The 142,839-nt window shown below is 40.1% G+C and overlaps 4 protein-coding genes across 6 annotated transcripts in view; 1 reads left to right on the top strand and 3 right to left on the bottom strand.

Moving 5' to 3' along the window:
• spock1 (SPARC (osteonectin), cwcv and kazal like domains proteoglycan 1) overlaps nucleotides 1-6,632 on the bottom strand; it is a 303,961-nt gene extending 297,329 nt beyond the window's left edge. Inside the window, exons 1-2 of the mRNA XM_072668287.1 lie at nucleotides 6,447-6,632; nucleotides 5,289-5,486 (exon numbers count right to left, since the gene is read on the bottom strand). Coding sequence (XP_072524388.1) covers nucleotides 5,289-5,483 — 195 coding nt within the window. The 5' untranslated portion in view covers nucleotides 5,484-5,486; nucleotides 6,447-6,632. The remainder of the gene's footprint in view (nucleotides 1-5,288; nucleotides 5,487-6,446) is intronic.
• A 9,339-nt stretch (nucleotides 6,633-15,971) lies between these two features.
• bicc2 (bicaudal C homolog 2) lies at nucleotides 15,972-44,815 on the bottom strand. 2 transcript variants are annotated; one of them, XM_072673586.1, is made up of 19 exons: nucleotides 44,524-44,815; nucleotides 41,022-41,068; nucleotides 40,165-40,234; nucleotides 38,158-38,237; nucleotides 37,540-37,701; nucleotides 36,623-36,676; nucleotides 35,487-35,681; nucleotides 33,897-34,166; nucleotides 32,540-32,671; nucleotides 30,951-31,170; nucleotides 30,686-30,819; nucleotides 29,944-30,137; nucleotides 28,064-28,163; nucleotides 26,880-26,919; nucleotides 24,329-24,480; nucleotides 22,083-22,263; nucleotides 17,193-17,341; nucleotides 16,876-16,975; nucleotides 15,972-16,566 (listed from the first exon to the last, which is right to left on the bottom strand). In XM_072673586.1, exons 1-19 carry the CDS (start codon nucleotides 44,813-44,815, stop codon nucleotides 16,436-16,438), a joined length of 2,703 nt encoding a protein of 900 aa, XP_072529687.1. In that variant the 3' UTR covers nucleotides 15,972-16,435. The 2 variants fall into 2 exon arrangements, with proteins under 2 accessions (XP_072529687.1, XP_072529688.1); XM_072673587.1 differs by having other exon boundaries at nucleotides 28,064-28,160; nucleotides 44,524-44,805.
• A 9,930-nt stretch (nucleotides 44,816-54,745) lies between these two features.
• ndst1a (N-deacetylase/N-sulfotransferase (heparan glucosaminyl) 1a) lies at nucleotides 54,746-123,392 on the bottom strand. The gene is made up of 16 exons (XM_072668286.1): nucleotides 123,257-123,392; nucleotides 80,426-81,372; nucleotides 79,804-79,932; nucleotides 78,701-79,045; nucleotides 77,918-78,005; nucleotides 76,305-76,459; nucleotides 74,534-74,719; nucleotides 71,147-71,275; nucleotides 69,776-69,958; nucleotides 65,836-65,932; nucleotides 64,478-64,601; nucleotides 62,993-63,167; nucleotides 62,547-62,717; nucleotides 61,229-61,338; nucleotides 57,935-58,037; nucleotides 54,746-56,482 (listed from the first exon to the last, which is right to left on the bottom strand). Exons 2-16 carry the CDS (start codon nucleotides 80,942-80,944, stop codon nucleotides 56,363-56,365), a joined length of 2,634 nt encoding a protein of 877 aa, XP_072524387.1. The 5' UTR covers nucleotides 80,945-81,372; nucleotides 123,257-123,392; the 3' UTR covers nucleotides 54,746-56,362.
• An 11,815-nt stretch (nucleotides 123,393-135,207) lies between these two features.
• Nucleotides 135,208-140,002, top strand: cd74a (CD74 molecule, major histocompatibility complex, class II invariant chain a). 2 transcript variants are annotated; one of them, XM_072668284.1, is made up of 8 exons: nucleotides 135,208-135,417; nucleotides 136,920-137,089; nucleotides 137,248-137,342; nucleotides 137,473-137,521; nucleotides 138,724-138,831; nucleotides 138,932-139,129; nucleotides 139,321-139,335; nucleotides 139,433-140,002. In XM_072668284.1, the coding sequence occupies exons 1-8, from the start codon at nucleotides 135,347-135,349 to the stop codon at nucleotides 139,435-139,437; spliced, it is 711 nt and encodes a 236-aa protein (XP_072524385.1). In that variant the 5' UTR covers nucleotides 135,208-135,346; the 3' UTR covers nucleotides 139,438-140,002. The 2 variants fall into 2 exon arrangements, with proteins under 2 accessions (XP_072524385.1, XP_072524383.1); XM_072668282.1 differs by having other exon boundaries at nucleotides 138,721-138,831.
• The last annotated feature ends 2,837 nt before the right edge of the window (nucleotides 140,003-142,839 follow it).

Here is a 142,839-nt window from a genome sequence, read left to right as displayed (position 1 = left end):
AGAAAGTGATCCAATAACAGATAATGACTGCCCAAGCACTTAACACTCCCTAGTGTCTCTCTCAAACACGCCCTTTTGAAGCTTCATAGTGACCGCAGTGAGGCCACGACACCTCAGCTTGGAAACCACCACAGCCAAAAGCCCTCACTGAGGCAAAACAAGCACTTCAGCAAACCGGGAAAATAAACCACAGATGCCTCTCAGTTTTCACTGTGGCAAGACAATCACTTTAATAAAACAACCCCTTCTGCAACAACATCCACAGCCATTTTCTCTGGAAAAGCACAGTTAAATAACTGAAAAGCCTATTCATGCAGCAAAACTGTGGAATTCTTTTTATAGTCAAATCAGTTTAGTGTGATTCAGATATTGTATCTGTCAGAATGTAAATGTAAAAATATTAAAACAACAGCTTTTTACATGAAATAAACACTGACATATCATTTAAATAGTCACTGAGTGAAGAAAAGAAGCCACACTAGCAGAGTTACAGGAATGCACACGCTTCCAGCTTTTCATGTTGAGAGTATATGAAGTGAAATACTTGAAACACACCCAACATAAAGACACACATGCATGAGTACATTCACTGTCACCCATGACAGAAACATCCACTTGACCAGATAAGCACTTAATATCATTTGATATCCCACAGTCAGCTAGCTAACCTATGAGCCTTTACTGACAGGCAGGGGCTGGGTGCCATGATGTATATGATGTAGCCCGACATGATTAATAAAGAATAGCACTCATAGCATTTCAACAGAGCAGAGCTCTGTTTTCATTCTGTAATTCAGCCCTTCTTCTCCACCAACATGCAAATTATAACATCCTGCATGCAAAATGCCCTCTCTCGAACTCTCCTAATCGGACCAGTAAAGCATAACTTGTTTCACCAACACAAATACTACAGTGTTTTCAATAACAACCGTTAAAGTACCTCTTCAATAAAATCCTAATGCCCACACAGCCTGGATCAATAACACATTCATAAACAATTTAAAGGTCAGCCTTTTAATGCTGAATCAGTAGTAGGAGCTTAAACTGACAAGCCAGAGCCTCAGGAGTGTTAAACTCCAGCACTGGAGGACCACAACACTGCAGAGTTCAGCATTCAACCTCTACCTCATCTACCAGCATTCTACCTCACGTTAAAGCTTTGACAGGTTGAGCTTGCAACAGCTTGGTGGAGAGTTAGAAAAAGCTCAAATGCCTTTGCAGCATGTGATGACAGAGCAATAAATGGCATCAAGAACAATGGAATTATCTTCTACACAGTGTTTTAGACCTACACCCTCTCAGCATTCATTACAAAGCCCCTCCCGATGCCTCAGCATTGATACTACAATGGTGCACCAGAGAGAAGTCGCTGGGAGGCAGAAACATGTACTGACAATCAGTAAACTGATGGACCAGATTACTGCCATACCATAGAATAGAGAACCAATGGGTAGGTAGGAGGGTAGACAGGTAGGTATATAGATAGTGCCACAATGGGGAGCTATTCTAGATTTCCTAAAGAACGTTTGTAAAAAAAAAACACAATGGAATGTGAAGAATGTTTAAAGCCTCTATACCACTCTAATGGTTCTTACCAGAACATTTATATTATCGATCTAAAGCACCATCTTATTATTATGTTTATTTCCTGGGAACCAAGAGTGGCATCAGGCAAAGAATCCTTTTGGCACTGTTACTGGTAAAGAAAGTAGCTGTGGCATTTTTGAGACTCAACAACCATATATCAACAACACTGAGACACTTCATCCAATGCAACCAAATGGAAACAGTTCTGAAAGCTCTGTAATGAAACCTCTGGGTCTGCTCCTTGGCACCGCTGAAGCTTATTGAGGCTTCTATTGGGCGAAATGTTCTCCATTTAATCCGTGGCTCTCCGCCAGGGAACTTTAGTCCAGGAGGACCAAAGTTCAGCGCAGTTCAGTGTGTTCCCGCCCCAACATTCTAAGGTTGGTAGTTGTTTCAGAATGGTTGGAGAAAGCACTGATAACCCTAAGAAGTGTGAGTGAAGAACATACTAAAACAGTGTGGAGTGTATTCTAGAACAGTGTGAGTGTAGGAGTGTATTCTAGAACAGTGTGAGTGTAGGAGTGTATTCTAGAACAGTGTGAGTGTAGGATTGTATTCTAGAACAGTGTGGAGTGTATTCTAGAACAGTGTGACTGTAGGAGTGTATTCTAGAACAGTGTGACTGTAGGAGTGTATTCTAGAACAGTGTGACTGTATGAGTGTATTCTAGAACAGTGTGGAGGGTATTATAGAACAGTGTGACTGTAGGAGTGTATTCTAGAACAGTGTGACTGTAGGAGTGCATTCTATAACAGTGTGAGTGTAGGAGTGTATTCTAGAACAGCGTGGAATGTATTCTAGAACCGTGTGACTGTAGGAGTGTATCCTAGAACAGTGTGAGTGTAGGAGTGTATTCTAGAACAGTGTGGATTGTATTCTAGAACCGTGTGACTGTAGGAGTGTATTCTAGAACAGTGTGGAGTGTATTCTAGAACAGTGTGAGTGTAGGTGTGTATTCTAGAACAGTGTGGAGTGTATTCTAGAACAGTGTGACTGTAGGAGTGCATTCTAGAACAGTGTGGTTACTATTCTAGAACAGTGTGACTGTAGGAGTGTATTCTAGAACAGTGTGGAGTGTATTCTAGAACAGTGTGACTGTAGGAGTGTATTCTATAACAGTGTGGTGGGTATTCTAGAACAGTGTGACTGTAGGAGTGTATTCTAGAACAGTGTGGAGTGTATTCTAGAACAGTGTGACTGTAGGAGTGTATTCTAGAACAGTGTGGAGGGTTTTATAGAACAGTGTGACTGTAGGAGTGTATTCTAGAACAGTGTGACTGTATGAGTGTATTCTAGAACAGTGTGACTGTATGAGTGTATTCTAGAACAGTGTGGAGGGTATTATAGAACAGTGTGACTGTAGGAGTGTATTCTAGAACAGTGTGACTGTAGGAGTGTATTCTAGAACAGTGTGACTGTAGGAGTGTATTCTAGAACAGTGTGACTGTATGAGTGTATTCTAGAACAGTGTGACTGTATGAGTGTATTCTATAACAGTGTGGAGTGTATTCTAGAACAGTGTGACTGTAGGAGTGTATTCTAGAACAGTGTGGAGGGTTTTATAGAACAGTGTGACTGTAGGAGTGTATTCTAGAACAGTGTGACTGTATGAGTGTATTCTAGAACAGTGTGGAGGGTATTATAGAACAGTGTGACTGTAGGAGTGTATTCTAGAACAGTGTGACTGTAGGAGTGCATTCTATAACAGTGTGAGTGTAGGAGTGTATTCTAGAACAGCGTGGAATGTATTCTAGAACCGTGTGACTGTAGGAGTGCATTCTATAACAGTGTGAGTGTAGGAGTGTATTCTAGAACAGCGTGGAATGTATTCTAGAACCGTGTGACTGTAGGAGTGTATCCTAGAACAGTGTGAGTGTAGGAGTGTATTCTAGAACAGTGTGGATTGTATTCTAGAACCGTGTGACTGTAGGAGTGTATTCTAGAACAGTGTGGAGTGTATTCTAGAACAGTGTGAGTGTAGGTGTGTATTCTAGAACAGTGTGGAGTGTATTCTAGAACAGTGTGACTGTAGGAGTGCATTCTAGAACAGTGTGGTTACTATTCTAGAACAGTGTGACTGTAGGAGTGTATTCTAGAACAGTGTGGAGTGTATTCTAGAACAGTGTGACTGTAGGAGTGTATTCTATAACAGTGTGGTGGGTATTCTAGAACAGTGTGACTGTAGGAGTGTATTCTAGAACAGTGTGGAGTGTATTCTAGAACAGTGTGACTGTAGGAGTGTATTCTAGAACAGTGTGGAGGGTTTTATAGAACAGTGTGACTGTAGGAGTGTATTCTAGAACAGTGTGACTGTATGAGTGTATTCTAGAACAGTGTGTATTCTAGAACAGCATGAATGTAGGAGTGTATTCTAGAACAGTGTGACTGTATGAGTGTATTCTAGAACAGTGTGTATTCTAGAACAGCATGAATGTAGGAGTGTATTCTAGAACAGTGTGGAGGGTATTCTAGAACAGTGTGGAGTGTATTCTAGAACAGTGTGTACTGTATGAGTGTATTCTAGAACAGTGTGGAGGGTATTCTAGAACAGTGTGACTGTAGGAGTGTATTCTAGAACAGTGTGACTGTAGGAGTGTATTCTAGAACAGTGTGACTGTATGAGTGTATTCTAGAACAGTGTGGAGGGTATTATAGAACAGTGTGACTGTAGGAGTGTATTCTAGAACAGTGTGACTGTAGGAGTGTATTCTAGAACAGTGTGACTGTATGAGTGTATTCTAGAACAGTGTGGAGGGTATTATAGGACGGTGTGACTGTAGGAGTGTATTCTAGAACAGTGTGACTGTAGGAGTGTATTCTAGAACAGTGTGGAGGGTTTTATAGAACAGTGTGACTGTAGGAGTGTATTCTAGAACAGTGTGACTGTATGAGTGTATTCTAGAACAGTGCGTATTCTAGAACAGTGTGAATGTAGGAGTGTATTCTAGAACAGTGTGAATGAAGGACAGCCCTTTTGAACATTGTACATGGGTGACAGCATTCTAGAACAGTGTGGATGGAAGATATTCTAGAACAGTGTGGGCAGAGGAAAGTCTCCTAGAACAGTGTGGATAGAAGGCATAATTCCAGAATGGTGTGGCTAAAGGAGAGAACGCTAGAACAGTGTGGATGAAGGACAGCATTTCATTCCAGAGCAATGTGAATGGAGGAAAGCCTTCTAGAACAGTGTGGGCGGAGGGCATCCTTCTAGAACCTGCCAGGCCTAGAGAGCTCTCAGGCTTATAGACCGAAAAAGTGAGACACTGGACCTGATCCAGCTACATGAATCATTTCCACATAAACACTATAAACCACAGCAACACAATGACTGTATTCAAAAGTAAGTCAGGTGGACGACACAGTTCTGTTCATGTGGAAATGATGCACACCTTCAAATCCCACACCTTTAGTGCACCACGATACTCAGTGCAGCACACCAACCAAACGTCAGACTGCTCTGACCCTAATATGCCTCCTAAGCATGGTCATTAATTGATGAGTTGAATCAAGGTGAGGTACATCCAGACAGTGCTGGACTCTGGCCACCACAACCAGAGCAGGGCATCCCTGGCTCTCCACACACTGACAGCAAATGCACTGTTTAACGACCAGTGTGTGTTAATGTGTGTGTGTGTTAGTGTGTGAAGTGGCACGCAGCCAGATTCCCTAAATGAGCTTGATGTCCAGTGGGGGTCACTCACGTCTCTGAACCTGTTCCAGTACTTCTCCTTGTCATAATGGGACGCGCCGCTCATCCACTTGTCCGAGTCCACTGGGTTCGCATGATTGTTGTGGTTTTCGTTGTTGTTGTTTACAGAGACCGCCGTGTCCACACGCCTGCCGTCCGCACGCAGCAGCAGCAGCGCCGCAAGAGGCAGGAGCAGTCCGTACAGCATCGCCTGCAGGAGAGAGGGTGAGAGAGAAATAATTAGAGGGGGAGAAGAGAGAGAGAGAGAGGGTGAGAGAGAAATAATTAGAGGAGGGAGAGAGAGAGAGAGAGAGAGAGAGAGAGAGAGAGAGAGAGAGAGAGAGAGAGAGAGAGAGTGAGGGTGAGAGAGAAACAATTAGAGGAGGAAGAGAGAGAGAGAGAGAGGAGTGAGACAGCAGGAGACAATTAGAGAAGGAAGGGGAGAGAGAGAGAGAGAGAGAGAGAGAGAGAGAGAGGAGTGAGACAGCAGGAGACAATTAGAGAAGGAAGGGGAGAGAGAGAGAGAGAGAGAGAGAGAGAGAGAGAGGAGTGAGACAGCAGGAGACAATTAGAGAAGGAAGGGGAGAGAGAGAGAGAGAGAGAGAGAGAGAGGAGTGAGACAGCAGGAGACAATTAGAGAAGGAAAGACAGAGGGAACGAGAGACCGTTAGAGAAGAAAGGAGAGAGAGAGAGAGAGAGAGAGAGAGAGAGAGAGAGAGAGAGAGAGAGAGAGAGAACCTCACTGAGCACGAGGTAAAGCCTGGACGCATAGGACGACCGGACAAAACACGCGCACCACGCAGTCTGACAGTCCAAACACGCACTCGGCTGAGGTTCAGTGGACAGTGAAGGCTCGTGCGCTGCCTGTTCCTGTCCTATAGGGGCTAATTGCAGGGCGCCGCGAGACGCTGCTGTTGGATTATGGGGGATTATAAAGGCTGGAATATGTCGCGCTAATGTGATTACTGCGAGGTGACCGAGCGGAGCGGACGAGGGGAGCGCGCGTAAGGAAAGAAACACACACATACATATACATACACACACACACACACACACACACACACACAGTCCCAAGAGCGCAAAAGCCGAGGAGGCGCGCGCTTTGGAGAGCCCCCGTTACCCCGAGGTCCCCCGGTATGACGAAGCTCGCGTTCGAGCCCCTTGTACTCACCTCGGATGGCCCGCGAGCGGCTCGCAGTGGAGGGGGGCGGGGGGTGAGAGAACGCGAGTTGTTTTGTTTCGGGGGTCGGTGCGCGAGGGGTTGGTGTCAACGTGCTGGAGGAGCGGAGCGCGTGCGGAGCGGAGAGTCTGCGCAGCTTCACTGAGAGAGCGCGAGAGACATGGAGAGACGAAAAGGAGAGAGAGAGAGACTCCTCCTACTGAACACACACACACACACACACACACACACACACACTGCTCTGACTCCTCCTATACTCTCTCTCACTCTCTCTCTCTCTCTCTCTCACTCTCTCTCTCCTGACGCATTTTTTTCCAACCGTATTTCTATAAGCCCCGCCCCCGCGCTGTGATTGACTGGTAGTTCAAAGGTGAAAACTGCTGAGCATTACACATAGAAATAAGCAATTAAATAAACAAATGACTACTGATAACAGTAGTAACAATAATCAAGATAGTAAAATACTATAATTAAAATAAAAACATATTATTACCATTATTACTATTAATATTAATATTCACAATAAGATTTATATTAATATTATGTGTGTATGAAGTATTCTGGTGCTACATAGGACCATTTCAGCATTTAAATGGTTCTTCAAGTTTTTTATGTAACAATAATAGCACTAAAACAACAAAAATAATCATAATATCAACATTAACAACAATTATTACCACCATTATTATCATTATCATAATAGTACTTTTAGCAAAAATGATCAAGTATAGTATTGACAGGACGTTCTTTGACTCTGAGTAGAACCCTTTTTGGTGTTATATATAGAACCAGTTCAGCATTCAGACAGTTCTTTGAGTGTTCATGCATGTACAGCCATGTACAGACCTATTGCCTTTATGGAAAAAAATTAAAAAAAACTTTTTAAAGAGTGTAGCAATCATCATCATCATCATCATCATCATCATAAACATAATAGTTATTAGTTATTTGACTCAATAGGTCTAAATGGGGACTCATTGGGCCTATAGCCTTTACTGAAACCTAAATTGCTCTGTATAGACTTAATATTCATTGCAGTTATTATAAGTATGTTTCCATATTAAAGATGAATTATTATTATTATTATTATTATTATTATTATTATCTTTTTTGAGAGGACATACCAGTGCTTGCTCACCCCTGAGAGAGTGAAACCAGGCCACTGACTTTACTCAGGAAAAGAGAAGGGTGGGGTGGGGGGGCAGTGTGTGAATCGATAGACCCCCATAAAAGTTACATACACGTATTCCCCAGTCAGATCCATACAAATTAAAGCAGCCTCTGTTTTCATTTGAAGTGGAGTGTGGTGGAGGAGAAGCACAGCGGGGAGATTATGAGGTTAGTCACAGACCATTGGACGCAGCTCAGTGGTCCAGGGGATAAAACAGAAGAAAACAAGAAGAAAACAAGCATTTATACATTCCTGAACAGGAGGAGTGGAACTCATACATATGTACATGTCCTGAAACTCATCTGCATTGTCACCTGCTTTGGCTCTACACATCAATTCCATTCCTTCTACTCAGAGTTCCCCTAAGCCTCACCTTCCTTGGTGGGTCTGAACTTGATATGTTCTCTGTGGAATGTTGTCAGTAATTCACCAGTGGTGTTTCTTATGTAGACTCCCTCTTGTTTATTTCTTTTAATGAATTAGTCAGAAATGAGTAGTAGAAATGGTAGTAAACTTCATAGCCTTGTACATCCTTATCACTCAATTTGTCAGACTTTGTGTACCTTGTACCCAGATCTGGAATTTAGTGACCAACCAGGGTGTACCGATGATATATACACATACACACATGTGAGCACACACACTAGGAGAGGGACAGTGAGCACACATGCCCAAAGAGGTGGGCAGCCCTGCCTGCGGGATGCAGGAAGCAGTTGGGGGTTGAGTGCCATGCTTACAGGCCTTGCTTCAGTCATGTCCTGATGGTTCAGGGGATTGAACCATCAACCTTCTGTTCACAAGGCCATGGTTGCCCACTTTAGTCCACGGCTGCCCTCACAGGTTTATTGGTTAAACAACATTTGCTTCATGTGGATATCAAACAGTTTAACAGATTTAATTAAACTAGTTAAAGTAAGATAGTGAGTAAACTAGTGAAATTAGTTACATCTCAGTTAAACACAGTTACATAAAGACATGCTTTGAATCTAACAAGCAAAGCAAAATCCATTTCAATCTGAGGAATTTTTTACATTAGTTTTAACCTTATGCTTTTGCTGTACGTGATTTAGAACTGCACTTGTGGCTGAATGCAGGGAGAGCTTCACAGCAATGTTCCAACATCAAGTGGAGAGTAGAGGCTGCCACTAATACAAAGAAGAGACAGATTTTCCATGAAAACCCTTAATTTATGAAGATTTCTCCTCTAGAGGAGCTGGTGTCTACAAACCATTGGATATACAGCGTAGACAAATATGTAAATATAAGGTGAAGTATGTCTCTGCTGTAGCTGTGGGAGCCGTCCCTTCAGTCTACACTCAGAGAGGACCTGTGCCCAGTAGGATCTAAACAAATTAAACCGTGCAAGCTTCTGTTTTCATTTCACATTAAAGCAGATGGAGGTAAAGCACAGCAGGGAGATTATGTGGTTGGTCACAGATCATTGGCTGCAGTGCTACAGGCAATACTTTTCCTTTTATAAGTCTAGAGATAGAATGGAAAACAAATACAAAAACAAAGCAACTATCCCCATATTATTATACACCGATCAGCCATAACATTAAGACTACTGCCTAATATTGAGTAGGCCCCCCTTGTGATGCCACAACAGATCTGACCTTTCAAACCATGAACTCTCCATGACCTCTGAAGGTGTTCTGTGGTATCTGCTACCAAGATGCTAGCAGCATATCCTGTATGTTATGAGGTGGGTCCTCCATGGTGAGCCTTAGATGCCCATGACCCTTTTGCAGGTTAACAGGTGGTTCTTTTTCCTGCTTTTGACACATAACCTTCAAGATAAACTTCACCTGTCTGTGGTATTAATGATATGGCTGATTGGTGTACATATGCTGTCAGAGCTGTCAGAAAGGAGCTACACACAGAGACAAATGGGAGCTGTCTTTTCAGCACCACACTCATCCAGGGCCTGTCAATTCAGTAGTACACTTGTATGGGACCTGTCCATTCAGCACTACAGTAATACAGGAGCTGTCCATTCAGCACCGACGCCATACAGGAGCTGTCCATTTAGTATTACATTCACACAGGACCTGGGCTTTTAGTATTACACTCATGCAGGACCTGTCCATTCAGTATTATACTCATACAGGACTTATACAGGGCACTAAACGTATGCAGAGCCTGTCTGTTCAATATTAAATGAATACAGGCCCTGTCTGCCCATTACACTCGTGAAAGAGATTCCTAAGTATTACATTCGTATAGAAGTTGTTCCTTATGTATTATATGCATATAGGACCTGTAAAATTGAGTATTACAGATATTAGAGCAGTATTGTCAGTATTACACTCATGTCAGAGCAGTATCAGCAGAATTTCATTAATATTAGTGCTGGATCTTCAGCATTACACTTATATCAGAGCTGTATATTTAGTATTACACTCATAGAGGAGCTGTTCCTTCCATATTACACTTAAACAAAAGCTTTGTCTTCATCTTTTTCTTCACAGTTTAAACAGACTTTTATTCGTAGGAAGGGAGGGCAATTAGGATTTCCATGGTATTGACAGTTTAAGACGTGTATAAGAACTGAACAGTCTGGTAGATGTTCATTATTGCTGCAGAATTGTTGTTGAATAGTGGATGGGAAAAAATTCCTCACACCAAATCCTTCAAAAAAAATTTAACTGTGAGATGTGTGTCATAATAGGGCTTGTCTGTGCAGGTCATGGTCTAAGCACTGTGATAGGAATAGGACTAGAAATATTATTATTATTATTTTTTTTTACCGTCTTCGTTGAGACAGTAGTGACCATTCGCCTCGAGCCAGCTCCAGTCTCATATCCACCATGACAGACTCGATACGAAAAGGTGTGTGTGTGTGTGTGTATCCAGTACATCTTCAGGGTCCCCTGAGGGAGTATTTTCGACAAGGTGTCCATGTGCATTTGGGAAAACAAGAGTGTAGTAGCACAGAAAGGAAGAGCGTGTGTGTATGTGTGTATCTTAGAGAGAGGGGGAGAAAGAGAGAGAGAAGAAAAAGAGTGATAGAGAGACAGAAGAAAGAGAGGGAGATATAATTAGAGGAGAGAGTGAGAGTGAGAGAGAGAGAGAGAGAGAGAGAGAGAGAGAGAAAGAAGGAAAGAGAGATAAAGAGACAGAAGAAAGTGAGACAGAATTAGAGGAGTGAGACAGAATTAGAGGAGTGAGAGAGGGATAAAGAGAGACAGAGAAGCAGAGAGAGAGACCAAAAAGAGGAGATGAAAATAGGAAAGAGAGATAAAGAGGAGACAAGAAATAGTGAGATAGAAGTAGAGAGAGAGAAAGGAAAAATAGAGAATGTCAGACTGAAACAGAGGAGAGCAGGAGGGAAAGAAATAAAGGAGAGGGATGGGGAGGGAAAATACACTGGGAGAAGGTAGAGGAAGAGATAAATGAGAAATAAACAGAGAAAGAGAGAGAGAGAGAGAGAGAGAGGGGGGGAGGTAAAACAGAGAGAATCAGCGATAACATACAGTGTATCCTATTAGACAGATAGAAACTGCTAAAAGCTGAAGATCGGCTGTGCTTGGGTTCAGGAGACACCAGAATGTGTTCAGCTATCAGCTGAATATGCAAACACCTCTCACACACTCAGAGAAAAAGACTCACATAGTGTACTGAACCAGGGTGAACACAATTACACAACTGTGTGAGTGTGTGGACTATTACTGAGAGAGAGAGAGAGAATAAGAGAGAACAAGAATAAGAGAGAATAAGAGATGGGAGGAGAGAGATATAGACAGAACGAGAGAGATAGGAAAGAGGAGAGACAGAGATAATAAGAGAGGGAGAGAGAGAGAGAGAACGAGAGAGATAGGAAAGAGAAGAGACAGGGATAATAAGAGAGGGAGAGAGAGAGAGAGAACGAGAGAGATAGAGAGAGAGAGAACGAGAGAGAGATAGGAAAGAGAAGAGACAGGGATAATAAGAGAGGGAGAGAGAGAGAGAGAACGAGAGAGATAGAGAGAGAGATAGGAAAGAGAAGAGACAGGGATAATAAGAGAGATAGAGAGAGAGAGAACGAGAGAGAGATAGGAAAGAGAAGAGACAGGGATAATAAGAGAGGGAGAGAGAGAGAGAACGAGAGAGATAGAGAGAGAACGAGAGAGATAGAGAGAGAGAGAACGAGAGAGATAGGAAAGAGAAGAGACAGGGATAATAAGAGAGGGAGAGAGAGAGAGAGAGAGAGAGAGATAGGAAAGAGAAGAGACAGGGATAATAAGAGAGATAGAGAGAGAGAGAACGAGAGAGATAGAGAGAGAGAGAACGAGAGAGAGATAGGAAAGAGAAGAGACAGGGATAATAAGAGAGGGAGAGAGAGAGAGAACGAGAGAGAGATAGGAAAGAGAAGAGACAGGGATAATAAGAGAGGGAGAGAGAGAGAGAACGAGAGAGAGATAGGAAAGAGAAGAGACAGGGATAATAAGAGAGGGAGAGAGAGAGAGAGAGAGAGAAAAAAAAAGAAACAACATTGTGATGTGTGATTTGTTATGTAGATTAACTAGTCTGGTGTGTGTGTGTGTGTGTGTGTGTGTGTGTGTGTGTGTGTGTGTGTGTGATGTTCAGACTTTTCCCCTCATTTCAGCGCTGCAGGTGTTGTGACTCGGTCGTTATGGTCGCGTGTTCCGCTGCGTCAGTCTGATTTTCTGCCTTTGCTGACAGGTCTGCATGATTGGCTGGTTACTGGTCGAATAAGGGTCGTGTCCCCCCTGCTTTAAGGAACAGGGTCTACTTTTAACCAGAAACGAGGAGAACTTCTTAAATCTGTTAGAAGGAATGAACCTGCAGTAAAGGGAAGGGACCGTTTCAGCAGCTGCGATCCTCGGTCTGCATTGGTGTCTGAATGGAGGCGCAAAAAAGAGTGGTGCTGAAATGCAGCTCAGTGGCATGAAGGTGAGAGATAGGGGAATTAAAGCCCCGCTGAGTGGCATACGGAGGCAATAAGCACGGCTGAGGATTTTAATTGGAACTTCTCAGCTGTGCAGTCAGGTGCATCGCCTCGATATTGAGAGCGGTTTCATATTTTTCACCCCTGCTCTGATTAGAGCCATTTAATTATTCATTTATCAGAAGCGTGTATTTATTCAACAATGAATTGTGCCAATTCAACACTACCTGAAACAGGCTTTTTCAACGCGCCGTAATTAGTTCCCTCTGAAAACGATCTGCTGCCAGGACCAAATGGGGGAGACGTTCAGAAAGCCCCTGACCAGCCGGCAGGAGATGGGACGGCGACATGGTGCCCCCTGCTGGCAGAGGAGTCAACTACACCTGTGCAAAGGTGCCAGATAGCAGACGTACTCATATAGACATTCATACAGCAGTGTTTCCCAAACACACCAGGGTGTAATAGAGTACAAGTTAATGAACCTGCTATTCCTGAGGTTCTCCAACTGTTTTTTTGAGCAATGTCAAAGACGAACCACCATAGAGAACAATGGGCCTTATTCCTCCACTGTCCCCAAAAGCTCTGACGCAGTTTTCATGAAGATTGGTTCAGTTTATGAAGATAATAGAGTCAAACATTATAAGAGCAGAGCTGTGAACAATGATGCAGTTTAAAAACACATCACTAATCTGACCCAGACTTAGGTCTTTTCTCCAGAAATCATTTAAGACAATTCATAGGGAGATACTAGTGAGTAAGACCCTGTGTTTGTGATAGAGAATACCTGAGTCTTCTTACACCATGATTATATTATATTATTATTATTATTATTATTATTATTATTATGGAGTTTCTTCCTCCAGCTCTGAGGGAGTTTTTTCTTGCCACTGTCGCCGTTGGCTTGCTTACTGGGGGTCTTGAATCCTTCATGGCTTCTTACATTATTTCTTTTTTTTTGTCTTTTACTAATTACTAATTATGTAAAGCTGCTTTGTGACAACAACAGTTGTAAAAAGTGATATACAAATAAATTGGACTTGACTTGACTAAGTAGCCCTTATCTGATATTCAGGTTCTATTACATAAATCTATTAAATATTCATTACAATCACCATGAAACCATGAAAGAGGTTCCTCAATGGCATTGCTCAAAGAACCAGAGAAAGAGACTAAGAGAGTGTTTTATAAACTTGATACAGATTGTTTGTCGTGGCCGGCACTGAGAAGATGCTGCTGGCGAACATTTAAACCCTTAAAAAGCCTTTGACCCGCAATCAGGCTGAAAGTGTTATTACAGACATCTATTGCTGAAGAATAGCCCCAACAGTTTGCTAAGTTATAATCCCTGATAATATCTGCATTGTTAGGCCCCTGGTGTGCATGCATGTAAGATGCACAAACACCACATGGTATAAGCACCCCTACATTACCACTAATCTGGAAACACAAGGCACATATTAAAACACTCTCCACAGTCTCATGCAAAAATAGATCAGATCAGATCCTAAGGTGCAGTTACGCTGTCTTTAATAACATATAGAATAATAAGCAATCATCACCAATGTGGCCTGGGCAGAAGTTCAGGCACCTTACAGAATCTGGACTCAGCACACTTTGGCAGAAATCCCAGTTTGCAAAAACTTTTTGTAGCATCTTAAAGTTTTCCCAAGCTTCACAGTTGGCAAGACATGAAATTCAGTTCCCCTTTCCCTCCAAAGAAACATTTGCTAATTCTGGTCAAAGATGTCTGATTTGGGTCAAGGATATCTGCCCACCGCACTTGTTTCCAAAACTCTTCTGGCTTGTCTCCATGTGAAAATACAGTTTTGTGTTGCAGGTTCTCGTCTTATGACTCTTCCATGAAGATTATGTTTGTGCAAGCAGTGCACCACCACCCTTGACTTTTACTCATGTTCTTGACAGTCATACATGGGTTTGGATTTGCCTGTTATCAGCATTCAAGCGGGGGTTTCTTTTTAAGAGTTGTCTTGGGTTTCCAGATCTCATCTTGACCTCCACAGTTCCCCTGAACATCCATTTTTCTAAACAATCATTTGCACTGGAGAAACTGCAACTGCTTGCCTTGTGGGCATTGACTATTGTTGTTGTCAGGTCTCTGGACAGTTGCTTAGAGGAGCTGATGTTTGATGGGTGTTAGTACATAGTTTGAAAAGTCAGACAATTTATAAAGTTTTTGATTTGGCAGTTTGCCAGTCCCTAATAAAAACAATTGGTGACATGCCTTAGGCTTGATTTGTTAATAAGGATCTGAGACATTGCCAAAAACAATCCAAGCTTTTGCAACAAGGCATGATTTTAATTTTAAACACATGTTAGGATTTCCAGAAAACCCCAAGTCTGTGTTTACTACTGCTCAATTAAAAACAATAGACAAAATGTGGCCAAACATTTGGGTGGCCAAACCCTAACATATAATTGTATTTTACATTGAATCAAATGTTGCATATCGCTTCACCCTTACGTATATGACAGGAAAATGGGTCTAGCCCTGCTAGTAGTGGTGGGTTCTTCCCCAAAAATGAACAAGCACAAAGTATCTAAAATGAGTACACTGGTTTCCAGTGAGCCACAGAACAGATTTTAAAAAGCTGCCACTAGTCTATGAATCAGGAGTTTGGGTCTATAACACATATGTGATCTGCTTAAGCAATATAGACCCAGTATACATGGTGAAGCAGATTTTAGCTTCTATGCTACACACAACTGGACCCAAAGATCCTAGACCCTAAAGATTGTAGACATGCCCCAAATATACTTTTTAGTCATATTTTATTTGATCTAGTCATATCAGACAATTACCACATACCTAATAGTGGGAATCACCACCCTTGACTGGGACAACACTAGCAAGATGTTGTGGCTTAATTGGCTTAATTTGCAAGGGTCAGCGTTCTGCTGTGGCATCAGGGGCCAGGGGGCACCACTGTTATGTTGTTGGGAGGTAATGGGCACCAGCGTGCAATATGCGAGTCCATTCTCGTTACACCTTCACTACGACCCTTTGCCTGGTACCCCATAATCATGTCTCTTTGGACATTTTGACTCTTTTTTTGTTTTTGTTTTTCTTTCAAAACACCTTGTCCTCCTCCCGACTTGCCTTCCCGCACCTCATGTTGGGAGCTGTAATAAAACAAACATGGGGACCACCAAGGCGGACCCTGAGGACTGTTTTTTAAGAACCAATGCTTTCAAGAATTGGTTTTGTAAATGAGAGTGTGAAGTGTGTGTGTGAAGAATGATTTAAAGCTAAACTTTTCCCCCTAGGACTGTATATCTATTCCAAGAACCATTTAGAAGCTTTGATTTTTATAACAGCGCTTCAGTGAACTAGAACCAGCCATGTTTAACAAACTCTGAATAAACAGACAAGCTTGTGCTTCTATTTACCAAGGATTTCTGATCAAACAGAGCGATGCGTGTGTGTGATTGTTTTGTTTTGCTTCTTGAGCGAAGTGGCAAATTTATCAGAAATGTTTAATAATTTTCACAAAATATTCTCATGTTTGCACAGCATGCCATGGCACTGCACACAGAGGTTTGCATAGAGAGAGAGAGAGAGAGGGAGAGAGAGAGAGACAGAGAAAGAGTGAGTGACAGAGCGAGGGTGGAAGAGAGAGAAAGAGAGAGTACAAGAAACGGGAAGGACATAAGGGTTTGCATATTAATTGTTGGCAGTAGTAGTACACTCTGTTCAGAGTGAAGGTCATATATCCTTACGCGCTTCCTCCGAGAGTCATATCACAGCTGTCCACTCGCTAGTTCCTCCGTAATTAACGATAATACACAGTTCCTTTAGTTGCTTTTTTTGTCTTATTACTGGACCCTGAGGGACACCTCCACTTGCCAGAAGTGTACTGTAGATAATGTGGTCTGGAAAAGTATAGTGAGGGTCCCTTTTCACCAGCGGTTACTTTTGGCAGCCACGTCCTCATCCATGATTCGTGGGAGGCGACCACTTGCCCCTCCCTCGAGGTAGCCTGACTTAACCACAGGAGCGTCAGGGAGTTTTATCTTACTTTTATTCAAATCTGTAGAGAGAAAGTGAGAGAGAGAGAGAGAGAGAGAGAGAGAGAGAGAGAGAGACTGAGGCTCAATACTTTACTAAGACACTTGTGGGACTATGTGGGTTTACAGAATGGATGGGATGCAGGCAGACAGGAGATTTCATAGTATCTGTATCACAAAAGACCACCTGAGTGGCATTATAGAAGCACTTTGCTGAAATTTGCAGCAGAAAAGCATCATAGCTGAGGTGTGATTGAGTTTGATTACACCCAGCAATTCAGACGCCTTCTGTTCTCCTATAAAAAGCTCAAGCTGCTCTGCCAAATGCTCACCAGAAATAGCCAGCAGCATCTTCCTCCTGGCCCCGAATGTGGACACACCCACTTCCTTCAGGTCCTCTTCAGAGAGAGTGAAGAACGTTTGATAATCAATCTGAAAGAGAGAGACAGAGAGAGAGAGAGAGTCAAAGCGTTTGTGGGATACTTAGCCTAAAATAAAGGCTAAATAAACAGCCTTTGATCTGAGTTTTTGATTCTTAGACCAAAAACCTAGTGCAGAACTTTCTGAAGGAATCCTCTACTGAAAGGTTCTTTAGGTTTCCTCTATGGCACTGCTCCAAAAAACCCTTTTGGAGAGACAGATTCTATACCTCTTGCTCCTGGAACACTGTGTTGTATTTCTCCAGGCCCAGCTGTATCAGTAACTCCAGCAGATCATCTTGGGGCTGGGGGGCGGGGCTTGGAGATCTGCCAGTCAGAGGCAGCCCTTCATAGTAGCTACTGTATCCGTATCCGTCAGCTGCAAGATCAGAGGTTAAAAGGTCAAGGCCCAAAAAAACTGTTACACTCCTCTGTCACTCACTATCTCTCAATGTCCCTCACAGCACCTTTTCTAATATGGCATGCTGGTCCAGAGGCAGGCAGTAACTAGTTGCATAGTTTCATGTACTTAAATGAAAAGTGTGAGGTATTTAGTTCATTCCTTTTTTGCTTGGAATTTTACTGTGTTCTGTTGGTGACCGCATGTACTTTTGCTCTGAGCTCAGTCACTCTTGACTCTGACTTTTAAGGTTTATTATATTTGAGAGCATCAAAAAGAGAGAAAAAGAAGAAGAAAACTTTATGATGGTGTATACTGTATGTATTGTATGTCAACATGATGGGAGTCCCGAATGGTTGTCAGGAAAGCAGCAACAGCTGTGCGATGGACACTAACACTATAAACGAACCCTACCAGAGACTGTTACAGTCTCCTCTACTACAATTACCCAGTAAGACCTCTTGTTACAGGTCTCAAAACAATGTTAGTAGAGACTAGATGGCTACTGTGGGCTACTTGAGGTGAAGCCAATAAAAGCAGAGCTCATTATTTTTTCCCACAGGCCCACCGTAAAAGGAAAATCAGTGATGTTCATTCAGAAGCAAAATAACAGTAATACCACATCTGAGCATTTTCACACCCCACCAAAGTTACTATTATACAACAAAGAATTACTGAAGCCCCTTAGTACATTATTTGGCACCTTTAATGGAACTGCCTTAGCTTTCAAGCTTGTGTTTACTTACCTTCTCATCTAAAAAGTTATTTTTCAATTGCAATCAAGTCTAATCTGCAGTCTTCCTAAAACTGACAATGGTCTGTCTCAGGTAGATAATGTAGACCCAAGCATCTCAGCTAAATGCTGTTCCAGCATATACAGCATGCAAACGGGAGCCTCGTTAAGTCACAAGCTTTACCTTTGTTTCAATCTTGCCCTCAAAGCATTTGAACGTATAGACATTGTCAGCAGAAGCTGAGGGAAATGCTTTCTAAGCTCGAGGATGAGTGAGAGGGATTGAACGACACTGCTCTTAGCGAGAGCTGCTAAGCCCTGAATACTGAGACTCTGACTGACTTTGACATCCAGTGCTAGGAGATAATGAACTATGCTTATCGAATGACAAAGTCAGGACGTTTAATACAGCCTGCATGTCATGCGCGCACTGCAGACTTTGATGTGTCTGCATCTGCTAGCCTGCTCCGGTGTAACTTCTCATATTCTGTGACAAAGATAAACAGGAATGAATTATTCCAGGACATTTGGGCAAGTTGACCTTATAAGTGTACAGCTGAGTCACTGACACTTTCTTTTTCTACCTGATATACTCTGTTCCAGGCCAACTCTACTGGTTAGGACATATTATATTTATTAATTAGTATAAAGTATCTAACAAATGTTTGTGGACATCCCTTCTAATAAGACGTCCCAATACTTGTGTCCATTTAGTTAATCTTTTGGCACAAAGATCATTTTAGGGATTGAATCTCTAACTGTTGTGCTTTCATTAGACAGCAGCTGAGCATCCTGTGATTTGTTTCCATCATTCTAATATTTAAAATGGCTATTACTTTTGTCTCACTACACTATTCACATGTAATTACATAACTACATATTCAACACACTGAACATAAAGAGACCTCCCAACTCTCCCAGCAGCCAACACTATAAACTGTGGAAACATCTGGGCCACGATGGAGAGACACTTCGGCAGTGAGCCTGGAAAGCACTGTGGCTATGATGTAGAGTCGCTCTGGCAGCGGGCCTGAAAAGCATTGAGCCTATGATGTAGAGTCACTTTAAAAATGGGCCTGAATAGTATTAAGGTCACAATATAGAGTCTCTCCGGCAGCAGGCTTGGGAAGCATGGAGGCCCTGATGTAGAGTTGCATCGACATTTGAGCCAGGATGTACAGTCATTCCAGCAGTGGGCCGTGAGCATCAAATTTAAAGGATTTTTTGCATGATTCATTAAAATTGCAAAAATGGGCCTCAGTGTTGACCATGTTTTAGTGTTACTCACACAACGGCCCCATATTTTCCACTATAACCTACTGGCCCAAGCCCAGTCTTGCAGACCCCTTGCAAGATTTTCACCCCAAAAAATCAAGGCTTGTATGAGCTGGATTAAGTTATTCAGGGCAGAGAATTCAGGATTTTGTAAATGCATCCATATTGTATTAAAAGAATTTAAAAGCATATAAATGAATATTACAGTTTTAGGTATGAAATTATTTCACAGCCTTAATATAAAGTAATATATATGGGTTGAGGGAGTGTGAAGTGTGAAAAGAGGGGAAGGGCTTTTTGTGTTGAGTGTGTTTGCGTTTGTAGCTCAGACAGCATGGCTGGAAAAGCACAGCGTAGAGAGGATGGTGGGTAATGGCGCCAGTTACATCAGCAAGACCCCTCCAGAGAGAAAACTCAGTCAAGGCCAAGCTCTTAAATTCTAACAATGTCTGAGTGTGTTAGAGAGACAGAGTGAGAGAGTGAGTGAGACAGTAGATATCTGCATTAGGGCTTGACAAACGGAAATCAGATAAAACTACCACATTTGGTACATTTCATCTTGAAGTATTTATTTATTATTTATATTCTGCTGAACACAGCAGGGACGGTATCTGTCTCTTGTGATATAAATGTCTATAAATGTAACTGAACATTAATATGCATTTATAGCTCAAGAGACCGATACAGTCCCTGCTGTGACTGGTGAATGGGTTGACATATAACTGGACTTTTTCTTTTGATCAGACATAATCATAATCATAATCATCATTATAATAATAATAATAATAATAAATGTATTACAAACTACTAACAAAATTAACCTACCTTAATATTAGTATACTAAACATGATTTACTGTTAATTATATATAAAACAAGATCCATGGCTAACTTTGGACTCAAAAGAGTTTTTAATAAGTTTTCCCAAAATTTCTTGAATTTTTTCTGCACACAGCTTATGTCATAAGGAGGAGTAAAATGGACTTGCATCACTAAATTACTAATTACTAATCACTAATTAGATTCTACTGGTTAATTATATAGAGTATTGCATATATTTGTATTTATTACACTGTATTACCCTTCACCTTGTCTTGCTTATTGACCTTGCACTACTGTCCCAAGTCCTTGTCTATTACTGCACCAGATATTTAGCTTAATAGTGTTTCTTTGTACTGTTCAACCCTGTATTAGTATAATGGCAATAGAGTTGAACTGATTTGAATAGTTACACAATGAATGACCTTTAGGTGTAATACACAATCCAAATGAATAGATTCAAATCTAAAATTCTGACAAAAGCTGACCAGATAGTTTTTTTTATATATATATATTTTTAAAATATACATACATTTCTTCTTTGACTTATGAACATAACCATGATATGGATATTTCCAATACACAGTAACTATCAAATTACACCATTCATTTATTATTGCCAGCAATAACTGTGACTTCTAAGTGTTAGAAAAAATGATTTCGCCTCTGAGTATCCCAAACATTTTTATGGTTGATTTCTGCCCCTATGTTTCATGCCTCTTGTGGCTGTTATCTTCTTATGCTTCCTCTGTAGCTCATCAGTGGAAGCTGACTGACTGAGACAGAAAGTATAGTGAGGGAATTGCTCACACCGGTGGAGATGCCAGACTGATAGTCTGGCATAAACCAAACAAAAAGTGAAAGCTCATGAGTCTGGAGATGGTGGCACAGGCTGCGGGAGCTGAAGCTCTAATGATGCCTAACCTGAACCTGCAGGGATGAGCGAGTGTAAGAGGGGAAAGTGCTTTCTGTGTTGTGACTGTAATTGGGTTTTTAGCTCAGACGGCATGACTGGAAAAGCACAGCATAGAGAGAATGGTGGGTGCCAGTTACATCAGCAAGACCCCTCCAGAGAGAAAACACAGTCAAAAGCTATAGTTATGGTGTATTAATGTGTAACAGAGGAGAGAGAGAGAGAGAGAGAGAGAGAGAGAGAGAGAGAGAGAGAGAGAGAGAGATAGATAGTGACCTTGTAACTACATTAATTGGCCATTTAATCAGAAACACCTTCCACATAGGTGTGCTGTGCAGGTTTACAATTACTGACTGCAGCCCATCTGTTGCTGCACTGTTTGTTAGTGGTGATCTATTCCCTCCATCAGTGTAAAGGGAGTGATAGGCTGTTCTTACTGCAGCAGTAACACTGACAGGGTAGTTGTATGGTAGTGTGTATGTATGTGGTGCTGGTATGAGTTTATCATGCACAGCAGGTCTGTGGGGTATTTATTCATTTTAGAGTCACTGTTGGGTTAAGACTAGTCAATAGCTAACTAAACATTCAGGAATGTGCAGAAACTGCGCATTAGAGGTCTAGAGCAGGGGTCTAGAAAGTCTAAAAGAACCACTTTTGGTTCCATCAGAAACCATTTTTATAATAGAGCTGTGTGAGATCTAAAGAACCTTCACCTTCATGTTTTGTTTTAGAGAGTACTGGGCCACCAACCAAGCACCATCTGGTCAGTGGTTCTTCTATGGCGGCCCTGTTTCATTCATGGAGGGGTGCTTAGGGCTTAGAGCTGATCAATTTGTGCTGCAACATATATATATATATATATATATATATATATATATATATATATATATATATGCATGCAAGTATATGGTAGGTGTTTCTGATAAAACGGCCAATGAGTGTAGGTGCAAAACTTTTATAATAAACTGGCGACTGCACAAACCTGTTTTTGAGGAGCTGAACACAGTCATTCCTAAGGATGAGGATAAGGAGCAGGAAGTGGGTGAAGAGGAAGAGGAGGATGACACAGACGACGAAGATGCAGAGCCTCGTCTCTCTCTCCAGTTCTCAGACTCACTCCCATTACCAGAAGCTCTCTCCTTACTGGTCTGAGAGCCCCACGACTAAAGAAACACACACACACACACACACACACACACACACACACACACACACACACACACAGATCAAATACACTGTGCTATTGCCTGTTTAAATGGGACATTACTTATCAAAAGCCATTCATCTGATGCTCAAAAAGCACCAGTACCATTTAGGCATGTAATGCACTAAACCTTTTCACTACAACAACAGAAAAGCACCATATCAAATGTCCTACCAGCATCATTTGGCACAGAGCTCAATAGGCCCAACAATTCACATCCTAACGACCCACTCTAATACCAATAGACTCTGGTCCATTTGTATTTATTGTAATGTATTCACTAACCTACTGAGAGAGGAGGGGGGGAAAACCTCTTTAAATAACTCCCACCAATATAACGCTGCGGTGAGCTTTAGTCATTCAGAGCTTTACTAAAGACGATGGACGCCAGGCAGGGATGGAGGGAATGGTGGAATAAATGTGACAGTAATGTGATTTTCACATCGCTCCTTTTCTCTCTCTCTTTCTCTCTCACGCTCTCTCTGAGAAACGATAGCTGAGTAATTGAAGTTCGGACCTACTCAGACAGCTTTGCTGCACTGCATGACAATAATCACATTTTGCATTTCATTTATTATTATTGGGTGTGTGTGTGCGTGTGTGTGTACGCATGTGAATGTGCGCAAATGTGTGTGTGAGTGTGTGTGTGTGTGTATGTTTGTGTATTCCTTCACAATATTCAGGTCATTAGCACTAAACACTTTCACACTGTGCAATCCCTCTCCAGGTGGAGAGCTGTGGTCTCAAACACTGAAACAAATCCTCTAAGGAGAGATCTCCTTTAACCCCAGTGAAGTGGATGGTAATGTAACTGTGTTGGGGCTGCCACTGCTTTGGCTGCAGCTGCTCTCCGCAGGCTGGGAGACAGGCCGCATTGCTGCTACTTAAGGTTAATGAATAATAAGGAGGAGTCAGGGATCATCATTTGCTTCTGAGAAACAAACTGCAGCAGGGAACCATTTGGGTTTGTGTGATTGTGTTCATTCATTCATTCATATTTACTGGACAAAATGGCCTGGCTTTATGGGAAAAAAGGTAATTGAGTAATCAAATTAGATATGCCTATTACAGGTATTTTATGTCGACACACATGGCATATCATTATAAAATATATATACAGCTTAATTAACTATTCAATTAACTATTTTATTATAACTATATTACCTGGATTTCAGCATTGAATACTAATACAATGCAGTCTGGTTGTTATCTAAGTCATAATGCCACGATGTGTCATCTGAAGAAGACCTCTTCAGAGGACGTGTTATAGAGACACATGAAGCTGGAAAAGGCTACAAAAACAATACTCTTAACCTCCCTAGAAGTGGGCATACTGTTAAGATCACTGAGAGAGCAGAACAAGCTATTCTGAAAGAGGTGAGAAGATACCCAAAAGGTAAAAGCAAAAGACTGACAGAAGACTCAAAACAATGAAAAAGAATGCTATGCTATGCTAAAATGCTATGTCCGGAGGAAAGAGAACACTTCACACCAAAACCTCATACCAATTGTGAAGCATTGTGGAGGGAGCATGAACACATGGGTTGGGGTTACATTGCTACCTCAGGGCCAACACAACTAGCAATCATTGAGGAAACAATGACTAAATGAATTTAAAGGAGAATATAAGGGCAGCAGGTCATGATCTCAGGTCAAAGAGACAAGACAAGGCAACCACCCAAAGCACACAAGTAAATCAACTAAAGAATGGCTGAAAAAATTATTTGCGCTTGGTCACTTACTTTTTCTAGCCTGCACCGTGGATGTTTACTCAATGTACTCAATAAAAGACATGGACAGTACAGCTATGTCTGTGTTATTAGCTTAGTCAGAGTGTGTTTGTAAATAATTGTGATGTAGATAGATAACGATCAGATCACATTTTATTAGTAATTAGTGCAGAAATCCAGGGAATTTCAAAGGACTCACTTACCCTTTCTTGCAACTGTATGTAATACATAGTCATATTGCTACTATATGTAGGTATGTGCATATATAATAATAGCGTGTGTGTCTATGTGTACCTGTTGATGATTGAGGTAGGATCTATAACAGCGGCGGCTGACACTACGTAGCTCCTTCACTGCCTCAGACGGCATCGACTTGGAAAAACCCAGCCCACTCCAGGTATCAGTGGGGGTCCGCACCTCTGTCACCACTGGCTTCTTCTGCATGGCTACAAAAACACAAATAGAGCAATTAAATGGTGAATAAAAAACTGCAGGCCAGATGTACAGTTGCACTAAGCAGAACTGGTGTGTGTGTGTGTGTAGCAATTAGAGAGCCTTCTGTCTGAATCCCTCTGCATTATTAAACACCTGAAACCTAATTAAACAACTTAATAACAGGAAAAATGTGCTGTGATCTCTCTCTCTCTCTCTCTCTCTCACACACACACACAAATGTGAGTTTCTGTGAGTGCAGATTTGTGGCCTTATGTGTGTGTGTGTAGCAGATGGTTCATTCAAACTCTGTAACTCACAATTCCATTAGCTCCTCTCTGGGTGCACCATCACATTTGGCACACAGCAGCCTCCAAATGACTCACTCTGAATGATGGACAAACATTCAGACTCTTGGGAGTGTGTGTGTGTGCTGTGTGTGTATGTGGGTGTGTAATACTTTACATTAGAACATATGGACATGTATGACATTTGTGAAGTAGTGTGTATGAGTGTGTGTATGCACTCGTCCTCATGAGTTTGTTGGTTGTATGTGTGTAGAGACACTTCTCCATATGAGGGTTTTGTGTGTGTGTGAGTGTGTGTGCATATTTTAGTAGGCGGTGCTATCTCACTCTATTATAACTCTGGCAGCGTGTCACACTGAAATGGATCCCCTCTATCACCTCTTTGGCTCAGCGTGGCACATAAATGGGTCCCCTATATCACCTCTCTGGCACGTAGTGGACCTTTAATGTATTTTGTGGCCTAGTCATCGTGATGAATGCCAAATACATTCAGCTCAGATCCTACAATCAGACTGTGCAGGAGCTGTCCAATCACATCCCACTGAATATCCATTTCTGCCACTGAGATTAATGTTTAAAAACACAAGTTTGATAATTCACAGTTCACAGCACTGAAGTAATTCGCTCTTGGTTTCCAAAGAAGTGTCTTATTTAAACAGAATTACAGCTCATTTCTATTCACGTGAGATTTAGAGATTCAACATGCAAACAAATTCTATAGTGCTGGTCAACAAGACCACAGGGTAAGAAATGATTTATTACCATAGAAACTAAGAAATATAGGACAGAGGGAGGGAGGAAGGAAAGGAAAATAAAAAGAAAAGAAGAAAGAAAAGATGGAAATTCAGGAAGGAAAACAAGGATGGAAATAAAGGAATAAAGAAAAGGAATCAAAAGAAGAATGAAGGAAGTTAAAAAGGATGAAACAAGAAATAAAAAGAAAGAACAAAAAAAAGTGGAAGGAAGAAAAAGGAAGATTCAAAGAAATAAGGAAGAAGCAAACAGGGCAGGCAGGGGTAGATGGAAAAGAAAGGAAAATGAAAGAAAGAAAAAGAAAAAAGAAAAGAAGAAAGAAAGACAGAAAGGAATGAAAACAAGGATGGAAATAAAGGATCGAAAGAAAGGAATGAAAGAAGACAGGATGAAAGAAAAGAAAGAATGAAGGATGAAGCAATATATAAAAAGAAAGAAGGAAGAAAGTGGAAAGAAGAAAAAGGAAGATTCAAAGAAATAAGGCGATAAGGAAGAAGCAAGCAAGGAAGGAAGGTAAGGAGGGGAAAGAAAAGAAAGAAAGAAAGAAGAATGGAAGGAAGAAAGGCAGACAGGGAGAAAGAAAGGTAGGGTGGAGGAAGCAAGCAAGGAAGGAAGAAAGAAAGAAAGAAATTAAGGGAAAAGAAGACTGAAAGAACAAAAGGAAGGAAGAAAGAGAAAGGAAGAAACAAATAATGTAGGAAGGGGGTAGAAGGAAAGGAAAGAAAGTGAAAAGAAAAGAAGAAAGATTTGAAACAAAGAATGGAAATTGAAAGGAAAGGATTGAAAGAAAAAGGAGAGAAGAATGGAAATGAAGCAAGGAATAAACAGAAAGAAGAAAAAAGAAAAATAGAAGACTCAAAGAAGGAAGGAAAGCAGACAAGCAGGAAGAAAGGTAGGATGGAAGAAGTAAGCAAGAAAGGAAGGGAAGGAGGGAAAAAAGAAATAAAGTAAGCAAGTAAGGAAGGAAGAAAGCAAGAAAGAAAGAGAGAAAGAAAGAAAGGATGGAAAGAAGGAAGAGGAATAATGTAAGAAAGGATAAAGCAAACAAGAAAGTTAGTAAGGAAGGTAGAAGGGAAGGAAGGAAGGAAGCAAGGAATACAAGAAGAAAAAACTGAAAGATAGAGGAGGAGAGAAGGAAGGAAGAGATGACAGGATCAAATGAGGAATGGGAGAAAAAAAAGATATAGGTAGGAATTTAAAAAGGAAAAAAAAAAGAAAAAATGCTTCTTGCAAGGGATGAAAGCAAGAAGGAAAGAGGGAGAAAAAAAGAAGGAAAGGAAGAAATAAGGAAGAAAATAATGAAAGCAAGAAGGAAAGAGGGAGAAAGAAGGAAGGAAAGGAAGAAGGCTGACCTCTAGTTGCGAGTAGTTTCTTCCTTTCGTAGTCGTGCTCCTGTAAGAGAAACAGTGGGTTGGAAATGTGTTCACTCTGACCTCATTATTGACTGAGCTGGTCTGTTATTGTCTATCAGATCTGTATCATCATCAGATCAGAACAGTCACAGTCCATGACTGACCTAATCACCGTCTCACCTACACACACAGGCACACACCAATCTACATCTGCCTCTAAATCCATAGATCCTTAGGGTCTGCTTTATGTTCTCTACAAGCTGAAGATGGTGACCTTCAATGCTTCACGTTATCTGAGCGTTTCTTTCCATCACTGAGAAAGAGAATAGAAAATACAGTCTGGCATTCATCCAACATCCAACCCATTCCATAAAGCTGACAGAGTCAAGCTTTCTCTGGAGTGAATACAGAGCTGCCTGCTCGCTCCCTCTGTTCTATGTTGAAAAAATTCTGAAAAAATTCTCCACACAAGGATATCGATGGAGACAAGATGGAGAACACATTCTTGCTCTGGATTGTTAATGATGACACAGGAGCATTCATGAGTTCAAGCATTCAGAATCATAATGTCCTCCTCTGAAAACATGGAGGTGGTCATTGTAGTAGAAGTGACATTACTCAAACTTCTCTAGTATATACAGTAATACACTAAATATACAAAATATACTACAGATTCAAGTAGTAATAACAAGTGGGTGCTATGTATGATGGGAGCATTTTGGCCATCAGACTGGACACCAAGCCAAGTCTGGTTGTTCTAGTCTCGATGCTACCAAAGGTTTGTTTGTAGATACCTGCACATTAAACAAGGGTCTTCTAAAAAACTGGTATTAAGAAGGAGTTTGCATCTGCTTTTTTTGCAGATTTAACTGCAGTTCTGGTTCACAAGCACCATTCTAACTCATCTCAAAGGTATTGGATGGAGCTCCAATGCAATTTCGCTGCTACACAGCTGACTGCTGCAGAGCTTTAAACCCCTCTAGCTGGTGTTTGCCATTATGCATGGTGACCCTGGGCTCATGTGCAGCATCCTGTTCCACTGGCAGTGCTTTTCTATGTATTTTAAAAGCTGTGTGTGTGCATTTGAACACCCATGTCAGCAATAGGAACACCTTAAAGTAAGAGCATTCAGTAATTAGCAGCAGGGTCCACAAATCTTTGGACACCTTTAGGGGATACTCTACCTCATTACTGGAGTTCGAGTCCAGAGAGGGGAAGATTCTAAGACTGCAGCGTCTGTCCCTGTTAAAATACACACCATCCACCTCCATCCTCACAGACCTGCTACACACACAGACACACAGTTCTAACACAGTTGCACAGGGAAATGTATACTTAAAAGGTATATCATTGAAATTACACTTTGAAATATGTCATTGATCATTTAAGAGAGTGGATTAAATTAAGGATTTAAGTTAAGGAAATATCTGTCAGAAATAGAAGAAAAAACAAACTGTTACAAATGTTAATATGGTAAATACATAATAATATATATATATATATATATATATATATATATATATATATATATTGTTTTGTTTGTTTGTTTTTTTATTTATTACTGTATATATATATATTTTTTTTTTTTTATTTTTTTTTACTGTGGTTTACTGTTGCCTTGGCAACTGTACTTACTGCCATGTTGCTTTCATTTTCTTTTTTTTTGTTGTTGGCTTTTTCATGTTTCTGAATGAACTATCTACAATAAATGTAAAGTACTTCCCCCAAAAAAAGTATTTTGTAAAACTATGCTGCAAACAAGATAAAACAAAAGTTCTCTATTAAAAACTTGAGGCACATAAAACTCATATTTACTCGTGAAGCGACTGGTAAACATCGCTGATTGTTATTATTGTTTATTTTTGTTATTATTACCTCTTCTGTCAGCAACAGTGTCAATTCAATTTGTTTGGTTGTAGGTGAACCTGCCCTCATGAGGTATAAAAACAATATATGATGAACTAGGATCAGCTAAATATTAATCTAAGCAAATGCAGAAATCTAATTATAAAGCTTCTAATCATGATGTATTTGTTTAGAGAAATGCATTGAGAAATTACACCTGAGCCTTTGCAGCAATAAAACAATCGAAAACAAATAACACCACAGGGAACTTTTCAGTAACCACACTGTGAGGATACGGCAGAATCAGATTCAGATTCAATCAGTTTACAGTGGAAAATGTCACAGTCAAAACAGCCTTGCATGACAAACTGAGCTGAAAGTCCACCCAAGCTGTGAGAGACAGATTCCTCACTGCAGGAAGAGTCATTAAATGTAACAATTATTCTTTTATCTAAAGGAATACTGGGGTTTGAATGACTTTTCTTTCAGAATTTGCCTTAAATGCTTAAATAACTGCCCCAGACAGAAAAAACATTTGTTTGTGAAAAATGAAAATGAAAATTGAGTACATAGATCATTAGAATTAGAACCTTATCATAACATTTTAATTTGAATCACAATAAGTATCTAATACCATACATTCAGAATCTTAATTCGAAACTTTCTCAATGATCAGATTCATTTTTTTTGTCACCACATATGACCCTGGATGCCTCCACATTCATTCACATAACTGAATTCAGTAACATCAGTGTTTTGAGAAAACAGAGAAGTGAAATTGTTGGTGCTACAGGTGGGTTTTTTTTTCATTTTGTTGTTTATTAAATAAATATACAGGGTATATAATAAGGCTATATATGATGTGTAAGGTAAAATAAATGTGTGGATAGCTAGGTAACATTTGCTGGCTAGGTTAAAATGAAGCTAAATTGAAAAGTTATCTGGTTTAGGCAATTTCGTAGGGGCACAAGGTTGACTACAATGTAAATACACCATTGAGTGAAAAGTTTGTTACACACATATATATATATATATATATATATATATATATATATATACACTAACATATATATTAGTATGTGAGGTAGTGTAGTTGTAGTTCTACAGTATACACAGTATCATCACCATAGGAACAAGATATAGTATTTTTGACTTTGTGACTGTTGTCTACATCTACTCTTGCCATAAATAGATATAATAGATAGATAGATATGTTTACCTTGGAGAGGACTGTAATGTCATTTGATGGCCTGATTCTTGGATTTGGTCCCTGGTAGCTCCTGAATGGCTATTCCTCCTGACTGACCCTGCAGGCTTGGCAGAGACCTCTTTGACTTCAATGACCTGTTGTGCAGGCAATTCAGACTGTGGGCTCTCTGCATGGCCTGTGGGCTGGTCCTCGCTCTCAGGAATCTGAACTCATAAGACATTTTATATATATTTTGTTATTTTACTACACAGACAAGCTTCCTGTGCTGTCAAATATAATATCTGAATAATCTAATTTAATTTAATTTAATGTAATTAAAAAATCCATTAACCAGCTCTCACTTTGGAGATGTTTTGTAATTATTTAATAAAGAAGAAGTATTAATTACTTAGAAAAGCAAATGAGTATTTTTTAAGGTGTGTTATTGCAAATATCATAACAGCTGCAATGGTCTTCAATGCTTAATAACATTCACCATAACACAATTCTTTTTTTATTCCATTGGTAAAATAATACTCAACAGTCTGACCATGCATAATAGACTCTCATTTGCTCCAGAAAAGACCAGTCCAACACTGAATATCCTGAAGGAATCGTCTAACTGTTTAAATAACTGTTTAACAAAGGTCTCTGCTGATGGCAATTATGGCCAAATGTCCAATTATGTTTCCACATTAACCTCCAATTTAGACTTTGCAGTAGCGCTTTAGAGCAGATAAGTACTTTCAATCATTTTTATCATTATTCACACCTTCTCTAGCTTAGAGTCTGTTCCTCTCAGTCCCAGGCGTCCCTCATCTGCTGGACCTGACAAGCCAGGTGGAGGAAAAGGACGTGGTTTTGCTGGGATGGTGCTCGGCACTAAATCCGGCGTGGGGACAGTGGCTGAGAATTTACAACAGTATCAAAGATTAAGGATAAATAAAGAGACAGTAGTTTGACACATACAACATTTCATACCACACACATTCAGCCCTGCTTACTTTGCATAGCATTACACATACACCTACACATACCTGTTTCAGTGAGGTTAAGCTGTTGCATTAGCATGTTGAACCAGTATCCTGTAATGCCATTGTTGACCAGCAGAGGGTCTGTAGAGGACTTGGTTGCTATGGAGAGCTCGCAGGAATTCTTAGCCGTCACTAAGACTTCGCTGGATTCCAGACCCAGCAGGAGACGTCTGGCCTCATATAGACTCGCTATGTTCCTCTCCAGCCCCTTCACCACCACCGACTGGGAAATGCAATGGCAATTTAAAGGCGCATCATCATGGTGGGAACTGTAGTTTACTGTATATCAAACTACAACAGAAGTACAGAATGAAAAAGTTGACACATTATAAATGATGGACTTAGGAACATCCATCCATCTTATCTGCCTTATCCCAGTCAGGGTCGCGGTGGGTTCAGAGCCCACCTGGAATTACTGGCCACAAAGCCGTCATATCTCCTTGACAGGGCACCAGTCCAGTGCAGGGTACCAACACACCATCATTCACTCACATTCACACCTAGTGTCAATTTAGCATAGCCAATTCACCCACTATGTGCATTTTTGGGAGGGGGACGATACCAGAGTACCCGAATGAAACCAGGTGCGGGACAACACAAGAGGAGAACACCCACTCAACTCCTCACAGATAGTGACCGGAGCAGGGATCGAACCCCAGGCCCCTGGAGATGTGACACACGCAGTACCTGTGTCGCCACCATGTCAGCCACATAAAACACTCCTATGATAATATTAAGAATTTAATAAGAAAAAAAGAACATTTACAGTATTTAGCTGACGCTCTTAACCAGAGCAACTTACAAGGTTACTCGTATTACAGAGGTGGGCCAATGTAGTGTTAGGAGTCTTATTGGTGTTGCACAACATAGTCACCCAGACCAGGAATCAAACCCCATCTGTTGCGCCACACCAACCACAGACTATAGTATAGACTATAGTGTCGTACATGTAGAAGCTCAAATTGCATACAATAATGTAATTAAAAAAGGTAACACAAAGACAAAAAGGCAAGCTAATTAAGTATACTAATTAAAATAAACCCAGGCAATACATAGACAACATTTAAAAAGATAAATACAAAGGAAAGCTGGAATTTTAATTAAAAGCAAATTGACTTGACTGCTTGACTGTCTATTAAAAGGTAGAATTAAGTTCCTCAGCACACAAACAGAAAGAAATCTCCTGCAATTTTCACAAGGAATGTGCAGAAACTAGAACAAGAGCTAAGATCGCATGTTGGAATGTAATCAGACGAGACAGGCTGTGAAGTCAGCAGTTGCATGGCCATTAACAGCTTTGAAAACTAGCAAAAGAACTTCAAACTAGTTCTAGTTCTGGACAATATGACAATATTCTCAAGAAAGGATGGGTTTAGGATGTTTAAGAAACACTACTACAATATACTTGAAAAGAGAAACATTATACACTGCAAAGGCATGACATAGCAATTATGGCTAAATTATCAGCAATTACGTCTGCACATATTTGTCAGAAACAACCAATGACTTTACGTACTGTGGGTGGAGAATGACATTCTCAACAGGTCTCAGCGTATACATAATACTCATACATATTGTGGGTAATGTAGTACCTTAGCAGTCTGTTTGACCTTTGGTTTGACACTGATGAAGACTCCGAGGCTCTGCATCATCTGTGCAAGTTTACGAGGGTCTGACTCCCCTTCCTCCTTCATTTCAAACATCAGACACACAGGCAGGCAGTCCTACATGAGAAAAGTGATGGGGGAAAAAAATACTGAATGTCACAATCCCTTATGCTTTCAGTCAGTGCATAACAGGGGAATACATCATGCACCCTATATGCTGACTTCTCGTCTTTAAGCGGCGGCTGGGTTCCAAAATGATAAGCTAGGGCTGGAAATGATATAACACAAGGTGAAATTCCATTCTCCTAATTCATATCTGTTACTTGTTAATGCAAAGTATACTTTTTAGGTTAAATGTCATCTAAACATGAATATACTGAGTTCAGTTTGAGAGAAGATGCCACCTCCTGAAACAAAACAAACATAATCCCTCTTGTTAAGCTAAAGTCCTCATATTCATCACCCTTAGCATAAAACCATCATTCACAGGCACCAAAACTGGGTTCAAATACCATAGTATTAAAAAGCTCGATTTTCCATTTTTTGCACTAAACGTATTCAGTTACAGTTCATTATACACCTCAATGTTTTGTCAGAACCCATCCTTGCTATGGAGCAGTGGAACTGTTTTCTCTGGAATACATCCAGAGATGTTTGCTCAACATCCTGACCCTCACAAATGCGCTTGTCGCTAAATTCAAACAAATCCTCAAAGCAATGCTCCATAAGCTAGCAGAAAGCCTTCCCTGAACAGTAGAGACAGTTACTCCAACAATAGCAGGATACACTCTGTTTAATACCCTTGATTTTGATAGAAACAATGAATGAGCAGTTGTCCCAATACTTTTGTCCAAATATTCTTTCTTCACCTTTTGAATGCCTTTAGGTTTTACTCTGATAAAAAAATAAAGAATGAGTTGTTAGTGATCTGAATAAGTTGTTCATGTGCAAATCACTCTCATGGAATCCAATAATAAAGGCAGCATTTTATATAGAAAATAGAGCAGCACATAGAAAGCGTGGTTATACAGTTTGTGTGGTATACGTGGTTATACAGTTTACTATGAGCGGCAGTGGCCTGACTATTCTGGGGGCAATTACAGGGGACGAAGATATATAGAGTTAGAGAGGACAGAGGACAGGAGTCCCTAAATGTATGGATTATAATATGCTAGTGTCAGAGACAAATGCTGGGACAAGAAGTGCCGATAGAGGGACTATATTACCTTCTCAATCTCTCCCTCTCTCTCTCACACACACACGCACACACACACACACACACATACACACACATACACACACATACACACACATATATACACATAGACATTTTCTCACTTACCATGAGCTGCTGTCGCGCGAGACACACACCATCCGCAGTTCCCTGTATGAGCAGGGATGGGGTGTGTTGTGGGGCCGTGAGGTCAGGCAGCACAATCTGTGTGTGTGTTTGGTGCATTACACTGAGGAAGTTGGCTCCATTCTGGCCAAGCAGAAAGAGATGCTGCTGAGAGGTCACGTCCAGTTGGGTACTGACCATGACCCCTGTTAGCCCGGCAACCGCTGCCGCTTCCCGGCCCAGCAGGAGCTCCATGAGGACGCAGGTGGCTTTCTACCAGGAGCAAAAGGTTAAATGATGTTACGTTTTAATATGGTGTTATTGATTGCATTACACACAGTAGGGTTGGATGGTATTCAAATCCATATTTTGATGAATTTCTAACAGAAAGCTTTAGGTTATAGTGACATACTTTAGAACCCTATGGGATATACATTATGAGAAGAGAGGATTAGGATTACTCATAATCCAATACATGTCACATGTTCCCTCACTTGCCTTTAGTGACAATGTGACTGCTGATGAAATTTAGCTTCCGAACTGCTCAGATTCAATCAAATGCCTCAATACTCAGCGAAGTGAACGGCACCTCACAAAAAGTGGAACAGAATACCATATACTGAATGAATTCAGCCCCCTTCTTCCTTCCACTGGCAGCCTGATGTCTAGTCTAGTGCATGATTAAGGTATAAATACAGTACATCCTACTTTCAACAAGCCTTAAAATAATTCAGTGGAAATTCATAAAAATCTGTCAAATAGTTAATACATAAACACTGATGAAATGTTTCATTTGTTGTTTTGGATTTTTTAATTTAGGGGATTTCTCATTCCGAAAGCATCCTAAAATGTAAACAATAACTGTATTTTGAATTCTGCCTTTTCAAAACATAGGTTTTTATCTGTTCTAATATGTATTCCCAGCACTTATGTTTACCACATTAAAACACTGACCTCAAAGCAAAACATTAACCCAAAACATTCTTTTAAAGAGGCTGTGGGATTTTTGAAGGCCAAAATAGCATGACCGACCATGACAGTGACCTGTTAAGCAGCATTTCAGTTATTGAACACATACTCAAAAGATAGAAAAGGAACTAAGAACTAAGCAGTAAAACCAACTGCATTACAGAGTATATGTACAGTTACTCAGGGAGTTCCCCAGGGCTCTGCTCTTGGCCCCCTGTTATTTATCATCTATATAATGCCTTTTGAAAATATTATTCATCCCCAATGCCTCAATTTCTATTGTTATGTGGATGACATTTAGATTTTAGTCTTGCAAAAGATCTTAGCCTTAAACCCACTGAATCATTCCTACTGGCCCCACGGCTGTCCTGTATTCCTACGTTAATGAATTGGTTGAATGCCAACTTTCTTAAGCCTAAAGCTAAAAAACATGATTTTTTTATTTAAGAATCTGCGGCCAGAGTCTTAGTACACACTAAGAAATTTGCCCATATCACCCCCGTCCTTCATCAGCTACACTTACACTTACACACTCAGTTACAGAACACATCCTTTATAAAATCCTATTATTATTATTATTATTATTATATAATAAACATGTGAGTGTATGTGTGTGTGTTTTACCTTCACAGCAGCACAGTTTCCCTGCAGGCCTCGGACCACACAGGTGGAGCAGTAGAGTTTGGGTTGTGTTCTGAACGTCACGCTCACTCCGAATGCCTGTGCTACATGCTGAATGAGTGGAGATCCTGCGTCCGTAACAACCCCTCCCACCAGGGTCAGTGGCAGATCAAAGGTCAAAACCAGAGGCTGCAGGTCCTGAAGGCAACAGTGAGAGGTCAGGTAAGTTTTACTCTTTTGGTGGTGCACGTATTTGTCACTGTACAGTGTGGACTGTACAGCGAAATGTGTCCTCCGCATTTAACCCATCTGGTAGTGAACACACACTCACACACACACATGTGTTAGGGGCAGTGAGTACACACACACACCCAGAGCGGTGGGCAGCCAACTCCAGCGCCCGGGGAGCAGAGAGGGTAAAGGGCCTTGCTCAAGGGCCCAACAGTGGCAGCTTGAATCGAACCCACAACCCTGTTATCGACATCCCGGAGCTCTAACCGCTGAGCCACCACTGCCCCACACCAAGCATTTTCTCTTAGGTGCAGTCTTTAGTATTTAGATGAGATAACAGTTTATATTATTGTAACAATACTAATCAAATAATAACTCATTATTGTAGTGATCATGATTAGGTTACAAAGAGCATTTAGGGCATTTTGAGCTTCTGTGTCTTCTATTCTCTACAAAATTCAATATTCAAAAATGTGGAATCACTTATTTACATAACATTAAACAGATTGGAGTTGACAAACTGTAATATCACGTTGATGCTGTTTAGCCCTTCAGGTTTAGAAAGAATTACTGGGATAAAGAACATTTTTAGACAGAAGGATGGTTGAAGGGATGTGCAGGTCATTCGAAATATTGGACAAAGTTATGCCAGTGATCAAACTTTTAAGACATTAAACTTGACCAAAAATGACAAAATATTATTAATGTATAAATCTATTATTTGTTTACTATTTATTTAAAATACCCTTTACTGTGGAGTTGACAAAGTAAACAATTTACCATCAATCATTATTCAGTCATTATTGAACAATAGAGCAATTCATTATTTATATGACAACTGATTCCAAGATTTGGAATGGTGGTGTCTTTAATGTAAACTTTGTGTGATGTCAATGTATGACACTGACTCTTATATGTCTTCTTGCAGACTCCACACCCTGCACAGGTCCGGCGATGGACACCTGTCGAGACAAAGAACAGTGAGAACAGTAACTCAGCATCTGACTAGACCAATCAACTGGATCACTAAAGGCTGATCTCTTGTCAACTACCTCAAGAAACTGGAGTAATATTCTGTACCTGACAGGATCACTGCTGTTATTAGGGCAAAGGGATATACTGTTCTCTTGTCTCACACTTACACCTTAGCGCTGACATCAGTGATATAGATATGGTAGCTAGCTCAGTGCCCTAGAAGCAATAGGGGATAAAGGGCCTTGAAAGAGCACATCAGCCATGATTGCTGAGGTTAGGTACACCTTCACACCCTCCCATATCCACTTCTTGCTGGTCCAGGGAACTAACCAGCAACCCCCTGGTCCCAAACCTGCCCTCACAGTTGCTCTGGATAAGAGCATCAGCCAAATGACATAAATATAAACATAAATATATTAGCTCTTATCTTTTCTCACTTCTCTTTTCATTGACCAACATGTTTACAGGCATCCATGATACTGGAGTTAAGATACACAGGGCAAAGATAAATGGGAGATAAACATTGTTCATCTGTCAGGAATAGTTAGACATACTTACCAATTCAGACAACATTCACCATTGAGACATACTCCCCAATAATGCTGACAAATGTTCAGACTATTCTCTTATTGGCTTGTGTTACATCAACTCTGCCTTGAGAGCTTGTGTGTGACATGTGTACAAACCAGCATATTAGAAATCTATATTGGTTGAAGCCAACCTTGTGTCCATAGCCCTTACTGGGCACATGCCTGGTAGGCCAGACTGATCATTAATGCCTGTTTGCCAGTCGGGCCTACTGGGCACATGGCTGCTAGAAAACATTGACGTCTCTCCAGGTCCCTCATACCTGGTTGCTTTTCTCTCCAGTTGCACTGTGGCGATTAGAGTCAGGGAAGTGGATGTGGCAGGACGTGTCCTCCATGACCTTTTTAATGTTTCCACCTCCTTTACCAATCACGTGAGAGTGTTCAGTATGGGTCACGTCCATCTTCAGAGTCACTTTATTGACCTATGTACATTTTAAGAAAAAGAAGACAGTGTCTTTAAGACAAAAGCAAACACTTATTTCTTAGCAACTGTTGCTAGGTTGGGCAAGCTTCACAGAATGTTTGTAAAAAATCCTTTCATCCTGCTTCTGTCTTTTGCAGAGTTACTTATTGTAAATATATATATGTAATATTTATGTGTGCAAAAAGCCACAATAGTGGGACAGTAATGTAGAGTATTTGTTGTACATGGTGGAAAATTCCATGCTGGTGCTTTTTGACCTTCCTAGCTTGATTGGCTACAACAGCACTGTCCAGCTCGGTAGTTTATTTTAAGCAGAAAATCTAAAATCTAAAATTTCTCACTTGGTTGAATGTCTTTTTTGCCATCATTTGCCCAAAAAGCACACATTTGTGGGAGGAGCTTAACGAGTGTGATTTACCTGCTTATTTATAAATGATACATTTTAAACATTTACCTTAGCCTCCAACAGTTCCAGAATCTTCTGCTTGGCCTCAAGGACATTGTCTTTCTTTCCCTCCACTTTTACATGTGGATCTGCAAAAACAAGCACAGCCAACAGCTACAGTATAAGCCACTCAAACACACATACAGTATATCCCTTTGCTCTAATAACAGCAGCGATCCTGTCAGGTATAGAATATTACTCCAGTTTCTTGAGGTAGTTGCTGTTCATTTTAGCTATTTGTTCTGGGGCTGGAGGTCATAGCATCTTCTAGCATTTCACCTGCTGTTCCAGATTGAGATGTGAGACTAAGATCTGATGTTCTGTGTGTGTCTGCTGAACCAGTCATATATATATATATACATACAGCTCTGGAAAAAAAACACCCTACATAATCAGTTTCTCTGGTTTTACTGTTTATAGGTAATGCGTTTAGGGAATTTAACATATGTGTTGTATTTCATAAATCATGGACAACATTTCCCCTAAATTCCAAATAAAAATATATTTTGCTATTTAGAGCATTTATTTGCAGAAACTGCTCAAAAGCAATTACTGAAATAATGCAAAGAAATGATTATTCCAATTTAAACAAGCGCTAATATTTGAACTTTGAGAGCATTCAGAAAACACTATTGTGAAATAACCTTGACTGCCAATCACAGCCTTCATGTCTTGGCTGGGTCTCCACTAGTCTTTCACATTGCTGTTGTGTGACTTTATGCCATTCATAGTATGCAAATTCAGGTAACTCAGCTTTCTTTGACGAAATGCCTGGAATAAAATGCCTGCCACACACATAGAGATGCACATTTCATAAAAAAAAAATAAAAAAATAAAAAAGTAGTCTCTTATTTTTTTCCAGAGTACATATATACTGAACAGAAAAATAGGAAAAGCAACTACAGAATATACCTGTGTTACTGGAGATTTGTTTTTTACTGCATTTGCAGATTTACTAGGTTTTTATTAACACTCCATATTTGAGGTCAAATTGTGCCAGAGCTCACAGATCAGAGCTACTGCACATTTATTTTTAAAATCTCAGCCATATTTCATCCAAAGTCGTATTATTCCATAACTACAGTGAAAACAACACACATGAACTGATTTATTAATAAGGTACAGGGGTGTGTAAAAATGTTTGGCATTTTTATATAAATTAATTGTCTCTACTTTCTAGTGATAGCTTTCTACTAGATTCTGTATTTGCTCTGAGGATTTGATTGCATTCAGTAACAGTAACTTCATTAGAAGCTGTGTCCACAAACATTTGGAATCTAACAGTTGTTCTTTACATTGTATCAAAATGTCATGATGGACCAATAGAAATGCTCCATAATGAATAGGATTAAGATGTTAAGATGTAACTTCCTATTCATTGTCTTCTGTAAAGGCGCAGTTTTGGGGAGACACAGTTTTTGGGAGACAATAATGATATGTATTTGTGCTCAGATGAATGTATAAAATGCTTAAGTCTACTATGGTAGTGCAAGACGAGAGCACTGCAAGCCAATTAACAGTAATCTGAAAGCAGTCCATCGTTTAGAGAGCTAGCCATGTATTGAACACATTGTTGCCACTCATAAAAAGTGGAGCTTTCCTAACTCCCGCTATAGCCAACATCACCTTTGTGACTGATCTATCATTAATCAGATTTGGCCTACATTTATTTTACCAAACCATTCCCTCAGAACTCCTTATCAGAAGTGTCTAATGTAAGTGTCTAATGGTCGTCTGTACATCCCTTTAAAACCACATTTCTCTATAATGATGAATGTGTGAGTGAGGTAATATGGCTGTGGTAGGGTCCCAGAATGTCTAATGTGGACCTGCATTTAAAAGTAATGTTATTTATTCCGTTGAATGTAATACGATTTATACTGCCCAGTCCTGCACAATAAGCCATTGCAGCTGGAGAGCAGCAATAATGAAAGAAAGCTGAGATGTCAAAGATGGAGACAGAGTAGTCGAGAGCGCCTGTAATCTGACTGCTGTATGAGACGAGACGTCTCTCACCTTTCTTCGACTTGGCTCCAATCTTCAGTTTCGACGGCCATTTCACCTGAGTGTTAGTTTCCTTCATTATCTGGAGAGATGGAAATGGAAATGTGAGAATGTGTGTGTGTGGGGGGGGGAATGGGAAGGGGGGGGGGGGGTCACAAAGACAGCATAGTATATAGTATATGTGTGAGAAAGAGAAAGATAAAGGCAGGTGTGTGGGAAAGAGAAGAGAGGACATATCCTCTCAATGCACACACACACACTTTCAAGGGGACAATGCACCATTAGCATTTCAAAGCAGCACATTATTACCCCTGTAAGACGCTGAATCGTGAGCAAAGTCACTTCCATAGAAATTAATAGATAGCAGTATTCCTTAGTTACACTGTTAGAGGAGAATGGCTCAGTGGAGACCTCACAGAATGAGAGAAGCATTGACTCCTTAAAGGGCCAATATCAGGAACTACCAAACTTCCTGATTTACTTCGCTTTTATTTTTAATAGATGGGTTTAATGCCCAGCTCATGCAGTCCATACATGGAGATTTTTGTGATATCTCAAGACTAAAGTGGTTATATACAGCATATCCACAAATTGAACCCACACAAGTATAACCCAGCTATTCACACAAACTTTATAAGGAGTGTTTCAGCTTGGACTGCTTTTAAACAAGATACGATACAGTGCAGCCAATCAGAACCCAGTTCAATTACACATATCTTAAAGTCTTAAAGGGACAGTTACACAAACAGGCTGCTTAATTCTATGGGGTAAACAGAGCTAGTATGTTTATGGGATAAACTGAGGTTGTTGGTACAAATTGGTGTACGATTTGTCATGTCCCACTGTTGACCCCTCAGCTGGACACTCACCTTCTCAAAAAACTCCTCTCCACTCAGACTGGTCCCTTCTGCAGGGCCTGCAAATAACAGATACAGAAACCAATTAGAATAGAGGAGGGTAGTGAGTCAGTTCCTCGCTCTTCTAACTACATAAAATTGGTTTCTTTCAGGGTTCTGTAGTAAAGACAAAGGGTCGATATAGATCTGTGAGAATCAAAAGATGTTTTCAAGATGTTTTCCATCACCAGGCAAAGAACCATTCAAGAATTCAAATGGTTATCTGCCTAGTAATGGATACATCTTGTATATGGTCATTTAAAGAACTTTAAAATGGCTATTTAAGCACCAAAAAAGGATTTCACTACATGCGTCAAAGAACCAGTTTTCTATACTATACTATACCATACTATATATTCTGATAATAGTGTGGTTGCTAAGCAGTTACTGGATAATTCACAGTACTGTAGATATTAAATAACATGGCTTCAGAATAATAAATGAATGACCCAACAGTGTAAGATGTTAAATATTATAGGAAATATAATAGTAGTAATATGAATTTAGGCTCTACCTGTTGAATCTGTAGCATGCAATTGATTACCACTGAAAAACATCCATGAACCTCCATGAATAATTTTCATTCAATGGAAGCCAATGGGAGCAACTTACAATAGGCTTTACAGCGATCAGTCATGACATTAGCACCACTGACACATGGCGTGAAAAACACAAAATGGGCAAGCCTAAAGATCTAGGGTGTTCCCGGTGTGCAGTGGTCGGTACCTACCAAAGATGCTACAAGACAGGACAACCAGAGAACCGGTGACAGGATCATTGGCACCTAAGGTTTATTGATGTGATCCATGTAGGTCGCACCTCACAACTTACAGGATTTAAAAAGTCTACTTTTGCTAAAACCTTGGTGCCGGATACCACAGATTGCCTTCAGAGGTTTTGTGGAAAGGTAAGGTCTGTTGTGGTGGCATGAGTGGGACCTACTCAATATTTGGAATGTGGTACTAAAGATATGGCTGATTGCTGGTTTTCTGTGTTTTTACTTAATACAAGGAAACATGTCCAAATTATCGACTGTGGTAACTGGCTGTACTCTACAGATGCAGCTGATGTAGGTTAGGTTGGATAAATCAGGGATGCTTTAAGCTGGTTGTTTTATCATCAGGTCTACAGCCTGTGTATAGTGTGTGTGTGTGTGAGAGAGAATCAGGTAGCAATGTATAGGAGATGAGATAAGTCAACAAGTTTAAATACAAGGACAGGCAGACAAATGTGTGAATGTGTGTGTGCACTAGTGTGTGTGTGTGTGTGTTCTGGGGGTTAAAGTTAAACACAATGAAAGGGCATAGCTCCACACTGACATTTACAGGGTTAGGGTGAACATCCCTCTCTTTTCTTCTCCCCCCTTCTCATCGCCATGGGTTACACTGCCCTGCTACCAGGAATGGCCCAACTACCAGCATGTGTGTGTGTATGTGTGTGTATATATGCGTGTGTGTGTGTTTCTGAGTAAGAAAAGAGAGCCAAAAGCCTCAGAGTTCTGAGAAACAACGTCAAGCAGCAAAGGCATTTAATTTGTGACAATGCTGCTGACGTAAAACCATCCCCCAACTGAAAACACACAAACACACACTTTCGGGAAAAGAAGAAAAGCGAGTGATAAAGTCACGGCTAATCCTGAGACACCGCACACACACACACTCACTGTAGCACAAGCCTATCCATGCCCTGTGTGTCAGTTCAGCTGAGATAACACTCCAACAGCAGCAGCTACAGCCTACTCAACATTCGAGTGATCAGCTTCCCTCTAACTTCTATTCTTTTTCTGTCTCTCTGTCTCTCTTTCTCTCTCTCACTCTCTCACACACACACACACACTCCCTCTTACACACAGGTTTTTTTTTCTCTGAACATCAAAGCAGCAGCAGGGATGACTCTGTCCCAGCATGTGAGACTGAAACACTTCTTCAAAACTCCAATCCCCTCATCAGTCACCAAGCTGCTTCTCCACGATAACACACACACACACGCGCGCGCCCGCATGCTCGTCTCGCTGAGACAATGCTGTCGTCCTCTGCACTGATGCAGGCTGAAACAGGGCCTGGAGGGGAGCCTAAACACCGGCATTAGTGCAGAACAGCCATCATTTGCTCAGAGCAATCTCGGAGCAATAACACTCCATGGCCACGACATGACTGCAGAATGTCAAAGCGTTCCATCAGGGGACTGAGCCGCTTTAAAATGGCAACATCCATCATACGGCCGTAATAGCAGGACTGATAATATTCCAAAAAGTCCAAAGCAGGGTTCTCAACTAATGATGGAGCAGAGGCTTCAGCTGTACAATATGGACATAGAGGGGGAAATGCTATATTGTAATTATTATGCTACATAATTATATATATATCCTTCTTAACTTTCAATGGAAATGCCATTTTCACATTATGTCAGAAAGGGGAAAAATGGAGATACAAGGATTTTGCATGACAGTGACTGACTGTTTTTTGTGTTGTCATGGTTCTAAATAGAAAACTGCCTAATGGTAACAGATACAGGGAATAGTTGTAACACTCGCTAGTGTTACATTCCCACATTTATTGCATCTGACTGAAGCTCTTATCTAGAGTGACTTACATTCGAATCATGCTACACAAATACGAGAAAGTCTTGCCCAAAGACTTTTGAGCGGCTATTCACACCTGGTATTAACAACCAGCATAAACCATAGTGATCAGATCACGTTCGGATTGTTCTCCAGAACAATTTTGATGCGTGATGCGGTTCTCATCTGCACACACTGGGGACACATTTTAATAAAAAGTATAAACCGTATCCGGTCAAAGTAGATTCAGATACTATCCAGATAGGAAATGTGTTAATGCCAGGTGGGTGCAAACAGGCTTTTATTGGTGTAGCTCCAGCACTGAACCTTAAGCTACATCAACCTAAATACTGTACCCTATATTAGTTTGATACCCTCTCGTGATTTGGTTTCTAATATTGTCCTTTTACAATGTTTGATGCTCTAACAAACTGAAAATGACAATATTGACATTTCTAAATGAAGAACATTTACAGACACTACTTATATTCACTGTTTTGAACAATGTATTGAATTTAAAATGTGAGTTTTGGGAATCATTAGACTCTTATTATGAAGTTTTAATCTGAGAGGAAACGAAAAGACCCCACTTAAATGTATCCAGGTTGAAGTTTGGTCTGCATTTTACCCCAATCAACAACAGCTTTTTTTGTTGTATCATGTGAGATCTATGAAAAGTGTTAAAAGTTAGGTGGAGCACTTGATGAACGTGGAGCATTTTGAGATCAAAATCAAAGATTTGAGTCAAGACATCATTTCAAAATCATCATCATTTTGTGAACCAGCTGTGCAATGATGAATAACAACATGCTGTGTAGCCCTGCTTTCACACAGTCCTCCTGTCAGAGCACAACTACTGCATTAGGTCAAAACAGATCGAGTCAACACACAGCACACACACAAACACACTCTCACCATAAAGCATGCTTTCCAGTTTCTTCCTGTCGATCCGGAACCGCTCCTCTATCCAGTCAGCAGAAGAACATTCCTGGTCTTTGGGCTCTGACTCCATCCCGGAGTTTCCATCTTCGTCATCCTCTTCCTCATCTTCATCCTCTCCATTCCTGGCCTGAATCTGGTGGTCATGCTCTTGGTCTGCGTCCAGTGCCTCAGAGCTTTGGTTTTGTTCAGGCACAGAGCAGGGCTCAGGCTCGAGGACTTCAGGTACCAGAGGGTCCATGGAAGTGCCCTTCACGCCTGCTGCCATGGCTAAAGTGTTTGTGCGCTGGGGAGAGAGCGTCTGTGTATACACCACAGCGTGACCAAGGAAACCAGCCGAAAAAAGGCAAGGGGGGGCACCCCTACCCCAACCCCATTCCCATCCCCAGCCTTTATCCCTCTACAGCATCATAGACAGTCACATAGACAACCACTAAACTTCTCACACACTTTGAACCAGCAAGAGGGGGCTGGGGGGCATTTTAGCACACTAAATTGTTGCTGCAATAAACGTGAAGCTCAGAAGTGGTGCATTTTTTTTTCAAATTATATTATTTATTAATAATTATTATTATATTGTAAACACTTCTAAAGTTTTTATTAGCAGCTTGGGCCTAGATTTCTGCAACAGTATTTGCTGTACACAGTGAATGATAGATATAACGATAGATGTTAGTCATAACACAGTGATTTAGACAGACAAGAAACCCTTAAGAGAAGTCACGTGACTTGCTCCAGCTGCATGGCTATGGCTAGTGCTGTGAACCTCTCTGTAAGGCTCCTTATAGATCAATGCATGCTGAACATGCCTAAAACAGCCAAACCTAATTCCTGCACATGCTGCCCCGGTCACCCCTCAGCAAAGGAATGTGCTGTTTTCTATTCTTCCCTAAAGAGTGAGGTGTTGAACCCCTGTGACCTTTAATAAAGAGAAGCCCATCCCCTCCCTCAAGAAAGAGGGGTTGAGTTGAATGAAAGAGAGAGCGAGGGAGCGAGAGAGCAGTACAACTACTACTACTGTGTTTGGCTCCGATGCCTAGCAACATGATTTGGTGAAACAGTGAGACGTCATAAAGTGAGAAGGTGAAGGGGGTGGGGGGGCTGGGGGGATATCCTGCCCTTTCTCCTTCATTACACTTTTATACATCAAAACTGCACAATATTTATTATATGTTTTATTAAAACTGGATACTTTCTCAATTATATTTAATTACACACATTTCAAGGCCTATGACCCTCTCTCTCTCTCTAGTTAGTCAAGTGACTGTGCAGCTTATGGCTTTCATTAAAACATGCAACCAAATGTGTAAAATGCAACCGTCCACAACTATTACTACCTACAGACTAATAACACCCCATCTCACACCGATCAGCCATGACATTAGCACCAACTGCCTAATACTGAGCAGCTCCTGACCATTCAAGGCATGGACTCCACAAGACCTCTGAAGATGTCCTGTAGTGTCTGGCACAAGATGTTAGCAGCAGATCCTTTCATTCCTGTATGTTGTGAGGTGGGGCCTTAGTTAGTTTCAATGTTCTTCAGGTGCCTTGGTCTCCTTGCACCAGGCAGCTGCATACTGGGAATGGGTACTGGGAGCTGCCTGATGTTTTGGAGATGTTCTGACCTGGTCATGTAGCCATCACTGCTTGACCCTTGTCAAAGTGTCTCAGAGCCTTATGCTTGCCCACTTTTCCTGCTTTTAACACATCTTTTTCACTTTACACAACTACTAATATTATGGCTGTCCAGTGTAGGCAAGTGTTTTTCCCCTGTCTGTAGCTTCAGGGGCCAGGATGTCAGTTCAATACTCGCTCTGTGAGAAGTTTGGTGTGTTCTTCCAGAGTCGGATGGCTATGACACTATGCTATAATTCCCCCTAGGTGTGTGTATGGATATCTGCAATGACCTGGCATCCTGTCCAGAGAATATTCCTGCCTTGTTCCCAATGACTCCAGGTAGACTTCAGACCCACTGTGACCCTGACCAGGAAAAAGCAGATAAGAAGATGGACAAATGTTTAGTTTCCAGTTACTTAAGTATATTTTTTGCATATCTGTCATAGTCAATTTAACAATACTGGGCAACTGCAAAGTCTAAAGCCACCCAAAGAGGGCAGTGTTGCCACCACTAGGGCCTTTAACTACAGCCAGCATTGTCCAGAAGAGATTCTGAACACAGTGATTGTGTGCTATTTTTAGAACAGCTGTTTCTAATTAAGGTCAACATGTTTTTCTTTTAAAACAGCTAGCATGTTAACATACAGCTGTCCTAACAAAACCATGCATCTCCAAACCTTTTAATGTAAGTTAATGTAATTAGACTTTCTTCCTGCATTTATCACTAAATGATCACACAATTTAAAGTAGAGGTACTTTATTAAATTATAATAAGGACCAATCAGAGATCATTTCCTAAACATCAGAAATTATGATTTAAAATGTGCATTTTAAAATAAAGTGCTTACTAATCTCCTAGTGGGGCTTCACCCTTCTGCTTTTAATGGTCTCAGCACATTCTCAGACACACTGATATAGAGCTGGCCTTGGAAAGAATAAACATGGCTCTGTCCATTCTTTATGAGAAGCTCAGTTAAAAGCTCCACTTTTCTCTTTTCAGAGCACATCATCTGAATGATCTTTCCTCCGACTGGCTTTCTCGTCTGTCGCTATGCGATTTGAGTCTGTAGTGGTGGTGTTGCTATACTGCTACACTGACTATAAACAATACTTCTAGTCAAAAGTTATATCTATACAACTCTGGAAAAATTGAAGAGACCACCCTACATAATCAGATTCCCTGGTTTTACTATTTATAGATAAAGTGTTTAGGGAAATTAACATATGTGTTATATTTCATAAATCATGAACAACATTTATCCTAAATTCCAAATAACAATATTGCTATTAAGAGCATTTATTTGCAGAAATGACAACTGCTCAAAAACAACTGCTCAAATAATGCAAAAAATAATAAAAATAATTTATAATGCAAAGAAATTATTATTCAAATTTAAACAACACAGTGCTAATATTTGAACTTCAGAAATCCCTGTGATGAAATAACCTTGACTGCCACTCACAGCTCTCATGTCTCATGATACATGAAATACATGTTTCAACTAGTATTAAACTCAGCTTGTTTTATGAAATGCCTGGAATAAAATGGCTGCCAATGGATGCAAATTTAATATAATAAGTTGTCAAGTATTTTTTTCCCAGAGCGCTACATTATATATATAGAAAAACATGCATTTCCAAAACGGTGACGGATGTCAATGTAAAATTAGAGTTCATTTTGAGTAATTTAGAGTATTTCTATCGGCCTATTCATCCAAAATTATTCACACAGTGTACAGAGCAGCAACAAACCATGGAGAACACCACACTATTACATATTTACATAAATAATGTAGTAAAATAAAGCACCAGGAAAACAACAAGAAACACATGACTGCAGAGATGAGCAGTGCTAACCTATTATTGATGTCAAGGGAGGACAATGCTGCAGATAGTGTGTGCGCTGCACAGCTTCATAGGCCTGGGGTTGTGGGTTTGGTGCATGCTCCGGTCTCTATCCGGTCTTTTTCCCCTCCTGAAAACGTTGGTATATTGCTCATATATATCCTATAACAACATTTTCTTAACTTATGCAATTCAATGTGAGCCTAAGCAATTAGAGCATCTGTGTCGGTCCACTCTTCATAATTATTAATAAATTAAAATCACATCTGCGGTGATCAAATGATGCACAAAAACCCCCCACAAAACTAAACAGAAAAAACATCACTTGTGGGGATAGGGGAAATGGGGGAACTTGGCATGACCTGGCACACAGTGTGTCCAAAAGGTGACAATGCAAAATCACATTTTAATGTTGTAGAGAATCTGGAACATCATGAAGGAGTTGATGCTTCAACCTTGAATTTTCCCCTTTTCCGGCTGTTCTCATGGCTTAGTGATGTAGAATCCACCCCCATGGAGAGGTGACTCCAGCGTGAGTCACAGAACACACACCATATCCTACACTCAGCCTACATGCAACAATGCTGTTAATAGGGCTTCTGCAAGAAAGACAGACAGACAGACAGACAGACACAAACACACCACTTACTGATTAAAGATCATCCTCTTCTTCTTCTAAACACTTCAGATGCTCGGAAGGCTCGGTTATGAAGTTCATGCACATTATGAATAATTTCTGAATCTCCAGGATCACCAACCTTTTCTATTGTACGGCTGCTGTTGCCAGGCAACATGATTTGTGATAAACAGTGATAGAGTTATGAAAAGTTTCTTTATAATAAAAAAAAAAACAAAAAAAAAAAAACAGGCATTTATTTTAGAAACTGAGCTTTAAATGACTTGCAAATGTGCTAGAAATGATCAGAAAATAAAATAATAGTGGACTATGATTATGATCATGGATTATAGAAACTGAATATAACTCACTAACTAACTGGATCTCAGCTTCCACTGATGCACAGACATGCAGACAGGCAGGCAGACAGAGAAATACCCAGCTAGCCAGAGACCCAGAAAGACCCAGAGAGCCAGATGGGCCTCTTTTCCACTGTAGGGCCAAATGGTTACTAAGGCTGTGCCGTACCGTTTCTTGCCAGTGAGGACCCACACAGACACATCCACATGCAGCAAGCCAAGACATCCGGCACTGCAAAGTGTGTTGAAAACGAGTGCTAGTGGACACATCAGGGCCAGGAAGTGCTCAGTGTCTCGTATTAATTATTTGATTATTTGACAGTTTTGCTCTTTAGTCCTGCTCTACAACTACAAGGCTCTTGTTGCGACCTAACGCTAGCTAACTTCCTGATGCTGTAATTCATTCGTTAGCATCGTTTAACCTGCATGCATGAATCACACTCATCTCGAACCACGCCAAGGATGCCATTTTAATAGTATCCTAATAATGTTAGAATCCAAGTGTTTAAAACTAAGTCAATGAGGTTTAACGCAAGTGTGTGATAACTTCAGCATGCAGTTAGCACTATGCTAACAGATGGCTACAGTCATGGTCCTGGCATAAAAGATGATATACAGCTCCTACAAAATCATGAACATAGTCCAGCACAGCTTTTACACATTAACTTTTAGCAGTCTGCTTGTGTTTGCCTCATGAAGGCAATGCTAGACTCCACTAAGTGAGCAGGGATGTGCTGACAGCGCAAGTTTGACATACTAATGCCAACGTAGCGATGTTGGACGAGGCCTGTATGCTAATCGTCATTATGCTACAGTGCACTAAAGTGTACTTGCAGCCACACTAATGATCAGCACACCTGAAGAGCGTTAAAACAACAATTCTTGTATGTATTAGATACAGGCTCAGCTATTTTCCGTACTGGAAATATAAAAACCCAGGATCTTGTGGCTTCCCTAGTGGTTTAGTGGATCCCTACATCATTAAGGCCTCCCACTGAACAGTTCTGTGGCCTCACGTACGGTTAGCTGACCGTGCTGAGAAAACGGGGCTCAGTCCAGTTTTTAAGTGTTCCGTGCCGAACCATGTTTGTGTGGAGATCCACTGGAATGGTCACCCTCCGTGCTCAGAACCGTTCGGCCCTGCAGTGGAAAAGATGCCATGGATAACCAGTCAAACAGAAGTGTGGTTATATTGTATTAAAGGAATACCACACCATTACAGCTTACATGATAGATATGGATGCTGGAATATGATGTGAATTGTAATGTCAGAAATATTTATTTATATTTTATTTTTGCCCTGCGTTTTGCAGTGGGGATGGTGTAACCCCTCTCCAGGTGTAATGTTTATGGTTGTGGCCAAAAGTTCAATTTTGGTCTGATCTCTCTAAATAACTTTGTTCCAGGAAATATTCTGCAGATCCTTCGATTTTTTTTTTTGCTCTCCCCATATCTCGTGACCCAACAAAGTCAATGGCAGCACCAGATGACCCATGCAGGGGTCTGCCAGCAGCCCAGTAACTAACCAACTCTATATCTATCACACACTGATTTACAAGCAAACAACTCACAGGTGGGGATGGTTACCTTTTAAACCTGTGAGTGTCTCTGTGGTGGCTCAGCGGTTAGAGCGCCGGGATATCGATAACAGAGTTGTGGGTTCGATTCCCGGGCTCGGCAAGCTGCCACTGTTGGGTCCTTGAGCAAGGCTCTCTGCTCCCCGGGCGCTGGAGTTGGCTGCCCACCGCTCTGGGTGTGTGTGTGTGTGTGTACTCACTGCCCCTAACACATGTGAGTGTGTGTTCACTACCAGATGGGTTAAATGCGGAGGACACATTTCGCTGTACAGTCCACACTGTACAGTGACAAATACGTGCACCTTTTTTTTTTTTTACCTTTTTTTGTGTGTATGTGGTCATGCAAAAACATGTGGTCATGTTTTTGTGTGTAAACATTTGATACCTAACATTTGGGTATTTTCTGTTGTCATTATGATTTATAAAAAAAAGAAGAAAAATGTTTGATAATAAATGGCTGGACACAATCACTAACCATGAATAAAATAAAAGTTAATATTCTCTGAAAAAATAAATTAAAAGAAAGCACAAATTCTGCCACGATATGTAAACTTATGAGCACAACTGTATATCCAAGTGAAAGCGACAAGTACACAGTAATATAGAGTATTATGCAAAAGTTTTGATACCCTTTTCAAATGATATTTTGAAAAGGGTATCATTTCTAAGCGCAAATAAGTGGAAAAGAAATCCTATTTATTGTTTATATTTTATATGTAACATACTGAAAATAACATTAGCATGTGCTGTTAGTTTTGCATATGTTCAAATAAGCAAACAGTAATTGTGCTTCAGATTGTACAGAAGGGTGTTCCTATTTACCTCTAGAAAATCAAAACATTGACCATTGGTGCAGAACTTTTAGCCTAAGACACCCAAACAGTTCACCATGTCAACTTTGCACCTTGTTCCATTTAGAAATATGATTATTTATTAATGATTATTTAAACAAAAAATAAAATAAAATAATGTTTTATGGATGTGCTGTCCTTAGAAAACTTACTTGAGCTCAGTGTGGTACATGTAGATGGGCACTAGAGGGCAGCAGTCACAGACTAAAAGATGTGATCTTCAAAACAATACAGACTGCTGCACCACATATTAAACTCGTACACACTGACGGAGGAGGAGTTCTTTTCCACTGTGTTGTTTATCACACCTTGAAAATGTTTAAAAATACTTTATTCATTGCTACATACTTCAATTTCTGTGTTCATGTGTTCTACATGAATGCCGTTATTTGGTCTGGACCGTGGTCTACATGGGGCAATGGTATATGGTAAAAATGGCAACTATGGACTTCACTATGGACCACAGAAACCTGAAAGGAGAGCACAAACACCAGAGGACAAAATCACTTCATAAACAAAAGCAGATGTAGCGATTATTGCAGTCTGTTTATTACACAGTTAAACTGCAGCTGTAGTGGCACAACAACCCAGACCACAAAGCCTGGGAATGTTAGAGTTCAGATGCACTTAAAGTATTGCTACAAAACTATATCAGACTGGCAGAGAAAATAAAAGAGAATTTAAAAATAAATACAAATAAAATCTAAAAACAAAAACATGTTTAACCATCCTCTGAGCCTGCAATTCAGTCACTGTCTCACAAACCATATCCAACAATTACCTCCTTCATTCCAGCAAGGAACATCATAGGCTACACAATTCATGCTTACACTGTAAAAACCTGTGCTTGCCTGACCTCTGATGATTGGACGTTATTATGCAACGTCTGTTTGTTAAAAATGCACATTGGTGCCTCAGGGCCCGTTTCTCAAAAGCATAATAACAAAAAGAACATGGAAATGGGGGTAAAGACTTGTTCTACAGTCCCACTAACATTTACAATGGCCTTAGTACAACAGTAATGATGGAAAGCTAGTTGTGTACCATGTTTTTCAGCATCCCGGGGCATTTAGCAACAAACCATAAAGGGAAACAGGCAGAGAGAGGAAGAGGAATAACTTTCCAATGAGAAGCTTTGTACCAAACACTCATCCAGTCACACAGCAGAAATGAACATTTAAAGATTACCATATTCTTATATGCCAATTTTCGTATCCAATTAAAGCTAGACTGGTTTTGGAAACTCCAGAGTAAAATGAGGACACTCTTAATTCCTCCACTCAAGAGAGCAGAGGAGGGCTGCAAAAAGAGGATCACTGAAAACAAAGAAGTACTTAAACATTTAAAGTAAAGTGTGTTTAAATGTGAGTCCCATAAAAGCGCCACAGTTAGAGAGAGAGCGAGAATGAGAGCAAGACAGCGAGAGAGAGAGAGAGAGAGAGAGAGAGAGAGAGAGAAGCTTCAGAACCACTTTTGGATGCTTGTGCTACTATATATACACACACACACACTATATGGTCAAATGTTTGTTGGACACCTGCTCATCCAAAGTTCCATTCAAATTCAAGAATATTAAGAAGCCTATCCACTAGATTTTGATTGTATTTATCAGATGTCAAAATTACTGATTCACAAATTCTGGATCCTGATCTTCACTCCATCTCATCCCAAAGATGGAGCTCCATCAATCCAGAGAACACAGTTCCACTGCTCCACAGCTCAATGCTGGGGGGCTTTATACCCCTCTGATTAATGCCTTGAACCAGGCATTGTGACGTTAGGCAGCTGTTTTGGACATATAGGACATATAAGTGCTCACTTGAAACATCTGCCTTAGACAAAAGCAGTAGTTTTTATTTATGTGCTACCATTCAAAAGTCTGGAATCCCTTGTTACATTAATATTGTGTTACTTTTGTATCTAGTGCCTTAAGCTTACCCCTTTCACCTTCTCCATATTTAATTATGTTACAGACTTATTCTACAATAATCAATAGTTCATTCACCAATATTAATGAAGTGAAAATGTAATTTGGTTTTACTGACAAAAATAAATTATTATTCTATCTCTGTGTACTTAGCTGCATTCATCTTTCCCTCTATCAGAACTAATGATGCTGAATACAAAATGTCTGTCTGGAGAAAACCTGGCACTGCTCATCACCTGGCTTAAATGTAAGCATGGTGTTAGCCAGGTGAGGAGCAGTGCCAGGTTTTCTCCAGACAGACATTTTGTTTTCAGGCCAAAAAGTTAAATTTTGGTTTCATCAGAACAGAGAATCTTGTTATTCATGGTTTGAAAGTCCTTTAGGTGCCTTTTGGCAAACTCCAAGCAGGTTGTCATGTGCCTTTTACTAAAGAGTGGCTTCCACCTGGCCACTCTACCATAAAGGTGTGATTTGTGAAGAGCTGGATGAATGATCTTCTAAAAGGTTCTCTCATCTCCACAAGGATATACTGGAGCTCTGTCAGTGCCCCTCGGGTTCCTGCTCACCTCCCTGGCCAAGGCCTGCCTTCCCTGATCGCTCAGTTTGGCTGGGCGGTCAGGTCTACGTGGATTTGTGGAGGTTCCAAACGTCTTCAATTTATAAATGATGATGGCCACTGTGCTCTTTAGGACCTGTAAAGCTGCGGCAATGTTTCTGTACGCTTTTCTAGAGCTATGCCTTAACCTAATCCTGTTTCTGAGGCCTGCAGATAATTCCCCCTGGCTTGAAGTTTGCTATTGTCTATTGATTTGACTATTGTCATATCAAAGGGTGAGCACACTTGTGAACATATATTTTACAAATTAAGAGCTCCACAAATAAAGAAGGGTAAAAACACAAGGGTGTGCGGGCTTGACAGATTACATATAATTGTGTATATATATATATATATATATATATATATATATATATATATATATATATATACCTGAAAGATAAATCGGTTTTATATTACTAGCACATTAATTCCAAACTTTCACACAATAAAACACATGGCTGCCATCATATCAAAACCTTTCATGTTATTTTGTTTCGGATTTATAATTCAAAATACATTGGAATTAAACACTCTTTCTATCAATACTCTTTATTAAAACTGAGAATGTTTGAGACACTAGTCTGTAATGAGAGTGAAGATGCTGCTGTTCTCTGATGTTTGACTTCCTACAGACATACTGTATGATAAAGCATTTGGCAGAGCACACCCACTGAAGCTTTTCCCCCCTCAAGTGTGTTAATCAGCATGTTCTGATAACGATGTGATGACAAAAATACAGAGATTAAACAAAACATGGTAGCTAGGAAAAAATACAAATCGCAGATCACCCAACTTCAATCTGATATTGTGGTTATGGCACTTAAAATGTATTTATTTTATTGTAAAACATTTTTTTAAGTCTGCAAAGTAAACATGTACCATTTCTCCCAGCTAACACACAATTCAACATTTGAGTAGAGACCTGTTATTGTGTCTTGCTTATCACAGTGCACAAGTGACAAGAATTATGGGTTACTACAGGAGGGAATACACAACACAAGCCTAGCCTATGTTTTCTGTATCATACAATCTTTCAGCTGTACTGCCATCCTAAAATACTGGCCACACCTGCAGCCTTGTAGTGTTGGTGGATGGCTGAATGAGAAATTAAATCACTTATATATATATCCTGTACAGAAGTACAGAAATGCACTGCTGCACCTGATGCATTGGTCTGAAGTTGTTGATGTAACTGCATTGATCTTAGAATGGGAGAATCAATCACAACTGGATTTAATACAATTAAAAAAGGGGCACATTTTAAAACTTTCAAGCTATTGACTTTATTTAACTTTTCAAAGGTTAGTTTATTGTTTTATGGTCTGTAATTTCCTACGGTGCAAACAGCTCTTCCACTGACATTTGTGCATTTGTGTGGATCCAGTTAGAATCAATGTTGGCTGGATAATACTATTAATAACTATTAATACTACTGAAAAAGGGGCAAGTTTTGGGGGCAAAATAAAACATTCAGCCTGCTGACTTTGTTCAATTTCAAAAGGTAAGCATTTTTTACTGTCTATCAGAGATTTTATGCACTCACACAGGCTTAATCACAATTATTATATAAGGTCAGATAATTAATTTTAAATATTTTAGGTGCATCATGCTAGCACTGTATACTTTGACCCCCCCAGGTCAACTAAAATACTTGAGCAGTGTATTCCCACCCTAAGACAAATCCTATCTGTTCAAACTATGTTAAAACTAATGAGAAGTTTATTTCACTGCAGGCAGGGTGGAAGGAATTATGGAGGAGGAAATACTAGCTCATAAATATTTATAAAAATCAATAACTGGCAGGCCTTGTATTACATTATGATACATTCAATTTTAGTGTTGAGGGCAGTCTCACCGCCTCATTAGCATGCTGAGCAAAGGCTTTGTAACTGGTTTGTATGGTCAAGAACACAATGTAGTTACATTATACAAAATTTCCAAACCTGGCACTTTTAAAATATACACATTTGCTATCTGGTCTCACATCTTCATGACAATCCCAGACGTCTGGTCCTGGAGAAACTACAGCTCCAGATCCACCATGGAACGATCAATGCATTTCCTTGAATAGACTGCAAAATTGAGTTCATGATCCTGGGCATTCCTTTTCCAACCAAAATGAAATGTCCTCTGGCCGAAACGAGAGATGTTAATGCTAAACACCATAGCAAGTCCAATACAGGCATATCCAGTATAATGTAATAGAAGGATCTACCTCTTGCCCTAATGGAACAGTGTGGGTCGTACCATTCTACCCCACAGGGGAATCTGATCAATTCATTTACGGGAGTACCACTTCACATTCCAGAGAGTCCATGTTCCTCACCCCAATTAAAATGAATTGTTCATTCCACTTCAAACAGATGAGTGGTGCTGAAGACGGTACCAGTGTGTCAGGCGGGGGGAGGCAAGAGGCTCAATGCTACCTGCTATTGAGAAGCTCATCTTTAAGCCAACTGGGTAGTGGCTGTCCCATCCTGTACAGTAGCTTCGACAGCTCAATGTTATGATCCCTGTAATACTCTCTCAGAAAGACCTGAGACTGGAAAAGAGAATGAAGTGAAAAACAACAGAGGGTAAGAGGTTAAGAGTAATGTGCAAAAAAATATAACATCCATAACAATTCACAGTTTGTATGAGGATCTTTTGTTTTTCTATGGTTTGGGAACAAGAAAGAGAACAGCCTAAAAATGTGAGTTTTTCTTGGCATGAGTTCAGTGCATGGAAGTGATATACTGCAAACTTCAAACACTCTTTTGTCTTTCTTAAAAAGCCAATCCAGCATATCCAAAACAGTTGTAAAAAAGGCCAATTCCAAAACCCTAAAACTTTTACATAATTTTGATCTGTCATATTAATGAACCCAAAATTTACATACACCCTGCCCACTAGCGGATTCCTTAGTCAAAGCTGGGAAAACAATAATTGACGACTTTGGAAGGCGTTTTTGATACTGAACACCACCACATCACCTCTAGACTCTATTCCCAGCCTTCTTATGGGAATACGGGTTGCTACACAAACCAGGCTTTGTGATCGCAGCTTTTGCAGTGTCCACAACCAGGCAAAAGTCAGGGAGGCATACAGGCATCCACAGTAGGCTAAAAGCTACTGCATGTATTATCATCGTTCACACCCTTGAAAACAAATTAGACTACCTCAGCTGACTGCCAAAATGAAGTTTAACACACATCAGAAGGTAAAGTACCAGGTTTATTTATTTCGTTTTTTTACCAGTAAGACTTGAGACAGCCAAACCCAGGGAAGCGAGTGAGGCAAGGCTACAAGATAACTGGTTACAATCTCTTTAGCTTGCCAACAGCACATTGTGTTAAGAGGACAGAACGAGATGACAGAAACACTATGTGCAAAAACTATTAATTAGAATGTTTTGGTTAGTGTTAAAACTATGCTGTTATATGTAGATTCTGTGGATGTGGATTCTAAAGTGTTGCCAGTACCGTAAACGAGTCAATATAAGCAGAGCTTATACAGTGGCCCCCCCATGAGGCCACCGTAAAAGGAAAATCAGTTTTGTTCTGAGGCAAAATAACAGGGTGGTAAACAGACTTGTAATACTGCGTCTAACTATTTATACATCAAAGAGCAACTTAAAACACTCAATAACCCAAATAAATCAATAGCACTTATACAGTTGGTATACACTGGCTGTTGTATCTAGCCTCAATGTAACCAGTCTAAAGCAGTCTTGTTTATGACACATGCATTTGTTCAGTTTTCCAGAAGTAATAATACAGGGTTCTCAAAGCGTGCATCACTGTAATTCATTATGATAACAGTAACATGCTGTCACTTTGTCCACCTCAGAGGGAGTTCACATTCAACTGCAGCGGTAAATAAATCACTGTGTCAACAGACACCTTGCACAGCAAGATAAGATTATCTGCATGCTAGCACTGCTCATCATTACAGCTCCATGTGACAAGCGCCTTGGGGCAGTGAAGGCTACGTGATACAGGAAAAGATACTGTACCTCGAAGTCCATATCGGAGTATCTCTTTCCTTTACTCTTCCCCAGACACTTTGTCTTCCCTCCCTCCAGTAGCTGACACCAGAATCCTTTTTTTGGATCAAACCTGGACAGAAATCAGTTCACAAGAGTTAATATTTTTTGTATCTATTTTTTATATTCCATTCTAAGTGTATTAAATCTGTATATACATATGCAGTGGCAAGAGAAAAAAAAAAGTATGTGAACCCTTCAGAATTGTATGGTTTTCTGCATTAATTTGTCCACTTCTTGCATTGATACCAAGCGTATTGGTATATATTGGTATTGGTATACGCGAATATAATGTGCTTAAAAGTATTAATAACAAAAAAACATTCTGATCATTCATGTGTTCATTGAGAACAACCATAAAAACATCATAGTGCTAATGGATAAAGTATGTAAACCCTTGAGTTAATGATCTTAAAAAAATCTAATTGGAGTCAGGTAAAGTCTTCTTATATTTTTTTTGCTTAAGCTTTCAAATAATCCAACAGTGCACTGTACTGTTATCCTTGCTGAAGTAGCTTGTATGAATACTAACACTTTTCCCTGTACAGGCCGTACATCCGTCTATTCAAACTCCTAAACACACCATAATATTCTCCTTTTTCTTTCTTTCCCCTATGTGCTGAGCTGCCCCCTGCTGTCTGCTTGCTGCTGATACAAGTTCATTTACCAGACCCCCCCGCCCCACCATTCTCCAGCACTCCTAACACCTTCTGTTTTTCCCTCCCTTCTGTTTTCTTTCTGTTTCTTTCTCATGTACTGAGATGCCCGGTTCCAACTCACTTGGCTCTCCACTACTCGCATTGATTCATCCTCACATCACTGCATGACTATGCTTCTGACTGCTTACCTCCAGGACTTTATCATCTCACTTACATTGTTATCTTGTTTGGCTTGACGCCAATGTTTTTTAAATGTAGTTTTGTCCTACTGTTGCCTTAATTCCTTAATTTGCTTTTTATTATTATCCGGTGTCGACCTGAGGAGGATGGGTTCCCCTTTTTAGTCTTGGTTCCTCTCAAGGTTTCTCCTTCCCATCCCGTCTGAGTTTTTCCTTACCACTGTTGCCGCTAGCTTGCTCAAAAGAAGCTTGGACCCAGATCTCTATAAAGCTGCTTAGTGACAACATTTGTTGTAAAAAACCTATATAAATAAAATGAAATTTAATTGAATTCTAAAAAAAGGTGTAGAGCTGATAAAAAACACTCAAACTGAGTTTGCTCTGCACAAGAAGGATACGCGCATGTGAGCCATGCCTCGCCTAAAAAGAGCTTTCAGAGGAGCAAAAATTGTCGATTTGCATAAAGCTGGAAAGGGTTACAAAGTGATTTTAAAGACTTTCACCAAATTTACCAGTGAGTGAGGTATACAATGTCTACAGTCTACAGTGAGGTAAACAAACTACAAATGGAGACAATTTGGGACTGTGGCTACTCTGCCAAAAGTGGGCAACCAGTCAAAATGACTGTGAGACTCATCAATAAGGTAAAGAAACAACCCCGAGTGACAGGCAAAGATTTGAAGGCGTCATTGGTCCAGGCTAACATCTGTGTTCAAGAGTCTACAGTCCTTAAAACCTTGGACAAGCAGGGTGTCTATGGCAGGACACCACGAAGGATGCAGCTGCTTACTAAAAAGAACATTGCTGCACGGCTGAAGTTTGCAAAAGAGCACACTGACACTCCACAGCGGTCCTGGCCAAATGTTTTGTGGACAGATGAAACTAAGACTGAACTATTTGGAAAGCAACATGCAACGCTATATCTGGCATAAGAAAAGGCATTGCATTACCATGACAATATCAACCCAACCATAAAGTATGGTGGAGGGAACATTATGATTTGGGCCTGCTTTGCTGCCTCAGGGCCTGACCAGCTTGCAATCATTGAGGGGAAGATGAACTCCCAAGTGTATCAAAAAATTCTACAGGATAATGTGAGAGTGTCTGTAGGTCAGAACAATTACTCAAAACATTGAAGCATGTCCACAACAGAATTGCTTATGAAAAACAAAATCCACCTTTTGGACTGGCCAGGTCAGAGCCCAGATCTCAACCCTATAGAAATGCTATGGACTGACTTAAAGAGAGCTGTACACATGAGGCCTCCAAGGAACATGACAGAAGTAAAGCAGTTCTTCCAGGAAGAATGGGCTAAACTTTCTCCAGAACGATGTGCAAGTCTGATCCACAGCTACACTAAGTGCCTGGTTGAGGGGGAGGTGGGGTTCACATACTTTTCCCATTTCCACTTTGAATGTTGAATGAGTGTGTTCAATAAAGACCTGCAAGATCGTATTTTTTTTTTGTGTTTATTATTTTAGGGACTTTATTTTATACATATATTTTTGCTATTATTAAAGGTACATGTTTTTTTTGCAAACATGTACCAAACAATGCAAACATTTAAGGGTTTTTAACGCCACTGTTCATCACCAGTGGCAATGTAAACAGTCATTAGAGCTTCACAAAAATGCCTCATCACTCCATTACAGTTTGTATGCAAAGCTTTGAAGTGCTAAAGGTCGTCCCTTCTCTCCAAAGCAAATCAAGGTATAAAATCTGTATTATTTTTCAAAAATCAGTTTTAAATCATGCATAATGCATTTTTGTGTTTAGGCTGCTAAAATGGCTTGAAAAGAGCTCTGACTCAACTCACAAAGGATATAATTACACCATGAGTGGTGAACAACATGGTGAGCTATGATGTCAAAGCTAACAAAGGTAAATGCATCCTGTATTTTCAGAGCAACAGAAACAAGCCCTGCAATTCTGCTAGAGGTGTAGATTCGAACCTTTCAAAAGATACCATGACCATGAGTAAAAGAAGAGATTTTCTAAATGCATTACAGAAAAGACAAAAATATTGGGACACCTATTCATTAATTTGTTCTTCTGAAAACAAGAGTATTACTACTGTCCAGGAAAGAATACAAGATTTGAGAGCGTTGTTGTGCGGATTTGATTGCATTCAAAGACAAGATCATTGATGAGGTCAGGAGGTTGGATGATCACCACCCCACATCATCTCCAACTCATCTCATCTCAAAAGTATTGCCCAAAGCATCAAATCAGTTCCACTGCTGCACAGATCAATACTAAAGGCTTTATACCATTCCAGCCCACATCTTGCATTAGGCATAGTGCCAATAGGTTCATGCTGATCTGCTCCAGAAAATCCTATTCTATTGGCAATTCTTCTCTACAGGGTATTTGCACATCTGTTTTAGGAATGGATACTGGAGCTGAATGCATTCATTAGAACTTACGCCAGGATCTTGTGGTAGTTGATGGTGTTCACCAGTCCCAGAAACTTCTGCACTCTCTCCATGACTGATGCTGGTTCAGTTTTCAACATCTGCCCATCCACAACCATGATCTACACACACACACACACACACACACACACACACACACACACACACACACATCATATCATATCATATCATATCAGTGAGTATGCCACAAACACTAAAGCACTAGAGGGAAAAAAAGATAAGGTTATTATGCATGTGATTGTGTACAATAGTTTGTTCAGACCATGCAATCTGATTGGTTCAACCGGTACTGTTATTAGAGATAAAAGCAAACTAGCTCTGAAAACAGCCCATTTTTTACTGCATTAACTAAGCAGTGGCATGGCACTGAAGCAAATCAGGAATGTGATAAATAACCATTATGATTTCTTTTGACCTACAACTGGTTTCCAAGACGCGCACACCCAACCTACCAACCTGGAATTAGCCAGAAAGAGAATACTATTCAGCAAACATGGTGAGCTTTCACAAAGCGAAATTCATGAATGAGAAACAGTTTAATTCAGGGCTGCTCAATCCTGGTCCTGGAGATCTACCACCCTGCAGAGTTTAGCTCCACCCTGAATCTAACACACCTGATCCAGATAATGAAGGCCTTCAGGAGCAACTGAACATTGGAGTCAGCTGTGTTGGATCTGAACTCTTCAGGGTGGTAGATCTCCAGGACCAGGATTAAGCAGCACTGGTTTGATTAATTCAGCAACTATGAGAAGCTGTAGAATGAGCTGCAGGCAGACAGTAAGTGTAGGCTGTACTTTGATGATGCTGCAACGACTCCATATTGATGAACTATAATTACAGAACAGCTAAGCTAAATAAGCAGTTATCACAAATAACAGGATGGCTTTAAGGGGCTACAATCCCATCACAGCTGTGATGTTATCCACAATGATCACGCTCTCCTTTTTTTTTTTTTTTTTTTTAAGATGTACTTAGTCGAGTTTTCCCCTTTTTCTCCCAATTCGGCACTTCCAATGAACCAACCTGTCCAACCTGTTCATAGCACCCGACACTAGGAGGGAAAGGACTTACATGTCTCCTCCGATATATATGCAAAGCTGGGCATTATTTTACTGGGCATCTACCCATCCACCCGTGGGCAAAAGCACAGCCATTTGTGCTTGGACTCAGGCCGCTGATGGCAAAGCAGGGCGGCTCGGGATTTCAACCTGCAACCCCTGGTGCCAAACTAGTGGAGCATTAGACCACTGAGCAACTTGGAGCCCCCTCTAGTGTTCATTTGATTTAGTAACACATATTACACACACACCTGACTGGAGTGGTAGTGTGTGAGCCATCTTTCCAGATGGACCGCATACCACCCTGGCACCAGACAGCGGCTCTGCAGGATACGCAGTTTCATAGGAGCGTCATGGGACGCGGTGATGACATCATGAAAAGAGTATTTCAGGGCCACCGGATCATCATGAGCTCTCTGGTGCTGAGAGGGGGAAAAATAAGGTTACTAACAACAACAACAACAATAACAACAATTTAATACCTTTTCAAACATCAATCTTACTTTACAAAGCTTCAACAACAAACAGCAAAGCTAAAAAAGGAACACAATATTACAACTAAAGGAAAACAAACTAAGATCATAACCCAACAAAGCAGGAGTGATACCTGCAACAAGAAAAAGACACAAGAAATTCAAGGGTAGTAAAACTAGGTACTACATACTGTATATGTACTGTATAAGTGGACTGATGTTACCTGGTACCAGGCGTAGGCTCTCTCTGCAGGACTGATGAGAACAGTAATGATTTTAGCTTTAGGGAGCAGTGCGGCTGCTCTGGCTGCTGCTACCTCAGAGTCAAAGTAGTTGGCGCTTTTCTCAAAGTAGTAATCTGAGCTGGTGTTGGACGGGAGAGGGAAATATTCCATATACCTGAAAATTACACACACAGCAATCAGGATAGAGGTACAGTACAAACAACAAACTATTTAAAACTATTGATCTCAGCAGTGTGTGTTTGTATGCAATTAAACATCACTTTAGGGTAAATACAAATAATTGCAGTACTTAAAACCAAAACTGTTTTTAGCAGTAAATCAGGAACCAACCTCTGTATAGATTTGTCCACCAATAAGGATTCTTTTTATAAACCCTGTCTTTGGACTCAACTATTACCGCATGACCATGAAAAAAAAACGAATCAATAAAATGAAAAAGTTATAAGTATGCAAAAACTATTATATTGAACTCAAATTAGGGGCGTATTAAGGTTTTGTTATTTCTTCAATAAAGCCTGAGTTAGACATGCTGAACTACACATTAAGCTTTATTTATCATGACCTTTATTGGGTGTATAACTGGAGGTCTTACCTGAAAAGCACTGTTTATTGTGCATTATTACAGCTAATAATGCAGTTAGTACTGTTACCACCCTTAAATTATTAAGCATCAATCAATACCTAAATTTACAAGTTATTAGTGTGTAATTGTCAATACTTTATGGGAGATTTATGGGCATTCTAGATACTGCCAGATGCATTGCTTTGTGTGAGAGTGTTCGAGTTTAAAAAGTGTAATAAGACTTAAGTCACAAGTCACTTACACATCAAGATGTAATTTGCATCACAAAATCATTGTTAAAAAGTGTCGAATCTAACATCTGCCAGGTTTTCCTATTGTGTGATGGAAATTTCAGGTGCTATAGGTTGTACTCATTGTACTATTTACTCATTGTACTCATTGTACTCGGTTGTACTCAGTGGCTATAGAGCACTACATCATTTGCATGACAGGGCGGTTACAATTTTTTTAATTGTGCATTATTATAACTAACAATGCAATTACAAGTAATTTGTGTACTAATAAAGGTCACTGTAAATAAAGCTTGCTTTATGTATAGTGAACAGTTGTGCTCATTGAAATGTCCAATTCAGGCTTTACTGAACAAAGAAGGCGACCTTAATAAATCCCTAATGTCTGTTTCTTCAAAAAAGTGCGACCAAATGTACTTTTAGAAATATGATAATGATGGGTTTTATGGTTACACATGGAAGATCAGAACTTATGAAACCAATCTAAAGTTACTGGAGTTACTAGAACACTAATAATGAGATGCTCTGTAATGGATACAGTGAAATGTTCCCTTTCCTATTATGGGTGTAATATGCAGGTCTAGGTGAAAAATGAATAAAATAATCTAGGTTAGAAAAAGAGAAGCAGAGGAAGCTCAGAGCATTTCTCACCAGTCTATTCCCCGGTGGTAGTTGTGCCCGTTGAAAAACTGAATCTCCTCAAAAGTCTCTTTGCTGGGGTAGTTGCTGATGAGGTCAGGGTGCATGCCCAAGAATAGATACAGAGCTGTCGTACCTTCAGGGATAGAAATGAATGGAGGAAAAGTGAAGCAAAAGTTAAAATGTTGTAACAGCTATCTAGAAGTAATGAATGAGTTATGGAGCATATATAAATGACTTAAACTAAATATACAAGTAAAACCACAAAACACTAACACAATTTAAATAAACAACTGTCTCAGTAGCACATCCTGTGGCATGCAACGATTGGACACCTCTGATCACGGTTACTGCTACTGTGAATAGTTAGGTGAGTTGCAGGGGAACTGATTCTTCAACATTTTAAGCAAGATCAGTGTACTGTTTTTGTTTGGTACAATTTTATAGTGAAAAGAAAAGAAGCACTATGCAAAAGATCTTAAACCACGTGTTAGGGTTATGGCTTGGAACCTCATTAGGAAAGGTGATGCAAATTTCAAAGCCTTATCAATTCTCTAACTCCTTAAATCTTGTCTCAACAATCAGCAGCAGCCATGGGCTCCTCTAAGCAGCTGTCTAGCACATTGAACACTAAACATCAAAATAACCTAATTCCTACCAAGCAGGACAAGGCTATAGGAAGAGAAATGGAGGTCAAGTTGAGGTCTGGAAGACTAAGAAAACTTACAGAGAGAACTGTTCATGGGATCGCTAGAAAGGCGAATCCAAAGCAAGAATGCAAGAGACCTTCTGGAAGATTAACAGAATCAAGTGCTGGTGCAGCGACATCTGACAAATATGGCCTTCACAGAAGACCTTCACACCCTTACCACAAAATTCAGTATCAGAAGACCTCAAGAGACGTGTACGCAATTGAAGGATTTTTACCTACTACGAAAAGTTTATAAGCTGTTTATAAGCTGTGACACTTGCCAAAGGGGGTGTTACCACATAATGATCATATAGGGTCCCCAAACATTTATTTCAGGCCCTTTTTCAGATATATTCCAGAAATAGATGAGCATAAAAAGTTAGCTTGCTTAAAAGATTAAGGATCTTTTGCATTTTGAAAATCAAGCTTGCTTAGCTTTCACAGCAGCAGGTAATCTGGCCAAGAGTGCTCAAACGTTTGCATGCCACTGCATGCGTTTTATCATTCAATCGATCAGTTGATACAAACACTATTCTAAAGACAAATGCTTTCATACAAAAAAAGACTTTTTAGCAGCAATTGTATCTACACCTCATTTACAACAAAATCAATGATTGGGTCCTAAATAAGTGCCTTAATGTAGCACTTAAATCCAGCAGGGGGCGCTCCAGGCACTCACCTGTTTTCTGTGGTCCAATTACAAGCAGCCTTGGGAAGCGATCACATGTTTTCTCCTTAGACCAGATATCCTTGTGTCGCTTATCCTCACAGGGGTTCTAAAACATTGCAAAAGAGTGCAAAAGAACCCATTATAAGTTTAGGCCACCTAAAGACACCACAAAGTCAGGTTTCACTTCCACTTTAAAACACATGAATATCTGTATAGTTACACATTAACAGACACAATAATATATAATAATCAATAAATTAGTACTGCAATATGGCCGCTACTACTGTAAAGGGACCTCCACACCTTCCACTACTGCAATACGACCGTTACTACAGCAATACGCCCGTTACTACAGCAATATGACTTCCACACCTTCTACATCAGCAATACGACCATTACTACTGCAATACGGCCATTACTACTGCAATCCTACCTCCACTCCTTCTATTACTGCAATAAGACTTCCACACCTTCTACTACAGCAACACAGCTCCTACTATAGCAATTCAGATTTTCCAGACTGAACTGGTAAACAGGAACACAAAGCACAACCATCTACAACTATATGCCACACACATAGTCTTTCAGATCCTGACCGGTGACTCATTTAATGATGATAACCACAGACACACTACCACTGAGTCACCAGTCAGAATCAAAAGAGAACACCTCTAGTCTGGAACACCCCCACACTAATTCTAACAAAACACACAATGAGGCCAATGTTAGTGTACACTACAGCTCACTGTGTCTATCACACAGGCATGAAGAAAATCTTATGTTCGGGTAAAAGCATTATTTCTTGTAAATGAGGGCTTACCATTTCTGGAAAAGGTCTGATTAAGCTAGAGTTTAATTAGGGTATTGCAGTTCCTCATTATATGGATTACTGTTCCTGTAAATACATGGACCAACTTCTCAGTTTTTACTTGCTGTGTTTATATCAGCTATAAGTGGACTGAGAAATACTAATGACATACTAATGACATATCGCTGCACCTTGTCCTTACCACACATATTGAGTCCTGAGTGTTGGTGCTGCCCTGTTCTGTCTAGGGCTTTAAGACAATAACAATATCAAACAGTTGTGATATTATAATTTGTAATACTGTATGGATACTCAATCGCATAGTATTGATTTGTAATGAATAGTTTACATGCAAAGGTCTGATTGTGCAAACTTTTCTTTTTACTTAGCATAAATATACCATCATGAGCATAAAATCTATGACAGTTTTCTTTAAAATTGTTTCTAAAATAATATTTAAAAATGTAATATATTTTTTAACGCCAGGCTCTTGTGTTTATTGTGTGTTTTATGTTGCACACTACACTGTATCTAGTTTTGTGCAGTGCCGTGTTGCTCCATGTTGCACCATGGTACCGGTTGAACATCATTTCACTCTACTGTGTACTTGTGCACAAGTACATAGATAAAATCCCAATAAAAGCCTCTTGAACTGCTTTGAGGTTAAGAATTCTTCCCCTCAGCTGGAAATTTCTATTGCCTGCATGTCAGGTGACAGGTTTTATAAAAACCCATTAAAGCCCACCCACACTCTTACACACAAATACAAGACAATGCTGCACTTGTGAGCAGAGTAACACAGGGAAAGACATAGTTGGGGAGTAATGTGTACACACACACACACACACACACACACACACACACACACACACACACACACACACACACACACACACACACACACACACACACACACACACACACAGAGCGCTTTATTGTGCAAGCATTTGAGTACAAATGACATGAATAAGAGATCAGAGAGGGGAACAAGAAAGAGCACACGCATGCACGCAAGTACGCACACACTCTCTCTCACTCTCTCTCTCTCTCTCTCTCTCTGAATGGAATGACTAGAACAGAAGCACACTCAACCACATTACAGTGCTCTTACGCAACTGAGGAAAAGAAACAAAAGAAATGAAAAACAAGCGGCACATTCTCTGATGAAGGGCTGCCGGCCGCGAAGCTTGACGCTACACAGCACTGTAACATTAACTATAGTCTCTCTCCTTCTCTCGCGCTCTCTCATACACACGCACACACACTCCCTCTCTCCTCGCCTCCTCTGCCTGGGCCTCTTTTAAACTTCAGCTCAATAAGCAGATGCCCCCAGCCTCGCACACCCCCATACACACACAGAGTACACCAGCATTTATTCTCAGTATCTGTATCGGTATCGGTGCTAGGAAGCCCTGGGCTCTGCACCTCTCTGTGTTTTTCTTGTTATAACACACCTGACTCAGCTCATGCAGGGTTTGATCATTAGTCGAGTCAGGTATGTTAGAGCTGGAAAAACAACAACAAGATGAAGTGGAGAAAAATTGGAGAAACACTATCCTCTACACTCGGGCCTGACCAATGTTAAATGACAATACTGCCTACCACATCTACTACAACCCTTACACCTTCTACTACAGCCATACAAGTATTACACCTTCTACTACAGCCAAACAACTCCTACAGCTTCTACTACAACTCTTACACCTTCTACTACAGCCAAACAACTCTTACAGCTTCTATTACAACTCTTACACCTTCTACTACAGCCATACAACTCTTACAGATTCTATTACAACTCTTACACCTTCTACTACAGCCATACAACTCTTACAGCTTCTACTACAGCCATACAAGTATTACACCTTCTACTACAACTCTTACACCTTCTACTTCAGCCATACAACTCTTACAGCTTCTATTACAACTCTTACACCTTCTACTACAGCCATACAACTCTTACAGCTTCTATTGCAACTCTTACACCTTCTACTACAGCCGTACAAACCTTACACCTTCTACTACAACTCTTACACCTTCTACTACAGCCATACACATATTACACCTTCTACTACAGCCATACAACCCTTACAGCTTCTATTGCAACTCTTACACCTTCTACTACAGCCATACAACTCTTACAGCTTCTATTGCAACTCTTACACCTTCTACTACAGCCGTACAAGTATTACACCTTCTACTACAGCCATACAAACCTTACACCTTCTACTACAACTCTTACACCTTCTACTACAGCCATACACATATTACACCTTCTACTACAGCCATACAACTCTTACAGCTTCTATTGCAACTCTTACACCTTCTACTACAGCCATACAACTCTTACAGCTTCTAATACAACTCTTACACCTTCTACTACAGCCATACAACTCTTACAGCTTCTATTACAACTCTTACACCTTCTACTACAGCCATACAACTCTTACAGATTCTATTACAACTCTTACACCTTCTACTACAGCCATACAACTCTTACAGCTTCTATTACAACTCTTACACCTTCTACTACAGCCATACAACTCTTACAGCTTCTACTACAACCATACAACTATTACACCTTCTATTTCTGGCTACACGTCTACAGCAATTCAACTTCCACAACTTCCACTACAGCAATTTGATTACTATTAGACTACAATTAGACTACTAAACCACCTATTACAATAAAACTATAAAACATTCCATGCCTCCTCTACTACTGCAACACACCACCTACTACAGCAGTACAACTTCTACTATCGCAACAATTACTACTGTAATACATCTTCCACAGCTTCTACTAAAAAAAAAAACCCATAACTTCTATAACATCTACTTAAACAAAATAGACTGAACATGAAGCACTACCAAAATAGGTAATATATATATATATATATATATATATATATATATATAGCAAGACAACAACATATTACCCAAAAACCCTATTAGGAGAAATATTTAAGAATAAAAAAATGCTCACTGATGGAAAACAACAAAAACAGAAAAGCTATTTAACTGCAACTACTGGAGCCTGTTTGATCAGTCGATATTATTGGTCATCTGAAAGTGAGGGTCTTAAGGGGGACCTCACTAAACACATGCTGCATACAAAACACACAAAACCACCTGTATCCTCACCTGCCACAGTGGCTCTCTGTCTGAGGGGAAGAGGCTGAAGTACTTGTGAGCGAGCTGCAGCGGGGGCAGCGTCTGCAGTCTCAGATGAGTCCATGTCTGCACAAAATGCAGCAGCTTCTTGAAGGTGTACAGGCCCAAACGGTCATTTCCATAATTAGACAGATGGGTCATAAAGATACTGATCTGTGAGAGAGGGAGAGAGAGGGTGAGAGTGGGATATAGCTTTGTATTTTGTATTCAGGATCACATTTAAGCTGTAAACAGTGTTGAATACATCTATAAAACAGTCACTGCTGCTCATGAGCTTCATAATGTTTATATAGTTTATTACAGTATTTTATACTTCTAGGATAAACAGTTTGTAGCTTATATGAATATACTATCTTTACTAAAAGGCTAGTGAGGAGGCTAAGACTGTTTAAGAGACGAAGAAGAAAATGAGAGTAAAGATCATCCTTTAAGACACAATGAGTTGATCACACTGCTTTATTGATCACCCTGATCAATAGCGAGAGACTAGCCCATTATGGTCAAACATACTGTTCCCTACCGCACTTTAGCGGACTGCTCATTCATCATAAGAAACCAGTCGTGTGCCAGTGGACTATGGGCTAATTAGCACATCATTAGATCGGCACTGGATGGAGTTCCTAATGAAGCTTCAGGTGGAGCAGTGTTTTGCATGCTGGCAGTGTGCCCAGTACAGGTACCAATACGATCAAGCTTCTTTATCGAATAGTTCACTGGCTGTTTATTGTAACAGGAATACAAATAAGAATTTGATGTTTATTTTACAATTTTAATATGTAAACTACTGTAGAAATGTATAATATTTCTATTATGTATAATTGGTGAAATAGCCGGTTACGGGTCTGGAATCCAATTGGCTGAGTCATGTTTAAAGTCGTGGTAACTGCTTGATATACAGTATATATGTTACAGTTGGTACTTAGCAACCATAGTCTACTGTTAACAAACACCATAAGTTGTTAGAAGAATTATTTATAGGATATTATTATTAATAATACAGTCCATTGTCTACTGAACATTGGCGTATTTATAATATTGTACACTTCCAAAAGCAGAGTGACTAAAATATGTGTTACAGTGAGTACATGCTGCTTTACTCTCTACACCTCTAAAATCAATGTAAGTAATGGCCTCTCATGGTTTACTGGTCCAGTAAATGAGGTCAGTCAAAGGGACCACATTGTTTTGGTTTTCCAGAATTTACTCTACTCTGAGAGACAGAAACCAAAAGTCTGTCAGTTTCAAAAAGTGGAATGATGGCTAAACATATAACTTGGGTACTTTTCTCAAGTAGTTTAGAATACAAATGAGTTGGTGAGGGGGTTGTGCAGTGGTACTCACTGGGTTGAGCAGTACAGTGAGAAAGAGCTCCCCTCCGTCGATCAGCTTGTCTAGCTCCTGAGGGCCTCCAGGGTAATCCTTGTAGAAGATAGTGTGAGTGAACAGACCACAAGTCTGCCTGGGCAGCACCTGGTGAGGAAAATGGTAATAGGTGAGCCTCTCTCTTACACATCCCCCACCCACACAAATTATACATGCATCCACCTATGCACACACTCACACACACAAAAACATGTAAGAAAAAGGTCAGACATTGTGTTTAAGCATTATATCGCCGAGCATAATTAAGTAGTTAGTCCTGGTCATGACATTGTTAGGACAGATTAGGTCATAAATCATTCATTGTCAGTTAATGAGAGTTCCAGAGCATAAGAAATTCTCAGACTCTTCTCTAACTTAGGGGTAACTCTTAACTAGCATCGGCTCCTCTGAGCAGCTGGCTCAGGATCTGAAAATGAAGCCAACTGAGAGAGCAATGGAAGACTATAAAATATTGTAGCTCACAATTTTCAGGTTATTAAGAAATGTCTGTTATGGGGAACTGTGGAAGTCAAGGAAAGAGTAGGAGGGCCAAGGTAACAACATCTAGATAAGCCAGATGCATTCTAGAGCCAAGGGCTGTGGACTGATAAAGTTAGAAAAAGAACTTCTTGACCACAACCACTAAATGTGTTTTTGGAGGAAACAAATTGAGCTGCTTTGGAGTTGTGTGGCAGCCAGTTGGACAGGATATACTGTATGGATCAACCGAAGAATGGATAATACCAGCAAATGTGACAGTCAGTCAAGAAACTGTTTTTTTATGATTTGCTGTCGAAGTTGTGTTTACTTGTTTTCACTTCACAAAGGAAGCAATTATGCTTTTCTTTTATTTAGGAGTGTCCAAACCTTTGCATACAACTGTATACCCTCCTCCAACCCAAAACATATAGCACTGCATAAACGTAATTCCAGAAAAATACCCTGGACACCTCTGGACACACACATATTCCACTGAATTAACACAATTTCACAACGCCGTTCTCCTGGGCTGAGGCGAAGTGCGAGCTTCTCTCTCTCCTCCGCAATAAATAGAGCGAAGCCTAATGCAATATTCATAATCTCTCTGAGAGCATTCATGAGCTCGGGGGGGTCTATATGAAAATCAATGAGCGACAGAACACACAGAGATGTGAATATAAATCTGCTCTCAGCAATCAGCTAAACCACTCTCTGCTGTCCTTCTGCCGCCTCTGCCTCAAGGACAATCATACGGCGGCTGAAACAAAGCTTATGTGGAGACAGACGGAAGGAATGATAGGCCAAACCAGCCAAATCTACCATTTAAAGTAAAGAGGGAGGGAACTCAAGAGTAAATCCTCAGAGTTTATTACAATCATTAATACTGCAAAGGTTAAAGGGTGAGTGAAGAGGAAGTGTAAGAGAGAGCCGAGAGAGACACAGGGTCAGAAAGACAGACAGACAGACAGACAGAGTAAGAGTAGGACTGTAACAGTTCAACAAACTGAATAAGCAAGAGTGTGTGTGTGTGTGTCTGAGAGTGAGAACAAAAAACAAACAGACCCAACAACAGCAGAATTCAGCAGCTGAGAGAGAGTGACAAAAAGACTGAGTGACAGAAAGGGAGAGCGCGAGTGTGTGTGATAAAACAAGTGAGACAACATCAAAAAAAAAAGAGACAAGAAACAAGAAATAAAGGAAAGGTTTTAGCAGTGAGCGAGAAAGAACATGAACATGACAAAACACCTCTGACTGACAGAATCAGTGTGCAGGGGTGAGAGAGAGAGAGAGAGAGTGTGCGTGTGTGTAAGTTTAAAAAAAATGCTATACAGGTCTGCAACACAAGCAACGTGTAAGAGACAAACAACAAAAGCCACGTTCACACATACACCTTTACCCAGGAATTTACCTGGAGTTTATAATTAAACAGGAAAAGATTCAGTGTGAATGCAAGCCAAAGTGGAAATCACAGGTGAGCTCATATGTGAACAAACATGAACAGATGACCATTTTTACATTTGTTTTCTGATATTTGAGGTAAAGAACCTAATACCTCTTAATGGATATATTAGGTAAAGATCTGTCACTGGGAATTGTCAACAGATGGGAATTCCGGAGCAAAAAGAATTTTCTACTGTCTGAAATTAAAAGTGAGGAAAGAGCTGAAGGACAAAGAAAACTCTTAGAATTCCCAGAAGAGTCCAGAATTGGTTTGGATTTATTTCTTAAAGTGCTGTGAACTGATGAAGTAATAAAAAAACAAAAAACAAAAAACAAAAAAACAACTACAACTACTTGGTCACAATCACTGAAGGTGCAACTGGAGAAATAAAATTGAACAACAATAGGCTTTGGGGTTGTATGACAGCCAGTTGGAATAAGAGGATGAATTGAATATCAGCAAATTTTAGAAGCAGACTGTGTGAAACAAGGGTAGGTAATGTTTCACTCACAAAATATATCCAGACGGACAGTTTCTGTTTACACATGAGCCCTCCCAGTAATTTCCTGGATTTTTCCCCACTTTAGCAGTGGTCCAGTGCCACCAAACAGCAAAGTCCACCCATATATATATATATATATATATATATATATATATATATATATATATATATATATATATATATATATATATATATATATATATATACACACACACACACACACACACACACACACACTGCAATATATATACTGCAATCAATATGCCTTTCTGAGCATACTGAGAATATTGTCAGGGCTTATAGAACACTGATCAGCTGCACATTTAATCACAGAGAATTTAGTCTTGTTTAATTGGATAATTCTAATAAAACTGGCAGCTATTGGTACATTTTGCATGTGTTTTTTTATTGTAATAAATATCACACATCACAAACATTTCTTTAAATATCATGATATACTATTTTTTACCACATCACTCAGCCCCAGCACTAGTACTAGTCCATCATCACTGGACACACCAACACATTTGCAAGAGAGCACGAACAGCCAATTTAGTTATGACAGCTAACGGCTAGAATCACGCTGAGGGATGGAAAAAGAGCATCATTCTATATACCCAGAGAAATCAAATCCAATTATACTCTCAGGGACTCTTGCCCACATATGGCTGTGGTATCACTGAGGAACAAACACAGTCATCGTCTCTCAATGAAAAAAGTACACTTCTACACACTCGTAAGCTCCCTTAACAGGGGTTTAACTGCAGGTATGAACGAGGACTAAATGTCTGAATGACTAAACCCGGTAAAAGTGGCTTGGAATTGCCCTACTCCCATTAATCACAAAAATCACATTCGCTCCATTGTGATGTGATGATGCAACATTACAGTGTTAAGAATGAAATCATTTAGATATTGGGAGCAACAGCGAGTCCACACTCACGCTGATCCCACTGTGGATGAAGCCGCGGCGGTAGCGGGCCGGTTTGAGGTGGGGGTATTCCTCTGTGCTGGTCACTCTGATTCCCCACACTTTCTTCCATGCTTCATACAGCTGCACATGCACAGGATACACCCCCGAGTGGTGAGGGGCCACTGCATAGCCCAAATTAATGGGGATAGAGTGTTCCTATAGTCAGAAACAAATACATTCATAAATATATAATACTGTTCCATCTTCTGTTGTTCTATCAACACAATAGATCTATTATTTGGTGGACTTTTAAAACACATTTATATTAAGTTTCATATTATTATAAGTTTAATATTTCTTGACCAATTCAAACCTTTTAATAAATAAATAAATAAATCATCTTCTAATAAATAGGAGATGTATATAGGAAAATTAAACAGGGAATTCCTAAAGTTAATTTATAAAGGCAATGTCAAAGATCACCAAGTTTACTGAATTCCACAATGATTCATTATATGATTATAATGACAATAATACCTTTACTTTTTAATTCTTAGGACATAAGCTCCCTGAACAAAGCATTGCACACTTGCGTGTTTAAGGTGAAAAATAACTTCAGATTCCAGCAGATGCCGTTGCCCGAGGATGATAGGGCTATAAATTCCTGTGTGGTGTGTGATGGGATTCATAGATTGAAAACAGGTGGTACAGTCCTGTAAATGGCTCAATCGATGTGTGGGGAAAATGGGTGGCAAAGCAGATTTTAATTATGTGCAAAAAGGAGCAATTGCATTTGGGCATGCCAAAGCCCACAATGTGAAGGAAGCAGATGAATTTGCAGGTGTATCGAAGTGTCTGGTCAGAAGGGTCTACCAGCAGTGGCAGAAATGCTCATCATTCTCGTCATTCTTGAGCAGAACCAAGGCCTCTGGCGTGCAACTCTACTCCATATGTTCATGTTATACAATTTCCTGGAAGTGAAGTGATTTTCATTCACAAGCCGTGGAACACATCCGGCAGTCTGTCCATCAGTTTTGTCCTTCGGCCACAATTTGACAATAATTTCCTGTAGACCCGTAGACCTGTAGGGATCTAGTCACTGCTGGTTGACTCGTATGACCATATATTTCGATACACCTGCAAATTCAGCTACCTTTGGCAATGCAATCACTCCTTTTTGCCCATCAGGAACATCTACTAATCTATGAATCCCATCACACACCTTACAGATATTTATATCCCAATCATCCTTGAAGAATGGCATCTGCAGGAGTCTGAAGTTACTACAATTTATCTAAAGGGACACCCTATGCGTCTAGAGGCGCTCAATTGTGCACTCAGCTCATGTAATCCTGTATAATCTAGTGGAAATCAACTACCTTGCAGTGTTAAGCTTCACCTCTAACACAACTGTCCAGATAAGCAAGGCATACAGGCTATTCAGGTCGTTACACCAAACAGAAACTTTTAACAATAGGAGGTGGAGCTTTGCCAGCTTCTTGGAAATCACATGGAAACTTTGAGTCAGAAAAAGATAAGACCTAGACTGCTAATCAATTAAACAATGCATAAAGAATTAGGCTGAAGCACTTCATTAGTTAATAACGAGGGGTCTATGTATATGGGTGTCCAAACTTTTGCACGCCACCATGTTTTAAATAGCATGGCTTCTATTCATTGTCTATTCATTCTATTCCTCATGGGGCTTTAAGGCTAATAGCCTTGACACAGCATCATAACCCAAAAGGGGCTGGTGCTCTAACCCCTCCCCCAGTCTGCAAAAGTGTGCGTGTACACTCACCTCAGCGAAGCGTCTGTTAAGGAGCATCTGCTCTGCCAACACACTCTGGTTATGAAAGCGGTGAGGCTGCATGTGACTCCACATGTGCGGAAACCACCAGAACTCATTAACATAGGACAACAAGAGGTCATCACCCAGATCCTCCTCATCAGTGCCTACACACACACACACACACACACCTAGTTAACAGAGGGCAACAGTAGGTCATCTCCTAGATGTTCCTCATCAGCACCTACACACACCCACACATTTCTTTCTACATAATAAGACAGTATGAGGTCATCGCCCTGACCATTTTCATCAGCGTCTACAAGCACAGTTTTGCATATACACATACACTTAATCACTGGTTCCGAACCCTGGTCCTGGAGGACCTCCTGCCCTGCACATTTTACGGGTTTCTTGATCTAACACACCACCTTCAACTCTGGAAGGGTTTGTTAATTAGCTGATTAGCTGGATCAGTTGTGTTGGCAGCAGGGTAAACACTAAAATGTGTAGGCCAGGGGGGTCCTCCAGGACCAGGGTTAAGAAAATAAAATACATTAACAGTAGGCAAGAGCAGCAATGTGGATGCACTAAAACACACACACATTTTCTAGGTTGTTCTGAGGCATCTAAGAATATTTATTTTATTATATTTAACATATTTAATACTTAAACACAAACAACATTATTACAATAAGTAGTGCTTGTAAGCATCAATGTCTTTGCTGAAGCATTTCCAAACCTCTGCTAATGGCAGCCCAGTATTATATGTGGATATTATCACCTGGTTTGGCCAATCAATACACTGTTATATCAGGCATGCTGCTGATTGAATTTAACAAATGCAGTGGTCCAATGGAGGAACAAATCAAAAACTGGCGACAGGGTGTTGGATGCCCAAGACTCGGCAATGTGTAAGGGTGATGAAGGCTATCCAATAGGGGTGGAACTGGCAGAAAGGCCACAAGTCTCTAGAAAACAAGTGGCAAAAGTGTCTCAAATGTCAGCACATCACACCCTACTGTGCATCTGTAGACCAGTGAGAGTGCCCATGCTAACGCCTGTCCACCGTCAAAAGACCCTACAATGGGCACACAAGCGTCTGTACTAGACCTTGGAGCAATGGAAGAAGGTGGCCTAATCTGATGAGCCCTATTTTCTTTTCCAACACTTTGAGGCTGGGTACATGGTTGATCCACCTAGCAACTGACAGGAGTTTAAACAAGGACCTGATGATAACTTTGTGGTATCGGACAACGTTATCAGTTTTGTAGCTTAAGGGTTTGTTAATTCCCAGACCTTAAGACCATGAATGATCACAATGAAAATGTTGTGTTTTCCTTTATCTACCACACGTTTTGAAGATTCAACACATGAACAATGATGAACAAAATGAACAAAATCCTCATTTGCTGGGTCAGGTCCGCTAGTGGGAAATCAAAAGAGCATGGGTTGGGTATAAGAATAGTCTGTCTTTGAAAAGGTTTGAAAATAAGCACAAACACACAAAGATCATTAATTAAATGGTTACCTCTGCTACAAGAGGTGCAGCAGCACAGCATGTAAAACATACAGAGCTTTGCTGAAGCATAAAGAGCATTTATCAGTGTTTACCACTCACTGACCTGCGTGGTAGAACTTCCCTGAGAAGCCGAGGTTAAAGGTGAAGTTCGGGATCGACTTCCGCAGTTCGTTCTGTGTCTCCACCAACGCCTGGAGACACAGGAGGAGGAGGAAGAGGAGACGTTACACACACACTACAATAAATTTCTTTAGCAAATACGGATCATGCTTTTTGAATGCTACAGTATACAATGCTACCCTGCAGTTCTTACTTTTTGGTCTATCTGCTAACCTGGCTCTGATTTTTTTATACTCCTAGTTGCAACCACTGCTCTGTTCACTTTCACTTCTTTCTTCCCATTCTAATTCCTCACACATTCAGTTCTTTGAAGGGTTTGCACTTCAGAGAGCTTGCAGGGATCAGCAATGTACCCTGTGTTCAGCCACAGGAGGCAGCCTTTGCACTCAGAACCACAAATCAGAGCCAGTGATAATACAGTCAGGAAGAAAGTGTGATATAAGAATTTGGCTAAGAGAACGGTATACTGCTGCAGCACTGAGTGGTTGAGCAAATTAGGCCTTTCATGTACTTGATGTGTGCTATTTATTTCGAATCCCCAGTTCTTACCTTTTGTCACATTAATGTTAGGTGCCCTGAACACTAACTCCCAGTGCTGTTATGCCAGCTAACAGATGACCATGTTGACTAGCAGTGTTTTGAATGATGGGGCATCAAACTGCTGTTTAAAATATCCTAAAAGCATTTAAAAAAGACCATCTTGCCTACCCTAAAAGACCCAACTAAAGAGATACAAGCAGTCAGCCATAGAGCACCTCACCCTCACCTTCACATCAGACACCTTCATCCTGGTGCCCTCTTTTCCCACAAAGATGTCGTCGATGTCCACCAGCACGTATCTGTCCAGAGACAGGGTCAGCCTCTTCGCAGTGAGGAAGGCCACAGCATCCACGAATACCAACTTGTGGAGCCAGAAGGCCAGGTTATGGCCGAAGAGGACCCGCTGGATGCCGTCGTGGAGACCCAGGTCCTGCACCACGGAGGTGTGGAGTACGGCACGCAGCCCCACGCTCTCCGCTGACTGGGTCTTGGCCAGCAGCACGGGTTCGTACGTCGAGTGGTTAGACTGAAATACTGTCCAGTCATCACCAGGGAGAGGGCCCTTGACCACCTGAGATGGAGGGAGAGAAAATAGTGTAGACCTGTTAAGAGGTTCAGTTCTCTAAAGCACACTTGTCTTTACTACCATCATATGTCTTGAAGCCTTGTCTGTAAACTTTTGCTCAGTTGCAGGACCCTGCAGTTGCTCATTGAACCCCCCAAATGTTTTCCTCTTTCTTTTTTTTTTTTTTTACTTGGAAGTATCCGACTGGTCATCACACAATCAGTGTACCATTTGTTACACGAGACTCCAAGTGAAATTGAATGGAGCTAACAAGTCAGTAAGTTCCAGGTCACACAAGTGAAAGTAGAGTTCGGCCCCTGGTTCGTTTTTTTCCATCTCCTATTTTTGATTGGAGCATAAAATCTAAAGCACAAAACATAGTATTATATTCAGAAAAAAATAACACAAAGAGGTTTTTCTTTCTAATTTATGGATTCACAATAAAATATGAAAAGGATTAATGATGTGTATGATATCACCAACGGCTTCACCTTCCAAAGTACACCTTACGGAGTAATATTTAAAGAGCTTCGACAGAGTGCCATTACCATGCAATATGGGCACTCCTGGAACGTTATTAGTAATTAATACAGTCATCGGTTGAAACATGCATCCACTGTTGCACTCATTAGACATGCTGAAAACAGTAAACAGCACTCACTTCTATTCTGTAAAATAATGTCATTAGTTGAAATTCATTATTTTTAATCGTTTGACAGCCCTAAAAAGATAAACAGCTAGTTAGAGGATATATGTGACCAGACCTCCTGAGCACTGGTGATGTGCAGTAGAGGTGATTTGGGGTTGACTGTACAGTCCTTCAGACCCAGGTTTGAGTGTAGGAACAGCGGGAAACCTTTCAGCTGGGCACTCAGCAGACTGTTCTCATTTGCCTGTATACACACAGAGAGCGAGGAGGGAAAAAAAACAAAAAAACAAAAAAAAAAAAAAAAAAAAACAGATTGTTTGTTGATGTCAGGTTTTTATTTTTTTTTTTTTTCTCCCCACAATAAAGACAACAGGATGTAATGGAACTGGTCTCTCCAACAGAGTGCTTCCCACCCTCCCTTGTTAAGACAGTCAGGAAGAACAGCAACTGCGAAAATGGACTGTGAAAGTGATAAATTAGCGGGATCCAAATCCATTTCGTATGGTGAGGTCAGACTATGATAATGCAGGATATCACATTAGTCATCCAAGTCTTCAGACGGAGAGAGCAGGTGAAGAGAAAGACAGTACTGAATGGGTTGGGGGGAGGGACAGAGGGCAAGAGTGGGAGAGCGAGCGAGAGAGAGAGAGAGAGAGAGCACAAGAGAGATGAAAAAAAGGAAAGCAGAAAGCAGAAAAGGGGGAAAAAAAAAAGATTAAGATGTCAGATTCTCTCACCTTAAAAAATCCGATGATTCCCACTCCGTACTCCACACAGTACTTATCCAGCAGCTCCCTGTTCCAGGCATCCATGTTAACATACTTCAGGATGTTCTCGTACACGATCAGAACGAACCGGCCTCGGTCCCGATCCGTTAGCGTCGGCATGTCTCCCTTACCGGGAGAAATCTCCGTCTGGTAGCGGAACCGGGCTGACTCCAGGACCGCCACAATCTCTTGGCCGAGCTGGGAGTACTGGCTCTCCACGAAGACCAGAACCACCGGTTCCGTTCGGGTTCCATCTGCTGCCGGAGCCCCGCCCACTTTGTCCCGGAACGGGAGGAGCCTGGACGGGGTGACATCGTCGTCGCAGTTCTCTGCCCCGCCTCCAGTAGAAGGTTCGAGCTCGCGTTTGACAGTATACAGGAAGTAGGCGGAAACAAAGACGCTAAGCATGCACAGGAGGAAGAGGAGGAGGAGGCTGGTCTGGAGAGTGAGCTGACGAAGGAGACGCCGTACATGAGCCACACCCAGCATCGTGGGGTTGACCCCCCACCCCTTCGCCTCAAATGTAAACAAATAAACAAATTGGGGAGCAGATTGGGGGGGATATTAGGGAAAATTAGGGAGTCCAAGCTCCGTTTATTTACATTCACTTCCTTAGTTTAAGTTTGTAGTTTCGGTCTGTGTATAAAACCATTGTGAGCAAAAGAGCAAAGACAGCCTTAAGTATCTCCTCCATATCCAGTACCGCTACTATGTCACCATGTCTGGTATCAGCTGCTTTAATGGAGAAGGTCTCGTCAGTGGTCAGGTCCCCAGATGCATGCAAGGTGGCTAGCTGGGCCAGGATCCTGCCGGCCATCAAATTGGTCGCCCCTTAGTACCACCTCAGAAGCAGCTTGATTGGCTGAAGCAGTGTGAGTGGATCCAGTATGGTCCTTCATTCCCGAATGTGCATGTACCTGCAGAAAGAAATATCCATTTACTAAAAGTTTCAACAACAAAACCACAGATCTTTAGCTTAATCCTTAGCTTAAAAATTATGTCTGAAAAGAAATTGAGACATCAGTAGATTAGAAATAGGAGATGACATGTAGGTTGAACGACCTTAGTCTTCGAAGAACATGGGGAATTTCAGAGAATACACACATTCACATACAACTAAAAGAAGATAAGGGGCTTTCATAAATCAGACAGTGGCTGCAAAAATAGTCTTTATTATCTAAAAATATCACTTATACAACACCACTCAGCTTTCTGTTTGGGGAGGGTTTTATACAACCTGCCAGGAAAAAAAGCCCAAGTTCCATCCCACCCCCAAAACCCCCCCCCCCCCCCCCCCAAAAAAAAAAAACATATATAAATAAAAATCTAACAATCAGAATTGGGCAGTAAATCTGACTTTGGCAATGTTTATGTTCAGTCTGAACGAAGTCTTAGAAACACTAGTTTGTGATTTAAACACCTTTGGGGCAGGAACACCACACCTATTCAAGTATTACGGTTACAATGGTAAGACATGCCACCAGCATTTATGTATTGTGAGACTGTACACCAATGTGATGTTAAATTTTAATAAGGACGATCTGTAGATGGATAAATCCTTCCCACAGTTGATCAGCTCACCTATACCAAATGTGCTGACAATTGAGGAGGGTCCTACAGAGGTACTACAGAGTCAAATCTGAGAACACTGTACATACTACAAGGTATGAATGGCCTCCTCCTCACTGTGGTGTAGGGTATAAATAACCCTAATGATAAATGTCATTACAACAACTCCAACACCAGCTCAGAATACGTACAGTATGCTGTTGTACCCAACTGAGCCTGCACAGATAATTCCCATATCACTAAGCTATCATGTTCCCATGTGTATCTGTAAACACTGAGCTTGCAAAAATCCAGCATGCTCATTCTGCTAACGCAACACTTTTGAGTGGACTTTCCCATGAGAACACACCCTTTGTCCCACATCACCTGGTCTAGCCAGAATGACCAGAGTCAGGTCAGTGTAAGGATAGAAGTCAAGAGGAACTGCAGAGCAGGTCTAAAAACAAAACAACAAAAATAAAGAATGGCCGGCATATCTGAAAGGTATACGTTGGTTTAGTTGCAGAGACCATATTTTGGTTTTCAACATTTTCCACAATCCAATCAAGCACAGAAATCCAAAAATTCAGACATTTCAGTGTCCATGTTTAAAGGAGCAGTTTGCTCAGCTGATTGAGAGGAGTGCATTAGTCCGCTGGAAAAAGAAAGGACTGTGTTTGTGCGGAAAGGTCATCCCAAGAGCATGTTACAACGACTGTAGAACGTTGCGGTCATACAAAAACCTTGAACACACTATTCCAGTGTGAGGACATTTATCACAGAGAACTGCAGAGTATGTCTAAAAACTTACAAACAAATGACACACAGGCCTACTTGAAGGTTCCCTGACACAACATCCTAACCACAGTAGACTCCCAAGTTGTAGGAGCATAGAGTGTAAGAGAGGGTGAGCAAATACTTCTAAAACTATTAAACTTTGTAAATGAACATTAATATATAAACAACAATTCAGAAGTTCAGCAGAACACATTGGTTTTTAGATCTGAAAAGAAGAGAATATAAAGATGCTTCAAAATTTCAATCATTTAAATCACCTTAATTTAAAAAAAGTGACTTTATGTAATCCAGAGGATCAATAACAGACAGCCCATCAGAAAGCATATGGTTTCCTTACATTTATGACCTCCAACACCTCACTGCTCATTTAGAAACAGACATAGGCAGGACAATCATATTTATTTATTTATTTATTTATTTGGCCTTGGCAGGAGGTCAGGAACCCATGCAAACAAAAGAAAAGTAAAAGTCTAGGTGTGTAAAAGACAGTATCAAAAAAAGGCACGTACACTGGCTCACACACCCTCACACACACAACCCCCAAGATCCCTTCAGTCTGTGTCTTTGAGGAGGAGACAAAACGTTGAGCATGTGGCTGCATATCAAAGTCAGATTAACGCTAAACAGAGAACACACACACACACACACCTTGCTAGCATTTCCCTCAGACAAACACACCAACAAGGACAAATCTCACAGATAAGAGATACAAAAAAGAAGGGGAAAAAAATCCCCCGCATCTCAAGTGTGACTGTTTTTCAGTGGCTTGCCAGGTCTGCTCGTTGCAGGTTAGGGAGGGATTCACAGGGAGAATTTGCATAGATTTCACAGAGCTTTTTGATGGGATATGAGAAAGTGGGGCAGTGTAATTGCTTTCCATCTCTTCTGTAGGGATATAAAGCTAATGCATTAAGCAGTGGATCTAGATCAGTCTTCTTATAAAGCTTTCAGAGAATCAATCTGTCTGGAGCTTTTGAGAGTGGAATTTTAAATACGGTCAGCCCGCGGCAGCCTTGAATGATCCCTAGAAACATCTAAAATAGCGAAAGGGGTATTATAACCTTAGAGGCAACAGATTCTCAAAGCAGGGGGCTCTACCCTATGGAGAAAAGTCCAGTCACTAATGGAAACCGACTCAATCTAGAACCAAGGCTACAAATTAAGGGTGCACAGATGCATCTGCTGTTCTCATGACAATGAACAGGCTTTAATTATGATATCTACTGTAGCTGTATTGTTTGAATCCCAAAGATTGCTCCAGCATGTCACATGGCACACCTCTTTCCTTTCATTAGTAGATTATGCAACAACAGATCTTTTTTCTTGCCAAGCCATCCCCATTCCTAACAGTTGGAGAGGTGATCTTTTTAGGAAATTCTGCACCCTTCTTTCTCTAAACATCGCTTACTGCGGCCAGAAAGATCTAATGTTAACTTCCTCAGTCCACAGGATTATTTTCTAAAAAACAAATCTTATCTAAATGCTTATCTAAATGAACTCCTGATGCTGATTTTTGGGCTGAAGAAGCAAGAGAAGTTATTTTTCTGATGATTTCTCTAGGAAGGTCATTTTTGCACATAGGTAGAACAGTGCATCACCACCTTACTGAAGGTTTTCTGCAGTCGAACTGAAATTTTCTTGGCCTTTCAGACCTCAATCATTCCTGTTGACTGCTATTTCTTAATTACTGCTAACTTTATGGAAGCTTCTCCTGCTCTGTGGGCATCAATTATTTCGTAAAATATAGGTTTCCTGAGAATTTAGCCCAGGGGTGCCCAAACCTTTGCATGCCACTGTAAGTTCAGAATATAAGATTGTATTCATACATAGCAGCACTACGGCACTAGACTTGTGCCTTAAACACATCCAAACACACCTCACCCCTAAACACATCCAATCCCTAGTCAGAGTGATAAATTAAAAAAGGATTGCCGCTTTGCATTTTTATGATCAAAATGTGTAATGTCAGAAGCGAACAATGTGACTCCCCCCCAAAAAAAAAATCCCTTATACTGGAATCTTCCTATTCCAGAACAGAGAGTTCCAAAGCAGAGGCTGAGCTGCCGGGAAGTCAGGTCAAGTTCGGCCTAGCCAGAAAACAACCCACTGAGCCAGGTCCACTCAAAGGCCACAGTGTCTGGAGATGCACATGTTTACTTCAGCAGCAGACATCACCTGATGTCTTTAACTGAATCATTCATTTATTTGAATTAGGCATTTAGATCATATTTGAATTAATGACCCAGACAAGCCCTGTTTTTGTTAAGCCTGGCCCTAAGCTACAAAAGAAACTTCCGTGATAAAAATCACCACTGACAGAGTAATTTAATTCAAGACTAGCTCTAACCTGAAACCTGAAAAAAAAAAAAAAAAAAACTAGCCCATAGTGCGCCAAGTCAAACATCATTATAATTCAGCTATCCTTTCTGACTCTAAAGCTTTCACTCAGCGGCTTTAGGTCCTCTCTTTCTTATCCATCACACTGTCTGCGCTTCTATTATACCACGACTAATATTTAACATGTGACAGTTTAATTATGGAAATTGCAGTATTGCAGGCATGAAAAAGATCACCATCCATCAAACTTTACAGGTAAATTTGTAACATTAACGTCTGCTCTGACTAACTGTCCCATTTATCATTGTAACTTTAGACAGAACAGGATGAAGCCAAACTGTATAGTGCAGCTGAAAAGAGCTGGGTAGCATTAGCTCAACAAGGAGCTCAATGATGGTCGTTAACTCAGTCCAGCTTAATGCACAGAGTGAAACCCCAGCCACCAAATGGAGCAGCAAGTCTTTCTATGAGGAATAATAAAGGTCCTAATACTGTTCCAGCTACACATCTAATTGTGTCCTCTTTGACTCTGGCCACCGTTGGCAAAGTGGCACGGCTCAGGATTCTAACTCGCGATACCAGCAAACAGCAATTTTATTAAAACTTTCAAATGAACAGAAGGAATTGACAGATTATTTATATATATATATATAAAACCTCAAAATTAAATTGACACTAAACGCAAAAATGTAAATTAAAACTAAATGCAAAAATGAATCAACAAAACACTTTGTATGTGAATGACGGTATATGTAGTATTAAGTTATCGGGGGGGGGGGCTGAAACAAACAAAACAAACAAACAAAAAAGAAACATGGCACACATCGATCGATCGACTCAAATAACATATTACATATTAATTGTGATGGACCAAGATCTCACTACTAAATCAATCCCAGTTGAAGCAGCATTTCTTGCTCTTGGACTGTAGACCTAGCACAAGTTTTGTCAAACATCTCTGTGCTGCAAGAAAGCAGAGCAGATAAAGAAAGCTCAGTGAAAGTCCTTGGAGTAAACGCATGTTTAACAGCTGTGTGCAGTAGGTTGAAGGTTGAACAATAGCAGTGGGTTATTCAGTGGCCCTTCGTAAGAGGCCAGCTTTTTTAGTTGGAGCGCAGGGGGCCAGAGAGGCTCTGAGGGTCAGAAACAAGCCCTGCAGCTCCTCCATGCTCCACATTCGCACAGACACTAACAAATGATGTTCCTGCAAACCCTTGCTCCAGCGCCGTGGAAACCACACACTCCCTATGGCAACCACACAGGAGCTGTTTTGACTGTGACAACCGTGCGACAGCGTTTCTTTTTGTGGACCAGGGAGTCATGTGGAGAGCATGGAGCTGGGAGAGGCGGGGAGGTCGCTTTTCTCCCAAAAGCGGCTCGCTCAACTCAACAACTCACAACAGCCCTACAAACAACCCGACCAGTCCGGAGAACTCGGCCAGCTCCACAGACTGGCATTAGAATTCCTGACTAGCTGTGGCTGCTGAGAATGTCCTACATCAGCTTGGCTTACAACCCAGCACTGTAATCAGCACATTACAAGAAAACAGCTGTCGGTTAAACCTAGCCTCTAACCTTCTGGGTGACGGGAGGGTGTTCCCTCAACTATAGTACAGTCAGGAGAGCAATCGTGGCAAAACACTGAGCCGCAAAACAACCACCAGCACCATAAAGTAATGCTGGATTATTACGGATTGAAAATAAAGAGGAAACAGGTCTACAATACGCTCTTAAAACCACAACGGTGCTTTGAATGGTGCTTTAAGAGGCGTAGGACCACCTTTGTTTTTGTAAAGAAGCATGGGCCTCAACAGGTTTACAACATTGTTCTCTTCACTGGCTTCCTGTAGCTCCTTCTTGCATCAGATTCAAAACATTGACGCGGGCCTACAAAGCCAAGAACGGACCAGCCCTTCCTTGATGGCAATGGTCAAAAGCCGATCCGCACCAAGAGCCCTTCCAGCTTCGAGTATGGCTCAGCTCGACCCGTCATCCCTCAAAATCCACGGAAGACAAGCGTCCAGACTTTCTTCTGTTCTGGCACCAAAGTGGTGGAACGAGCTTCCCCTGGGTGTCCGAACGGCAGAGTCGCTCCCTGTCTTCAAACGCAGACTGAAGACCCACCTCTTCAGAAAATACTTGGAGGAATAGCAGAGTACTATGGTCACCCTATAGACTTGTGCTTAGTAATGTCTAAAGCTTATAGGTATCTTTGAACTAATAGTCTATTCTAACCAGCTAAGGTTAGAATAGACTATTAGCAAAGCTAGAATAGACTTAAGCAAATAGCAAAGCACTTTTGTAAGTCGCTGTAGATAAAAGCGTCTTCTAAATGCCGTAAATGTAAATGTAAACATATTCATGATGCATTTTTACAGCTTAGTTAACATTTCTTTTCCAAGGGACACAGATTTACTGCCGCAGTAACAGCAAACGCTTTAAATCGGAGACTGTAGAGCAGAATGTTTATGTGACACTGGGCAACTGTATGAAATATCTGTAATTTATTACATTTCTATCACATTTTCAGGTTTATTTAGTCCCTTTTTTTACAATTTATAAATGTTTGTATCTGCATCTGCACAAGATACTGGATATTGATCTATATGATCTCTCCTTTGTGAATCAATACAAACTTGCTTGCTAACTGACAAAAAAAAAAGAGCAAACAAAAGTACTGCAAATTAAGAGAACCGAACTGTGTCCCAAAGTACAGGACTTAAAAAGTGCTGAATGTTCAATACTTTGAAAAAAGAGGCACTGGTGACTGGTGTTAGATCACTGTGTTATTGATCACAGGGTTTGACACACGTGTTACTGTTTGGCCCTTGAGCAAAGCCTTTAATCTCTGCACTCTGAGCCCAGACTTCCAAGCTGGGGTATATGAGGAAAAGAATTTTATTGCACTGTACAGGTTTAGGTGGTATAACGGTAATACTGTATACCACGGTATTTAGAAATGTTAACAGTATCTCAAAATGAGGACGTGTCTGATGTGTCAGATTTCTGCACCCAGTTAGTTTTAAAAATGAAGCAAATATATCAAAAGCAAATATATCAAATGAAGCAAGGATATCAAATGTGCCTGAAAACAGTCAATACCACTCCTAACACCATTCCTTCTACTCTGTGCCTTTTCAACAGGTGTGGTTTGAGCCTCAGTGAGCTGGAATACAGTCAAACATAGTTAGAAACACATTTTCACCCTGTGAGCAAACTGATCTTTGTATTTGATCATTTTCCAGTTTTAAAATAAAGGCAGGTTGAGGTGCTAACGAAGCCACGGAAATGTAGAACCATTTGCGCTACTTCCGCAACTTACAGCCCCTGAACACCCACCCGGGTAATACTTTGTACTTTGAGACAAACATTATAGCAAAGTACCTAAATTCCAGTGTACAGAAGGCCGTGTGTCACAGAAATGAGTAAATTAAAGAATAAATTTGAAGTGTAAAATAAATAAATAAATAAATAAATACATAAATAAATAATAAAAGAAGAAAAAGAAAGTAGCACAACCTCAATTATAGCTTTAGCAAAAATGTTGAAATACAACTGCCCCACTAGGTTATATTTAATCCCAGTAAAAAGCTATGAAGGGAAACAGATTTATAGTTATAAAAGATGGTGACAAAATTGCATAATTTTCATAAGGTCTAATAGGGTTTGTGGTAAGTACTCAAATGTATATTATTTGACCAATAATTAAACTTATTTTAAACTGGGGGGAAAATGGATTTCTTGTAGAGTGTAATAAAATAATTTAGAAAATTTACAATGTCACACACAGGACCAGTTTTTCTTTTCTTTTTACAAATATATGACTCACATACAGGTACTGGTCTAGCATTTACTTTGACAGCACTCTAGATACAGTCTGTGGTTACAACACTCCAGCCTGGTCCACTCATTTATCTCCATGACCTTGATGATGTCTGAAGCTCTGCCTGAGGTTACACAAATTTGGCCCTCTTCCTTCAGACTCCAGCTGTCCTGTATCTCAATGCTGTGATGACATTCCCTCACATAAGGTCAAGAGAAAAGTATGGCACGTGCATGGGACTGAAAATCTTTAGTTATGAAATGAATAATATTTATTTTGGTAAGGTTCACTGATCCGTTTAGTGTTTGACTGTAGTTGTTATGTAGCACTACAGCTTAATCAGCGTCGCTTCAACCTTCTTTCTACATCTAAAGTGCCAGTACAGTATGTAGGAATAAATCAGTATAGACTGATCTAGATAGATTGTTACCATGGCTTTAGCGTATAGTGCTATTCATACGTCTCTCACAGCGTAGAGTTAATGGCATAATGTGATTCTTCAGAACTCTTGAATCCAGAAAAGCAGCTAATCATTTTCACCACAAAAATCAATATGTAGAGATAGACCTAGAAATATATAGCAAGCATAACAATCTGAGACACTTTTAATGAAACCAAACTGTGAAGGCTAGGTGACTGGGTCGGAAAATATCTTCAAAACATCAGGCAAGTCAGTATCTACCTGGTGTTCCAAGAAAGGACAAGTGGTGAATCAGCGGCATACATTTACATTTAAGGCATTTAGCAGACATTCTTATCCAGAGCGACTTACAGAAGTTCTTTGCTATTTACTTCAGAATGACCTCAGCTAGCTTGAATAGGCTAAAATTCAAAGATACCTCTGAGTTTAGACATTACTAAACACAAGTCAATAGGGTGACCACTCTGCTATTTGCCCAAGTATTCTCGGAAGAGGTGGGTCTTCAGTCTGCGTTTGAAGAGAGCGAGCGACTCGGCCCCCAAGGGAAGCTCGTTCCACCACTTTGGTGCCGGGACAAAAAAAAGTCTGGACGCTTGTTTTCCGTGGATTTTGAGGGATGGCGGGTCGAGCCGAGCCGTACTTGAAGCTGGAAGGGCTCTTGGTGCGGATCGGCTTTTGACTATTGCCATCAAGTATGAAGGGGCTGGTCCGTTCTTGGCTTTGTAGGCCAGCATCAGGGTTTTGAATCTGATGCGGGAAGCAGCTACAGGAAGCCAGTGAAGAGAACGTAGCAGTGGAGTGACATGGCTAAATTTAGGAACACTGAAGACGACCCGTGCCGCTGCATTCTGGATAAGTTGCAGGGGTCTGATGGTATGCAGAGGGAGACCAGCCAGAAGAGAGGCATAGTCATAGGCATCTAAGGCTCACTGATGCAGAAGGAGGCCCAGCCTCACAACTTACAACACTTGAGGGTTCTGCTGCTGCTGTGGTGAGACGAGGGGGACCTTCTCAACAGAAGGCAGGTGGTACTAATGGCTAATCAGTGTATATAACACTGTATTGTTCTGTGTTGTTGCTAAAGTCAATTTTGCCATAAAATCAATCAATCAATCTTTTCGCTTTAAAGTCAAACTGAAAACTAAATAGCCTTGTTGACACTTTGTTGCCCTTGGCCATGTCAATTTATCAAATCATTTAAAATAAACGTTTTCTTATAGTCATCCATCAAAATGTAATGACTTCTGCTTCACCTCCCCCACCCACCATCCCCCTTCCACTACTGAGAGCAGGCACTCATGCTTGATATCAGATTTCGCTGTGAATTATGTCATGGTACTAAGAAAAGTGCCATCATTTCCAATTCACATTAAAAAGGGCTTTACGGTCAGAGTTCAATTTTAAAGCACAGGTAAAACCAACCTCTCTGTCTGAAAGAGCAACAAAGTACATCAGCAAAAAAGTTTCCCCCTCACAAACTGTTCTTCAAAAACTGCCTGTGAGGTCACTGGCGTGTTGAACATCACGCCTACTTCTTCCCTCTTTTCCACTCTACAGTGAGCGTTACCTGCTTGATAAGCAGTGCTCACAAGCCTGTGTGCTGCTGTAAGATGGCCCTGAATAAAACAAACAATTTGTCCTTCAGTTTTCCTTCCCTCCAGGCCTGTATCAGTTCAGAAATCAATCACACAGAGAGCGAGAGAGAGAGAGGGAGAAAAAGAGAGAGAGAGAGAGCGAGAGGGAGAAAAAGAGAGAGCGAGAGGGAGAAAAAGAGAGAGCGAGAGGGAGAAAAAGAGAGAGCGAGAGCGAGAGCGAGAGGGAGAAAAAGAGAGAGCGAGAGCGAGAGCGAGAGGGAGAAAAAGAGAGAGAGAGAGCGAGAGGGAGAAAAAGAGAGAGAGAGAGCGAGAGGGAGAAAAAGAGAGAGAGAGAGCGAGAGAGAGAGAGAGAGAGAGAGAGAGAGAGAGAGAGAGAGAATGTTATTCTTGTTATTTCTTAGGCGCATTTCTCCGCCCTTCTGAAATACATGCATCATTTCCACCCATTTATATTCCTATTCACCTTCTCTCCTTAAGCTCATTTCATACATGCGGAGGTCAAGACAGTGTTTCCAATATTTTATTAGAAATTGACTTTCAAAACCGATTTCCACTATCCTCCCGAGATGGAATTATGAAATTACCTCATTACTTCTCCTTATGTAGAGTCCTATCACAAGCGTACACACACACACACACACACACACACACACACACACACACACACACACACACACACACACACACACACACAATTCTGAATATTTAGAGCTGCGACATTCTGAAGCGTGACTGTTCTCAATTACTGATCCATTAATATAGACTCCAATAAGAACTGCTAATTCTGACAATCCAGAGTAACAATCACCAACACACACAGACAGAGACAGAGACAGAGAGAGCCACAGACAGACAGACAGACAAAGAGTAAGGATAGGAAGAAAAGGCCAGAAATAAGACTGAAAAATAGACAGTGAGAGAGACAGTGAGGTACTAATAAACAGCGTTGTATTTACCATTACATTTAAGCTTTTTTGAAAACACCTATAGAACAGTTACTGCTGCTCAACACTGCATATCACGTGCCTTGTGCTGTTCATTTCTGTACTTCTTTTTTATTTTAATGAGCTTCAGAATAGTTTATTTTATACTTCTAGGATAAACAGTTTGTAGCTTATATGAATATACTATCTTTACTAAAAGGCTAGTGAGGAGGCTAAGACTGTTTAAGAGACGAAGAAGAAAATGAGAGTAAAGATCATCCTTTAAGACACAATGAGTTGATCACACTGCTTTATTGATCACCTTGATCAATAGCGAGAGACTAGCCCATTATGGTCAAACATACTGTTCCCTACTGCACTTCAGCGGACTGCTCATTCATCATAAGAAAGCAGTCGTGTGAGAGAAGAACAGACCGAAAAGACTAAAGACAAGACGGCAAACGAGAAAAAGTGGGAGAGTTAGAGAGAAAGAGGAAAGACAAAGAAAAAGACAGACAGGATCAAAGAAAAGGAGACAGACGCAAAAAGGCAGACAGACAGAAAGGTAGACAGAAAGACAAACACAACAAAAAAAATACAGAAAGGAAAAAGGCACAGAAAAAATGCCAGACAGACAAACAGAAAGAAAAGGGACAGAAAGTAAAATACAGACAGACAGAGTGAGAGTGCAGTGGGCCGTTTGTGCCTGGCCTCCGGTTTTGCCATTGGCACCACACAAGTGGATGCTGAGGCAGCTGAGGAAGCAGCGGTGCGCTCAAAGGCAGCAGCCATCAGTGGAGATTAGAACCATGACCTACAGAGTCCCGGTCACATTTCCTCATTGCAGGACCACCACCTTCCTGAGAAAGAGGGGTTTCACCCCCACTGGGGACGACATGAGCGACTGGAGACAGAATGATGACAGACAGAGCCATGATGAACAAATTAAAACCAGCACTTCAGGCAATATATTACAGGAGTCACACACACACACACACACGCACACACACACAAGCATGCTCAATTGCTTAGCCACTGATCCATACTCTCACACAATTTCTCAATCACACACACACACATACCTATCTAGCCTAAACGTAGCGCGCACACTCATTGGGGTCTTATGTATGCATATGAACAACACACACACACACACACACACACACACACACACACACACACACACACACACACACACACACACACACACACACACACACACACACAGAGCTGTTGTGTTTACCAACTGCATATTTCAATGGAACAAATAGGCTGAATTGCCCCTGAGCTAACCAATAAGGGTGCAGAAAGGAGGGCCGGAGGGTAATTTATCATTTTTGGCAGCTCAGGGGGGTTGGGACAGGCCAAGCTGTCATATCTGCGGTGCGCTCCCGCTATCGACGCACCAGCGGAGAGCGGGTTTGGGTCCTATTTGGAATGACACGTTGGAGCACAGTCGCTAGAGGACAAATTAAATGAGAGCTAGAATTCAATTTCAATCTAAAACTGCGAGACAAGTCAATAATGAAGTCTGCTGTTTTGGAAATGACTGCAAAACCCCTGCAGTGAAGTTGGTGTGCTGCTGAGCTGTAAATCAGAATGGGGAAGACTATGTGCTTGTCACTCTCTCCCTCTTAGTCGCCTTAGTTACAACACTGAGGCTCTCTGTAGCACGGCTTTTTAGGAAATCAAGGCGTACCAGCAGCAGATTACTCTTAGGTCAGCTGGATCAAATTACTTTCCACATGCCAAAATAGATCAAGAGCCAGATCAGAGATATCGACCTCATTTCACCAAGCACAAGACTAGCCAACATCAAACAACGACGGTATTGGCTTATATGTCCATTAGGCTCATCGGCCGTTTTTTTTTCCAAATAATTGAAGGTATTCACATTCTAATGCATCACTTTTCAAGAAGCAATGGAAAAAGTGGAATGGATAACTTTAGTAAATCAACAACGGTTATGCCTCCTCTTTTTTAATAGGTGCCCTACCTTGGAGCACAGCACGATACTACTCTCTTACGATCTGATATGTCGCTTTTAAAACTACATGACCAAATGTTTGGGTACACCCCTTCTAATAAACACATTCAGCTAGTTTAAGCTGCACAGGTGTGCAAATACACACACCTACAGCTTGTCTAGTCACTGTACAGAAGTACTGCCAATACAGTAGGAGAAGATAAACATGAACCTATTGGCATCATGCCTAATGCCAGGCATGGGCTAGAGGGGTATAAAGCAGAGAGGTGTTCTCTGCAATGATGGCGCTCCATCAATACTTTTGGAACAAGGAGGGGTGGTGATCATCCAATATCCTGACCTTACAAACACCCTTGTTACTGAATGCAATCAAATCCTTATAGCAATGCTCCAAAATCTAGTAAAAAAAAACTTCCCTGGACAGTTACTTCAACAAAAGCAGGGTTGATTTCAGAAGGAACAAAAAATAATTCACAATATTTCCTCCATATATTGTACTTTTAACTGAAGTGCCTCACCAAAGATGAGTATCTGAAAATAAACTATTATGGTAGTAAAAAGAGGGGGAGAATAAAAGAAAACAGGTAGGAAAGAAGACAGGTAGAAAAGAAAGAACGTACAAAGACGGAGACTGACAGAAAGAAAGGAGACAGACGAAAATAAAGAAAAGAGACAGACAGGCACACAGAAAGAAAGAAGACAGACAGGCAGACAATGGTTCCATAACGTATGACACAGAACCCTTTGAAGCATCTTGTGAGATAATGGACACACATCATGAAGAAAGTGTAGAAAGAAATCTGAAAGAATGAAATGCTGTTTTCCTTCCTTTGTCTTTGCAATCAAACAACTCATTATGCCAGGTCAAGTCTGCATCCACTGAGAAGCACCACAGCATTCTACAAGGTACTCCAGTCTGAATGTCCTCAGTAACCTCACCCCACAGTGCCACCTCAATTCTTCAAAAAAAAAAAAAAAAAAAAAAAAAAAAAAAAAAACCCACATCACCACTGGTGCAAAGATAAAAATAACCTGCTCAATATCCTAGAAAACACTCCAGAGTAATGAAGGTTTTTTAATGGGCTACTGCAGCAAGTATCAGTGTATTAACATCCCTGAAGTGCGGCACTCTCGTCGTTTCATCTTCACAGGACGCCATGCAGCCTCCAGCTTCTGATTACGGAGGGTCGAAGGGGGGCAAAAACACAACAGAAACAAAAACAGGTCCCAGAGTTCCCATGAGAAAGATGCTGGAGTTGACAGAAAAAAAAACAAAAAAAACTGTTGAGGTCAGGGTATCAGAGCATGGCAGCTTGTTAGATTTCACAGAGACAGCCTGCTGTATTCAACGGAAGGCTCCTTTCCACAGAGCGAAGCCGAATCCTCTGCGATTTACTGTCTGTTTCACCACAGCTCATGCTTATTATTCAAGAGAGGAAACAATAACAACAAAAACAAAGAAGCGCCGCCACAGGTCTGACAGCTGGATAGAAATGGAAGGACAACATGGTCGTCATGCCTTGAGAAGCTTATAAAATGGGGCGATATCCAAACCGACATGAACACATGGAGAAAGCTGTGATTACACATTTTAGGGCCATGCTGATATGAACACCGCCTGACCAATACAGATTTGAAAGGGATGCAAATCCCAGCAATAAATAAAATTAGCACATGCAATTTGATCAATTCTCAATTGTCAGCTCAAATATAAATTGGTAAGGCTTCTGGTAATTACCTCGCATTTTTCACAGATCAGGTTTGGAGGCAAATGTGTGGTTTTCTTTAGCTATGTTGGTGATTTGGCATAAATAGATCACTACATCATTTTTTTTTAGTTTTTTTCTGATCAGAGAGAATTTTTTTCTTCATATGATTAGAAGAAGATCAGAATCAGAATCAGACTTTATTGGCCAAGTATGCTTACACATACAAGGAATTAGTTTTTGGTTACAGTAGCTCACAGTGCACGATAACTGACATTGGAATTAAAAAAAGAAACCAGTGGTTGCACTTTCAAAAGTCTTTAAAAGCACAGTGGTCACTGTAAGAAACGCCCTGGTTTTCTCTCAATTTTCACTTAATGTTCAGAACAGTCTCAGCTCTCTTTATATTGAAAGCCCAAAGTGACCTATAGCACTGAGCAGCAATATACTCAGGCCATAAACCTGAAAAATAGTCTGATTTTAGACATTCCTCATATTTCATACCTTTACTCATGTGGACGTTTTGGTGCCGGAAATTGGTTTGCCAGAGTCTTAGCTTCACAAAGAGGTGAAGTGCATGAATAAAACTACATAAACAGCAAGAGACAGAGAACCAGTTTCTGAGTGTCTACTGGTCAGTTTCACACAAACCATAGACGGACACAGATGACAGACACAAGAATCCACCATTTAGACACGCCGAGAGTTTCTCGACCCGTCTTCATAGCCTCGTAACTCCGGATGTGAGTCACGTATGATCTGGCAATGGAAAGGACAGGCTCTAGAAATTCAGGAAATTGACCACATTTCTGTGCTGTATTAAAGGTAAAGGTAAGGGTGCAAGTATGTCACTGTACAGCGAAACGCATTTAACCCATCTGTGGTAGTGAACACACACACACTAGTGAACTAGGGGCAGTGAGTACATACACACCCAGAGCGGTGGGCAGCCAACTCCAGCGCCCGGGGAGCAGAGAGGGTAAAGGGCCTTGCTCAAGAGCCCGGGAATCGAACCCACAACCCTGTTATCGATAGCCCAGCACTCTAACCGCTGAGCCACCACTGCCCATCACAAAGACAGCCCAGGTTTTTTGTGTGTGTGTGTGTGTGTGTGTGTGTTTATTTGAGTACTAACCTGTAACCTTAGCTTAAACCTTCCAGCCTGCTACCACTGACAAATGAAAGCTCTATGTTTCTGTTTAGGGGCATGTTAAAAACTAAAATCTCCCCAATATGAAGATTACTGGTCCTTTTATTCATAAATGGGAGACTTGTACAGTTCCTTGTTGGCTGTGAATCATGATTTTATCTTTATCACATTAGTAAACAAGATCATGAAAATCAGTGTATTTAATGGATAAGTAAATGTCAGTTCTACTTGATGCAGAGTGGTTTGAATGAATTACAATGATTTGTAATTTGTTCATAGAAGTAAATACAATGTTCACACCAGACATTTTGAAAGAAATTGTGGGTGTGTGCCTGAAAGGGTCAAAACAGTCTATCCAGTAATTCACTATTCACTAATTCACTCTGTACTAAAACATGATGTTGGGGAGTGTTGTAGAAATGCCAGAAATATCCACAATATACTCAATTAAAATAGAACAGCATGGCTCTTTTCACAAAGCAGCTTCAGGCAGCCTCTTTTGAGCATGCCAGCAGCGACAGTAACAAGGAAAGACTCCCTCAGAGGAAGAAACCTTGAGAGGAGCTTAAAAGGGGAACCCAGCCTCCTCTGGTCGACATCAGATAGCACAACAAGAAATACAAGCGAGTGAGTTTACTTATAGAGCCTCATGTGTCCTAGAATGCGTCGTTTGAGGTCTTCTGAAAGTCGTGTGCATTGAGGAATGGTTCACACGAACCCATCTTTTGTAACCAACACACACAGAGATTTGTAACCAGACTTTGTGTGGCTTTATTTAATGAGCAAGGGACTTTCAACCTCCTCTCCTTACCAGCCTCCTCTCTTTACTGTCAATCTGCTCTTGGAGAAATCATTAACACAGAGGGTGACTTACTTTTTTGAGCCTGTGCTATGGATGTTGAGTCAATGTGCTTAATTAATGACAACTGCTGGATCATGGGCCTCTAGATACATCAACAAGCTTCCCACTTTTTTTCTTAATTGCTAATCTTATATCTGTGTTTATACCTTTGGGAAAGCAATATTTAGCCCTATATAAGGAACAGGAGCATTTATAATATCTACCTGAATTCGCAATGTCCTATTTAACGGTATCTCAGGGACTTCAGAACCACACAGCAACATTGCACTAAAACAAAACCACACACACAGACACACACACACCCTTTTAAAAGTTTGTTCAGAGTGACTTGCCCATATTAAAACCTGCTGCAGTACAATAGTGCGCTCTATTCTTGGCTTCAGTTGCCTTGCTGACCAATGATGACAAACACTAGAAAATAGAGGTTTAATAACAGATAACACCCGCTGAGACACGGCCAGTGCACACTACACCAGAACAGCAGATCCTAATTGGACACACTGCCTATACGTGATTGATCCAATTCTAATTAAAGGACAAGTAAAAAAGCGAGAGACAAAGGGGGAGAGAGCGAGAGAAAAGGAAAGGAAGAAGGAAAGGAAAGTAAAAAAGAAAAATGGAAGGAATGGAAAGGGGGAAGGGACAGAAAGGAAGGAAGGAAGGAGAGAAGGAAAGGAAAATGAAAAAGGAAGGAAGATGGGAGGAAAATTAAAAGGAAAATAAAGGGAAAAGGAAATAAAAGGAAATAAAAAGGGACAGGAGGTACAAGGGAAAAGGAAAGCAAAGCAAGGGAAAAGGAAAAGGATGGTAGGAAGGCAAAGGAAAGGGGCATGGAAAAGAAGGGATGGAGGAAAAGGGGAAGAGATGGACGGAAAGGGACAGAGTGCAAGAGAAAGCAAAATGTGCAAGAGAGACAGTGAGAGCACACATGTGAGCAAGAGCTTGATAAATGAAAAAAATTGGTGATAAATATTTAAGAGTGTAATTAGGTATAGTGGAGCGAGCCAGAGAGCTGCAATTAACATGATCACAGAACGACAGAGAGAGACCGAGAGACAGACCGAGAGACAGACAGAGAGACAGACAGATACAGAGAAAATGAGAGAGGCTGGTCAACAGTTCAGATCAAATCTACTACATTCAATCAATTTTTGAACCATAAAGGTAAATACACCCTTACGGTGCTGACCTCATGAAAAGAAAAGGGGTCAGTGTGGAAACTAGACAGAGGAGGACAACCTGCAGAACAAAAATCACAACGTTGTGGCCCAAAATAAATGGGAAAGAACTGATGAAGGAGAAGAGATGAATCTCTTGATGAAGCTGGTTTGTGAGAGGCTACAGATGATTTCCTCTGAAGGCTCATTTGTCTTTTATATCTATACTGTACAAAACGTAGAAACATGCACCGTTTCTAATAATAAAGCTCTGATCACAACAAAGGAGAGAAAAACAACCTGCTGAAATTTTAATGGGGGGCAAACAAAAATAGAAGGAGGGAAAAATACCAGAGGAGGTGGATAAGTCATGACATGACTTGCTCCAACATCTATTATTCAAACTTGCCTTTTGAACAAACTCAATAATACATGAACATGAAAAAGTAGCTACAAAACACACTCTCTCTCCAGCCACTGTGAGAGTGATGAATTATTAGTCAACATAATAGTGAGAGAGAGAGAGAGAGCAGGCGCGAGAGACAGAAAGAAGAACTTCACCAGTACCCACTTGCAAAGATGGTAGTGTCCTTTAGTTGGGACGTGGGATGTGGGTTGCACCAAGTGTACGCAAGGTTATGCTAGTCTTAATTCAAGGTGTTCACTAAGTTATACTTCACTACATCAACCACGAAAGCACCAGTAAGCAGATGTAAGAGCTGACGGAACCAGCAAGAACCACTGAAAGTTCCTATACTGGAATCAGTTATGTTTAATCACAGGAGAATTTAGAATATGCACAGGCCCAATCGTCCTTAAAGGGACGTCCCAATACAATCCAGTGGATCAGAATCAGGGCCAATTCAAGCATGTATTATTAGATTGGGTACTGGTAAATTCAAGCCCCATCCAGTTCTGACCCTTTGTTTTTACCTGTCTTGTGCCACTGACTTCAAGGCGCCATTTACGGACATTATTCACAGCCTGCAGGCGAGGAGCATTCTCAGATGATAACAGGACATTTTAGAGCCTGTAGTGTGGAGCTGTTTTCAGGTACAGTGGAACATGAAAACCGAACATCTGTTGTTCTAGTACTTTGACTGCGTTAGAGCTGCTTTATCTCTGGACGTGGGGAAACACACTTGTGTCACTACTTTACTCTTGCCTTATGGCTAGTTAGAAACATGACCATCACAGAAATGCCATTTTACCGACAGAAATAGATGGCATTTGAGAGTGTGTGCCAATATGCACATATCAAACCAGTGATTCCACAGCAGTGTTTTTAGCTAACTGGGAGCTGAATGATCCATCAGACCGTTTCACAGTAAGATTAGAGCAAGGTAGAGGGAGGATGTTACACACCATAACATTAAGATTTCCTTTTTACCCTTTTCCCTTTATATATATATATATATATATATATATATATATATATATATATATATATATATATATATATATATATAGTAGATCAGCATTGCTGTGACCTTGAGTTCTTTTTCGCGATGATACAGGAATGCCATATACCACAGTATTAAATAAGTAAGTAAGTAAGAAAAATAAATAAATAAATAAATAATAAAAATATTATATCTGTCTATATGAGACCGTGCCTCCAAAAAAGGACAGTATTTCTAATTATAATGTGTCTGAAGTGTCAAAGTTGTGTTCTGGGTTTATGCAGCATGTGGCCAAAATAGCCCAATCATTAATCCACATTTAAGATGACCACTGTGGGGGCACTGTGGGAGATCACCACAAAGCCAAAAGCCTAAACCCATTTTTAGGCTGCTCACATTTTTTTCTTCTAATGTGACTTAAAATGGATAGAGGTGGGGTGGGGGGTCCCATTTTTACAGAGTGTTTCTTACTCCACAAGACAGAATCAGGTTTAATCTGGAGAAGTTCAAACTTCTGTGAACTACCAAGACTACCTTTAACACAAAAACGGCATGTGACTGTGACATGCTGCCTCCATGTCTCCATCAGATATGCAATATGGGCCAGACTCAACATTTTGAAGAGATACAACATCCTCCCTCTCCCTTGCTCTAATCTCACGCAGTATAGCTGCAGAGAGCGGAAGGTAGTATAAGGGACATATCCGTACTGGGTACTATAAAAAAAGAAAAGAGCTCTCGGGTAGTGCTGGAGGCGAAACAAGTCTCAGAAACCAGCTCAAGCAGAGTGAGTGACTGAGGAGGACAGTGGGGATCGTGTTTTGAGTATGCTTACAACTTCGACCAAAGACTCCACAGCAGCTCTGAAGTTTGTGTTTGTTCTTTTGTGGATGACACAAGGGGGAAATGCTATGCTTTTTGTGCTGCGAGACAACATGATTCTTTTTTATAAATGGATACGGTGATAATAAATATCAATTTTATAAATGGATACAGTTTACCTCAGTACCAATCAGGCAGCCAATCAGGCTGCATATAAACTGCATATTGAACTGTCATTTCTCACATGAAAACATACAGCCAATTAAATGCTGCATGTAGGATTAGCAAAAAAAACCCAACTATGACAAGAAGTGATCGTAAGCTCACTTCTGAGCAAAGGCAAAGCCTGAAAACATCAGTGGAAATGAAGATGTTAAGACAATAATGAATATTTAAGGAACAATACGAAAGGGGGGTGCTGTGCAGTGAATACTGGAAGTGAGTTCATTTTTGCGATGATGCAGGAATACCATACACCACAGTAACGTATTGTATATATTTTTATATATGTAGTACATGGCTAAAATGTAGTACATGGCCCATTCATTAATCCGCATTTTAGATGGCCATAGGGTGGGGCACTGTGGGAGATCACTGATTGATGACGTTTGAATGAAAGGGAAAGCAAAGCAAGCATGGATAAGCCAGTCTGCTAAACGTACCCGAAAACAATGGAAAACAGTGAGACCAAATCCCTTATCTCGACTTTGTGCTCTCAGGTGAGAGGCTCCATTCTCTAAACTAACTAAATGCTATCACTTTAATTTGAAGTATTTTGATAATATTGATTATGCCATGCTGTCCCTGGTAGTGCTGTACTACTATTGACAGCTGGAACTTTTAACAACTGCTACTTCAAACCTAGCATCCACCAGAAGAGCAGAGAGCAATATGGATTCGGTCATTGCGTTTTACTATGGAAGAATAAACTGCTTGTGGTATGAACAGAATAGAATAAAATGGAATAATGAATTACACTGAAAAAATTATAAAAAATAAGTGTTAAACAAAACGAATGGAAAAACAGCTGAATCAGGGTGGACACCTTACCCCATTCTAGAAATAATGACCAACCAGACTGGATGAAATCTGAAAGCAGAGCCGTTTAATCTGATCAGTGTTTTAGAACAGGGAGAACTCTGCAGCAGATCTGAAAGGAACAGATGGGTAACTGTAGTTCAGGAGGGCTCCACAGGAGTAGGTCACACAAGGACAGAGAGCAGGAGCGCAGTGTATTTCACTCATCCACACAGAGGAGGGAGATAATGAGCTCACAGTCTTTACCCACAGTGTGTGTGTGTGTGTGTCTGTCTCAATGTCAGAACAGTCTAAATAAGGTCAGTGATGGTTTTCCATCACTGTAAGACATAAAGAACCTCCTCCCTCCATCAAGGCCGAAGTCCTGGAGCTGGAGCAGTACTTCATTACACCCAATTATAATGAAACACTGTTAGACTCACAGAGTGTGTGATAACCATCAGAGGAATGAAGAGCGCCCACTTTACTAAAGAGAAAGACGGGGGGGAGGTGGGCGAGATAGGAAAGAGAGAGAAAGGGAGAAAAAGAGAGGAAAGAGAAATTGAGAAAGGGAGAGAGACACACCCACACACACACAGATAGAGGAAGAGAGACATTTAGATTAGCTGTTTTGTATCTTAACAAGTGTGTATGGTTGTATCCCTTGTTGTGCAAGTCAGAACAGACAGTGATTGTGTGCAAGTGACCCAAACATATCCCACAAGGCACGGCATGATGAATGGGCCTTCCACAAGCACTGCCATCTCTCTCCTCTCCCCTCTCTCCACCACTCTGGATTCCTTCCTTTGTTGCTTTCTTTCTTTCTGCTCCTCTCTCTCGCGCACCCTCTCTCTCTCTCCGTGTCTGATTAATGTGTGTTGCTCTGCACTTCTGACTCCACACTGTGTTCTGTCACTAGAACACACGACTCTCTCAATCATGTATCTGATGAGGTTTTCTTTCTTTCTGAACAATACTGGACTTTCAGAATGATGCTTTTCTTCAGAAAGATATCTCTCTCTCTCACACACACTCACACACACTCACACACACTCACACACACTCACACACACTCACACACACACCTAAGAAGGTCACATAAGGTCATCTTTACAAGGAACTGGAACATTTTAGGAGACAAGGTGAAAAAAGACCGAAAGCTTGTGTTGGTACACTAACACCAGTCAGTCACTCCAACAAAAGCAGGATACGCTCTTTTTTACCACCCTTGATTTTAGAAGAAACAATACATAAACGGAGATAAATAAATAATAAAAAGTTCCTATAAATAATAAAAAAATAAATTAAAAAAAAATTCATTCTATAGCACCTTTAAAGATCCGATTTACCCCTCTGATAATCGAGCCAGCACTTTTTCTGCTGATATCAGAGACCCATAAATAATAAATATAAAACTGACATCTTTACTGCTGCCATTAAAAAAATGAAAAATTTTTGCAATGTTTCCCATTTATTTTAAATGTGAGTCTGGCAGTTGTCATCATGAATACAATTTTTACATTAACTTTCATTAAAACTTTTTTCTTCCTTCTCCTGTAAAAGTTGGCTAGATACAAATTTTTGGCATGACGGCGACAAGTAAAGGTAACAAAAAGCCACATAAATTAGGAGTAATCATGCAGATGACTTTGATGGAGGTTATGGAGCTGGAAGAGGCCTATTCCGTATGCACACAGCCTAGTCCTTATGATATACAACATTAGGCAAAGCTGGAGCTTCTGCTAACAGGGGTATCGCAGCAGGAGGAGCTTAGGGAGGGCATTAGTTTCAAAAAGCCCTTAGGACCAAAACTAAAGCATGAAAAATAACTCCCTTACTCCTCCTTTCTCCCTCATTCTCCCTCCACCCCATATTCGTTATCCCTACCCAAAAACCTCTACCTTTCATTAATGAGACCTGAAGTTAAAGGAAGGAGGCAGAACATTTCAATTTGTTATCAGTTCTACAGTCAGAGTGAAAAATGCCTTCCGGTAAAAGGAAATTGAATTCAGAGAAAGAGGCCCCCAAAAAAATGAAAAACGATATCTAAGAAAAGAAATGATATCATAAGGCATTATCTGAGATGTGTGAGTAGAATAAAGGAGATAAAAAGGGAGTGAAAAAAATAAGAACAGTGGTGCAGAACTAAGGGGTGCAAAACATTAAAATGATCAAAGATAATGACGCTTTACACACGCACGCGCGCACACACACACACACACACACCTATATTTCATTCCTGAGAACAATGGGACATGTAGTCCATCATCTTCTACCTTTTATCTTTGCATACAAATGACAATCTGAGATGACAAATTATCGTTACTATGACAAATTACATGACAGGACGCTTTTCTGAGCCCTTCACATATCATTGCTTCCATGCAAAAACTTTGTAGCTCCAAAACAGTAGCTTTACAGGAGAAGGAAAACCCCTTCTTAACTTTCAAAGGAAGGCACTGTAAAACATTTTGGGTATCATTTATTTGGATGGTCCATTTTAAATGCCTAATAGATGATCAACCAATATTCAAGAAACATTCAACTGAATGTGTGTTAAATGCAAATGAACTTCAAGTTAAATGTAAATGGTTGTCTCTTAAATGCAACTCTGCACCTAACCGTAACCCTTAAAATGTTTTCCTGCTATTTGCCCCAATTTGTGCAACAGCATACAGTATTACACACATATACATTATATATATTCACAAACCCTTACAGTACACACATACGCACACGTACAATTGTAAGACCTTTAAAATGTAAACATATGGCAATTTAAAAGATGTTTAACTGCTTTATTGTTTCCAATTTCCTAATTTAGTGCTAAATGGACCACCTGAGGAAATCCAATTCAAAGACACCAAAGTATTTGAAAATGTTGACATCTAGCAAATTCAAATTATGATAGAAAAGTGAACAAATGGTAAAAATACGGTTTTGTGAAAGGCCATGAAGTCTACTTACACTTGTCCTAAATACTAAACACCCACAAAAAGTGTTGGGCCTGTTGGAGCAGCTCATTATCCCAGGTTCTACACAGGAGAATGCATTGTCCTTGGACCGACTTCAAGTAAGTCACCTTTGCCTGAACAATTTTCAAAAATGGTAAACAACGTGTTCAACCCTGTTTCTGACAAAATGGCAGCTGGTAACAGGCTCATACCATTATTACGGCGATGTTCCTCTGGCAAGCTAACTACACTCAAACACTGAGCTACAAACACTGATGTGGTTAACTGTGGTTAGTGGCTACTGACTGATCACATGCTAATCTTTTGTAATACTGGAAAAAGAGACATGAGAGTATTCTACGTAGCTAGAAATTTACCCGACATGTTACTCAGAATGCAGAAACAATGGTACCCAGTTCATACGCTGCTGGCTGCCTCAGGGTTTGCTTGAAGCGAGCCACAGGAGTGTCAGCTTCAGGAGGACTAGAGATTGTCTCTCTGGATTGCTCCTGGGTTTGGACAGCTTTCATATTCGGTTAACCATTCAACATCACAAAGTGCCTGGAAACTAGGGCACTATGCACCATTATGGAAATTCTGTAACAATGCTGATATTCCCTCTTTTGTTTGTGAAAGCTTTAAGAAAAGCTTTCACAAAAGAATAACTTGTACTCCAGGAGATTTTGTTCCCAACGTTTAGGGGAAAAAAACAAGCAGAAGTTACAAGGCAACTGGACATTGATGCAAACTGACGTCAAACAACCAAAATCTACACTGAGAAATTCTTATAGCACAAAACCCATTCATCCTATCAAACATCCCTGGTCAGGGTCGCGGTTGGTCCAGAGACTACCTGGAATCATTGGGCACAAGGCAGAAACACCCCCCCCTCACAGGATACTATACAAAATCATTCCCCACCCCTCCCATTATGTATAATGAATGTGAACTGGCTATGCTAAATTGTTAGCATATACAATTCACACTCATAATACATGATGTTAAAATAAAAATGTTAAATCTCATAATATAGTTTAACTTTAAAAACATGCTTTTGAATTTAAAAATATATTTTTTTAATTTCTCCCCTTTAAGATCAAATAAACCATATCAAACCAATGAAACATTTCATCTGGCTTGCCCAAGAACCATATAAACTAGGCTAAAAGCTTTGGATATTTAAGTGCGAATGTTTATTTAAGTTTGTGTGAAAAGTTCCTTTAATGAATTCTTAGATGATTTGTACAATTACTGGTGTTTACATGTTTAAATTTGGTGAATTTGGTTATCATCTTTAACTATGAATTTACTCTGAACTGTCAGAGAAAAATAAATTTATGCTGGTCTTTTCTATGGTGAGATCTGTTGAACTTAAGCTGAGTGGGCTTTAATTTGGCATCTGACATCAATTAAGCCAAAGAACCAACCAGAGTTAACAATATGTTTACTTCACCCATCTCCATTCCACTTGTAGCACAAGTTCATATAACCCGCTTCCCCCGGCACACAGTGCATCCCTAAAACACAGCAACATCTGTGTTAATCAGCGCAAGTCTGCCAGTCATACCGACCACATGCTTGCTTGTTTCAGTGCCATGCACTAGTTTAAGCTCTGTGAGCTTCTGGAAATGGAACCATGCTCATGAGTGAGCTCCGTTTGCTCTGCCTCCCTTTTACTAAATCTACCAAACACAGACAACCAGTGAGTATTATAGGCAAGTATCCAGGTAACAACAACAACATTTACATTTACATTTAAGGCATTTAGCAGACGCTCTTATCCAGAGCGACTTACAAAAGTGCTTTGCTATTTACCCAAGAATAACCTCAGCTAGTTAGAACAGACTAATAGTTCAAAGATGCCTCTAAGCTTTAGACATTACTAAGCACAAGTCAATAAGGTGACCATAGTACTCTGCTATTCCTTCAAGTCCTCTCGATAGAGGTGGGTCTTCAGTCTGCGTTTGTGACAGTGAGCGACTCGGCTGTTTGGACACCCAGGGGAAGCTCATTCCACCACTTTGGTGCCAGAACAAAAAAAGAGCCTGGACGCTTGTCTTCCGCATATTTTGAGGGATGGCGGGTCGAGCCAAGCCGTACTTGAAGCTCGAAGGGTTCTTGGTGCGGATCGGCTTTTGACCATTGCCATCAAGTATGGAGGGGCTGGTCCGTTCTTGGCTTTGTAGGCCAGGGTCAGGGTTCTGAATCTGATGCGGGCAGCTACAGGAAGCCAACAACAACATGTCTTAGCAGCTTTCTGTAAAGAGGTCCAACTATCTGTCTATGCACTTAGGTAAACACTCTTGATGCCCTTGATGCAAATTCAATGCTTCAGAGGTGATAATTAGCATGTTGGGAAAGAGAGGTTATTAATAACTGATCGTTTTCTCCCAAAAACACATTATAATATGTCTTTTCAGAAGTCACCCAGGGCTAATCCTGATAAAGTATGTCTAGGGATCATGATATCAAACCAATTTGGCATGTTGCCCACTGTTATTCACACAGATATATCAGCATCTTATCCAATATAACACATTATAACATGTATTAGTTTGAGGGCAGGACACCCTAATACAAATCATTACACAAGTCTAGGCATGTGTGTGTGTGTGTGTGTGTGTGTGTGTATATGTGTGCACGCAAACCTATATGTAGTAAGATTCTCTCTGCACACCCTGAGGCTGAAATCTTACACTGGGACTTGTAGTGATGACATCATCTAGAAGGAGACCCCCACGGAAAAGACGAGAGGGGACAGATGAAGAGAGGAGTCAAATTACCCATAATGAATCTGCAACTACTCCAGAGGAGCACAGCATGAACACAGACAGACAGACAGCAAGAGAGAGACTATCGAGGGATTACAGTTAAAATGAAATCAGACCCCATGTGCTTCAAATATCAAACGAAAAAGCCCATTCAGAGCTACTGGTCAGTTTTGCAGTGTGTTCAGAGACAGTCAGATGACGAGGCTGGAAGTGTTGGTGGTCACTGAAGCAGACCCATAGCTAACTTAGACTAAGGCTGAAGCTTCTGCGCTGCTGTTCTCCTGCACCTGGAGCTCTACACGCCTCAACAGCCCCATCTGTTAGACTGCATCACAGCTGACAAAACACACACACACACACACACACACACACACACACACACACACACACACACAGCTATAAAGAAAGACTGGAAGACACAGAGACAGTGAGAGAGAGTCAGGGCAAGAGAGAGACAGGGCAAGAGAGAGACAGGGAGAGAGAGATAGCAAAATAAAAAGAAAGTGAGAACAGACAAAACTGAAAGAAAAAGCTGAGAGAGAGAAAGAAAAACATTCAAATAAAGAGAAAGAGAAAGAGAGAGAGATGCAGATAAAGAGAGCCAGACCGACAGATAAAGAGTAAGGTGGACAGAGAGAGAGAGAAAGAGAGAAAGAGAGAGAGCGCAAAAAAGAAAGAGATGGACAGAGAGAGACAGGTAAAGAGATGGACAGAGAGAGACAGGTAAAGAGATGGACAGAGAGAGACAGGTAAAGAGATGGACAGAGAGAGACAGATAGAAAGAAAGAACAAAATGTCAATCAGCATAAAAGATAAGAACAGGGCAGAAGGACAGAAAGGGAACAATGCTGTTCTAGTAAACACACACAAACACCATGGTCAAGAAGAAAAGAAGGGCATGACTAAAAAGAAAGGAAACAGATGAAAGTGGAGAGGGACAGGGGAGGTAGATTAAGCTGCAGGTTCCTTTTAGGCCTCAAAAATGGCTGGTCTTCTTTGGTGTCTTTGAGAATTCATCTAAACAGAAGCAGCAGAAGCAGCAGCAGCAGGGGGGACACAATCACTGCTTCCTGTTGATTTGAGAGGGAGTAAACTCACGCAGATACTGCAGCCTTCAGGTAGGATATTAAAATACATAAACTGCAGATCCGCAGTGTATAAAATTAGCCTCACAGGACAGACTGGCTTGGCTAACTAGCTGAGCTGGTCTAAAATACCCAGAACACACACTTACACGACTGCGCACCAATGACGTCTGTATTAATTGAAAGGAGTAATCTCTGACCGTTGTGTTGCCTGGCAACCACAGCCTACTGTTAATGAACTCTATTAGCTGTTGGACAAATTTGGTGTTTGGTGCCATTTTATAAACAATACAAAGCCACAGGTGGCAGCCTATTTGTGATATTACCAAGGTTTGAGTGTGTTGTTAGATCTGATGTAAAGTGGGGGGTATACTTATTTGTTTATATGAGCTCCAGCTTCATCAGTTGGCAGCTACTAGGTCTATTACAGCTAGGATGCAAGATTGCTTTTCAGCCAATTTGGACACTTGAAGGTTGTAGGCCTATTTTAAAAGCAAAATTATTCAATAATTTTTAGGTTTTGCTTTCTGCTAGTACAGCCTTTCTATCGGTCCATTCATCCACTATTATCCATAAAGTGTACAGAGCAGCTATAGGGTTCGAATAATTAAGACAAAAATGGAGATGTTTTTTCATTGGACAGCAACTCTAGACCATCTACTCTAGACCATACACTTAATATGTATCGGTAACGGCAGATTTGTAGCCAAAACATGCAAAGAATGCTGCAGTTCAATGTTCAACCGTTAAATTTAACTATGGAGCTTGTGCGCAACTGCAGAAGCTCATTAAAAACTGTTTTTTTACTGTATCTGACTCATATTTGTAGTGTAAAGCAAAATGTGTAAAATAACGTACCTCGTGGAGGAAGCAGAGTAAAAACACCACTAACTAGAGACTTCTATCTAGAGTACATCACTCAGTCCAGTACAGTGAGCATCAGAACACAGCAGAGTTAACAAACAGCAAACAGTGCAGACCACATTTATCCACAACCTATAGTACAGCAGCAACAGTCAGAAAGCTGAAGGAATCACATCTAAAATGAAGGCATTTTTAGTGCTAAGTGATAAGCAGGCCTTTTAGGTTGTGCTTTCACTTCAATGCTCCTCAGTGCAGTTCTGCACGGGACTTCACAGGCTCTCCACACAGGAGTTCCACTGCGTTTTTAATGTTGTTGATTCCTAAAGATAAGGTATATTTAATCTCAAGAGACACGAATTGATTCATCTTTATTTTAGGCCATATACTCTTCACCAGTGACTGTAGAAAGCATGAACAGCGCTAAAGTTTCTCCAAAGTAAAGCAAACACAGGTCTTACACCTGGTTACAGTAGAAGGTGTGGCCCCGCCCATCCTCATATTTTTTAATGACAAAACCGACCATTTTCCATCTCAATTTTCTCCTCTCAACTGTCCTTCTATCTCCAGTGTCTAATTTCAACAGTTAACATTTTTATACTTAGGAATGAAATGATTGACTGTCTTGGCTGGAAAAGGCCGGCTGCTGGACCTGCATCTCACTTTTTCTGTTCATTACGTGAAGCAGCTGAGAGTTGTAGTCGAACTTACATGAGCTGGACTTTTACTGTTAAAACACTCCACTTGCCAGACAGAGGGGGAATCCAGGGGGGAAATCTGCTTTGCTTCTGCGCGGTAAGCTCAATGAAGGCAATCTGAGAGAAAATACAGGCGAGTCTGGCACCGCTTCGGTTCTCTGCTGCGCAGACTTTGGTTGCAAATTTGACAACATGGTGGGCAGTTTTGGCTTAATTTTTATGGAACGGAAGGGAGTGAAACCACGGTGTCCATATTCTCCACAGTCATTGCTCTTCACCCTAACACAAGCGCACAAGGAACAATACAATCCATTAAAACAATGGAAAGAAGGGTTTGCCTGCTTTTGACTCTGTTCTGTCCTTGCAAGCATATGTCTTCATTATACTGGACAATACAGTTTGTCTACTACAGCATCTTCACACACCAAAGAGACTTGGTTTCCCCTCAGGGCTCAACTTAATGTTCCTCTGTGACAGTAAGTGGTAAGAGGGTTCTTGTACAGTTACTACTATACAGTAAAGTTTGTTTTGTAAGCACTTTCAAGGGCTAGATCATGCACCCGGCCTTCAAATGAACCATTACAGACACTCAAAACATTTCAAACATTTCAAACTGTGGCTTAAATAAGATGTTGCCAGAGAAAAAAAAATAAAGAGTTGCACATAATGGCTGCAATACAATGAAGGGCAATGAATGCAGAAGTTAAAAATGTGTGATTGATGATTAACATTTTTGGATTCTTTTGATCATCCTTTTCAATAGTGGATATAAGTAGTGCTAGCCTAAATCAATGTCAACAGATATATAATATGTAATATTTTAGTAAAAACCTGACCCTCAAAATTAATGAAATTTAAGTGATATTGGTTTTATGTAAGAAATAAATCACACCCTAATTTCAAGTACCACTGGTCAAACTGTGAACCTGAAGGTAAGCTATAAAAATGGAGATCAAAGAGCATTCATACAGAAGTTAGTAAAGGGCTACAAAATGGCACCCATGAGTTTGTACATAAATTCAGGAGGAAACGGACGCTGCATCTTCCCATCCTGATGCTCACATTTACAGCATTTGGCTGATGCTCTTATGCAGACTGACATTTAAACAAGGTTACAAAGGTAGGAAAATGTAGCATGGTGTGCTCACCCAGCCAGAGGACCACATGGTAGGTGGTGTTATTACCCACAACTAATCACAAAACATACATAATTTGGATTGCATTACCGTGTATGAGCCACAGATCGGATCACTGATCAGATCAGCATAAAAAGAGTGATGTCGCATCGTGCGTGGCCATGCTCGATGTACTGCCATTATTAGATTATACAACACTTTTTGGCAACATAATATGATTGCCTTGTGTTGTGTTAGTGTTCTCTGATAGTTCTGCTGTGTTCTAATACTCATTACACTGGGCTGAGCGATGTGCTCCAAGTGAGAATGAGGTTAGTGATGTTAAAAGTCTCAATCAAAACAAACATTCAGAACCTCTAACTGAAGCAATCTTGCCCAGTTATTTTTTTATTTAGTCTGTTAATACTTTTCCTGCTGTGTGTGCCCTGTCCTGTTGAGCAGCTTGTTCAAAAGACCTTCGCTTGGACACATTTTGGCCTTTGTGAAGACAACAATCAAAAAGAAGACAAATGTAAACACTGCAGAATAACAGTTGCAGCGACCAATCTGTTCCATAACTTGGAGCATTTATATTACCAAATATGAACAGTGCACGGCTCAAAGAAAGAATGACTGATAAGTGCCGAGCAACAAGTGCCTCCATAAAGAAGCTGTCGATAACAAATGCAACCCAATATGAAAAGCATGTCTTTATAGATCTGTGAATTTTTTAAATACTTCTTCTCTTGTGCACTTTGTGATGTGTTTAAAAAGCTAATATATAAATAAAATTGTACATATTTATAATTTAGCTACAGTACAAACCTCATCAGTGAACTATAAGGGGAAATAAATTAATAAACAAAAAACCTCATTATCACAATTGGTTAAAATTATAATTAATTAATTTTCACGAAGAGAATAAGAGAAGCACCAAGCTCATGTAAAAGAAATATTCAAACTAGTATGTAAAAATATTAAAGCGGTTAAATAATGCTGCATCATAAAATATTATATTCATAACTTTTTAAAAAATATTTTTTCTCCCATTATTCAGCTCAAAATTATCACACTATCACACTAAATGGTATGTTAAAATGGTGCACTGCCATTAGCAGTGTGTTCAAGTGTGTTGCAACCTTAGTGTGCATAGGCATATACATGAACCTTTTCATTTATCAAAGCACAGCAAAGGTAACTAGCTCACAGCAAAGTTAATTCAGGGTTATATATACATACTCATCTAAGCGACAGAGCAGAACTCCATTTATTTTCGCTTTGCCTTTCCTGGAGTTTCATAAAATCTGGAGGTCTCCAAGGTACTTTAAGAAGGCAAACAATCCCCAAGGTTTAGACAACAAAAGCCTAGGGCTATGCATTAAATTGTTCAAAATGAATATTTAACCAAATCAAAAATGTTGCCCTCGGCAATTGGTTAATGAAACAAAGACAACAACAAAAGCATTTTATTTAGGAGTATTACCCGTTGTAGTGCAACTTTGTGGGTTAAACAGCACTATTATTTTAATGAACCAACTTAGAGGTCACTAGATATCTATAGGCGACCCCCCCCAAAAAAACAACCCAAATGAATTACTGACACCAAGATCACTAATGTGATGATGTTCTGCTTTCATTCAGACAAAAATAAAAGTCAGTAATGAAAAAACAGTAGTCACTATGACTGTACTGCAGACATGTCTGGACTGTTGTTAGGACTGTTGGGAGGGGGAAAAAAAAAAAAAAAAAAAAAAAAAAAAAAAAAAAAAAAAGAATAGCACAGCATATGCGGTACGATATCCAGCTGTGTGTATAATCTCACATTTGTTTGGCAGATATTTTTCTGCACGGCTCATTGGAGGAGAAAACGGGCATAAGAGAATATTAAAGAGAAAGAGAGAAAGGGAGTCAGGGGAGAAGCCTGGGAGGGAGAGGAGGGCAAAGAGACCATCTGCTAACGAATGGGGTCGAACACACTCCGATGTCTGGGTAGGAACAGTCCATGTTGTCTGAGGTTCATCCATCACTGCAGACCTCATTAAAAGGACAAAAACAAACAGCATGCCATCAAAACGAGGTTGGAGTGGGCTGGGCAGGAGAGAACGAGAAGGGAAAATATGGGAGGGTAGAGTTCCAGAAGAAGTCTTTAGGAATGAGTAGGAGAGGTAGAGAGAAAGCAATAATGTAAAACAGTGCAACAGGGCAGAATGTCAGTGTTTTTGAGGTTTATATTGACATAAAATATTGCTTGTTCATTTAACTTAATTACCGTCCATCCCTCACTACATATTAGTAGAAAGATTCTTTCTCAGTCATGTAGAACATTAGGACATTGCATTTGGGCACAAGAACCTTTTCAAAAGACCTTTTCAACATAGAATCTACCATGAATTCTGTATCATATCAGAGGGTGCCTAAACAAAATTGAAGCTAAGGCTGAGTTAGACCATGCAACATGACAATGACCCAAAATATTCCAGTAATCCAGGATTGGATCAATAGCTCTGGAAGAAAGGGGAGGGAAAGTTCTGGAATGGCCAGGAAGAAAAGCTCTGGAATGGCCAGGCCAAAGTTTGCAATGGAATCTTACTGAGATTCTGTAGGGTGAATCGCATGCATAGCACTTCTCAAACATCATACAAATGAAATAATTCTGCATGGAGTAGTGGAGAAAAACCTTTTCCCAGTTAATGTCAGACTGGTAGACAATTATAGGAAAAGCTAACTGAGGCTATATCAGCCAAAGAGGGAATCATCAGCCATCAGAGCAAAGGATTGTTTGCTCACAAGAAATTTGAATTTCTATTCATGATATTTTACATATAGTATTTCTTCAGTTTCATCTGATTAGTTATATTATAGCCACCTCTCAATACTGTTAAAATGAATTAAGAAATCTGGCATGAATATGGAGTCAGTCCCCCACCCCTTTTGCGGCAATAATGGTGTCTATTTTCCTGGAAAGATTTTTCAAGTTTTTCTTGGAATATGTATGTGGGAATTTGTGCCCGTTTGGTCATTTTTGAGGTCAGAAAGTGATGTTGGCCAAGAGGGCCTGGCTCACAATCGACGTTCCTATTCGTCCCTGCGTGCAGACCACAGGAGTTCCTCCACACCAAATTCAATGTCAAACCACATCTTTATAGACCTCACTTTGTGCACAGAAGCACAGCCACGCTGGCTCAGGAGAAAGTCTTTCCCAAACTGATACCACCAAGTAGGAAGCAATTAAAATGTTTTTGTGTCCAAAACTGGGTTGGTTTTGATGGTGTGGACAAAACAGCAGTAAACGGATACAGTAAACTGTTTTGTGATCTTCAGAGAATGTTCCTCACTGAAAGAGGTTATAATTAATGTCTATTAATTGCATCTATATGATGCCAGAAGGTGTTCTGCAAGTATGGTAAACAGTATAAATTAGGCTTAAAATAGCCTGTACTAGATTCATTACAATGTGCCCAAATTGTCCCTGGTCCCAAGCAACTGAATTGGATCAGCATAGGATCCCTTTCAAAACATGTGGAGTAACAAGACACACCTGTTCAAAATAAGAGCTACACAAGTACCCCTGAATAAACACACACACCATGAGGGGGTTGCTTTTTGACATCTCATCATAGGTCTACAGTGGTTTATGTCACAAATAACACAAACCCGAAGCCACGTGAGACATGTAGAAGTTGAGCAGTGAGCAAGCACGTGTAACTTCGAGTTTACAAATAAATTATCATGACTTTCCCAAAAGCAGGGTAGTCTGTTTCTATCAGATGAACCTGATAGTACAACCAGCAGGAAACTAAATTAATTAGCTCCCTAAAGTTCCCATCCAACCACACAAGGAAAATACAGCTACAACTGCCACAGCCCACCCTCAGATCCAACATTACCAACCCGCATCCTCTTCTCCACTGCCCGAGAGAACCTTCTACATCAGTTCCAAGAATAGCCAACCTTTTCCAGAAATACATATGAGCAGAAAGAGGAGTGTTCGCTTCCTTTAGTCTTTTCCTAAAGCCATCCTCAGCATCCCTTACAAAGCATATAAAGCAAATATAAAAAAAATCTGATTAGGGTATTTCTCAGTACATTATTTTAAATAAGGGATGCTTTAAATAAACAGAATACAGAATTCTGTGATAACATAACGTAAAGCCCATAGCACACCAGACGCATCATGCCATGTCCAAAAATTGCAGCCACTGCGGAAACAAATCCTAGAGGAAACTCTGCAATACAGTGTAAGATTTCCTTTGGTGTCTTTTTAGCAAAACAGAACAAAACAGTCCAAAGTAAATCAGCTATATCCAGTTTGTAGGACGTTCTCTTGGCACAGAGTAGCAGAACTCAGGGCATACGGGCTTATTACCTTTATAATACAAACTAGGGCTGCACAGTATTTCACATAATTATATATATATGCCCTGTTTAAATCATTTTAGAGTGCTTTATTAAAATGACATGCCGGATCACTAGTAGTGAAGTTCTATTACAATTGGTGCAAATTCCTGTATTTCGTAATATAGATATGCCTTATAAATGAATACATTACAGTGTCAGAGTTTTTACAAATGTAATACCATGATATTACTGGATTTCATCATCATCATCATCATCATTTCTCATTTAATCAACAAGGGTAACAGCAAAAAAGTTGGGCTAATGGCCCTGTTGATTGCTTCTGGTACCTGTGGTTGTGTTAAAAACAGCCTTGTGTCCATTAAAACCTTTGCAAACTAATGCAAACCTACTACTCCAAGATCCCATTTACCAAATATTAGCATATAAAAAAAATCATTCATGAAAACGGAGAATATAATTATAAACCTAAAATACACAAGATGAAAAAAAAAAAAAAGTCTTCTCACATCCATCTTAGAGACAACAGGCAGCACAGTACTTACTAAATTACTAAATCACATTACTACAGCAGTAAACTTTTAACAAAAAGATTCACAGGTCAGTAACCTTCCAAACTTTAGCTACACATTCGACATTACAGCCTGCCACTGGTTATTTTCCGCTTTTGTTCGTGTCCATGTGGACAGTTTCACACATATTGAAGCATGACAGGAAACTCTGCTGTAGCAAATATTTTATTCAAAGATAGTAGCACTTCTCCTGCCTTGAATAATTGATTTCGCCATTTTTTTTCCTGGTTGACGGCTGCATAGCTATAGAAAGTGAACTCAGGTGAACTCAACTCTGTACTAAGGCTTTACAGACACTCAATTGTGGTATGTCAATCAATATACATTAGATTATTATGTTTGTTTTGTAACTATATGGACAAAAGTATTGAGTGCACCTGCTGATTCATTCTGCTTCTGTTGGACTAACTATCTCTACTGTCCAGGGAAGGCTTTTCGCTAGATTTTGGAGCACTGCTGTAAGTACTTGATTGCATTCAGCAAAAATATTGTTAGTTAGGTCAGGATGTTGAATGACCAACACCTTACCTTAGGGTAGAGATATGTATCGCCTACCAGAATATCTTAACTGTTGTTTTAATGATGTGCGAGCAGACATTATCGAGTATGTCACTCACTCTGCGAAAACCACTCAAAAACACGCCTTAAGAGTTCACATATTCAGTGCGCCGGTTAGCCTGATAGGATAGACTACTGCTCATGTGCATGGAGTGCATGCAGCGCACCAGCATAGCCTACAAGTTCACCGCTAGTGTTCTGCCTAGGAATGACTGGAGTTAAAAAGGAGAGAACAAACTGCGATAGGTGACAAAACACAAGTAGCAACACCCTGCCACTGTAGTCTGTGGCCGTCGGATTCTGTGAGCACAGTGGGTAGTTTCTGAGATTTCTACTTGTGTGCAGTCACATATTCTGACAGAGACAGCCATTATCAGATTATGTGACTGAGCTGTTTCTTGTGACAAAATGTGCTGCCAGCAGAAAGTGTGACCCCTGTATAATTCTATAAGAAACAGTGCAGTCCCGTAATTTACAAAGTTCAAGTGAAATAGATCCTGAATCCTGAATTTGTTAAGTTGTTTAAACATGCATAAAGTGAAATGATAAAACTTAAAACCTTTGAAAATAACATGAAATATAAATATGTAAATGTTGTATTATTTTTACTTGAATTCAGTTTTAAGTAAATAAATAAGAAAGTAGACATTTGAAGGGTGAAAAGTATAGTCTAATTATCGTTATCAGCAGAATCCCAAAAATATTGAGATATAATTTTTGTCAATATTGCACACCCCTACCCTACCTCATCCCCAACCCCCCAACTCATCCCAAAAATACTGGATGGAGCACCATCATTCCAGAGAACACACAGTTCCACTGCTCCACAGCTCCAGAGTCCTAATCTATAGACAGTACTGCTCTACAGGGATTAAACAAGCTGCATGTGTGCGAGTTAGCACATCTGTTGGATCAAAAACTTGTATCTCCAAAAAAATAGTAGAGGACAATGGAAACATCTTCCTAACTTTCAATGGACTGTCAATGTAAAAAAAAGGATATTTATTTATTTATTTCTTTTTACATTAAACATGTTCAAGAAATGTGTGTTCAATGTATTGCTGAATGTTTACCACCCATCTCAAAAAGAAAAGGTGTTTTCCCCACTAAACAGAAAAAATAAGAAATGTAACTGACATAAGTTTTAAAATATGTCAAGGTTTTTGCAGGCTGTTGTGGAAACATTCTTGACCTATAACAGTCTTCAAGCTTTGTGATGAATGCAGCTGCTGCAGAGTGTAACAGGTGAAAGGATCCGTAACGCCCCCCGGTGTTTAAATTCTACTGGGCCAGGCTACCTCAGACTTCGCCCTTGGAATGGACATGAATTGATCAGACATGTAAGCCAGTGTCGGTCCAAATGGTATTAGGTGTACACACACAGTAATTAGATGGCTATATTCTATACATTTGTTTTGTTTATGTTCTACAAAAAAAATGCAATTCATTTGTACATGACTATTCCATAATTGCCCTGTGAATGAGCTAAAGATAAGTATGGAGCTGTGAAAGAGATGTTAATAATGTTCAATAATTGGGCACAAAAATACTCATTTTTGCTGCAAATCATGGCAGATGTGCCCTGGCAATAAAGGCAAAAGAGATCTCTGATCTCAAAGGATTGGAAACAAAATTTGGACTTTTCTATATCTATAGAATCTTTTCTAAAATCTATAAAATAAAATGAAACCTTACAAAAACAGCTAACTTTCAAACAGCCTTAATTACAGACTATGCCTCAAATCATGGCAGAGAAAGATACGCCTCTTTAAGTCCACAACTCCATATATGACATGTGACATATTGTATACTTATTCCACAAATTAACACAGTTCCTAAGGGTTAAATGAAATGTCTGTGAAATGCTTTTTGGTAAGATACACTCAAACTGAACAGGGCTGTTTAGACAGGGTGAAAGGGGTGCTATGGTGCTAGCTTGTGGGTGTATGTTCCATTAACTGATGAGAGTTACTGCTTGCCCCACCCTCCCCACACTTTTATTTCTCCTCTCCTCTAATTCTTAATTCTTTACTTCTGAGTTTACTTGCATTTGTCCCTGTTTGCACTAGCTAGCTAATGTAAAAGGTAAAGGTAAAAAGGTAAAGGTGCACGTATTTGTCACTGTACAGTGTACAGCGAAATGTGTCCTCCGCATTTAACCCATCTGGTAGTGAACACACACTCACACACACACACACACGTGTTAGGGGCAGTTAGTACACACACACACCCAGAGCGGTGGGCAGCCAACTCCAGCGCCTGGGGGGGCAGAGAGGGTAAAGGGCCCAACAGTGGTAGCTTGCCGAGCCCGGGAACCGAACCCACAACCCTGTTATCGATATCCCGGCGCTCTAACCGCTGAGCCACCACTGTTTACTTCACCTTGAGTTCACATTTTTCTCTACCTACTGCAGTGTGCTGTGTTTTGACCCATGGCTGCCTTCTCAATGGTGTAGTGGGTGTAGATACTTAGCCAGGGGTAGCACAATTCTAATAATACAGCTTGGGACACCAGGAGCCAAGCCAAATGAGAGCAGCATGTTTAACTCTCAGGTTTGCTTACCTAGGCTGTCCACAAAATAAACTGACTACATTGTTTTATTTCACCGTTTGTGTGACATTTACATGCTACATCAAGCTCTTATTTAAATAAATCTGAGCAACATTAAGTGTTGAAACTTTAGAAAACGTGACTTAAATACTAAGACATGATTAAAGACATTTCAGTCATTGCACAAGGCTGGCGAAATTGCCCTGTGAATGAACTAAAGATAAGTGTGGCGCTGTGAAGGAGATGTTAATACTGTTTAATAATTGAGCACAAAAAGGTTCATTTTTGCCGCAAATTATGGCAGAGAAAGCCTAGCCTCCATAAGTCATTGATGTGCACTGGCAATAAAGGCAAAGGAGATCTCGGATCTCAAAGGATTTAAAACTAAATTTGGACTTTTCCTTGTAGCATTTTTCTCCTGGAGAAAAAAGCAAGAAAGTGAAATTAGCTGAAATTTGTGAATTAGCTACACATTTATTTGCTAAGAGAATCTACAGAATACATTATCATATGGAAAGAGATAAGGGGTTAAGAACCAATAATTCAGGCTAAAATAAGCAATGAGTTTTCAAAACTGTTGCAAAAATAGCTTTTATTATCCTGGGACTCTGGCTAGACTAGGCAACAGCATAGTTAGCTAATGGTGTTGAGGGATGAGTTTCGTCCAGCAGCTTGTTTTTCATGCCAGTGAAGAGATACAACAGGCATCAGGTTACCTATAAATAACTTTTATACAGTACAACAGCTGTGGACTGAATGGGCCTCGTGTCTGTGTGTCCCTGCTTATCTGTATATGTTTCTTCTACTGGTGAAATTTCATAGGAGGATTGGGGGGGGGGGGTACATGTCCCCCTGACTACAGAGATTATCTTGGGGGGTGGGCGGGATGGTGCATCATGACATTTTTTAGTAGTGAGGTATTGTGTATAGAGAGGGACAGAGAGAGAGAGAGATAAGATAGACCATTAAAAAGTTAGTTCTTACAATACAAATATGTTATTAACCTTATATTAATATTATATACCATAATGCTGTTTGTTTTTGTTTTACTTTTAACATACAAAGCATTGCATTTTCATGAAAACCTAATCTCATGTAGAAATGGCTGCATGTAGGTCGTCACCACTAACTAGTCAGGTCTAAACTACACCATTGGTCACAACCAGTAGAATCAATTTTGCCAGACTTAACTCCAGTGGAGTTGATGGGTTTCAGATGAGCTGAAGTCATATGAACACTGACGTTTACAGTGTAAAATCAGTTCGCAGTTTTCTACTAGGTAACAACGTGTAGTTGAACTGATATTGCCAATATGCTCTTGGGTCCCTTCCGAGTGTATCGCACCACTGCCACTCATCAAAACTATGCACACCATACTGCATCATGCTTCCACAGAAAAACAGCATAATAACATAACTTTTACACCCACTCCCACCAGCAGTCCCAAAGATGCCAAATGACATCCAATATTTGAGGTAGGATTTCTACCTTCTGGACCTGAATTTGCCATCTTTGCTGCAAAGTAACATCAGGCTATTTACTCCCACTCAAGAACGACATTTTTAAGCAGTGGTTTCCAACCCTTAGTTAGTGTTTACCCTTCTCCCAACACACCTGATCCAGCTAATCAGCAAATTAACAAACCTCCTTTGGGTTGAAGGTGGTGTGATACAGCAAGAAAATCACAAGAAGGTGCAGGGCAGGGAACCACTGGTCTAATAGCTCCTACATATCCTGTACATATCCCTGCAGTTTGTATGTTGTTTATGTGTTATTAAACAAATCTTTTTACTTAGGCCAGTCATTAATTTTAACAACATGTGTTGCCATTTTGGGGCGTATTTTTAAGACACCAATTCAAACATCTGTGCATTACAAAATTATTACTTTTGGGCGACATATAATATACATTTTACATATCATACCATTATACACTTTTCCTTTAAATGACAACAAGCCACCCTTAATACTTTCTTAATACTTTGCTTCTACGTTTATTGCCATTTGTCCCTTTTTGCAATAGCTATCTAATGCTTACTTCACCTTGAGGTCACATCTTCCTCTTTCTGCTGCAGTCTGCCGTACCTGCCTTCCTTTTCTACGTTTTCTAGACGACTCAAATAAAAAAAAACTATTGCAGTCAAATGTTTTAGTGATCACAAGTAGCCCAAGCAAAAAAAAAAAACTATCAATCAATCAATCAATCAATCAATCAATAAAAGCACCCCACAATCTGTCATTTTGACCCATGGCTGCCTTTAGAAGTTCATTTGCACAGATAGTGGGTGAAGAGACTCAGATAAGGGTGGCATTATTCTAAACCATACGGCTTAGGACACAAGACGCCGAGCCAAATCTCAGCAGTGTGTTGAACTCTAACTCGGAACTCGTTTTCTAACGTTGGCCTCAATTTTCTGATTGACTTGTTTTATTTCACAGTTTGGTAAGCGTTCCAGATGTCCAAATGTAGGTGCTTTTCCATATGTCTGCTTTGAATAATCAAATCAAACACTGACCCCTAAATAATTAACTTAAAAATGAAAAACTTGCATATGGATACACTCTTAGTAACAGGCTATATCTGGGTGCACACTGCAAACTGCTGTTACCAGCATCTTACTAAAGAAACACTGCATGCTTGGGAAACTATGACAAAGGTGGCTTGGAGTGCAGCAGACATGCTGATTGGGGCCAGAAAGGATTGTTAGGTTGTTTGGGTCCAATCTCAGTCTGGAGGGAAGCTTACCCTGACACAGAGAAGCCACAGTCCTGGGAAAACAGCAGCTCGCTAACAAGCAGCGCAAGCCGAGTGAGGCTGGCTTATAGAAATCCAGTTTGAACAGCTCACACAAGAGCATGTCTGTTTGACTTTGCAGGACTTTGCAGGATTTTAACAGAAAGTGCAGCTCTGCCTGTAAAAACCCGACAAGAACATCATAATAAGTGCATTTAACTTTATTACTTTAACAACCTTACAGCGAATGAGCCCAGCTCCAGCAGCACACAGGGAGTTATTAACCTGGTTTGAGCAGGACCATTTAGAAAGCGCACACACACACACACACACACACACACACACACACACACACACACACACACACCAAGTATTGTGAAAATCTAGCTAGGTAAAGGTGGCTTGTTTATCACAAGGATACTTCAGATCACTTGTGTAAGTCTGTGAGGCTTCTTAATTCATCAGCTTCATTTATTTCCACCTTAAAAGATACACAGGTTCAGTGTTGGCTGCTGTAGCTCTTAAGGTGGAAGGCTAAGCTGGAATAAGAAGTGAACTTCAGCTTTGCACTAGCTAAGTTCAGGGTAGGCAGGTGACAGTGGGCACTTACAAATGCCCACTTTTAGACTCCAAAGGCTGGCAAATCATGTCAACCAAGTCAACCAGAGAGGCAGTAACACCATCTAATCGTTAACCTGAACACACGACCTGACAGCCATATCTGTGACAAACATGCTCTGCATACCTTTTAGACACAGCCATCAAAGCTGTCCACCTAAATATGAACGTTACCAGGGTGGACTGAGAGCAGCTACCGAGCGAGCGAGCTGATGATCTAGCTAATGTTCAGGTTAGGGTTCCTACTTTCTGCTGAGATTTAGAGGCAGAGCAGCCAGGCTAGCACCCAGTAGCAAAACACTGGGCTGGCTAACCACAACAAAGCAGACTATTCTCCTAAAAACAGCGGCGTTTTCACTCGCACCAGCTTTTTACTCACCCATTCGCTTACAAACAACGTCCTGGAGGCTCGACCCGTTCACACACTGCGCGACAGTGGTTATATCAGAGGCAGAGGCAGAGGCAGGCACACACACACACACGCACACACACACACAAGGACTGAGTGCAGAGACTCATGCACCTCCTCAACGGCTCCCTCTGTGATCTAGCGATGTTCGATTCACAAATGAATCGGTTCTTTTGAACACGTTATAAATCGTACCGATGCGCAAGTTTTGAATGAATCTATCCGTTTGTAAAGTATATTCCTGGGTGGGAAAATGACATTTCAGTGGTTTTCGTATTTCATAAACACAACTATAAACAAAACATAACGTTTCACATTCAAAACAGGCACATTCAATTCAATAATGATCAGATCAACTCAAACTGAATCTGAATCTCAACTGGCTCCTTACTCACCATACGCAGATCAGCCAAAACAATAAAACCTGTAACATGTAAAATATGAATATAATTGATTATCTCATTGTAATGCCACCTGTCAAGGGGTGGGACATACATATCAGACAGCAAGTGAACAGTCAGTTCTTAAGTTAAATAGTAAAATAATGAAAGCATAAGGATCTGAGCCACTGTGACAAGGGCCAAATTGCGGTGGCCCCAAGACTAATGGCTCAGAGCATCTCCGAAGCGTGAGATCTTGTAGGGTGTTCCCGGTATGTAGTGGTCAGTACCTAGCAAAAAGTGGTTTATAAAGGAAGAAGAACCTAGTGAGCTGTTGACAGGGTCATGTGTACCCAAGACACGTTAATGAGATCCATGGAGGCCCCACCTCACAATTCAATCCAACAGAAGTTTGAGAAGGACTTGGTGGCAAATACCACAGGACACTTTCAGAGATGGGATGTACACAATATTAATCACAGATGGGATGTACACAATATTAATCACAGATGGGATGTACACAATATTAATCACAGATGGGATGTACACAATATTAATCAGGTGGTTTTAATGTCATTGCAGATCAATGTATAGTGCACTATAAAGGGATAGGTCACAAAATGATGGATTCCTCTATATCATAAAACATCTAACAGTGCAGTAAATGTCCAAATAGCTATTTGGAATTCATCCAGGAGCCACACATCTCCCCATTAGATACTATTTGAAAAAAATCATATATATTTGACCTAAAACATTGACAAATACGTGCACCTTTACCTTTTTTTTTTTACCTTTAAACAGGGCTATGTATATATGTTTATATAAATTATATTTAAATTTTGAATTATATTATTGAACTGAATTGAACCTGAAGGGGATGTGAGCAAAATTTCTTTCAATGATCATAAGTTACATTCCAACCCAGAGGGTCTCCAAGACTGTCTGTATAGTCAGTGTTCCCAGTTTTTACACACTGATTACAGGATGTAGGTTAAGGGAACTGCCAATTACTGCCTGGTTAGGGTTAAGGTTAGGGTTTAGGGTTAGGGTTAGGGTTAGGGTTAGGTTAGGGTTTAGGGTTTAGTGTTAGGTTAGGGTTAGGGTTAGGGTTAGGTTAGGTTAGGGTTTAGGGTTTAGTGTTAGGTTAGGGTTAGGGTTAGGGTTAGGTTAGGGTTTAGGGTTTAGTGTTAGGTTAGGGTTAGGTTAGGGTTTAGGGTTTAGTGTTAGGTTAGGGTTAGGCTAGGGTTAGGGTTAGGTTAGGGTTAGGGTTAGGTTAGGGTTAGGATTTAGGGTTAGGATTAGGGTTTAGTGTTAGGTTAGGGTTAGGTTAGGGTTAGGGTTAGGTTAGGTTAGGTTAGGTTAGGCTAGGGTTAGGGTTAGGGTTAGGTTAGGGTTTAGGGTTAGGGTTAGGGTTAGGTTAGGGTTAGGGTTAGGGTTAGGTTAGGCTAGGGTTAGGGTTAGGTTAGGTTAGGGTTAGGTTAGGGTTAGGTTAGGTTAGGGTTAGGGTTAGGGTTAGGGTTAGGTTAGGGTTTAGGGTTAGGGTTAGGGTTAGGATTTAGGGTTAGGATTAGGGTTTAGTGTTAGGGTTAGGGTTAGGGTTAGGGTTAGGTTAGGCTAGGGTTAGGGTTAGGTTAGGCTAGGGTTAGGGTTAGGTTAGGGTTAGGGTTAGGGTTAGGTTAGGGTTAGGGTTAGGGTTAGGGTTAGGTTAGGTTAGGCTAGGGTTAGGGTTAGGGTTAGGTTAGGCTAGGGTTAGGGTTAGGGTTAGGTTAGGGTTTAGGGTTAGGTTGGGCTAGGGTTAGGGTTAGGGTTAGGTTAGGGTTAGGGTTAGGGTTAGGGTTAGGGTTAGGTTAGGGTTAGGGTTAGGGTTTAGGGTTAGGGATTAAATCTTTGTATTAGGGATGCCCCTAATTTTTTGATCACAAGGTTGTGGGTTTGATACTCATGGCCACTAATCTGCTGTTTCCTGCTCCAGAGGTGTTGTGTAGCTTGGACGACCCTGTGCTTTAGTTTTTTTAGTTTTAGCATTAAATATCACTAAGTAACGACTTTTTCATGTATGGACATAAATATTAAGTACTAGTAAAACAAGGTCACCAAGATCACGAGGCAAAAGCAGGTCACCGGATATCTCTTTTCACCCTGAACGGGACTTTTTAATGCACATGGTCTGGAACCTCCTTTAAGGCGTCTGTACAAGCTGCATAGTACCATTTGCACTGAACTATCGAGGCGTCTGGCACGACACGTAATGAGAATGAATCTTTGAATCGGTTCCCTGAACAGCACACTTCGGTTCTGTGAACTGAATGGAGCTTCACCTCCGCTCCAGTCTGGCTCAGGCAGGAATGCGAGACTTCATGTTTCAGCAAAGCCACCGTGAGGTAGGTCCAACAGAGAGTTTCAGACAACTGAGAAAAACATTACTGCAGCGACAGCGTGTGGCCATGCGGTGTTACTGCAGTGCTCCTGAGGGCCAATTTTTCGACCTGTCGTTTTCATCGCCTGCTGTGTGAAGCTGAAGGAGATGCTCTCAACAGAGGAAAAGTTCAGCATCGAGGTCAATACAGTCTATCAGTCTATCAATCTATTCAGAGTCAGGTCAAATGGGATAACCTGAGACAGCATGCTTGGTATTATTATTAATTATTATTATTAAGGTTTGAGGACCCCTGGTCAAATGGTCTGAGGTTCAGATTCAATGGCATTATTGTTACCAAATACAACAAGATGCACTGTGACAAATATGAGAGGTTGAATGACGTGTGGTTGGTGTAGAAATATTGCACATAATCAGAGTTTTGGAATTATACCCCCATTCAGCCTCTAACTGTTTTTAGTTGACTATTATAATCTATTTTAATTGTTTAATCTGATTTATTTTTTAATTTATTTTTATTAATTATCTATAATTATATAATTAAATCTGTGGTCCTATTTGCACATTTTGTGCTATTATTTTACCTTTTCATCATAAATGTGTACTTATATTTTCAATCATTTCTGTATAATGCATTGTGTAATGTAAATGATAATCATCAGTTTATTCAGAGTTTAAATAAAGATTGATTGATTGATATGTGAGTAAACAGTGCAAATACTCCGATAATAGCAGCTCATCATTCTTGTTAGGATAAGGAGATCTCTGAGTTTAACAGTACCACAGTTTTGCAAAGATGTCTATTTAATGTTGTATGAATTGATCTGAAGCACCTGCCTGGTAGAAGGAGCTTAAACAGAGGAAGTTACAGGGTATCTAATGTACTTAATGATGTTTGTATCCCTCCTCACAGTGAGTAAAAAACTGATCAAAGTAAACAAATTACCCTGAGAACACTTCAATTACCTTCTGCACACTTCAATGGAAAAATACTGCTAATTTGCCTAATTGTATAAAAGGGGGGGAGATTAAGGTTATGTTCCAAGGTTATGTATCAAGGAATTCTTGGTACTTTTTACAGTATTTGTGTTTACCTGCATCTGTTCCAATGTGAAAGTCTCCAGATCATACAGCCTGCTCTGCTCCAGTATATCACTACCAGACACTAGCACAGTGAGACGCATTTAACCTAATCAGTGGACAGAGGGCAGACAAACCCCACAGCACAATTGGATAATGCTTTATCAACTCCCTACTGGACAAACAAAATATACCACATTTATCACTGTCATATTACCCTGGATATGCTGTCAAACAGCTCTAAATGCTCAAACTGAATAATTAGGGATCAATGTTTATACCCTGTGGCTGAACTTTAGAAGCAAATATAAATTGCACTGTGTCTGGAGGCTACTGGAAAATTTCCAGTCTGCCCAGACACAATGCAGGTCAGAGCTGTCTGACAAAGAAGGTCAGTTCAGAGCACTAAATTAGCATTGCAGTAGTAATGAACAACAATGCCCTCAGAAATGTCATCTGTTAATTTATGTTGACCTGAATGATATTTGATAGGCAATGATCATCTGAAGAGACAGTCTGAATGAGGAAATTGAGAACTGGGAAATGTCCCTTTCTGCTGTGGTTGGTGATTGTCCAGTGAACTGCATGAAAAGTGCTTTAGAGAAGCTCTTACCAAACTCAGCTGATGGGTATTTCCCTTGACATTTTTGTTTTATGGGCCATCCAGAAAATTCAGAGTATTTGAACTAGCTGGGGCAGTGGTGGCTCAGCGGTTAGAGCGCTATCGATAACAGGGTTGTGGGTTCGATTCCCGGGCTCGGCAAGCTGCCACTATTGGGCCCATGAGCAAGGCTCTTTGCCCTCTCTGCTCCCCGGGCGCTGAAGTTGGCTGCCCACCGCTCTGGGTGTGTGTACTCACTGCTCCTAGTGTGTGTACATTTAGCTGTACAGTGACAAATACGTGCACCTTTACCATTTTTTACCTTTTATCTGAGACTCAGACAATATAATACACATATGCTTGAGATGCTTGCTGTGGCAATTTTAACAAAGCTCTGTTTAGAGGAATTGCTCCAGTTATAAATAAGCACAGGGGTTAAAATGCAAATGACTTTTTGCATCACAGAGAAAAACCCACTGCACAGAAAAAAAAAATGTTTGTTAAACCAAACAAATCTGGCAACAAGCAATTGAACTATAAAGCCAGGCAAATGTTAACACTACTTTACATTCTGTACTTTCGACACTTTACTTAAATACCATTATATGCACATGTTTATTTAGTATTGTCATCTATCTACTAATAAAACTATTAATTAATTTCCTAGTTGTGTTGCTAGCACAGTTTTGTACCATAAAAATAAGATCATCGCTGAAGAGACAGTCCGAATGAGGAAATGTAACTAAAAGAAACTGAGAAATGTCTCTTTCTGTTGTGGTTGGTGATTTTCCAATGAACAACATGAAAAGTGCGTAAGAGAAGCTCTTCCCAAAAATTAGAAGAAGAAAATTAGAAATTAGTAGAAACAAGTAGAAATTGTGGTTAAAAACAACATTCATGGGTTCAGAAATGTTGGAAAAATATTGTACGTTAAACCGAACAAATGTGGCAACAAGCAACTGAACTGGGTTTATCCAACTCCAGTTAATATTCTGAGTTACATAGTAGTTTGTTCAACATTTTTTTATTTTAGCTGAATTAACCCAGTTCAATTACTTGCATTGTTGGCCAAAAGGAACTAAGAATTAGTTCTTTTGAGTGATGCAAAAGAAGATTTTGTTTTCTAAAGAACCTTCTAAAGGCCAAGTGCTTCAAAAACCTATGTTTAAAATTTGAAGAACCAAGGTCCTAAACTACACTAAGCCTCTTTCCCTAGAAAAACCCAGCCAGGCAATTGTTAAGGAAACTATTCAGGAAAAAAAATGTGGGACAAACACTAGGAGTATATTCCTAGTAGTATTTTCATAGTAGTGTTACTACTACAGTTTTGTACCATAAAAAGAATGAATGGTCTTGAGATTGCACTGCATTACATTGCAAGTAGATTGCATATCCAAATAAATAACGTATTATTACTTAGCAATTCATGAGAAGCTACATGACACTAAGTTTTTACCAGACATCATTATAATCATTGTCAACAACAACAACAACAATAATAATAAGTATACATTTCGTGACTGTTTATACAATCTACACAAACACATAAACTCAGTAAAGTAATTCAATATGCACTGTTATCACTCTACACACCAGCTTATGGATATAAAATGTAGCATTTTTAAACTTATGCATAAGTAGATATCTTATACATCAACTTTTACGTCTACTTACACAGACAGACTGAATTTCTCTGAAATTTCAGTGCTTCCTCTTTATTACACTTTTTCACTACCCATTCCAGTCATAAGAAAATGTCCAAACAACAACTTGACAGAAGGAAGAGAAATCTGTGTAGGCGTCCTGACACAGATCCTACAGATCTTACAGGAACTCTATCCTAACTCTCTCAAGTTTTTTTAAGGTTGCAAATTAAATGCATTTCTGCATATATATATATATATATATATATATATATATATATATATATATATATATATATATATATATATATATATATATATATTCATTTTTATAGACAGGTCCACTAGATGGCCAAAAGTATCTAGACACCCCATCTAATTACTGAATCTTTCTACATTATGGTGCACACACTACTTATACAGGTGCAGAGGTGCACACAGAAAAGTACTGTGAAGAATGGGATGTTCTGGAGCAGAGGAACCTAAGGTCACCAAGCATGGTTATATACCCCACCCCCCACCCCCCCAGCATTGGACTGTGGAGCAGTGAAACTACATTCTCTGGTGTGATGAAGCTCCATCCAATACTTTTGGGATTGCTGGAATTGAGTTTGTGATCAGAATCCTGCTGATCTCAATCAAATCCTTACTGCAAAGTTCTAACCTCTTATCAGACACACAGCTGGTTAGCCTGGCAGTCTGGAGTCTTGGTTTTCAGAAGGAATGGAGATGTACAGTTGAGGAGTTCTCACATATCTCATATTTCCTAATGAGAGTACCTACTGAGAGAAACAGAATGGCAAAGGCCATAAAATAAAACCTTATGGGACTCCACAAGCAATGTTACATTTCTAAAAAAATTATTTCCAAGTGATACAATCAAAATGCCACAGTGTAAATAAAACAACTTAAACATGTCAAATACAACATAACATAATTTGCTATTAAACAATAATATAACTAATAATGTTTTGTGACTGTTTTTAACCTTTGAGATAAATGACTTTACTTTTTAAAGTATTAAAAAAATTCAGGGACTCCTAAATAGAACAACTACGTAAGCATTAGTCCAATCATGACCTAATTTGTGAGACAGGGCTTTTGAGGGTAAACCATAAAACAGCTGAAATAGTCTAACCAAGACATAACTAAGCCATATACCAAGAAATGAACATATTTTCAGGTCAGTTTAGTCAATCAATTTTGTGAATATAAAAGTAAGCTGTTTTGGTCACTAATTTAACATGTGAATTAATGGTGAACAGGGGTCAAAAAGGACACTAAAGTCCTTTTTGTCTGAAAAACAATTATTTAAATAGAATGAGCAGAGATGACTGACTTGGTACAATCAAAAATTAATTTGTCTTAGCTTTTAGCTTAAAAAAGTTAGTAATCAACCGATACACGTACCTCTGAATACAATCAGACAATGTAATTGAATGACATAATTAAATTACGTAAGTTAAATGTGTGCTGTAAGCATAGCAATTAAAGTGAGAACTGTGGCAACATTGTGCTACTAATCAACAGGGTATAAATGATAAATAGCATGGGGTTAACAACAGAGACTTGGGGAACAGGAGCAGTATTTGATCAGGAGCAGTGTGCCTCTCCATAGATACATCTCTCCAACTGACATCTGTAAAACAGGATCTGAGCCAGGATAAGACAGTAAGACCCATAGTGGAAAGTTGTGTGCTAAAGTCATGCAGTAGTATAATGAACCAGAGTCAGAGAGAAGGAGATCATTAAGAACACAGGTTATCCAGAGAGGCTTGCAGATGAGACAACCCTCTCAAGAACCCTACTGTAGAGACATGGTAGACAGGGTAGAAATGGGTTTAAAGTTTTTTCCATAACTGAACTGTCAAAACCTGGTTTCTTAATAATGGGGGTGAGAGCATCCATTACCAGATCACAGGGAACATGACCAGATGTAGCCGAGACATTAATGAGATGGGAAATAGAAGTGGAAATGACAGACAGACATGACTGAGGTCTCAACAGGACAGGAGATGCTATTGCTACGGGGATGGAGAAAGAGACAGAATAATGAGAAGGAGGAATCGTGATAGAGCTAATTTTGTATTCAAAAACATGAGAAAGGCACTACATTTTAGGGAGGACTACAGACTGCTTGGTGGGAGGTTGAAGATGTTTGCTGACAGTGGAAAAAGTTACTTAGAGTTGTGAACCAAACCATAATATTTAAGCATCTGAGAAAGCAGGAGAATGAGTGCATGATCCTCATAATCCACATAAAAAATGCTTAAGATGTTTCTCAGTGGTGAACTAGAAGTGACTAGAAGATATAGTTCTGGTCTTCAGAGGACCTAGAGCCATCTTGTTGTAGAGGGACCTTAATTAGAAGAAGAAATAGGAAGAGAGATATAGGATGTAAGAAGGAAAGAAAGCACATCAATGCATATGTGGTATCAGCAGCAGGACATATAGAGAAGGATTTCTCAGAAGCTGAATGATTTCAAATTGAGGACTGTCCAGTAGAAATGTGCCTCAGCTAAGATTCTATTGGGCTGTGCTGCTTGTTCACTGAGAAATCTTGATATGTTAAATACTACCTAGACAAAAACATTAGCATAGACTGTCCAGACTAGGGTTAGGGTTAGGGTTAGGAATATAATATATGATAATATGAATAATAATAATATGAATATAAGTTAATGAAACCAACTGACCAATCAAAGCAAAGCACTCACGACGAGCCTTTAAATATATAATAAAGTTTACGATCGAGGTAAAGGCGGAAAAAAAGTTTTCGTTTTCTTGGAAGACTAGTTTAAAAAAAACAAATACGTCCATCTCAATTTGACAGAGTTTTTTTCATGAACAAGAACAAAATTGCAACGTCCGCCCTCTACTGCACATGCGGAGTGCCAGACTGATTGACAAACACGCAGCACCAACCAGTATTTACTGCATTTGAAAACACTGCTATACTGGAAACACAGCACCAGACACTTATTAATCCGCATATGCTGCGTTTTCCGAGTAAAATGGCCACCCAGCCTGACCTGCTGGAAGACTCTACCTGCGTCAGACCAGCTGCCACCTACCAATCCGACCATCAGACCCCCCACCCACCACCACCCATAACAGACCAGCGGCACACCGTCCTACCACTGCCACCTGTTTAATGACCATGTTAAAACCTAAATGGACTCCTAACTATCTGCCACTATTAATATCAGCACTATTAACTATCTGTTGAATCTGGTTTGGTCATTTTTATCAATAATCTTTAAATAGTTCTGACCAGAGGAGGACGGGTCGGGTCCCCCTTGTGAGTCTTGGTTCCTCCCAAGGTTTGTTCCTCCAGCTCTGAGGGAGTTTTTCCATGCCACTGTCGCCGTTGGCTTGTTCACTGGGGGTCTTTGATCCTTCATGTCTTATTGTGTTATTTCTTCTTTTTGTTTCTGTCTTTTATTAATTACTAATTATGTAAAGCTTTGTGACGACAACAGTTGTAAAAAGCGCTACACAAATAAATCTGACTTGACTAAAGACTGTTTTAACAAAACCCTGTTAGTTAAAAACTCTGAAATATTCAAAAAGGTTGCAGAAAATATTGGAATGGATCTGGGTAATGTCACGGAGCCACCATGGACATTGACCATTATAGACTGCAGCCAAAAATCTCGAGCAGCAGAGTTCTCCACAAACGATTAGCCAATTATAAAAAATCGTGGTCAACATTGAAAGAAGTGAGACTTCAATCTATGTTTAATTTCAGATTATTTGAGCAAAAAAGTAAAGAGCACATTTGCACCTTCTCTGAACGGCAGGTTTTAGGGAGGATGAGAAATAGACAGAGAGAATACAGAGTAGCGGGCGGTTGTGAGGGGTCAGAATCGTTACTTCCCCTTTACACTTGTCGGAGTGCTACAGCGTTGAGATTTACAGTTTTCAGAAGAACTGACCAATCACAGGCAATCAACCACAACGAGCCTTTAAATATGCTGAGTTATGATTGTTCTTCACGATTTTGGTGAATATGGAAAAAAAGCTTTGTCTTCTTCCCTGATACATAGATTACATTTATAAAACACATCCAAATACCTCAACCTGACAGATTTTCTTTTCCTGAACAAGAAAAAAAACTTTTACCAAACATAATGTCTTTCAATTTTGCGACTTCCGCCTTCTACTGTACATGCGGGATGCTAGGCTGATTCACAAACACACAGCATGCACAAACCAGTATATACTGCATTTCAAAAGTCAAGTCAAGTCAAGTCAAAACACTGCTATACTGGAAACACAGCACCAGACACTTATTAATCCGCATATGCTGTGTTTTAAACACTGATTTAACAAAACCTTGTTAGATAAAAACTCTGAACATATATATAAGGTTGCAGAAAATATTGGAATGGATCTTGGTAATGTCACAGAGCCACCAGGGACATTGACCATTATAGACTTTTAGGGCTGCAGCCAAAAATCTCGAGCAGCAGAGTTCTCCACAAAAGAAGTGAGGCTTCAAAATGAGTTTAATTTCAGAATTCTTGAGCAAAAAGTTAGAAGCACATCTGAACCTTTACACTTGAACTGACCAATCACATGCAAGCACTTACAACAAGCCTTTAAATATGCAGAGTTAAAATTGTTCTTCACAATTGTGGTGAAGATGAAAAACAAAAAGTTTGATCTTCCTCCCTGCTGCGTTATTAAATACACACAGCTACCTTAACCCGACAGATTTTCTTTTCATGAATGAGAACAACAAAAATATCTTCAAAACAAACATCCACCCACACTGCGCATGCGAGGAGTTAGGCTGATTTACAAACATACAGCATCAAACACGCACAAACCAGTATACACAGCCTCTCAGCCACTGCCACACTGGACAGCCAGCGCTGCTAAACACTGTTTTAATCAGAACACAAGTAGACCCCCTTCCACATATCTGACCTTTTATTAGAGGTCAATGAAAATAATTAATATCTGTGTAGAGACAGTGAGTTTACTCATTCTAGCTTTCAGTTTTCTGTGGTAATTTATGCTTCCTTGTTTTGGAAAATCCCCACTCGCTCTTCATGCTACAGAGAAGCTGTGGGTAAGGCATGCTGATATACTGTCAAATCAGTGAGGCGCTTAGGAGTGACTCAGATGTATCTTGGTAAGGTAGGCGTAGATGATAAAGCTCTCGGAAGTCAGTGGCATGCTTTTGAATGGTAAATACAGCTTCATAGAAGGGACAGTTTCAAAACTGGGAATATTTGTCGCTGTTGGTTTAATACCTTGTATCTCCAAAACTTCAACTAACACTTTATTGAATATGGAAAAACCCTTCTTCACTTTTAGTGAAAGTCTGTGTAAAAGGATGGCTCTCTTCTGGTTTAAAAAGAGCATTTCAATTGGTACAATCAGAATTCAATTTCCATGCAGTGTGAAGGTTAGTTTATAAATTTAAAGTATGTCCAAAAATTAGAATTTAAAAATTAAAATCTCCAATTAAAAAATCACACCACAATATCAGCACAGTTGTGTCTTTCAGTCTACTCACTTTTACCAACAACTGTGTAGGTGCCAGCAAGCCTATTTAACTCCTATAGAAATGGGACAGGCCCTTGAATCCAGTTCAGTCAATACATCACTTGTCCGGATTATCATAATATTAGGGTCTGCAGTTAATCAGCAGTGTTAATCTTGCCTGGCTTCTTTATTCAAACCTACTCTCTGCTGTTAACTGATGATGATACTCAGCTCAGCCAATCAGAACTCAGATGTGGAAAAGAAAAGGAAAAGGGGAACAGAATCTGAGTCTGGTCACCAAACCAAACCGGGACTTTCCACGCAGGGCTGTAAAGAAAGTTAAAGACGAGAGAAAAAAAAGACACGAGCCGTCCCACCGCGGTTAAAACGCCTGTGCAGTGCAGCATCTTAAAAAGCGAAGTGCGGAAGAACACGCTCTCACTGACACACAGACGCACCTGCACTGAAGAGAGGAGCATGGACGAGCAGCAGAACGCAGCGCTGCTGGAGCGAGCCCCCAGCGCAGACACCTTCACTGTGCCCAGGAGGTGAGACACTAGACCAGCTGCTTCAGACTGCGCACTTGGATGTATAACCCTGGCCTCTTCTGTGTGCAACCGAACAAAAGATGGGTTTAATTAACATGAGGGGAATGATATTTTTTCCCAACATTTTCTTTGGAATTCCAGCGATGTTTTCTGTGTCTTTGGGCCCTTAAATAGGGCTGTAAAATCACTTTAGTAGATGTGCGTCTGTAAACTATACTAATGCATGTCTGTTTCTAATCTGTGCTTAAACTTAAACTTCTACAGAAATATAAAGACTTTTTTAGTATTCTCTTATGCAGTGAAACGCGAGCTGTCTGATCGTCTATAAAGACCTATATGTCTGAATCTGCAAAAAAAAAAAAAAAAATATCGTGGCCAAAGGACAGTTTAATGGGCATGGCACCCAACCTAGGACGCCTGAAGTGCATAAGAGCAAAATAATATGAAGTATTAATCAATATCAAAGCAAAACTGAATGGACAAAACACTGTTTTTTAAACAATATTTGAATAGTTGTTATTTTTATTTTATTTATAGTTTCTCGCGGTGTTTGTTGTCTTTAGCCTCTTTTAGGAAGTAAGGGTGTTTAAACTTGTGTGTTTAATCGATATGCTGAGCCTGTAATAGCCTGCACTTCTCTCGCGAATAGGAATCCGGATCTGCCTAGCGACAGATGACGTCACAGACGCAAATATTACTGATTGACTGGCTGGAGAGGAAAACAGCTCTCGTCATTATGTTTTAGTTTAGTATATATTTGCATATAAATATGTATTTATATATTTAGTTAGTTGCTTAATTAGAGATTTGTGTAGGTTAACCCTCAAAGCTTTCTTTATTCTTTTATTTTACTATTATGATATGTATTAACATCACTACTGCTCATAACAACAACAACAACAACAACAACAACAATAATAATACTAAATAACAATATATTATAATAGGACAAATGCACATAATAACAACAACAATAAGAAGAAGAATGTACTTTGAGAAAAAAATGCTCAAATTGCATTGTACTTTTTTTGTGTACAAACACAGCCTTTTTTTGTTGCGTATGACAAAAACCTTGATCTCCAAAAGAAAGAAAAAAAAAAAAAGGTGACAGTGGTGGTATGAATATATCCTCTGGTTTAGTGAATGTAGTTAACTTTTAATTAATGCCAATTCCAATTAAGTCCAATTTAATGTCAATATAAAATATAATGTACACTGTTGAAGATTAAAGATCATTGTTGTATATCGGATGATGCATTTGCATGGGACAAAAATGGAGCTGTACTGTTTTTCTGACAGTGTAATGTAGTGTGTTGCAGTGTTGTCAAGGAATTTACATAGTTTTATTCATCTTTTATACTGTGTAAACTGTATAGTGTGACAGTGAATCAGTTCAGCTCAATCAACGCAACTCAAAGTGAATCACATCAATCTAATCTCCTTTTAAGACTATAAAGGCAGCAGTGAAACAAGAAGTAATACGTGATCTTTCTTATCCACAGCAACTCCAATGCCAAGGCCTTGAAGGTGGCGGGCCTGACTCTGCTGGCCTGTCTGCTGCTGGCTGGCCAGGCCCTCACTGCCTACTTTGTCCTGGGCCAGAAGGACCACATCAGCGCTCTGGAGCAGGGCCAGGAGAACCTGAAGAACCAACTGACCCGCCGGCCCTCAGGTAGGAGAGATGGTATGGGGGTGGGGGGAGGACTGAAAGAGGAAGCCAAGTTGGGGAGCACTCTAAGGGAGATAAAATGTAAACAGGAAACAAAACAGACAAAAGAATTCTTTTTTTTGCTCAACCTTGATTTGACGCTCTTTATTCTCGCTCCTCAGGTGCCCCTAAACAGATGCATGTGCCCATGAATCGCATGCCTCTGCTGACCGCCTTGAGTGACGATGAGCTCCCAAAGCAGAAAATGCCTCTCACTGTAAGGCCTGAGCTGCAGTACAGAAAACACACCACAAAGAATCTCTGATAATTATGAACTCAGATTGTATTGATTGACACTTGCCTTGCCTTGCTATTGATGAGTCGACCTGTTGTTCTTTGTTGTTCAGAAACTGCAGTCAACCAGCTTTCTGAGGGAGGGAAGCGGCCTTGTGGATGGTACAGTAAACCTGGCTAAACTATTACAACACCTACAGTACATTTCAAATTTGAAAGGCAACAGCTATAAATCTAAAATGACTTAATTTAGGTCAAATATATTTCATATATATTAGATTATATAATTAATATAATTTATATTTATTAGAATGATCTGTTTTATACATATTGGACAGACTTGATATTTCTGTCACCTACTTATTAGTTAAAACCTTTATCGATTAGTTAAACCTTGCTCAGTAACACTAGTGACTAGGGGTAGTGAGCACATACCCATCTGCGGTGTTTGGTCCACGGCCAACCTAGAACACAGGGAGCATATGAAGATTTGGACCCTTTCTCAAGAGCACCTCAGCCATGAATATTTAGAGCGGAGACGTCACTGTTGTTTGACTCCCCACCCTCCTGCCGGTCCAGGGGATCACACCAGTGACTGACCTTCTCTAACCTTCTAAGCCACAATCAAGTTTAAAAGCATAAGTGATCAGTCAATAAACTCTTGACTGATCACTTGACTGATCACTTATGACTGATCACTTATGACTGATCACTTAGCAAAAAGATTCTTTACTGAAACATACGCATTTGACTTATGAGTGTAGATAATTGTTTGAAGTGCTATATACAACCATTTGTTTTGAAGAACCAAAAATAAAAAAGTCTCTATAATAAAGAGAAGACAACAGGAAAAGAAGCATTTAGCTTTACTACAGAACTATTGAGGAACCATTTTTTGTAAAGCTGTAGGGAAAAGCACACAGTGTAATAGGGGGCATGAGAGGACGAGAAGTGGGCAGAGAAGAACAGAGTAGGGGAAATACAAGAGAGACATTAATAGTTTACTGTGCATGATGACATATCATCACTGTTGGGAAAAAAACCTTTACAAAGGAAAGAAAACATGTTCTTAACTTTCAATTTTCGAGTTTTAAGTTTGATGGAATAATGTAAAAATGTAAGACAGCTGTAAATTATGTACAAGAGTTAAGATTCAACATTTCGTACAGGCAAAAACATGAATATGTAATTATAGAGTAATTATACAGTAATCATTGTTTAACTCCAAAATGAAGAGTGTGGTTCTACCCTTCCATTCCTCACTCTTAAAACATAACATACAGTACAATGAGCTTTTAGTAATGTGAATAAAGAGGTAAGTGTAAAGTGTTAAGTGGGTATTAATGTATGTGTTTTGCTAGAAGGCGCCAGACTGTCTCCTAAGAAGTTGCTCCGACCGATGAACACCCTGCCCCTGCTGTCTACTTTTGATGAGGAGAAGGCTGAGGATTTCCAGGGCACTGAAGCTCCCTGTAAGAATTCTCACACACAGTAAATATAGAGGAGCTGCAAAGACATACGATATGCCTTATCTCACATCTGTCACTCACGCTTGCCTCCCTCTCTCTGCAGCCACCAAGGTGGAGACTAAGTGTGAGCTGGAGTCTGAGAAGCAGGTGAAGCCTGGCTTCTTCCGTCCTCAGTGCGATGAGGAAGGAAACTACCTGCCCATGCAGTGCTGGCACAGCACTGGCTACTGCTGGTGCGTGGATAAGAACGGCAAGGAGATCGAGGGCACTCTGATGCGTGGGCGCCCACACTGCGGAGACGGTGGGTTTTTTAAAATCTCAAGAGAATGCTAGTTTAACTAGAGAATGTTGAGGCCGGACCACTGCCATTATTCATTCATTTATTTATTTATTTAACTTTTAACCACAAATTTGGTATGTTTGGTTGGTTACTCATATGTTCTCTTCATGCCCTTTATTTATATGTGTGGCCTGTTGATGGAAACAATACAGTCAACGTCCGGCTTGGTAAGCACATGTAATATGTATTACCTTATAAAATACCCTAAGAATCATGATGTAGACTTTCATCAGTTCTGACACACACTGTTGTTTTTTATTCCAGACTAAAATCAGCACAGCGGAAGACAAGTGCTTTTCTTTACATGATGAATAAAAAAGAGACAAATCAGATAATTCAGTCCATCTTGTCCCCAGACAGCATTAGGGCTATCTGAGGTGATTAAAACTTGATTCTAACAAATAAATTCAGTCAGCATCTCATTTTGTTTGTTCTGCTTAGGTGAGACCTTTAAGACTGTTACATCATTTATATGTACACTTTTACTTTCAGACAAACAAACAAACAAACAAACACACACACACACACACACACACACTTTTACTCTCAGACAAACAAAAACACAAACAAACACACACATACACACACACATATACACACACACACACACACACACACACACACACATACACACACACAAGCTTCTATCATATTTTATATTCTGCTCTATGCATTTGCTATTATCTATTTTTAATTATATTAAATGTTATTCCTAAACATGAGGCAGGTTTAGAAAGCGCAGAAGTATAGAGGGGTGCATTTAAGGACTATGGATGAAAAGGAATGTACTGTAAATAAGAGGCCTTTCAATAAACTTTGCCTTCCTACTCTAAACATGTCTGATTACTCATGTATTAAAGGCCCATCACTACAATACTGGTACTCTTAAAATAGACATATTATAAAAGTTAACTTTTTCAGTGTTTATTTACATATATTTGAATTATTGGAGAGCCTACAGACCCACAAACTAAAATAAGCCAACCCTGTCACAAAACAGGGTATTAGTTCAAAACTACTACTGCTACTACTACTATGTAATGTAATGAAAAGTCTATATCACTCTGGATTTGAGTGACTGGACAACTAAGAATAGAAAGGGTGTGTTGGTAGATAGACAGACAGATAGGCAGATAGATTGATCGATAGACAGCTTTAGATAGATTTAGATAGACAGCTAAATAGATAGACAGACAGATTAGATAGATAGACTGCTCAGTACAAGTAATAGAGAGAGAGATAGATGTAGAGAGAGAGAGAGAGATGTGAACTCATCTGGGACTAAACGCTATGCCTTTTTGGAGAGGAATAAGGTAATAACTTAATAACTTACCTTTGTGTTTCCTAAAGACTAACTGATACATTCCAAAAACATAATAGGTTTAGCCATTAGAATAGAAAATTTTTTGTACAGGCCCATGTGTTCCTTCCTTAATTAAAAAAAACAAAAAACTTTCAAGTAGTGATTAAATAATCTACAGTAGCAGTTATAAAAAAGATGTTTTAAGACTAACCCCTTAATAAGTTTAAACATTACCCACAGTTCCCTAGCAGCTACTAAATTATTCATCAGAGTTGCTGGGTATTGACAAGACATTTACATTTACATTTATGGCATTTAGCAGACGCTCTTATCTAGAGTGACTTACAAAGTGCTTTGCTATTTACCCACGAAAACCTTAGCTAGTTAGAATAGACTAAATTCAAAAGATACCTCTAAGCTTAGACATTACTAAACACAAGACAATAAGGTGACCATAATACTCTATTCATCCAAGTATTCTCGGAAGAGGTGGGTCTTCAGTCTTCAGGTGTATTTCACCTTCAGCGAAATACACTTAGAAGACATACACTTAGAATGATGCAGTCATTCAAGTCACAAACAAAAGCATGATGTAATTGTATGTTTAATTCTCACTCATAGCTCATTGAAATAAGCAGAGAAAGTTTATTGAAGATTGGTCAATCACACTCAAACAGTAAAACTGTAATCCTTTACTGTCTTTTAAAGGTAATTACATAATCAGCCTAGAGTTGAATAACAATGCAGCAGGCTAAACCTTGCTGATCTGGTGGCCTCACAGCTAGTAAACCAAATTTGTGACTATTTTATTCAGTGCCACTCACTTGCAACATGCAATATTGGTGGTTTCACAGTTGTAAAGCTTACAAAGCTTTATAGTACCAGCATTAGTGTGTTCTTAGAGGCGTTTCTGTCCTGAAGTAATGAAACTGATGGATTTGACTGCATTTCTGCTTTTATTTTGCACTTGTTAATGAGCACATTCTCCTTTTTATTGAGCTGATCCTCTCATTATTTGCAATTACTCATAAAATTGCTTTACAGATTAAATATTTTATATTATAGATAAAATATCTTCAATTTCCCAGGTGAAATAAGATTTGCATAAGAGGATTTGAACCAAGATCAAAATCCAAAGGCAATACACAGCAAGTGTGAGTGTTTAAAGTTTAAAGTAGACAGTAACAGCAGTTGTGAGTGTTGTGTCGCATAGATTTGATGCTCCATATTAACAAACACTGCAGTTAAGACCCAGTGGACTTTCACCAAAACACAGTTAAATTAACCAAACATGGACGAACTGTGGTGTGTTCATAAAATTTGGTCCCTGATGTAGCAAGCAGTGTAGCATGTATTATATAAGTGATAAAGTTTCACCAAGAAAAAGTTCAAGTTCCCCTCATAGCTCCAGATACAAAACTAGCTTAAACTAGTGTTGACAGTGGACTGAGAATCAGCAGGTAAAACATACTTAAATTAACCACATTACTTCAGACAGAGGAAAGTGGACACTGGCTGATAAATATTTGATAGGAGTGTAATACAATCTTCAAGCACCTGCACACTGCAGAGCAGGACAGACTAGGCCACATTCTTCCACTCTACAGCATGGACACAGCTGTAAGTACCAGCACCTGTACAAAACTATTCATTAAACCTCTATACTTTCAGTCAGTTTGTACAAGTACTTCAGCAGTTTCTGTAATAGTGTGTAACTAAATGCATATGTCAAATTATTTCAGGATAATCCTGTTATAGGTTAAGAAATAAACAAACAAAGTCTAAACTGCTAAAACGTAACAGAAAAGAGGCTGCTTACACTGTCTGTGGTTGGCAACAGGAGGAAAGAACTAAAGAACCTATAATGGAGAAGAAAATGATACAAGACCTTCTTCGAGAGGAGATGGAAATACACATTAAAGGTGTGTATTTGTGTATGTGAATGTGTGCATGTTGAATGCTCTTTCTTTAGTATCCCTGATTTTGCAGTTTTCCCACAAAAGACATAATTATTGCAGTACTGATGGTGGCGATTGTGATGATGGTGCAGAGAGTACACTCAAAAAATAGGCTGGCATAAAAACAACCTAGTTTGGGCAATTTCCACAACCTTTTCCAGGGTCACAGAACATCATGGGTTATATCAATAACAAAAGCTACCCAAATACAGTATATGGCTAACGTGACCCAACATCGAGTTATTTGGAACTCCTTAAATTTTCCCCAACAAGACACAATCTTTGACAGTCTTTAAAATAGCTACTGCTCAATATTGTTTACTTAAAATCTTTATTAACATTTATGCATTTTCACAGCTAGCCACACAGTAATTTATAAATAGTTTTGACCAGAGGAGGATGGGTCCCCC

The sequence above is a fragment of the Salminus brasiliensis genome, chromosome 2 (assembly GCF_030463535.1).
Source record: "Salminus brasiliensis chromosome 2, fSalBra1.hap2, whole genome shotgun sequence".
Lineage (NCBI taxonomy): Eukaryota > Metazoa > Chordata > Actinopteri > Characiformes > Bryconidae > Salminus > Salminus brasiliensis.
The sequence above is the reverse complement of the archived record's forward strand: the minus strand, read 5'-3'. Positions and strand labels throughout refer to the sequence as shown.

Bases quoted from the DNA above. Each gene is read 5' to 3' on its own strand.
- bicc2 (XM_072673586.1), bottom strand. From the start codon at position 44,815: ATGGCAGCAGGCGTGAAGGGCACTTCCATGGACCCTCTGGTACCTGAA. The intron at 30,820-30,950 runs GTATGTGTAGGT...GTAAATTCTCAG, and splicing joins GCTTAACCTCACTGAAACAG to CCACTGTCCCCACGCCGGAT. The intron at 17,342-22,082 runs GTTTGTGCAGTC...CTGATCTTGCAG, and splicing joins GTTCAGCTCCTCAAAAACAG to CTGACGGATACGGATACAGT.
- ndst1a (XM_072668286.1), bottom strand. From the start codon at position 80,944: ATGCTGGGTGTGGCTCATGTACGGCGTCTCCTTCGTCAGCTCACTCTC. The intron at 79,046-79,803 runs GTCTGGTCACAT...CCTCCATCTCAG, and splicing joins ACATCACCAGTGCTCAGGAG to GTGGTCAAGGGCCCTCTCCC. The intron at 65,933-69,775 runs GTGAGGATACAG...GCAATGTTTTAG, and splicing joins ACAGAGAGCCACTGTGGCAG to AACCCCTGTGAGGATAAGCG.
- cd74a (XM_072668282.1), top strand. From the start codon at position 135,347: ATGGACGAGCAGCAGAACGCAGCGCTGCTGGAGCGAGCCCCCAGCGCA. The intron at 137,343-137,472 runs GTAAGGCCTGAG...TTTGTTGTTCAG, and splicing joins AGCAGAAAATGCCTCTCACT to AAACTGCAGTCAACCAGCTT. The intron at 138,832-138,931 runs GTAAGAATTCTC...CTCTCTCTGCAG, and splicing joins CCAGGGCACTGAAGCTCCCT to CCACCAAGGTGGAGACTAAG.